Source organism: Microtus pennsylvanicus, chromosome 17 (assembly GCF_037038515.1).
Source record: "Microtus pennsylvanicus isolate mMicPen1 chromosome 17, mMicPen1.hap1, whole genome shotgun sequence".
Taxonomy (NCBI): domain Eukaryota; kingdom Metazoa; phylum Chordata; class Mammalia; order Rodentia; family Cricetidae; genus Microtus; species Microtus pennsylvanicus.
The window spans coordinates 29,709,143-29,853,321 of record NC_134595.1 but is presented as its reverse complement, the minus strand read 5'-3'; the positions used below and the strand labels follow the sequence as shown (position 1 = coordinate 29,853,321).

General features: G+C 46.4%; 1 protein-coding gene across 1 annotated transcript; it reads right to left on the bottom strand.

Moving 5' to 3' along the window:
• Nucleotides 1-64,256: 64,256 nt before the first annotated feature.
• On the bottom strand, nt 64,257-142,742 carry Col6a3 (collagen type VI alpha 3 chain). Its single transcript, XM_075952176.1, has 44 exons — nt 142,543-142,742; nt 128,117-128,232; nt 126,051-126,668; nt 120,480-121,082; nt 114,474-115,058; nt 111,708-112,307; nt 109,706-110,278; nt 107,475-108,068; nt 104,784-105,389; nt 101,863-102,480; nt 100,345-100,944; nt 99,273-99,610; nt 97,750-97,828; nt 96,532-96,680; nt 95,344-95,436; nt 94,752-94,805; nt 93,849-93,920; nt 93,207-93,233; nt 93,062-93,106; nt 92,900-92,953; nt 91,971-92,033; nt 91,346-91,411; nt 91,042-91,095; nt 88,541-88,576; nt 87,991-88,053; nt 87,223-87,285; nt 86,913-86,975; nt 85,384-85,446; nt 84,626-84,676; nt 84,451-84,486; nt 83,942-84,004; nt 82,918-82,980; nt 81,347-81,379; nt 81,228-81,264; nt 81,109-81,120; nt 80,527-81,020; nt 78,903-78,999; nt 77,672-78,370; nt 76,348-76,450; nt 74,430-75,172; nt 72,479-72,742; nt 71,112-71,195; nt 65,778-65,942; nt 64,257-65,003 (listed from the first exon to the last, which is right to left on the bottom strand). Exons 2-44 carry the CDS (start codon nt 128,202-128,204, stop codon nt 64,990-64,992), a joined length of 9,825 nt encoding a protein of 3,274 aa, XP_075808291.1. The 5' UTR covers nt 128,205-128,232; nt 142,543-142,742; the 3' UTR covers nt 64,257-64,989.
• Between the last annotated feature and the right edge of the window lie 1,437 nt (nt 142,743-144,179).

Sequence of the window (144,179 nt, the reverse complement as noted above, 5' to 3'; positions counted from 1 at the left end):
CAGCTCCGTCTCAAGCACGGTCACCCTTCGAGTCAACTCATCTCTGCCCCAGGATGTGGTGCTTTTGTTCATCCCCCAGAGGATTATGGGATCTCCATCCCCATAGCGACTCCTCACCATGAGGCTATGCTGTGAGCTACCTGGGAAGCAGCAGTGTGAGAGTAAATGACATGAGACTCAGGGTCATCTACCTCTCGCTGTGGTGCTTTCTGGGCCTGCTCAGACTTAACCCACGTATCCCACCCCATCTTCTGCTGCATTTTTACTGCAGTCATTTGATCTGAGGATTTGATGAGTCAGGCCACGAATGGCATGGTTTTGTTCAAGGGTCACAGTGATCTACATGACGGCTCACCCACTGGAATTGTATAACCCACCCACCTCACCACATCCTTGTCCATTCAAACCTCTGATCTGCAGAGCTGAACAAGCTTGCCCTGTGGACAAACTGCAGAGCCCACAGCTTTGGGCTCCACATGAAGTCGGTAGCCTTGCATGCCACACAATATGTAGACCTACCCAGTCCCAACAGCCACAGGAGATATCTGAATTCCAAAGAGAACGGCATCAAAGTTTTTACGATTTGTCAACAGAGGAGGTCATAGTACACGCTAGACCAGTGATTCTCAACCTGTAGGTCACGACCTCCTGAGCGTTGAACAACCCTTCTGCAGGGGTCACCTGAAACCACTGGAAATATCAGATGTTTACATTATGATCCATAACAGTAGCAAAATTAGTTATGAAGTAGCAACAAAAATAATTTTATGGTGGTTGGGGTTACTCCAACGTGAGAAATGTGTTAAAGGGTATGGGTTTCTGCAAAGATCTGGGAGCCAGCCTAGGGGAGCGCCAAGGGCCAAAAGTGGAACAATTTAAGTGTGTACTAAAGACAACAGCTATCTGCTGCTGGATGAGCATCTGGCAAATACTGCCTTCCATTGTGCTGGCTACCTGTTCACTTGCTTCCATTTCCCATTCTGTACAGAAGTTTCCAGCTTCATGAGATCCTATTTGTTGGTCTTATTTTCCATGCTCCTGGAGTCTCCAGAAGGTCCTTACCTGTGCCTGTAAATTGAAATGCTCCCTACTTTTTCCTACCTTCCATGAGCAGGCGTGAGTTGGTACCAGGCGAACTGGTAAAGCATTGGAAATGCATGCATCTTAACACAGACATACACTGACCTCTGACAGGATGGGTGAGCTCAGTGCGAACTTTCACATAATTTAGCCACAAGTTCTCACGAGACTGAATAACTCCCAAGTCAGCGGACAAAGAGGGACAGGCATGTTGAGGAAATGATCTATATTCTCAATAAGAGAGCCTGTTGCACCCCAGACAAGCTTAGCTCTAAAATAGGAAATGAATCACAACTTTCTATAACGTAAGAAAGCAAGGGGGCAGTAGGCAAGCATTTCTCATAAGTCCAAAGATTCTTCTACTACACGTTCAGGTTTCTCAGTTGCCTTGCTCGGGACAGGCAGGATGCATCCAGGTAAGAGCATATTGACAGACTGGGGCCAGCGCCTATAGAATTACACCCCTGGATAAGTTTGGTACTGAGGAGTATCCCCTCAGTTTTCTTCAGTAAAGGATGGAGTGAATACGGGCGGGCAATGCCTCTTGCTTGGTGCCTAGAGTCCTCGTCCATCTCCATTCACGGAGGCTGTGCTGGCCAGGCTTACTCATCGTAGCCAAGGGCCTTGGCAGAACACCCTGTGATCCCACCAGAACATGAGCGTGGGAGGCTGGTGAGGAGCCATTAACAGGCATTTCCCCAGTCAGAAAGCAGTTTCTCACCACCTCCCAGCTTCTGGAGATGTCTCCAGCTCTCTGCCCTATTCCAGCCCCAGCCCCCACCACTGGGGGCTAGTGGCAGCCTCTAAAACTGCTTACTCACGTCAAGAAACAAGGTCCTCTGGGATGCTGTGACTGGGTCTCTTTTTGCTTTGAGGTTCTCTGGTGAGACAAGGGCTGGAAGAGATGGTATCTCTGCCACTCTTAACTTCTGCTGTTGGTGTCGTTATTAGGGGATTAGACAAGAAGCCTGAACTTTGGCTGGATCAGTGGGGAGACTTTTACAAGATTCAGAATTCAATGTTCTAGCTTTCACAGCTGGGATGGCTTTATTAGCTGGCTTTGCTCATTGACTGAACTTGGATTTGACGGTGACCTACATCCAACAAGGTCAGAAGGTCAGAACTTCTGTAGCATCACAGAGAAGAGAACCCAAATGCTTAAAAGGATGCAAATAAAGAACTGGGTCCCATTATGAAGAACCCACTCTTTTCCATGGTAACCGACTCCTCAGACATGGCTAAGTAACACCCAGCAAAGATCTATCATCAAATTACTTTGAAACTGTTACTACCTCCTCTGGTAGTGCAGTCTGGAGAAGAGATCTGTCACTAGCATGACCTTCCTGACCTTGTCCAGTAAGAATGAAGGACTCTCAGATGACTGAGATATCAGCATGAACCATCAAGACAAAGACATGAACGGGCATGGGAGTCATGCCTGTAATCCCAGCACTTAGGAAGTTGAGGCAGGAGGATTGTGAACGTGAGACCAGTATGGGCTCCATAGAAAATTCCAAGCCAGCCGAGCCTGTCAACATTCAGTCTCTGCTAAGGTCCAGCAGCAGGTCAAACATTTCTCAAGAGCAAAGTAGTTTCCCTTAGGAAATAGAGGGCTTTGCTCCAGTGTCCAAAGGCTCGGGCATTTCACCTGTAGCAGCACCCAGCTCCAAACAGCCACTGTCACTGCAGCACCCATAACTCTGCTGGAATCCACAGCCCAAACCAGCAGCCGCACAGCTCCCGTGCAGCCAGGATCTGTTGGAGAGCCTTCTTCTGTTCTGGATCCCATTCAGACTAGCAGCTCTCCGGGTCACTCAGTAAATGACAGTAACACCCAAACGAGGAATGTGCTGTCTCCAAAGAGGCCAACTAGGTACCGTTTCTCTCTTTAATTTAGCTGTAGAAAGATACACACTAGTTCGTCTTCCACCTTAGATGCTTTGGCCTATCTGAACCGAGCGTGACCTCTGAATCTCCCCCAAAGAATGCTCCTAAATTGAGGTCATATTCATTTCCCAATCTTGACACACAAATCCTGCCAAGAAGTAGAGAATGTTTGGGACTTCTCCCTCAGCAGCTTCAATAGGCATAATGTCATTGACCCAACGGACTGAAGTGACGTCTTGTGGAAGGACAGGGGAAGATTACTGAGGACTGAACTATGGTGCAGAGCCGGGGGTTAATATGCCTCTGGGGTAAGACTGAGAAAGCACACTACCGTCCTTGCCATTTGAAAGCAGACAGTTTGAGTTCCCTGAACTCCAAACACTAAATGAAGAATCTCTGTTGAGTGAGCCCATGTGAGTAAACTAATCCTGATTCAGATTTATGATAAGATGGCTTAGCAGGTAAAGGTGTTTGCTGGCAAGTCTGAGGACCTGAGTTCAATACTTGGAACCCACATGGGGGAAGAAGGGAATTTACTTCTGCAAGTTGTCTCCTGACTTACACAGGCATACTGTGACACACAGGAGGCCCCTCCACAGGAAATACGTAAATGTAAAAAAAAATTATTATGATTGAATTTTTTACTTTTATTTGATTTTATTGAGCTATCCTCTCCCCTCCTCTTCACCCTCCCAAGGTCCCCATGCTCCCAATTTACTGAGGAGATCTTGTCTTTTTCTACTTCCCATGTAGATTAGTTCCATGTATGTCTCTCTTAGGCTCCTCATTGTTATCTAGGTTCTCTGGATTGCGAATTGTAGGCTGGTTTTCTTTGCTTTATGTCTAAAGGCCACTTATGAGTGAGTACATATGACATTTGTCTTTCTGGGTCTGGGTTACCTCTCTCGATATGGTGTTTTCTAGATCCATCCATTTATTTGCTTGCAAATTTCAAGATGTCATTATTTCTTTCTGCTGTGTAATACTCCATTGTGTAAGTGTACCACATTTTCCTAATCCATTCTTCAGTCGAGGGGCATTTAAGTTGTTTTCAGGTTCTGGCCCTGACAAACAATGCTGCTATGAACATAGTTGAGCACAAGTCCTTGTGATACAATTGAGCATCCTTTGTGTATATATCTGAAAGTGGTATTACTAGGTCTTGAGGAAGGTTGTTTCCTAATTTTCTGAGAAATTGCCATATTAATATTCAAAGGGGCTGTACCAGTTTATACTCCCACCAGCAATGCAGGAGTGTTCCCTTTATGCCATATCCTCTCCAGCATAAGTTGTCACCAATGTTTTTGATCCTGGCCATTCTTACAAGTGTAAGATGGAATCTCAGAGTTGTTTTGATTTGCATTTCTCTGATGGCTAAGGATGTTGAGCATTTCCTTAAGTGTCTTTCCGCCATTTTAGATTCCTCTTTTGAGAGTTCTCTGTTTAGGTCTGTACTCCATTTTTTTTATTGGATTATTTGTTCTTTGGATGACCAGTTTCTTGAGTTCTTTGTATATATTGGAGATCAGTCTTCTTTCTGATGTGGGGTTGGTGAAGATATTTTCCCATTTTGTAGGCTGTCATTTTGTCTTGTGGACCTTATCTTTTGCTTAACAGAAGCTTCTCAGTTTCAGGAGGTCCCATTTATTAATTGTTTCTCTCAGTGTCTGTGCTGCTGGGGTTATATTTAGGAAGAGGTCTCCTGTGCCTATGCGATCGAGTGTACTTCCCACTTTCTCTCCTATGAGGTTCAGTGTGATTGGCTTTATGTTGAGGTCTTAATCCATTTGGACTTGAGTTTTGTGCGTGGTGATAGATATGGATCTATTTTCATTCTTCTACATGTTGATATCCAGTTATGCCAGCACCACTTGTTAAATATGCTTTCTTTTTTCTATTTTATATTTTTTGCTTCTTTGTCAAAAATCAGGTTTATAGGTTGTGTGGATTGATATCTGGCTCTTCAGTTCAGTTCCATTGGTCATCCTGTCTGTTCTTACGCCAATACCAGGCTGTTTTCAGTACTGTAGCTCTGTAGTAGAGTTTGAAGTCAGAGATTGTGATGCTTCCAGAAGTTCCTTTATTGTACAGGATTGTTTTGGCTATCCTGGGTTTTTTGCTTTTCCATATGAAGTTGAGTACCATTCTTTCAAGGTCTGTGAAGAATTTTGCTGGGATTTTGATGGGCATTGCATTGAATCTGTAGATTGCTTTTGGTAAGATTGCCATTTTTACTATGTTAATTTTACCTACCCAAGAGCATGGAGGATCTTTCCATTTTCTGGTGTCTTCTTAAATTTTTTTCTTCATAGATTTAAAGTTCTTGTCATACAGGTCTTCCACTTGTTTGCTTAGAGTTACTCCACGGTATTTTATGCTATTTGTGACTATTGTGACAGGTTATTTCTCTCTCAGCCCATTTATCATCTGTGTAAAGGAGGGCTACTGATTTTTTTTTGAATTAATCTTGTATCCTGCTACATTACTGAAGGTGTTTATGAGTTGTAGAGTTCCTTATAGAGTTTTTGGGATCGCTTATGTAAACTATCATATCATCATCAAACAGTGAGAATTAGATTTTTTCTTTTCCAATTTGTATCCTCTTGATCTCCTTTTGGTGTTTTATTGCTCTAGCTAGGACCTCAAGAACTATATTGAATATATATGGAGAGAGTGGACAACCTTGTCTTGTTCCTGATTTCAATGGGATTGCTTTGAGTTTCTCTCCATTTATTTTGATGTTGGCTGTTGGCTTGCTGTATATTGCCTTTATTGTGTTTAGGTATGTTCCTTATATTCCTGCTTTCTCCAAGAACTTTGTTGTATTTTGTTGAAGGCTTTTTCAGCATCTGATGAGATGATGATTTTTTTTTCAGCTTGTTTATATGGTGGATTATATTGACAGATTTTCATATGTTAAACCATCCCTGCATCTCTGGGATGAAGCCGACTTGATTAGGGTTGACGATTTTTCTGATGTGGTCATGGATTCAATTTGTCAGTATTTTATTGACTACTTTTGCATCATTGTTAGTGAAATTAGTGAGATTACTCTGTAATTCTCTTTCTTAGTAATGTCTTTCTATGGTTTGGGTATCAGCATAATTGTAGCCTCATAAAAAGAGTTTGGCAATGTTTCTTCTGTTTCTACTGTGTGGAACAATTTGAGGAGTATTGGTATTAGTTCTTCTTTGAAAATCTTGTAGAATTCTGAGCTAAAGCTATCTGGTCCTGGTTTTTTTTTTTTTGTTTTTGGTTTGGAGACTTTTCTTTAACAGTTATAGGTCTATTTAATTTGTTTATCTGGTCATAATTTAATTTTGGTAAGTGATATTTATCCAGAAAGTTGTCTATTTCCTTTAAGTTTTTCATTTTTGTGCTTCTTATAGGGTTCCAAAATGTAACCTAATGATTTTCTGGATTTCCTCTGTGTTGTTATGTCCCCCTTCTCATTTCTGATTTTGTTAATTTGGATATTTTCTCTCTGCCTTTTGGTTAGTTTGTGTATTTATTTGATTTTCTCGAAGAACCAACTCTTTGTCTCATTGATTCTTTGTATTGTTTTCTTTGTTTCTATTTTGTTAATTTCAGCTCTCAATTTGATTATTTCTGCCATCTAATTTTCCTGGGTGAGTTTGCCACTTTTTGTTCTAGAGTTTTCAAATGTTCTGTTAACTCACTAGCGTGGGATTTTTCCAGCTTCTTTATGTAGTCATTTAGTGCAATGCACTTTCCTTTTAACACTGCCTCATTGTGTCCCATAAGTTTGGATATATTGTGTGATCATTTTCATCGAATTTTAGGAAGTCTTAAATTTCTTCCTTGGTCCACTGATGATTCAGGTGAGCACTGTTTAATTTCCATGTGTTTGTGGGCTTTCTGGAATTAGTGTTGCTGTTGAATTCTAATGTTAAGCCATGGTGATCTGATAAGATACATGGAGTTATTTCACTTTTTTGTTATTTCATTTTTTTGTATCTGTTGAGGTTTGCTTTGTGGTCAATTTTTGAAAAGGTTCCACGAAGTGCTGCAAAAAAGGTATATTCTTTTATGTTTGGATGGAAGATTCAATAGATGTCTGGTAAGTCCATTTGAGTCCTAACATCTGTTAGTTCCCTTATTTCTCAGTTAATTTTCTGTCTGACAGACCTGTCTAATGGTGAGAGTGGAGTGTTAAAGTCTCCCACTATTAGTGTGTGGGGTTTAATGGATGATTTAGGCTTTAGAAGTGTTTCTTTTACATATGAGGGTACCCTTGTATTTGGGGCATAGATGTTCAGTATTGAGATTTCCTCTTGATAGATATTTCTTGTGACTAATATGAAATGTCCTTCTTTTTCTTTTTTAATTGATTTTAGTTTGAAGCCTATTTTGTTAGATATTAGGATAGCTACACCAGCTTGTTTCTTAGGTCTATTTGATTGGAAATTTTTATTCCCAACCCTTTGCTCTGAGACTATGTCTGTCTTTGAGGTTGAAGTGTGTTTCTTGTATGCAGCAGTAGGATGTATTCTGTTTTCATATCCAATCTGTTAGCCTGTATCTTTTTATTGGTGAGTTGAGTCCATTTATGTTAATGGATATTAATGAACAGTGACTGCTAGCTCCTGTTATTTTAGTTTTAATTGCTGGTAATGTTATCATCTAAGGTTTTTGCCTTCTTCGTGATTTGCTGCTGTGAGATTATCTATTATCGATGTTTTTGTTGATGTAGCCAATTTCCTTAGATTGGAATTTTCTTTTTAGTACTTTGTGTAGGACTGGATTTATGGCTAGGTATTGATTAAATCTGGTTGATGTGGGAGTGATTTCTTTCTAATCTGTTGTTTTCATTGGTTAATTAATAAAGAAACTGCTTGGCCCATTAGTTTTAACCTCTTATTGGCTAGCTCTTACATATTGATCTAACCCATTTCTAATATTCTGTGTAGCACCACGAGCTGGCTTACCAGGAAAGATCTTAACCTGCGTCTCTCTGGAGTGGGAGAATCGTGGTGACTGCCTGACTCAGCTTCTTTCTCCCAGCCTTCTGTTCTGTTTACTCCACCCACCTAAGGGTTGGTCTATCAAATGGGCCAAGGCAGTTTTTTTATTAATTAACCAATGAAAGCAACAGATTAGAAAGAAATCACTCCCACATCATTTCCCCCTGAAGGCCGAAGATGGATGCCCCAACAGTACAGAGGAACTTTGGGTGACTGTCCAGACAACTAGATGTCTCTGTCATTTCTAGAGTTTTGGACTTCTTGTTTGCTTAGGTAATATTATATCCTTCTGGAGTCTTTGATGGAGTTGAAGAATGGTTATTATAGTTATAGTTTTCCTTAGTTATGATAAAGGATAAAATAGATACAAATATTGTAACTGTAATTCTTGCTTGATAACTGTTTTGCTATATGTAATTTTACTATGTTAAAATGAAAGCCTTCTTTTTTGTTTAAACAGAAAGGGGAAATGATGTGGGAGTGATTTCTTTCTAATCTGTTGCTTTCATTGGTTAATTAATAAAGAAACTGCCTTGGCCCATTTGTTAGGCCAACCCTTAGGTGGGTGGAGTAAACAGAACAGAATGCTGGGAGAAAGAAGCTGAGTCAGGCAGTCGCCACTATTCTCCCACTCCAGACAGACGCAGGTTAAGATCTTTCCTGGTAAACCAGCTCGTGGTGCTACACAGAATATTAGAAATGGGTTAGATCAATATGTAAGAGCTAGCCAATAAGAGGTTAAAACTAATCGGCCAAGCAGTGTTTAAAAGAATACAGTTTTCGTGTAATTATTTCAGGTGTAAAGCTAGCCAGGTGGTGGGACGCAGCCCCACCACTCCTTCAACATCTGGTTATGTAGTGGAATATCCTATTTTGTCCTTCTGTGGTGATTGAAAGTTTTGCTGGGTATAGTAGTCTGGGCTGGCATCCATGGTCTCTTAATGTCTGCAAACGCTTGACCCAGACCTTTTGGCTATCATTGTTTCTATTGAGAAGTCAGGTGTAATTCTGATAGGCCTGCCTTTATATGTTACTTGAACTTTTTCCTTTGAAGCTCTTAATATTTTCTTTATTCTGTATATTTAGTGTTTTGATTATTATGTGGTAAGGGGACTTTTTTGGATCTAGTCTATTTGGCGTTCTGTAAGTTTCTTGTATCTTCACAGGCATATCTTTCTTTAGGTTGGAAAAGTTTTCTTCTATGATTTTGTTAAAGATATTTTCTGTGCTTTAGAGTTGAACTTCTCCTTCTTCAATACCTATTATTCTTAAGTTTGGTGTTTTCATAGTGTCCCATATTTCCTTGACAAGCTTTTGTTAGAGTTAATGATTTCTTTGACTGATGAGTCTGTTTCCTCTATTGTATCGTCAGCACTTGAGATTCTCTCTTCCATCTCTCATATTTTGTTGTTTATGCTTGTATTTGTGATTCCTGATCACTTTCTCATAATTTCTATTTTTATAATTCCCTTTTTTGTGTTTTCTTTATTGTTTCTATTTTGGTTTTCAATTTTGAATAGTTTTTTTTCATATGTTTGATTGGGTTTTTTGTTTGTTTGTTTTCTTTAAGGGATTCATTGATTTCTTCCAATTTTTTGTTTGTCTTTTCCTCCATTTCATTGAGGGGATTTCTAATTTTCTCTTTAAGGGCCTCAAACATTCCCCTAAAGTTATTTTTTAGGTCATTTTCTTCTTCTTCATCTATATTTAGTTCTTCAAGTCTTGCTGTAATAGGTCCACTAGTTTTTACTGGTGTCATGTTGCTCTTTGTGGTGTTGAGTGTGTTCTTACCCATCTTTTCCTCTGATTGGTGTAGTTGTGGCTGTCTGTGTCTCTAGTGATCAGTCTTCCAGGTGCCAGTGAATTCAACGCTCAGATGGTTGCTTCTCATGGTTTCAGTCACTCTATAGATCACTCAGTGTACCCAGGAGTTGCTCTGCAATACCAGGGGTCATTTGGGCCTGCTCCCATGGAGGTTGCTTCCTCAGGCCTGCTGCAGCGGAGATCACTGGTTCAGGTCTGCTCAAGTGGAGGTTGCTGGTTCAGGCCTGCTACCTTAGAGGTCACTGATTTATGCCCGGTCCTGCAGAGGTCTCTGGCTTGGGCCTGCTCCCTCAGCAGTGGCTCCCTTGTACCTACTTCGGTGGAGGTCGTTGCCTTGGGCCTGGCTCAAGTATACTCCTGTGGACATTGCTGCCTTGGGCCGTAACTGAAATTCTTAATGTTAAAAAGTAAAGAACAGTAAAATAGCCTCTGGGTGTCAGGAGAAGAACGAAAAACAAGCTGGAAAAGCCCAGGTTCTTAGCATAAAGTAGTTTGGTATGAGACATGTTCCTTTTCATTGTATTGTGAGTGTGTAAAAGTCCAAAGTCTTGCAGCATAAAATGTGAATCTTCTGTGCCCAAATTTTAAAAAGTCACTCTGGAGGCTAGAGGATCCAGAGAAGAACACTTCCTGGCCAAAGCTGGGTTCTATGATGAAGGTCCCAAACCAACAGGAAAGGGTATGAGTGACCAGTGATGACCTGGGAACTCTACAAAACAGTAGCATGTTGGAGGCTGAGCAAAGGGCACCGCACACAAGCCCGCGATCTCCATGAGGAAGCTAAGCTGTCTTAGGAGAAACACGGGCTAGCAGTAGTAATACTCTTCCCCATGGCTACTAGAAGTGAACAAGGATGCAGTGAATAGAAGCTGGTAGATTTCTTGATGTCAGGGTGGGAACTCACAGAGGAGCCAGAGAGGGAGACAGCAGAAAACACACGTGTTAATTAGAAAGGGGATTTCAGAATTCAGCACAAAATCTTTCTACTCTCATGGAAATTCAATACTTGCCTATGGCATGTCTATTGGTATGTGTACCAGCATTCAGAAGCCTCTTTGCTCTGTAGGAGGAGCGGGTCATCCCCAGTGTCAACAAGTGTGCCTGGCATTCAAGCCCCAGCCTATGGTGCCATGTTGTGATGGAAGGAACTGGGGGCTCAGAGAGCAATGGCTGACTCTGGAGGTGTGGGGAAAGAAATAAACAAGGACAAGGGGCATTTTGCAGTGCCAAAGATAAGAAAAGCTCAGAAGTAGGCTCCACATTTTCAGGACTGTAGTGGCATTTTGATTGTATTTTAATAAATAAAGACTGCCTGAAGATCTGAGAGTAGAACAGTCCCACTGGTCAGCCTTACAGACCAGGTTATGGTAACACACACCTTTAATCCCAGTAGTCACAATGACACACACCTTTAATCCCAATAGCCACACTAGTTGCCATAGAAACTGGGCAGTAAATGCCTTTAATCTCCGTCCTAGAGAGGACTATAAAATGTGAGGAAAACAGCTCTCAACACACAGACTCTTGAGTTTCCAGGAGGCACAATCACCATTTCAGTCTGAGGTTGAGGTAAGAGCCAGTGAGTGACTGGTTGTTTTGCTTTTTGGATCTTCAGGTTGAACCCCAGTGACCCTGAGTTTTTATTAATCGTGCTTCACAGGGCCATGTTAAAAAAAATGGGGCCAATTTCAAGTGCTCCAACTGGCCAGAACTAGAACAATTTCAGTGACAAAATGAATGGTATTAGGTCATAATCCAAAGCATAAAACAAACAGCCTCGGTTCAAGCTCATACAAATGGAATTAATCAAAAGGTAGGGAGGAAAGAGGCATATTTCCATGCAAAAACAATCCAACTAATTAAATATGGATGTTCCAGCCCAGAGGAGGTGAGATATGCCTCTTATTTCTTAGTGTGGGCTGCATGGGAGATAAGAAAGTCTTAACTGTGGGGAAGTTTGATCTTTGGCTCAGCCAGATGGCCAACTTTGTGGCTTCCCAGGTACCAACCTCGGCCCATCTTTCCTTCCTCAGAGCAGTCAATTCAAAGTCATCAGCGCGCTGTGAGGAAAGAGTCTGTGCTTTCCTCGCTATCCACAACGCACAGATCAGCCAACTTGCCTCAAGAAAGGGTCAGACAAAAAGCAGACAGGACAGGGCACCCTCAACATGGCAACCTGTGAGAGTTGGAGGCAGATGGCCTAGGACTCCAATATCACGTACACGCATGCATGTATGCCAGCTCTCTGGGTCACTGAGACACTCGCATGTCAAGGTCAAGGAGAATTCACAGAGGGCAGAGTGTCAGAGAACAGAGCAGGGGACTGACTGTATCTACACTGAAGACACCACTTTGTTTTTAGGTAAGAGAAAACCACCACGAATCCCCTGTTGGGTTAGTCTTCTGTCTGTCTGTCTGTCTGTCTGCCTGCCTGCCTGCCTGTCTGCCTGTCTCTCTCTCTCCTTTCCTCTTCTCTGCCTTCCTCCCTCACTCCCTCTCCTATTTAACCAAGGATGATGTATTCTGCATGCAAAGGTGACTGGGGAACTCCATGTCAACCGAGGCAAGGAGTTTAGATAAAAACATCAAAGATCTGTACGAGGCTGCCTCCCCAGCCTCATGAGGTCTAATGTATATCATATAGACACGTTGTCATATGCTGTTTAAACTTATTGAGAAGTGCCTCTGAAAGGAGAGTCGACTCCACCCCATCCCCAACGGGCATGTTTATCTCAAATGTCACACAGGAATTCTTGTGTGGTGATGGGTTACCCCTGGCCCCAGCTCTGGCTCCAGAGCAGATCAGGGAAAAACAGTAAACAGCTACCAGTACTAATAAAACATTGAGTCATTTGCCGCCAAGCCTGATGACCCAAGTGTGACCACCCTTCCCCCCTCCCCCCAGATCCCAGCCGTAGAAGCAGTGAACCAAATCCCACAGATTCTGACCTTCACAGATATGCCATGGCATACACTAGATAAATGTTTAGGAGAATGGAAACATTGCAGTTTTAAAAGCAGCTAAAATGTAAACGATTTCCAGCCAAGGTTACTATAGTTTACCCCGTGGTATAAAATCGCCTGCCACGGAATGGAAGTTAATCACCCATGGAGAAACAGCTCGATTGGGAGCTTCATCTGACTGCCTCGACTTCCCCTGCTTGGTTTCTCCTGATGCTGACAGCCCTGGATTTGATGATGTCACCTTTGTCTGCTCTTCCAGCTGTCATCTGCTGCCTGTTGTGAGGACCAAGTTGATGACGTCTTGCCCTCTGCCCACCACTTGTTACCTATGCTTTTACTTTTGCCCACTAAATGCTTAGTAAAGCCACTCGTTCAAAATCAAAAGAACAGTCGGCTAGCATAGACCGGACTCGAGCCACACAGCATGAAAAGCTGCTCAGCTTCCTTTCAAATGCGCATGGGGAATGAGGGTGAGTGGGCACCAGGCAGAAAAACAGCTCTTCTGAGCAAAGGACCTGAGAGAAGGCCACCCACAAAAACCCCAATGTGGTGCCCAGAATATAATTAAAGCTGAACTGGTATTTGTTGAATAATTATGAAAAATAGAAAGAGTTGTAGCAATTTATTTTATGATAAGATCTTATTTTGCATATCCAAGGCTTTTTCTTTTCTTTTCCTTCCTTTCTTTTTTCTTTTCTTTCTTTCTTTCTTTTTTTTTTTTTTTTTTTGGTAGACTGAATTTCCAAGATCATGTCTTCATGGACTGAGAATCTTATACTGGATCCAAGAAAAGAAAACACTGTTTCCAAGCAAGGTGACTCCTCTCCTGATCCTAACACCCTGCTTGCCTTGGCCCCATCTCCGGCTTGCCCCCACCAGCCCCTCCTGTCCCATCCATGCCCAGCTATTCACTGCTATGTGACCATTTGGCTGTGATCCGCATGAAGGCCATGCTAGCTCAGACCTGGCCCACACACTCTCTTTCTCTCTCTCTTCTCTCACTCATTCCTAAGGTCTATTCAAGCCCACACCCTTGGGTATGTGCCCCGTAGCTGAGCCCTCCTGCAGTCTCCAGTCCTGCCAACCAAACCCTGGGTGGAGAAGCGGCCGTTTCAGAGTCAACTTCCAAGGAGGTGTTCAAAACTGTGGTTGGACTGCTTCATTTGTGAAGTATTTCCTCCAAGGAAAAAGTGATCCTGGCAGTCATGAGAAGTCGCACACGATTCTATCAAAGGGGGCAGCTGTACGTGACTGACCATTCTCAAAAGGAAAAACGAAGAAGGCCTCACAATGCAAGCAAAATCTGCTCCCACCCAGAATAGCTATTTTCGAACTTCATGCAGAGCCAGATGTGACGCTCAGCGTTGTCAACCAAAGGAAATGTCCATCTTAGGGAAGGTGAATACAATTCTGAACTGAGCATATGTGTGGCTGCCAGGACCTAAAAAAGGCAGACAGTTCAACAAACCCAGAGAGCAAGACCGTTGGTCAATGAAGCATACATACACCTGGGCAAGGTGGGGTCCTCTATCTGCAGGCAGCTGGCCAGCTCTTTGGGGCTAACTAGGCTCTGCATGCCCCATCTCTCCTTGCTGCTATTAAACCTGCAACTCCTCGCTCAACCCAGAACAAGTCTCCTCTGTGTTCCGCATGTCCCCAAGGACTCTGTCCTAGCTCCCATCTCTCATTGGTCTCTCACATTGGGATATGAGCTCCATGGTGACCTAGCTAAAGCCTGATAGTATGTAAATGAATTAAATACCAAAAACATAAGAGAAAAATGAACTCTTTCTGTTGCATCCATTTCTCCAGGCGTAAGCATTGCAAATTCTTCCTTTTACGTAATGCCTCTTACACTTCTGAGTTCTGAAATTCTCCCTGAATAAGAAGCCAGTGACGTGAAGAATAGAGATTAAAGAATGCATTCTGGGATCACCCACAAGAGGCCAGCCTCTCAGCTTGACCACTGCTTTCTAGGTGCATACTCTTGGCTGAGTGACCCGCTTCTCTATTGTGTATCAGACACAGCTTTGTGAGGTCATGCTTCCCAAACTCTGTGCTCTGTTTCTGTTTCTGCTGGTCAAGGCCACAAGCAACGCTTTCTGGAGCTTCTGGCTGACATCTAGAAAGCTGGTCAGGGCAGTTCTGGGAACCGAGACCTCAGTCTGTGAGATCTGACGCCGTTGCCATGTAGACAGCGTCAGAAGAAGCAGCGTTAGAAGAAGCAGCGGCCTATCCTGGGTCCGCTGGGAGTGTAGCTTTCTGCTGGTCGGCTGAGAGAAAGCCCTCCCATCTGGGGAATACTGAAGTCTGTAATGTCTGGTTTTCTTTTGCTTGTGTATGTGCGTGTGTGGTGTGCCTGGTAGATGTGTCTGTGAGATCATGTGCGTGCATGAAGACCGGAGGTTAACACCCAGTCTTTCTTGCTTGCTTTTTCACTTGATTTAGGGAAGAAGAATCTCTCAGATAAACCTGGAGCTCACAGTTGAGCCAGTCTAGCTAACCAGCTTCTCCTGGATCTCCCTTCTCTGCCTCCAGAGTGCTTGGATTGCAGGTGGGGCTTCTACATTCTCCAGGCATTTCTGCGCATTCTAGAGATTTGAACTTTGCTCCTCATGCTTGTGTGTCAAATACTTTATCCACAGAGCCTTTGCCCCAGACTCCATTATTTTTTTTTTCAAAGAAAGGGCCCCTAGTCCAGGATGGCCTTCAACTTACTGTGTAATTAGGATGAACGTTTGATCTCCCCACCTCCACCTCCCCAAGGACTGGGGTTGAGGGCTTGCTCTTTCATGCTCAGTTTATGCAGTGCTGGGGATCGAACCCAGAGATTTGAACATGCTAGAAAAGTACTCAACTGGGCCACCCCCATGGTCTTACAGTGTGAGAGAGGGGAAACACACTATCACAGGTGGTGAGGACCTGGAGACACCATGCCTGACAAGCTTGCTACATGTTCGACACCCACAAATGCCAGTTACAGCCATTGCTACCCACTGTCTCCACTATTCTCATCATGGATTCTTCAATGCACACAAGTCTCTGCTTAAACAGGGAGTAAACTAACTGGGGTGAGTGGCGCATACTCATAATAGCATTTGGGAGGTAGAGGCAAGAGGCAGAATTCAAAGCTACACACTAAGTTTTGAGACTAGCTTGGGCTTTGAGAGATCACGTCTTAGTAATAATAATAATAATTTAAAGTCATCAATATTAAAAATAGTGAAAAAAAGCAAAACTTAAGCAGGATTGTGATTAATAACAAAAACCTCTTTGCTTCCTCCAAATTACCTTCTGGGTGTGACCAAACCACCACACTCATGAGCTCACTGCAACTATGGTTGCCTGCACAAGGGCAAGCCAGCCACCATTCTAAAATGGAGAAGAGGGGATTAAGGACCCCACCCATGACTGAGGAACTACTAGGACTTGATAGTTGCTGAGGGAGTGAGAATCAGTTTTCTTGAAGGATTAAGGATGTGGTCCCTGGTACGATGAGCATGCGTCAGCGTGGGGTCCCACACCCAGAAGTATGTGGTCAGCACAAGCTGGACTAAGTAAGTTATTTAAAACATAAGGCATGAAGTTAGGGCTGTGGAGTGTGGGGTAGACCTGGAAGAAGTTAAGGAGAGGAGCAGAGGTGTGGGTATGAGCATAATTCATTGTATACATGTATGAAATTCCCAGAGAATAATACAAATATTCTATGAAAACATATTTGGGAATAGAAGGTGCTAGAACTCTCTAGGATGTTCTTTATAGAAAGTGTAATTCTCAGACGTGTCCATTGGAGCTGTAGCTCTGGATGCTCGCCTGAAACAGACCTCATGCAATGGTGCACACTGTCTGCAACAACCGTTAAACTCTGCCTCCTCCACATCAGTCATCAAAGTCAAGTGCTCTGCCTCTCAGAGCAGAGCGTACAAGAAACAATTTATCTGTTATATTTAGTCTGTTTTTCTAATGAGCCTCTTGCTCTTGCTTTTTGTTTGTTTCCAAGGTATCCGCCGTTACACAGTCATGACTTTTATAAAGCCATCAAGCCAGGCCTGACGTGGCCACCGATGAATAATGTATACATGTGGTGTGTTTGCGAGGGAGTTGCTAAGTCATTTTTCACAGAAAGTTCCCTAAGAATCGCTGAGGCCAGAAAAGAACTGTGGATTCAAAGGCCAAAGGAACAGAAGCGACACGTCCAAAACTTTCTTCCAAAGAGATTTCAAGTAACTGCATACTTGGGTCCTTCCTGAGTGTGGAAAGTGACTCAGATATTAAATTATCCTGAAGTTCTAAAAACTGTCAGAGCCCCACCCCCCACCCCCCAAAAACCTCAGCCAAGAGGGCAGCAGCGGTCTCTGGTTTTTACAGGACAGTGGTGAGTCACTCTAGTACTTGGCTGTGTGGACCATTTTTGTCCACTGTGCAGGACTGGCTTTCCCTTCCACATCCAAGTCTCTTTATTGCACCAGGAACACCAGAAGGTATGAGAATAAAGGTCTTCGATTTAGTCTGAATGTAAAAATCAAGTGGTTGGTTTGTGTAAAAACCATTGGTTTGTGTTTGGAAATTTTCAAAGACACGACAAATCTTCAGGTCTTCATCTAACAGCCAGAAGGGTGAGTGCCAAAAACGTTTCCAACTTTATAAACCCCCCGACTCCTCCTTGGAAAGTACAGGGTAAACATGGTGGCTTTTCAGGAGAGAAGTCCACACAGAGCTGGGGCATGGCTCAGCAGGTAAAGGCTTTCCGGCACAGGCATGAGGACATGAGTTCAGATCCCCAGTTTTCCACATCATAAAGCAAGGCTGACATCACGTGTCTTTAACCTCACTGTTGGGGGTTGGAGACAGGTAGAGCCCTGGAGGCTCTGGTCAACCATTCTAGCTACAACAGCAAGCAAAAGATTTCGGTGGGAAACCTTGCATCAAAACCTAAAGTGAAGAAGCAATAAAGCAACACATATTGATACCAGTCTCTAGTTTCTGCATGTACCAATAACAATAAGCATGATGTACACACACACACACAGACACACAGACACACACACACGTGCGCACGCGCACCCATACAGTGACAACCTATGGTAAATTTTAATCCAAGAGCCAGTTCTAAGTTCTAGTCTTTGAGAAGCCTTTAAAATTGAATGTGTCACTCACAGAATTTGGTATCTTTGCTTTGTGCCTTGTGTCCCCAGAAGAGAGGGATTGTGAGGGTAATATCATATCCCATTTTCTTGCTGCTATGTCCTTGAATCTGGATAGCATTTCTTCTACAACAGATGTTCAATACACAGCCATCAAATTGATAATTGAATTCAGGGGTTGTTACATGCCACAAAATGGGCTTAGAGCTATCAGTTTTGTAGGTTCTGTCTCCTTTAATCCTAAAGACATTTTAAAAAAGTGTCTTCCATCTCCTTTACAAACCAAAGAGTTGATATTTGAGGGACTGAGCAACTACCCTGTAGGGTATCCCAAGGCTCTGACATGGAGCCAGCAGCCAGATAAAAAGACTGTGAGAACGAACCAGGCTGTCCTCACTGGATTAGGTAGAGTTCTCTAGAGGAATGTGTGTGTGTGTGCGTGTGTGTGCGTGTGTGTGTGTGTGTGTGTTTGTAAAGAGAGAGACAGAAAGATAAAGAGATACAAAAGAGAATTTACTAGATTGATTTTTTTTAGTGCAATAGGGACTATGTAGTTCTGCAATAGCCATCTGTACTGTGGAGAAGCGCGCGTGCACGCGCGCGCGCACACACACACACACACACACACATCTCCAAGTTCCACTGGCTTTTCTTACGTCTTTATAAGGCTTGCTAAATAAACATTATCTGGATTGCCTTCTTGTTGAAGTAAACCTTGTTTATTCTTGGGAAACAGATCTTGAATTTATTTCTGGGAGTGAACTCGCCTTGTCTCCTTCAACATATAGACAGGGAAGAGCTCCAAAGGCCAAAAGACCCTCCCAGAAACCCAAGTCTGGCAGCTGCAGCTGGCCTGGCTGCCCTGGGGCAGGAAAACCCTGGGCTGGTTCTGACACTTGGGTGGAGTTGGCCTGATACCGGCTCTGAAATGACTTCCCATCTCCGCATCCTGGACAGCTGTAGAGGATTCTCTTACTATCATTGCATTAAGCAATTGAAAGACCATTTTCCTTTGAAGTCTTGATGAATTTTTTTTTTCTTTTCCAATTACAGTTTGAGGTCAGCAAATGAAACACAAGGAAAAATCTCCAGGCAGGCACGCATTCTATCCGGAGGTCATCCACCCCTCCCAGTCCCATCTTGAGCCATCCTGAACCCAGCTGGCCAAGCTCAGACTGGCAATGTTGCCTTTTCCCAAAGGGCAGTTATTTTATGCTGGCTAGCTGGCTGGCTGACTCGGTGCATGTTTGATTGGGTGGCTAGCTAGCTATCTGTTTGACTGATTGGCTCATTGGTTGGTTGATTTGATGGCTTGCTGGCTGGTTGGCTAGTTGATCAGTTGGTTGGTTTTCTGGTTGGCTTGCTGGTTGATTAGTTGGTTGGTTGGATAGTTGGTTGGTTGATTGATTAGCTTACTGATTAGCTGGTCGGTCAGTTAGTTTTACTACCTACTAACCTAGTAACCTGCTTTTGAAACTATAGTTCACACGTGCTTCCTGTAGAGAAATCTGCATTATCAAATCTTTCAAAACAGTTTTACTTAAAAATCAAATTCCGAAGTGGTGAATAGGAGATGAAGTTGGAGAAGGGAATGCACAGTGAGCTTATAGGCCACCTTATGAAATGATTTATGGCATTAGGTTCAGTGTATTTGACAACATGGGAAAAGAGAAACATCCCCAACTTGTATGAAAACCAAGGCTTTAGAGTTTCAGAATTACAGCTATTGCTGATACAGGAACCTAATGAGTTTGCCAAAGCTCACTGACTGGTGAGAGCTTGGTTTGTAACATCCACCTCAGTCTGTCCTACAGGGATGAACTTCATCCTATGCACTGAAAGGATGGCCTAGTGAGCATCTCCTCCCATTCTGGAAGGAAACTCTGAAGCTGTGGCTGCCCAGAGACTAGGGGAGTAATGATCCCCGTGCTCTCCCCTGGATTAATATGCCCATGCACTGGGATTAGAGGAGAAAGAACAGTGGCAGGGGGTGGCATACAAGGGTCACAGAACAGAGCATGGCCACCAGCCTGCCCCGATGTGTACCCTCTCACCTTCAATGGGCAAGCGATCCTGTAGTGATGGAGAGAGCTGAGAAACTCAAGCCTCAAGGCCCTCAGTAGCCACCTGCATATGCTATTTTTATTACTAATGGTGACTGACCAACTTCTTGTGGAGGATATCATTGTGAAATAAAGAACTGACACACACACTCTTCCAGAACCACACATCCCCATCCCCTCTTATGTGACTAATTGAGTGTGGGTTCCTACTAAGAAAAAAGGAAAAGGACCCAATGTGTTTTAATGACTTCAGCCCTTGGTTAGGAATTTAAAATAAAACTTACCTGTGTAACTTACATTCTAGTGCCAAAATTTTTATTTTAAACATTGTTCTCCAATAAAGGAAAGGGAAACAGAGCTGACTCCAGGAGTTGGACATGAAATACAGAAGATGTCAGGTTGGAGAGACAGATCAACAGTTAAGAGAACACACTGCTCTTACAGAGAACCTGAGTTCAGCTCTCAGAACCCACACTGAGCAACACACAACCACCTGTGATTCCAGCTCCAGATATTCCAGTGGCCTCTTCTTGATTCTGCAAGTAGCTACACTCAGACATACATACATACATACATACATACATACACACACACACACACACACACACACACTTTAAAATAGAATAAGTTTTTTTTTAAGAAAAAGAAACATGATGAGCCTTGGGCATTTTATAGTGCCAGAAAGTAAGGAAGCAATCACTTTTAAAGGAAAAATAAACAATGGGGTTAGGTCAAAGGGAGAGAGGAACCAACTGCAGAAGTTCCTTTTGCCAAGCAGAAAGATTTGAACAAGAAGATAGAGCAGAATGAGGTTGTCACCAAAATACTGGTCCATTATGATATCAAAATAAATAGGAGGAATCAATTGTCCACACAGAAGAATGCCACATAATTTAAAGGATAATTCCATGCTCTGGTGGAGCATAAATGTTGTCCTCTTAGAAGCACCATGTGGCACGGGGTGGGGGGATGCTTAGAGACACCCACCTGACACCAACCATCCTGGTGACCAAGGACAGTACTAACGGTTAGTTGTTATTTGCTTGACATGGCTTTGATCCCTAAGACATAGTCCCATTCTTATTCAGACAAAAATATCAGAAATCCCAACTGCGGAACATTCTACAAAAACCCTGCCCAGTGCGCCTTGGAACTGGCAAAGCCATTAAACAAAAACAAAGAGCATCTGAGGAACCATCCTAGAGGTAAGAGTCACCCAGGGAGAATTGATGTGATGACCCAGTGGGGTTCCAGAAGCCAAAGGGACTGAGGCAGAATGAACAAGTATGAATCCCTGCTTGTATTAATATCCATTAACCACAGCAAGCACACCGTTTGATGTTAGAGAGTAATGTTTGGGGTGCCCAGGAACTCCCTAGACTTTTACATAGCTTATCAGAAAACCTAAAAAAAACTGTCCTAAAATTAAATCATGTATTTCTAAAGTTAGAATCTAGACAGCCTGCTTCCTCAAGCCAGGAACCAAGAACACCCAAGATCCTTGTTTTCCAAGTCACTTTGATTCACCTGTGTTGTCAAGGACAGGGAATGGCTGCTTTGAGGTTTTCATGCCTGATCCTGGACACAGGTGAAAGCAAACAGCCCAATGCCGGGCCGTTTTAACCAAGTCTGATGTTAGAAGCCACTTTTGGATTTCACCTTCCACTCCTACGATCCCCAGAGCAGTCATTCAGGTGAAGCTAAGGAAAATGGACGTGCTCCCAGTGTCCGAGTTGAATCACAAAATCATGTAGCAAGTTGTCCCTTTAGCAGAGAAAAAGCAAATCAATAAACATGAATTTCAATTTGCTGAATTTGCTGCAATGTTGAGTCTTTGTTCAAAATTTGCTATAGAGGATAGGACTGTTTCCTTGTGAGATGTTATCCTATGGATTTAAACAGCATTTTGGTGCTGTGTTAGAACTAGAGTGTAGAGAGAAGTTTCTGTCTCACCCGGTCCCGCAGCTGTTCAGTCCCAAATAAACACACAAAGGCTTATACTAAATATAAACTGTTTTGCCAATTAATAAATGGGACCTCCTGAAACTGAAAAGCTTCTGTAAAGCAAAGGACACAGTCAACAAGACAAAATGCAGTCTACAGAAGGGGAAAAGATCTTCACCAAACCCACATCAGACAGAGGGCTGATATCCAGAATATACAAAGAACTCATGAAATTGGTCATCAAAAGAACAAATAATATAATAAAAAAATGGAGTACAGACCTAAACAGAGAACTCTCAACAGAGGGATCTAAAATGGCAGAAAGACACTTAATGTTCAACATCCTTAGTCATCAGAGAAATGCAAATCAAAACAACTCTGAGATTCCATCTTACACCTGTAAGAATAGCCAAAATCAAAAACACTGATGACAACTTATGCTGGAGAGAATGTGGGGTAAAAGGAACACTCCTGCACTGATGGTGGGAGTGAAAGCTGGTACAACCCCTTTGGGTATCAGTGAGGTGATTTCTCAGAGTTAGGAAACAGCCTTCCTCAAGAGCCAGCAATACCACTTTTGGATGTATATCCAAAGGATGCTCAATCACACCACAAGGACATGTGTTCAATTATGTTCACAGCAGCATTGTTTGCCATAGCCAGAACCTGGAAACAACCTAAATGTCCCTCAACCAAGGAATGGATAAGGAAAATGTGGTACATTTACACAATGGAGTACTACACAAAAGAAAGAAGTAATGACATCTTGAAATTTGCAAGCAAATGGATGGATCTAGAAAACATCATACTGAGTGAGGTAACCCACACCCAGAAAGACATATATCATATGTACTCACTCATAAGTGGCTTTTAGACATAAAGCAAAGAAAACCAACCTACATTTCACAATCCCAGAGAACCTAAACAATAATGAGGAGCCTAAGATAGCCATACATAGATCTAATCTACATGGGAAGAAGAAAAAGACAAGGTCTCCTGCATAAATTGGGAGCATGAGGATCATGGGAGAGGGTTAAAGGGGAAGGGAGAGGAAGGAAGGGGAGCAGAGAAAAATGTATAGTTCAATAAAATCAACAAAAAAACCCTGTTTTGCCTACTGCTCAGGCTTATTACTAACTAGCTCTTGCAACTTAAATTAACCCATAATTCTTATCTATGTTTAACCACATGGCTTGGTACCTTTTCTCAGTAAGAAATTTTCAACTTGCTCCCTCTGCATCTGGCTTGTGCCTGCCTTTCCTCTTCCCAGAATTCCATTCTGGTTGTCCCACCTATACTTTCTGCCTGACTACTGGCCAATCACCAGTTTATTAAACCAATAAAAATGGCAAATATTTACGGTGTACAAGAGCATTATTCCACAGCAGTAGGGGCTTCCCACAGCACAAACACTAGTGACCTTCCACACCCAACTTCATGGTCCCAATGCAGAGAGACATAGTGCTCAGAGCAGAACTATGTCAGATTTACTGACCACTTCACACCCGTGTTCTCTTTGGAGTACCAGGTATATCCTGGGAATGCTATTGCTGTGACTATCCCAAGCCCTTTGTGTTAGCAGCAAGCATCACCACTTGACTCGAACATTTAGGATTGTATGGATTCAGCCTTGAGAACAACTGGCATAACTGTTAGAGGTGCCCAGCTGTGGCCCTCAGTGCTCATATGGATTCATCTACATTCAACTCTATGATTTTTTTTTCTCAGCTTTGAAAAGCTTGGTGCCTTTTCAAAACCTGGAATATCCTGCACACAGACTCAAACATTCTCAGAGATTCTCAGTGACCCCTGAGAAAGGTTGTGGAGAGCATTGTTGCTATGCAGACTTTCCTTGTCAATAAGAAACCGCACTGCAAGTGAGTAACCGTTCCCCTGACATCTCCCTCCTCATGTTTACAGCAAACCCAACAGCTGCCAATACATGTGTGCAAACTATACAACGTCTAGGCTTCTGGAAAGATATGCTGATAAACTTGACCTCGTATCTGGATGTCTATTTTCACTTACAGCACAGGCTTCTTTTTATTTTTAATTAATTAATTTATTTTTATTGCATATCAGTTGCTGAAGTTACCTGAAAAGCTGTATTTCTGTGGATTAAACGTGGCACATCCTCCACAGGTTTATGTACTTGACTACTTGTTCCCCAGAGTTGGCATTGTTAGAGAAGGTATGCGACCCCTAAGAGGTAGAGCCTCAGTGGGGGAAGTGGGCCACAGGGCATGGCTTGGAGGTTGTGTAACCCAGCTTCGCTTGCTCTTCCTCTCTGCTTCTTGAGTGTGGATGCGGTTTCACCAACCAGCTCCTGCCATCATGTCTTGCCTGCCTGCTGCCGTGTCTTGCCTCTGTGATGGACTGTGTCCCCCTGGGACCATGAGCCAAGATGAACTCCTCTCCCCGTAAGTCACTGGGGGGGCATTTTATCACGGCAGCAGAAAGAGACTAAGCCAGGCCCATTAGAACCCCCTGTTTCTACAGTGTGTTAAATTCTCCACCAGCCTTTTCCCTGCTCATAAAGGTTACTACTATTGTTCTAGTTGGAGGTTTTCTGTACACAATACGATTTTGGGGGGACATAAACACAGAGAATCATTTCATTTTCGCACATTAATTGGCTTTGTTTTTATAAAATGCTCATTTTTTCCACTCTTGGAAACCATAATGTTCTTTCTTTTAATTTTTTTTTTGTATCTTTATAAGGTATTGAGGAAAACTTGAGAAATGTTCACTTCCTCACTTGACTACAATAAAAACGGTATCAATGATACCAGAGGTCGGCAGGGTGCCCCGTAATGGGTTACAAAAAATGTTCATGAGGACTAGGGGGACGAGAACTGGTGAGTGGCTGAGCTTAAGTGTGTCAGGTACCTGCAGAACTTGGTCCATTTAAAGAAGAAGCACAGGGCGATGGGTGCTCGGTGGCGAAAAGCTAGCCCAACTCTCCCTGGACCTTGAATTTGACCCCTGATATGACAATAACAACAACAAAATAAAAAAAAAGAGAAAGAGCAGAACCACATTCTTAAACCTTCTAACTAAAGCTTCCATCCCCCATCCCAGAACAAATAAAGCTTTGTGTGGCGTTTACGGCCAACAGACCCTGAGTTTGAGAAGCTTACCTAGACGAATTATTCTAGAACCTCCCCAACACTGAGTAGGGACGTGGGCGGGGGTGTCCCCGCAGACCAGGTGAGTCACCCAGTGTCCTCCAGCAGCACTCTGGGCAGGCTCTCACGCCAGCTCACGCAGCTACTGGTTTTGGCCACTAATTCGACACTGACTCATGCAGGGATTAGCCTCCGGCTCCCACAGTCTCAGCAAGCTGCTGAGATCACACAGTCCACCTATGTGAACTCTTAGGTCCAGCATCCTGGGTCTTTCAAGTCAATGGGAACCAAGGCGCCTTCATGCCCTTCCACTGGCTGTTGTAGCTCAATGAATGCAACCAACGAAAGGCTAGGATGTTTGCCAGAGGCACACAGCTTGTTAGAAATGAGGTGCAGGTCCAGTCCACTTCAGAGCTGGTCCTGGCTTCCTACTGTCCCCTCAGCAAATTTCCTCTGTATGCCATCACCTTGGATCCCAGGGCACATCTTCCACAGCTGTAAGCCAGCATCAGTTCTGCGCGTCTGAAACATGTGTGTTCCAAAGGTTTAAGAAAAAGGGGGGGGCGGGGAGGAATGGGAAGCTTAGAAGGATGAAGCATGCTACCACGGACACATAACAAGTTCTAACCTCATGCTAGACCTACAAATTATGGCTTTATTTCTTTAATTTAAGATGCATTAAACAATAGTGCGTTAAAATAAAAGGATAAGTTACTATGGAGGAGATGATTGATTTTTCTATTTCTGAGGGTGTGGAAAATCTAAGCAGCTCCATTAGTTTCATTTCCTTTTTTTTCAAATTAGGACTTTTTATGCTATTTGTGGCTATCGTGAAAGGTGATGCTTCTCTGATTTCCCTCTCTGCTTCCTTATCCTTAGTGTATAGGAAGGCAACTGATTTTTTTGGAGTTGATCTTGTATCCTGCCACATTATCAAAGGTGTTTATCAGCTGTAGGAGTTCTTTGGTGGAGTTTTTGGGGTCACTTATGTATACTATCATATCATCTGCAAATAATGAAAGCTTAACTTCTTCCTTTCCAATACGAATCCCCTTGCTCCCCTTATGTTGTCTTATTGCTATTGCTAGAACTTCAAGCACTATATTGAAGAGGTATGGAGAGAGTGGACATCCTTGTCATGTTTCTAATTTTAGTGGGATGGCTTTGAGTTTTTCTCCATTTAATTTAATGTTAGCTGCTGGCTTGCTGTAAATAGCTTTTATTATATTTATGTATGACCCTTGTATCCCTAATCTCTCCAAGACCTTTATCATAAAGGGGTGTTGAATTTTGTCGAATGCTTTTTCAGCATCTAATGAAGTGATCATATGTTTTTTTCTTTCAGTTTATTTATATGGTGGATTACATTGATAGATTTGCATATGTTGAACCAGCCCTGCATCTCTGGGATGAAGCCTACTTGATCATAATGGATAATTTTTCTAATGTGTTCTTGGATTCGGTTTGCCAGTATTTTATTGAGAATTTTTGCGTCGATGTTCATGAGTGAAATAGGCCTGTAATTCTCTTTCTTGGTTGGGTCTTTGTGTGGTTTTGGTATCAGGGTAACTGTAGCTTCATAAAAGGAATTTGGCAATGACTCTTCTGTTTCTATATTGTAAAATACATTTAGGAGTATAGGTATTAGTTCTTCTTGGAAGTTCTGGTAGAGTTTTGCATTGAAAACATCTGGTCCTGGGCTTTTTTTGGAAGGGATATTTTTGATAACAGTTTCTAATTATTTGCGACTAACAGGTCTATTTAGATCATTCACCTGGTCTTGGTTTAGCTTTGGTATATGGTACTTATCTAAAAAAATGTCCATTTCTTTTGCATTTTCCAGTTTTGTGGCATACAGGCTTTTGTAGTAAGATCTAATGATTCTCTGTATTTCCTCTGTGTCTGTGGTTATGTCCCCCTTTTCATTTCTGATCTTATTTATTTGCGTGTTCTCTCTTTGTTGTTTAATTAGTTTGGATAGGGGTTTGTCGATCTTGTTGATTTTCTCCAAGAACCAACTTTTTGTTTCATTGATTCTTTGGACTGTTTTCTGCGTTTCTATTTTGTTGATTTCCACCCTCAGTTTGATTATTTCCAGTCTTCTACTCCTCCTAGTTGAGTCTGCTTCTTTTTTTTCTAGAGCTTTCAGGTGTGCTGTTAAGTCCCCAATGTATGCTTTCTCCATTTTCTATAAGTGGGCACTTAGTGCTATGAACTTTCCTCTTAGCACTGCTTTCATCATGTCCCATAGGTTGAGTATGTTGTCTCTTTATTTTCATTAAATTCAAGGAAGACCTTAATTTCTTTCTTAATTTCTTCCTTGACCCAGGTGTGGTTCAGTAGTTGACTGTTCAGTTTCCATGAGTTTGTCGGCTTTCTGGGGGTAGCATTGTTGTTGCCTTCTAACTTTAATCCGTGGTGATCTGATAAGATTCAGGTGGACACTGATATTTTTTTGTATCTGTGGAGGTTTCCTTTGTTTCCGAGTATGTGGTCAATTTTCGAGAAAGTTCCATGAGCTGCAGAGAAGAAGGTATATTCTTTCCTGTTTAGGTGGAGTGTTCTATAGATGTCAGTTAAGTCCATTTGCTTCATTACCTCCAACAATTCTCTTAATTCTCTATTAGGTTTCTGTCTGATTGACCTGTCCATTGGTGAGAGAGGTGTGTTGAAGTCTCCTAATACTAGTGTGTGTGGTTTGATGTCTGCCTTGAGTTTTAGTAATATTTCTTTTACATAAGTGGGTGCTTTTATATTAGGGGCATAGATATTCAGGATTGAGACTTCATCCTGATGAATTGTTCCTGTTATGAGTATAAAGTGTCCATCTCGATCTCTTCTGATTGATTTTAGTTTGAAGTCAGTTTTGTTAGAAATTAGTATGGCCACACCTGCTTTTTTCTTAGGACCATTAGCTTGAAAAACCTTTTCCCAACCCTTTACTCTGAGTAGATGTCTGTCTTTGTGGTTGAGATGTGTTTCTTGCAAACAGCAGAGTGTTGGATCCTGTTTTCATATCAAATCTCTTAGCCTGTGCCTTTTTATAGGTGAATTGAGACCATTAATATTAAGTGATATTAATGACCAATGGTTGTTTACTCCGGTATTCTTATTTTTTTTGGTAGTAGAGTTTGTGTGTCTCCCTTCTTTGAGTTGTGCTGGTGAAGGGTTGCTAGATGCCTGAGTTATTATAGACAGTGTTGGCAATGTTGGATTCCTTGGGTTGTGATTTTCCTTCTATTACTTTCTGTAGGGCTGGATTTGTGGCTACGTATTGTTTAAATTTGTTCTTATCCTGGAATGTCTTGTTTTCTCCATTGATAGTGAACGATAGCTTGGCTGGGTATAGTAGTTTGGGTTTGCATCCATGGTCTCTTAGTTTCTGCAGTACCTCTATGCAGGACCTTCTGGCTTTCATGGTTTCCATAGAGAAGTCAGGTGTAAGTCTGATCGGCTTACCTTTATAAGTTACTTGCCCTTTTTCCTTTGCAGCTCTTAATATTCTTTCTTTAATCTGTATATTTTGTGTTTTGATTATCATATGGCAAGGGGATTTTTTTTTTGATCCAGTCTGTTTGGTGTTCTATATGCTTCTTGAATATAGTTTCATTTCCTATTGCTGCGATAAAATACCAAAAGAAAGGATGGAAGGAAAGAAGGAAGGAAGGAAGGAAGGAAGGAAGGAAGGAAGGAAGGAAGGAAGAAAGAAAGAAAGAAAGAAAGAAAGAAAGAAAGAAAGAAAGAAAGAAAGCCTCTTAAGGGAGAGAGTGTTTACGTCATCTCACAGTTCCAGGTTACAGTCCATCTTAGCAGGAGCTTGAAGGAGTTGATCGGATCACATCTATATAACCAGGAAGAGAGCAACAAATGTATACTTACTTTTTTCTCAGCTTGCTTTCTCTGTTCCTATATATTCCAGGATCCCCTGCCCAGGGAAGAGTACTGCCCACAGTAGGCCACTCTTCCCACCTCAAAGTAATCAAAATAATCCCCCCCCCCCAGATATGCTCACAGACCAAGCTAGACAATCCCTCACTGAAACTGCCATCCTAAGTGATTCCAGACTGTGTCGATGTGACCATTAAAACCGGCCACTCAGATAAAAATCCCCATAATAGTTATTCGCAGTTTGTCAGGCAGCAGAGCTGGGTGAGCATCCTCACTGGGAGGTGGGAGGAGCCAGCACTTCCGATAGGCTTTACCTGAAGAACAGTGGCAGATGACAAGGATGTGCTTCGAGATGTATGGTTGGACAAATTCCAGTTGGCTCTGCTATAAACCAGGATGAAAGGAAAAGAAGGAGAGCAGAGCCCAACTACACACTTTTGTCAAGACTGAGTTACTTGACATGGGTCTCCAGCAAAGGGAGGAAATCCTTCCAGAAGACGATCGCTAGGAGATGTCACCAAAGCCCTCCTCTGGCCTCCATTAGCACTGTGTGACTCACAGACATACAGGCAGAACCCCATTCACATAATATACGAATAAATACATCTCAAAAATATTTTAAAGCCATGTGGCAAGCATGCTCAGATTTTCATAGAAATCAAAAGAGAGGAAAAGAGAAGTAGATTTAAGAACATAAAGAGAAATTCGGTGGCCAGTGATCGGCAACAATTTCCTTTCTCTAATTTGTTTTCTTTATTTTTGAATAAAGATCAAATTACAGTTAACCCAGCTTTCCTAGGTGACCCTCAGTCAGAAAAGTAGCATGATAACCGGGGATCTGCAAAAGAGAAGATGGAATGGATCAATACATCAGAAATGTTGTGTTTAACTTACCAAACCACCAGGAATGCAAATTAGGATCACCATTCCAAAACGCCAAGTTAAAAAAAAAAGGAAAATTAACGGGCCCTTCTTATTGCAAAGACACAGAGAGAAAGCCCAAAGGAACTGCTAGGAAAGGAAATTTGGTTTAAGTCTCTGAAAGAGTGATTTGTCCCATGTATTCCGGTTCAGTCAAAGGCCTTCTAGAAAACTATTGTAAAAGACTGTCAATCACATGAATGAAGCTGTTCATCAACACACGAGAGAATGAAAACTTGGGAGAAATTAATATGATCATAAATAAGTGAACTAGATTCTCACGAGTTGTCCTTGACCTACACAGGAGAGTCTCCACACAGCCCACACCCCCTCCCCCCCCACAAGAAATGAGCAAGTATAATAAAAATAAATAAACCAACTACAGAGGAGACACATTCCAGCTGCTGTGGTACGAACTCCGCAACAGGACAGCTTCTCTGGCTGGGGAAAATATTTCCATCTAACTTGGAGTTAAGATGAAATACATTTCCATGTCCATCCACATACACAGATATGAAGAAAACTCTGATCTAGGTAGGTTTTAAGGCTGTATCCAATCTAAAGTCATAAAAAGACAGGTCTAAGCATAAGTCATGTGACAGAGAGAACACAAATCACTGAGTATTGTCATATAATATACTAAGCCATTTTGCGCTACTATAATAGAATATCTGAGGCGTTTAAACTTTATATTAAAAAGAGTTTTATTTAGCTCATAGTTCTGAAGGTTCAGGTTACAGTTCCTGATCAAAGTGGCTCTAGGGATCGCCCCAGGACAGATGGCTTCATAGTGATGGGGTTGTGTGGATTCGTAGCAAGAGTGCACCAGGCAGGAAGTAGAGCTTCTTTAACCACTTGAGCAACAGAGACCCTGCAAGGACCCCACAAGAACCATGTTAAGCCCTTCTGAACGCAGCATCCCCATGACCTGAAGTCCAGGTGCCACCACTTCCCAGCACTACCATTCTGGGGTCTTCCAGGACATAAACTCTCAGGAACAAGTTTCATCAAAACCGTTCAGGATCGAGTGGAGAGAATGCTCAGTGGTGACGAGCCTGCTGCTACCACAGGAGACCTACCTTCAGGTCCCAGCATCCACACTGGGATGGCTCACAACCTCCTGGAACTCCAGGACCAAAGGATCCTTAGTCACCGCATTCACATAGCAAGCAGGCACATATACACATAAGATTTTAAGCTAATTAATTAATTAAAAATTTAAAAAGCCGTCGCATACAATAGCATTTTATTTTACCAAGAGTTAGGCCACTGCACTTTTACTTAAAATCATAGGCTAAAGGTAATAAAAATATTCATCATAACCACAAGAAGCACAAAAGCAGAGAACGCTGTGGTTTTATTTAAAAACAGAATGAAAAGTTAAAAGGATGCCGAGGTCTCAAGACAGCCATGGACTGGGGCGCTGGACCCAACTTAGCTCTCATTTAGGCTTCCTCTCCTCAGTGTCTCTCAGATAAGACTTACTCTCCTTGTAATACAAATACTGTTACAGTTAGTCTGTCTCTAAGTCCCTCTGAAAAACATAAGAAATAACTCTAAGATGCCAGGACTGGCTCGCGATCAGGTCAGACTCTCACACTCAGGTGCTTAGGGCTCCTTCTCGTCAAATAATAATCACTGGAGTTTTCAGCCTGGGAATCCTGACTCTCACCTTCCTCTGGTCCTCGGTGTTCTTGCTCCGTCTACGGTGAGATGGTTAGCTACTCACTTCGAGAAGCTTATCCAGGAACATGGGTGGTAAGACTGTATATAATTTACCTGTGTGTATAGAAACAAAGCTGGCTGGCAAGATGGCCCAGCAGACAAGGGCTTTTGTATGTAAACCTGATGACCCGAGGGGCTAGGACTCAGGATGAAAGCAGAGAACCTTTTATTTGTAGAGAAAGCTTGATTTTCAAAAGTAATCCTCCGGCCTCCACATATGGGTAACTGTGTACATGCCCCTATGTACTTGTGCACACAATTACACATACACACCAACAAATAATAATAGATTTTTAAATTTTAATTTTTAGAAAAAAAAGTCTTTTTATTTTTTTAAATAACTGGCAGAATTATCTAAAAATCATTTTATTTGGAACAAATAATACGAAGCAGTTGTGTGTCTGTCCCAAGTGACCTCATGTGGTTTCCATGGTGACAAGTCTATTTCTGTGGAAACAACTTTTGCATGGATCGCTGGCAGCCTGGGTTCAATACCACTTCTATACTTGGTGCCCGGCTTGAATTGTCAGGAATGAGTGATGGGGAGTTTGGATCAACTACAAGGTTTAGTCTGCCAAAGAAAATAGCTCAGAAGCCATCGCGTTGGGTGAGGCATTTGCCTTCTGGAAGTTTCCAGACTTCATCTCTAATGTATCAAGAACAGCTCTAGAAATAGCTTCCCTCTTCTGACACACTGGGTCCACTTTGTTCCAGTCATCCGATCTGATGTGTCGGAGCTTGTGTAGCCTTTTCACAGAGCTCAACTGACCCTGAAGGGGATAGATGATGACTTCAGTCCCTGGGCCAGCTCCTCCTCCCCTGGGGTCTACAATGGAGTCTTGCTTCCTCCCCAAATTGCCTTCATTCTTGCCCTCTCTGTTTTCCTGCACATCCCGTGACCTCCCCCGTGGTCTCTCTTAATGTTGGTTATGGGGGGCAGCCTTGATAACCTCTTCCTTTGCTGTCCTCAAGAAACAAAGACTCAACTCTGGTTCTTCCGCACTGTATGAGTTCAAATCCCAGCGTAGACTTTTACTGGCTCTGGAATCCAGGGGAAGTCAGTTCTTTCTCTGTAATTGGAATCAGAGTGGGACCCAGCTCCACAAAATTGCCATGGGGGAGCACAATTGCTGACCCCACAGTCTGCCCACAGGGAGCACTATTTCTAAGTCCACAGTCTGCCCACAGGGAGCACTATTTCTAAGTCCACAGTCTGCCCACAGGGAGCACTATTTCTAAGTCCACAGTCTGCCCACAGGGAGCACTATTTCTAAGTCCACAGTCTGCCCACAGGGAGCACTATTTCTAAATCCACAGTCTGCCCACAGGGAGCACTATTTCTAAGTCCACAGTCTGCCCACAGGGAACACTATTGCTAAGTCCACAGTCTGCCCATAGGAAGCACTATTGCTAAGTCCACAGTCTGCCCACAGGGAGCACAATTGCTAAGTCCACAGTCTGTCCATGCTTGACCCAGCACTAGATAACAGGAAGGAAGTGGGCAGGGGTCATGTGCTTGAATGCTTGCGTTCAGACAGCACTGTGCATATTAACCCTACCAAGACCCTGAATAAGAAGTTCTGTGACTTGCCAACCTTCCCAGGGATGAGACCGATAACACCCTACACTGACTTGCTCTGGAACTACTCTCTTCTCTCTGATTGTCTCTGTCACTCAATCTAACAGCGAAAATGACTCCATAAACACAGACCCCCATAACCACTCTCTGAAGTGTACACAAGTAAAATAGCCGTCAATTAGGCAGATATAGCATCTGGGATCAGCACCTGGATTCAGGTGCTCCGAGCTGTAAAATTATTCACTTGGTGAATGAGTAGTCACAGCTACGTAAAAATAATCCAATTAGTGCATACGCAAATGAAGCCACTGGGGAAATACTACCTGGTATTAGTTTGGAAGGATTAAGTAAATGCCAGGATTTCTCCCTGTGAACATAGGCAGACAGGCTCCTAAGCGTCTTATGATTTTTCCATTGCCCTACCATGAGCAGAAGGCTGGCTGCCAAACTCCAGGCAGAAGTTTGAATGTTTTTTCCATCCTGGGCCCCTCCCTGCCAAGTGGGGAAAGGAATGAAGGCCCAGCCTCTGTTCCCGTGCCTGCTGGCAGAGTCCCTGGAGGCCGCGGCGTCCTGTCTGGGATGAACAGGGACAGCTGCTCACCCTCTACTCTCAGAAGAAGCATGGCTCTGTCTTTTCCTTGCTTCTGGAAAGAGGCAGGCTCACGCTTCCAAACCTGTTCTGAGGCTAGGGCTGCCCCCAGGCCTGCCCCTCCCACAGGAGCAGGCTCCAACTAGCCTTGGCTTTCAACTGGTCCTCCTCCCTAACCTCTCCTCACCTCAGGATGTACTGAGAAGCAGCTGCTGCTTTAGGATGCTTATGGATGATTCTATTCAATGAGAGGTTTGTGGAAGATATACACTGCAGAATTTAAAACAGCCCATCCAGGTGTGCACAGCATCTCTTGCCGGCTGCCTGCCACCGCCGATGCTAGAATGCAAACGTGACGGCCATTGGCAGCGGTCAAGGATATCTGTGCTAGGTGCTGGGACTTTGTGTATGTGGGGGGGGGGGTCCACACGTGGTCCTTGCATGTCCCCCTGCTCTCTAGCTGTGCTATATTATCTGGTTAGCAGCTTTCACTTATCCCTGTGTAGAATGTTAGGGGGCCTTGAAGCTCCTCTTCAGCAGAGAGCAAGGGACTGGGGTCACTCACTCTGTCTGGGTGGAGAATAACCATAATGTGAGGGTCTAACCTTGAGCAAAACAGTTTGAAAAACTGGGGGCGGGAGGTAATGGGATATTTTTTGCCACTAAAACCCATGTCAGCGGCTTCTATCATCAGCAACGGGTGAAAGTGCTGGCCAAGAGCCATCTGAGCCGTTCATTCCAGGCTTGGCAGCCTGCTATCCCGGCCAGGCAGCTATGGGGATCAATGCCAGGGAGAGTCAGGCCATGCCACTTACTCCAGGCTCACCCCATCCCACCCCTTCTCCTTGCAACGTCAGCACCTGGGGTCCCTGTTCAGAGGCAGTGAAGCATCTTCTGACATCCAAGCAGATGTTCGCAGATGTTCTGGTGGCTTCTGTGAAACAGTCCCCCACCCACCCCTTAAAAAACTTGCAACCCTTATCTCAGAATTTTATGACAAGTAGAATCGGCTGGCAGATGAGGCTCCAAGCTCACAGCTGCGCACGTCTCAGTTTTATAACTGCCAAGTCTGATTGACAACTCCTGGGCAAACCAGAAAGCCAGCAGGCAGCAAGGAAGGCTTCCTGAAGGAGGTGGTCCGTGGACCTAAAGTTAAGAGGATGCTAACACAGGAGGGAAGAGCAGCTGCACAGGGACAGCTTGAACAATCCCAATGGTGAGGGGACAGGGCAGGTCAGCAGACATGACAGGGGCAAGGGGGGCAAACACTGTGTGGAGACTTCCCCTGGGAACTGGCAGCTGACAGAGAAGGGTCCTGGGATAGATCTGATATCTGGAAACAAGTGGAAAGCAGTTACCACGCTGTAACCAGTGGTAGCGAGGCCTGGCCATGTGCAACTCCGTCATGTGGCCTGGATGACCCCGGGTCACTTGTCATCTGTTACCCTGTGTTCCATCCATTAAAAAAAATGGAAAGGCAGAAATCCCAAGAAAGGACAGTGACCTTGGAGAAACTCTCATCTGGTTGGTAGTTGCTAACCCCACCCCTCCATCTGTTCCCACCACTTCAGTTCTACATTTTTCCCCCAACCCTTTTGGGGTTTTGAAAAACACAGCTTACAAAGATAAACAGTCTGCTAAACAAAAGTGAAGAGAGGGGAATAAAGTTTTGGAGGGTGGGCCGTGAAATCGGCAGCACAGGCTTGTTCTGAGGATGCTCACGGTGGCTGGACCCCACGGCTTCTGTTTTCTCCGTCCATCATTTCCCGCAGTCTCTCTGGGTCTCCTGGTCATCACCTGTCACACTTTCCATTCCCACAGGGGATTCTGAGTTCCACTCAGCACATAGAATCCCCCAAGCTTGGGGACCTACGCTTCAAAGCCCTTAACAGCTGGCATCAGCGTATGACCTAGGCCATAAAGACAACACTGTCTCTTCTAATGTACTGTACTCAAACTTGACAACGGTGAAAACAGAGCTACACACAAGCTACCATTCCCAGATTAAAGGGCAGACTTTGAAGACTTAGCTATGGTCTCAGGAACTTACATTAGAACCTGAGAATGTCCACAGAGGTCCATAGACAAGACAGATATTCGAGTGCACACCCTTGGAGACATCCTTAATCCCCCAACCACTATGTGAGTGCACAACGTAAGGCACCCTTGTTCCGTACCTTGGCCATTGGCATTCCTGGTGAGTCTAGAACATCCTTTCCCGGGCTGATAATGAGTAGAACATTTTTAATACGATTTTTAGAAATAGGAACAGAGCCTCTTCATTGTGTATGCCATCTCAAGTGGTCAGCCCTGGAATCATGTGCATACAGGCAACACTAAATGGATTTGGAAGGTTGTGTTGATATATGTGTGCATTTGTGTGTGTGTATAATAATAATAATAATAGCCATCTGTTTGAAAGAGATTAAGTGGGGTATGGGAATGCTAGAAAAGAACATAGGAGGGGTTGATGGAGGAAAGAGAGGGAAATAAAGAATATAATAACACTTTAATTAAAATAAAAATAGAGGGGAAATTGAGGGTCACTTTTAGAATACCTAAATTACGAGCCTTACCTTGATGTATCTGTCTCCTCATTTCACCCTGACAGCTCTCACTCATCTTTTGAGGTGACATTCTGACTTACAAATGAAGAGCACTGACCAGCTCCCGTGTGCTGTACCTGCAGGCAGGGCAATGCGAGCCCCTGAGCAAACGATTTTAAAACAGAGGTCACATCGTGCTCATGGGCAGCAGAGACCAGAGGAGAACAGAGTCCAGGAAGCTAAGAGAGGCAAGGTTCTCAGAGTGGTCAGAGGTGTGAAAAGCCACAAATCACCTCCCTTAGGCGATGACAAGATCATAGCCAGATTGGGCAGTGTGTTGGGTAGATAGGGTCTTGACCATAACCACTGTAGTGGGGTGGCATCCAAAGGCCCTAGGAGAAGCCTTGCTGTGACACTAAGGTGAGCAATGAAGAAGAGCATGCGTTAGAAGCATCGGCAGATACTGCCTGTGCGTCCTTGTTTGTTTTAGACCAGGAGACATGAAGGCATATGGTACTGATGGATGAAGCTGAAGAAGAGAAAGAGATGCGTAGAAGTCTAATCCTTACAAGGCAGGGAGACAGAGACAGAGGCTCTGGGTATGGGAGTGGGAGAATGCTTTCAAGTTGCTGGCAATGGTACCCCAAGACCACACAAAGGGTAAGATCAGAAGGGGTTCAGGGGTCTACAGGCAGTGGGGGTTGACAAGACAGTTAGGGGGCGGGGTCGAGTCGCAAGCAGCACCATGGCATCGTGTCTTATCATACATGCCAGTTTGGGCATCTTCATCAGGGCAGGCATCTCACACATCTCTGTTCTGTGAGAGGATCACCCTAATCTTCTATCCCCGTACCCTGCAGCTCTGACAGACACGTCCTGGCACTTCATCTGTGTGTCACATGGCCCTGATGTGGCGGGATCCTAGCAAGAACTGAGAAAGGTTTGAGCAATCCACCCTCACCCACGCCTTGCAGAAGGAAAGTAGGAGCGAGAGCCAGAACTAACGAGATGGAATTTTTAAAGGGCGGCTGTAAATCTCCGCGCTGCCGTTTAACGGGACCACGAAGTTCTGAGCTTATTTGGAATGAAGGGAACCCTGACAAATTGTACTGCGTATGTGGGAGTCGACACCCGACAGGCAGGACAGTGAGGAACGCCATCAGGGGCCATCCTCCCCCATGTCTGGCTCACTCCCTAGTGAGTCATCCCGAAAGGAAATGTCTTCAGCGGCTCCCAGGACACACCATGGGAACCAGCCGTCATCCGCATCTGCAAGGACTCCTGTGTCCCCTCACACTGAGGGTTCAGAATGAAAGCCCAGTCCCACAAGGCCAGCTGACCCACAGTGGCTAGGAGGTCACTGTGACTTACCCTGCCTCAGAGGACTGCCCTTGGGACATACCACACCCTGTGTACTCGAACTCTGAGATTTTCTTCTGCTCTGCAACATCTTTGTATCTTCATGCCTTTAAACCCCACAGCAGACGGGACAGGGCTGAGCACACAACAAACACCCAAAAGTGGTGTCCCTAAAGCCAGGTGTGGTGGGGGCACATCTGCAATCCCAGAACTCTGGACGTGGAGGCAGGAGGACCAGAAATTCAAGCTTAGTTTCAGCTATATAACCTACATAGTGAGTTCAGGGCCAGCCTGGGGTAGAGGAGACCCTGGTTGAAGAGCATGGGGCATCGTGTTTCTCGTTCACTATAGAATAAACTCAATAAATAAAACCTGCTTTGCTAACTTCCCTAGATTATCAAGAGGACACAACCCACTACAACTGGCTTTATAGACACAGAATTCTCAGAAAGTCTATGTAGGTCCTAACCCAGTCTGTAGGACAAGTCAGTGGATGAATTAGTGAATAAAGTAGTGTGTGTGTGTGTGTGTGTGTGTGTGAGAGAGAGAGAGAGAGAGAGAGAGAGAGAGAGAGAGAGAGAGAAAGAGAGAGAGAGAGAGTGTGTGTGTGTGTGTGTGTGTGTGTGTGTGTGTGTGTGTGTGTAGAATAAAGGTCAACATACACCTCGATATTTCTTTTTTCTTTTAATTTGTTGTTTGAGAATTTCATAAATACATATAGTATGGTTTAGTCACAAGGACTACACAAAATCAGTTGAACCCAAATCCCAGAATGGAAGGGGAGGGACTCACGCAGTCTCACCCCTATGGGAAGAACTGTCAGTGACTGATGGCTGCTGGGAGAGGGAGGGTCAGTTCTTTTCTGGGATGCGACCCCAAATAGTATGTCCATGCTCCAGTGGATAACTCTACAGCCATGCATATATTGGAAACACTAAGTAAACTATGTGGGTTTTAAAAAAGACCACATTAGTTTTTAAGACTTGTAACAATGAGTCTTTTTCTGTCACGCCAGACAGCTCCCAAATAGTGACATAGAGACTTCTTATTAATTATGAAAGTTCAGCCTATAGCTTAGGCTTATTCCTAACTAGCTCTTATAACTTAAATTAATCCATTTATATTAATCTGTGTTCTCTCACGTGGGGTTCCCTCTCTTCCATCTTGCACCTCCTGTGCTCCTAGATTCCTCCTCCTCTTCCTTTCTCTTCCTGGAAAATCCACTTGCACCTCCTGCCTAGCGACTGGCCATTCATCTCTTTATTAAACCAATCAGAAGGTACTTTGGCAAGGACACATCTTCACAGTGTACAGATATTCTGAAACTCATCTCTCACTGAGACTCAGGGCCCAGTAGCCAGATGGCCCCAGGGAACCTCTTATCTCTGCACAGTTTTTATGTGTGTTCCAAGCATCAAAGTCAGGTCTTCAACTTGCACAGCAAGCCCTTGATGGACAGGGCCATGCCTCCAAGCGCAGGAGCTTGAATTGTGCCTGTATTAAATGATTCACTAAGGTGGTTCTTCACTTCCAGTCTTTGTAGACACTAACAAGGAGGCCTATGTCAGCCCCTTGTCTGAAGGGAGCAACACCTAAGATCTGAGAGTTGAAGTAGATGGTTGGAGGAGACCCATTGCTGCATCTGTGTCCCTACTAGTCAATTTCAATCTAGGTACAAGCTATGTGGAGACAGCAGCCCCTCTATCCTGTTCTTATCTGGGTTCTCAGTGACTCACACAGCATCTCATATTAATGGTGAACATGAAAGATGCTTGCTACATGAGAAAGTCCCTAATATTCATCACTTAAAAAAGAAGTTTCCTCCCCAAGTAGAATCACTTCATATGCTGGATCACAAACTGTAGCTGAGAAGAGGGAACCTCAACTGAGAAAATGCCTCCATTAAGACTGGGCTGTGGGCAAGCCTGTAGGGCATTTTCCTAATTGCTGATTGACGGGAAAGGGTCCAGCCAATAGTGGGTAGGCCTATCCCTGGGCTGGTGGTCCTGGGTTCTATAAGACAGCAGGCTGAACAAGCAAGTAAGCAGCACTCCTTGGCCTCTGCATCAGTTTCTGCCTCCAGCTTCCTGCCCCGTTTGAGTTCCTTTCCTGACTTCCTTTGACAAAGAACAGTGATGCAGAAGTATAAGCCAAATAAACCCTTCCCTCCCCAACCTGCTTTTGGTCATGGTGTTTCATGACCAATATAGTAACCTTAAGGCACTTAGCAAAATGTATATTATTCCAAAATTATTATTGACTGAAAACACTTGGAATTTTGCCATCTTGACCCAAAAATAATTGTTTCAAATGAATACACACACACACACATATGTATATATATTTCAATCTAGGTACAATCTATATATTCTGAGATATATTTATACATATATACACACACATATATATATGTATATATATATATATCAGAATATTCAGATAATGACCATTGCTGTCTTTACTTAAAATCCAAACAGAAAGTGAATTGGAGACAGTCTAGAGATAGGAGCTCCCAAAACACTGCACATGGTAACCGCTCAGATTGGACTCAGGGTGTTCAAGGATCCCTGCCTTAGAGTCTTAGTTGGTCAAAGTTCCTTTCCCTAAGGGTTCCATAAGGGTTTCCATAAGGGTTCCGTGTACAAGGAAGCATCATTTCACTTCCCAGAGGAACTGACTCACTGAAAACCTGAGCAGTGGTAGCCCAGTAAGGCTTTGGCACACTCGTGAGAGGGCAAATGGGCAAGGGCTGGGAGCCCATGACCACAGCCCATGACCGCAGCCCATGACTGCACCCAGGGCAGAAACACAACCACTTCTGGATGGTAGATTTCTCAAAGGCAGGCTGGTTTTGGGGGTGATCCCAAGAAATGCATTCCAGAGTTCCCTGACTTCAATTTGAAAGGCATTCATGTAAGACAAAGGAGCCCACACAAGGGGAAACAGATTATAGGATTTAACAATCTGGCCACAGCTTAAATGCCACAGGACTTGCTAGCTCTGCAGTTTCTGTTTAGTCTAGGGGTGAGGGCGGTGGGGAGGACTATGGCGACCTTCTGAAATGCAAATGTCATTATGGTACCCTCACTTTAAGTATGGGAGCAGAAGGAGTGACCTTCAGGAGAGCTCACTCCCCCCTAAAATACAACATGGAGCTCTTAAGGATATACCCTGTACCCGGTTTTCAGAGTGGAAGACTCTATATCCAGGAAATGGCTTGCAGAATGATGTGAGAAGATACACGGCATCCTATTGTGGCCTGTGCATTTGTGCTTATCAACATAAACACATGTGCACTTGAGTATACGCATCATACATATGCATATGCACACATGCACGCATGCACGCCAGCACGTGTAGTACCACAAAGGCAATCACCCAACCACAGCCATGATGGAAGGACCTGCCAACAGTCTTAATTCTTAATACAGCAAAGTGGGGAAATATATCAAAGATCTTCATTGAGGCGCACCACGTTCATCTGCGCACTATGCGTCACCATACAGTTCGTGAACCGGGCAAGGGGCTGGAGATTGAAACACACAAAGACTCACAGACAGAAACACAGGTCATCCTTGATGCCAGAATGCCCCCTTGATTGTGTACCAGAGCTGCATATAAAGAGATCCTTAACTGATAGCCACGCCCCAGCCAAACCCACCAAAAACCACTCCCCTGCCATCAGGAACTCTCGTGCTCAGAGCAGCTGCAAGCATTACAAGTTGTTTACCAGAAATTCAGGATCTGGGGGGTCCACAGCTCCCAACACTTCTTCTTCTTCTTCTTCTTTTTTTTTTTTGGCTTTTCGAGACACGGTTTCTCTGTGGTTTTGGAGCCTGTCCTGGAACTAGCTCTTGTAGACCAGGCTGGTCTCGAACTCACAGAGATCTGCCTGCCTCTGCCTCCCAGGTGCTGGGATTAAAGGCGTGTGCCACCACTGCCCAGCTAGCTCCCAACACTTCATGGCTGCAGTGAAGGAAAGCCAACCCCAGCACAACTAAACATGCTTCAGTGGCTGAGAAAACTTGGTTTTTCTTAGGTTTGGTTTATCTTTAGGGGCATCTCAAAAGCAGTATCACAATGGCTATTACAATAATTTAGCATGTGACCATGCCCTGATAACAATCCTATTTCAGTAGTTTTTCCCACAAAATGAAAAGCATCGGATGTTGTTATGCATTCAATTGTATCTAGATGCTGTCTCTATTCCAACAAGAATGATCTTAACATGAACGACTATTCTAAGAATTCTGGTTAGGTCCACCAGTCTGTGTCTATACACTGGGGAAAATTTTAAGATTCAGAAAAAAAAGGAAAGAAAGAGAAAACAACAAAAAATACTTTTGTAAGGATTAGCATGTATTCTTTTAAGTGAAAAAAAAATTTAGAAATTGGGTATATATTTTGTCACTTGTGTAAAATATAATTATTACCAGTAGAAAAAATAGTCTAACACAAATTTAATTACAGCTACAAAAGAGACAAGATGACCAGAAGAATTACTGCGAGAAATTGTAGACAAGATGATATCAAAACAATGAATGACGTTAGATCAAAGAAACTCAGAGCTTCCCTAAGAACACAGGAAACACTGAAGAGGAAAAACAAACCCACCTCTCAGCACTTCATATATGAATTGTTTAAAAGCCAAGTCAAAGAGAGAACTTTGGAAGGCAACCAGCACATTCCCCACAGGCAAACAGAGGTAAGAGTTTGACCAAGTTCAGTAAAAGCTGAATTCCAGAGACAGGCAGACTCTGGCCCTTTCAGCTCACTACCACTCTCTCTGATTGACAGAGCTCTGCCTCCCATAGGCCTGCAGACAAGGTATATGTCTGCCCCTGCTGAGCCTCCTCTGAAACCCCACATGGGTCCTCTGCTGTGGACACAACGGACATGTATAGCCTTATGTGATAAGAGATCACCATTTCCTGAAGAACTTGTGTATACTGACCAGGATTTTGTTCCCAAGTGGAGCCAAGATAGATCGCATTGTCTGCTGACCTGGGCTTCAAGGAACAAGGGATGAAAGCAAGATAAACTTAATTTTTCTCTTATTTTTAATCATATTTTCACCTTTAGCATATTATTATCCTCATGTTTAAACAAAAACAAAGTCTACAATAGTGAGACAGGTCTGACAGGAGCCGTCTCAGAATCTGTGAAAAAAAACTTCTAGAACCATGTGATGTAATACCTTGGCTCTGAAGGTTTTCTTGTAGGCTTTGGGGGAAAGGAGTAAGATAAAATAAAGATGATATTTTATGATAAATATAAAATGTGATATGTTTGATTCTATTTGTGTCCTACATAGTTATATCTGAATACTTTACTTTGGGATTTTCTTCATTTGAGGAGTGATTAATTTGAAGACTAAGAACTGGATCTTAAACAGCCGTTCCACGGTTATAGGTCCTGAAAATACCATGTTCCTTTTGAGTCTATTTCCTCATTCTCACGGGGTTATGATGCTGGCTATGATGATGGCTTCACAAGAGATGCTCAACCTAGTGCCTGCTATACCACACACCCACACCCACACCGGGGGCGATTTTAGTAGACATTGGCTCAGTTATTGTTTGGGTTTATCATATTTTCACCCTTACGGTTATAGAAGCCTCAATGTTGGTTATCTGATGCCTGCTTCTCCTTGCGTGACTTGTTTTATGGAAATCTTCAAAATGCAAGAAACATCACTCTCCCCTGACTTTTCCTGGTCCAGGGTTCACGCTCCTGTGAGGCCTGACAGATGGGTACCTGCTCAAAGCTGGGAAGCACGCCCACCTCAGCCACACCCAGCCCAGGACACCATACACCTTCCTGCAATAGAGCAAGGCTGCTCCTTCGATGCCTCGCTTCTCAGGGTGGCTCATGGCAGCTCAACGGTTAGTGGACTGACCAACTCTGTAACCCAGGCAGAACCATACAGCTCTCTAATGTATTTCAAGTAATTGCTGGCTCACAGAAGCCATCATCCTGCTGCCTTGCTTCACTTGCAATAGTGTCAGAGTCTAGATCAAGACCTAGCAGACTCCACGGCAAATGGTCAGACGTGGCCTAATCTCATGTGGGACTTTGAGTGACATGTAATCATGGACTTTACAAAACAAGCCGTGGGCAAAAATTCACCTCTTTGCCACCCCTTGACAACCCTGGTGCCAGATTTTCATCCCCTCCCCGTTGGTTGATCAGTGAGGACAAGCAGACCCCTGAATGGTTTCAGCTTTGTTAGAACTACATTATGTTTTAGGCAGAGATCTGATTCAAAGAGAAGAGACATTTTACTACAATGTATTTTGAAATGTATCATATGTGTCCCCACCCCTTAGCCACCACTTACACATACATAGAGCACACATGCGCACTCACACACACCTGAAACTCATAAACATACAATAAACGCATGTACAGGCATAATACTCACGCATGCCACATCACACAAACACAACCACTCAGATGTGTTCACACACGTGTGTACATTCATACTCACCCACTCAGACCCACTTACACACAAGCATTCTCTCTCTCTCTCTCTCTCTCTCTCTCTCTCTCTCTCTCACACACACACACACACTCACATACTTATGCTCACTCACCCCCACGCGTTCTTACTCATAGTCACACACACAGATGCACGCACGCGCGTGCGCACACACACACACACTTGTAATCCAAGTAGTCAAGTCAAAGGAAATGCCTGAACCTTCCCAGCTGGTTTCCATGGGAACCTGCGAGAGCAAAGCACGTGTCCCACACAAGCACCAGGTCTGGCCAGACCTTCCTGATTAGGGCAATTTGATTCCCATCAGCCTTTTCTCTCTTCTGCCCTCCCCCTCCTTGCTCTCTCTGTGGATCCCCTGAGCTCGCAGGCTCCTGGAGATCCCTGGCTGCTTCTCACCCTGCTCCCACTTGCCTGCCTCTTCACCCAAGGGCCTCTGGGATGAAGGTCAGACATCTGCTTTCCATCTTCCCCCATGGCTTAGCTGAAGCCGGGCAGATTCCCACTCATAAATCACAGCTCATCTGGACCGCGCTCGGCCACGCAGGGCTGTTTACTCAGCGAATCGCCTTTTATAGAAGAATGGGCTCCTCCCTCCTCCTCTTTCCACCCGGGACTGCCATTTTCTAGATTGATCATCTTCTTAACTAACTTTTAGAAAAAGGAAGAAGAGAATTCATTTTGGTCCGACCTTCTCTTGGACTATTCCAAAGTTAGGCTTCTAGCACACTGTAGTATATATAATATATATATATTATTATATTGGTTGGTTAAGTTGGTTAAGATACACCATGCCGCTGCTCTCCCTGCTCCGGTATCACATCTGACTCTCCAACTCCGGTCTCCATCCTTCACCTTCCACTTCAAAGTGAAGTGTGCAGTGTAGGTGTGTGTCCACTTATGCCTAGAGACACATGTGGCCACGCATGCACCTGTGCAAGCTAGACGTCCACTTTGGGCGCCAGCCTCAATCGTTCTCAGAGTCTCCCGCTGAAACTGGAGGTGACCAACCGGCTAAAATGGCTGGCCAGTGAACCTCCAAGATCCCCTCATCTCCACCTCCATGCGCATGTGCCACCGGGACCAGCTTTTCTATTTGAGTTCTGGGAATCGAACTTGTGGCATCACGCTTGCACAGCAAGGATTTGACCAGCTAGGCAATCTCCAGGCCCACGCTCTTCCACTTTCAAAGACATTGTGTCCACTAAGTAATTCAAGCTGAGTTCAACTCCATCTTCAACCTCAAGTCCCTATGCTATGGCACAAGACATCTTTCGGGTCACAAGGCCTGTGACAGGGACATCCTTTCAGGGCATCCTTCTGTCTATAGCACCAAGATGACAAGGCTAGCAGGTGGCAGGGTATATCAAATACAAGTCTAATTTCAGGAGGCACCTACCAATCCGTTCTCCTGTCTCTGTATGGTTAACCAGCATTCTGCTCGTTTGCCCTGTGACTTCTGGGGCACTTCCAGCACCCCTGTAGCCAAGACCTCTGTGCTCTTCAAAGCTCAGGATGGCTTTCATCTCTGCCTTGGAGCGTTTCCTGAGCAAACTTGGCTGGTGAGCACTAAAGCCACGTGATGGAAACTGCATCTGGAGTCCTCCCTGCCTCATGGTGACAGTCTGGACTAGAATGCATCTGGCATGGGAACACAGCCAAACTCTGAGCAGCCCAGCCCGTTCCCTACCAGCATCCCGTGTCCTTTCGGGTCTTATGGCTAAAGAGAACAAGAGAGGTCTTTCTCCACTGCAGAGCTGTAGAGGAAAGGAGCTGTGGGCTTTTCTGAATCTCCTCCTTGTCACATGGAACAGCTCTGACTCCTTCACCATTCTCTCAGGGCATGTTCTAGAAGGTTCTCTATGCCTGGGTGCAGTGTTCCCCACACGCTCCTGATTCCTTAAGGCCATACAGAGTGGGAGTCATATAGGCATGTTCTAGAAGGTTCTCTATGCCTGGGTGCAGTGTTCCTCACACGCTCCTGATTCCTTAAGGCCATAAAGAGTGGGAGTCATATAGGCATGTTCTAATCAGCCTTCCTCCTGGATACCTCATTGCTTCTACCTGAGATCAAACTGGCCTTCCACCTGGTTCACTGTTTAGACTGAACTGAGACAACATGGCAGCATGCTAGTTCACCCTTCATCTATACTGGAAGGCAGACCAGCTGCCTTTTTTTTTTTTTTTGAGTCACAGTGTTTTAGTTGGGTTTCTATTGCTGTGATGGAACACCATAACCAAAAGCACCTTGGGGAAGAAAGGGTTTATCTGGCTTACATTTTCATATCACTGTTCATCACTGAAGGAAGTCAGGACAGGAACTCATGCAGGGCAGGAACCACCTAGAGGCAGGAGCTGATGCAGAGGCCATGGTGGAGTGCTGCTTACTGGCTTTCTCTCCATGATTTGCTCAACCTACTTTCTTATAACACCTAAGATCACCAGCCCAGGGACGGCACAACCCACAGTGGGCTGGGGCCTCGCACATCAATCACTAAGAAAATGCCCTATAGGTCTAGAATCTAGTCTTATGGAGCCATTTTCTCAACTGGGGTGTCCTCCACTCAGATAACTCTATCTTCTGTCAACTTGATAAAAAACTAGCCAGCACACGGGGTCTCCTTATGTAGTAGCCCTGACTAACCTGGAACTCTCTGTGTAGACCAGGCTGGTCTCAAACTCATAGAGATCTACCAGCCTCAAGGGCTGGGATCAGAAGTAGGTATCGCCAGACCAAGCCCAACTTCTGAAATCTGTCTTCTTCTATCCAGATCTCTTCACATTCCTCTCTGCTTCATGACATCCCTAACCATGGAAATACTTCCATGTTTTTGTCCACAGCACTGGTCAAAACACAGACTAGATAAGAATCAGGAGCTAAGCTCTTAACACACCAGAACTCCAGCTTAGCGAGTCAGGGATTCCTCTGGTCGCCAATAACCAGTAAGTGACACACCACGCTACCCCACCTCCACACACAGCTCTCTGCTCGGCTGCATCCCATCTTCAGGAGCTGTCAGATGCCCTGATGGAGAACAGATGGAGCAGAGAGAAACCACATTCCCAGGGCCACGCCTGCCAGAGCAGGGAGTGAGTTCTGCAGGCAGTGGCTGCCACGGGGAGGGGTTCTCCCTAGATCTTCCACCAAGCACGGTGGGGATAGAGAAGACTTCAAACTAGCCCAGGATTCAAAACGATGCTTAGCTCCCTTACTGCTGCGGATAAAGAATTAGAAGAGCAGGGTTGCACAACTGGGTCTGCTTTTGGAGGCCTTTGGGTACACAGAAGCTCACTTGGTTTCCTGCAAATACCACAAGCTCCATAGCTGGCCTATGTGTCCCTGACTCAAGGTGAACACTGATGGAGCTGAGCTAACGAGCCTACATTGTTGGGAACTTCCCTCCGGTGCTGTGCATGAGGCAACCACAGTGCCGTCCCAGCTCAAGTCCATGACCCCAGCTCTCCCGGCTCAGATATGCCCGAATCTGCGTGCAAAGCATGAGAGACAATACCAATTAAAATAGCTTCCTTAGGTCCCGAGGGAGATGGAGGGAGGCAGTGTGGGTGGAAATGAGAACAATACATGATATACAGACCTGGAAATCTCAAAGAATGAGTGAAATATTTTTTAAATACATCTATCATATACGGTCAGTTTTGAGGTTTACAGACAGTACAAACGGTTCCCAACAGTTTACAGCTGATCTTGAGAGAGCTCCGATTCCGAAGTTCCATACTTCACAGCTCAAATTACTTTTAAGAAAATGCTTAAGTTATGGCTCTAACATTTGGGGGGGTAGTTTGTTTTTTGGTGGTTGTGTGTGTGTCTGTATGTGTGAGTGTGTGTTTGTGTGTGTGTGCGTGCATATCCAAAGAAAAAAGCTATCCAGTGACGTTGGCAGGGCGTCTATGGCCACTTCCTTTATGCTCAGGCCTGCACTCAAAGCAACGGAGTTAACAGAAGCTGTGTCCCTGGTCTCAAGAACAGCTGGTGGGGAAGTCTCCTGAGTGGATGGTCACACCTGCTAGTCTATGCTGCTCAAAACCAAGACCAGAAACAGCACACAGTTAGGCTGTGCTTTCTCTGCCTTCCTCTGACCCTGCAGAGTGGCCACTGGATGTGTTCAAAATCTGGTGATGTGTAAATTCCTCTCTCAGTGTCTGTCTCTCTCTGTTTGTCTCTCTGTGTCAATCTCTCTCTGTCTGTCTTTGCCCCACTCCCACCCCATACATGTGCAGCCTTGGCAAAGGCAGTCTGAGTCTCTCAGAACCTGATTCCTCCTTCTGTGGAGTAGGCATACTCCTACTAGACATGTGCCCTCCTCACCTCCTCACCTCGCAGCCATCTTCATCCCTGCACGGTCTTCCCTTTGTGCCTGTGGGGAAGTAAAAGGAATTGATGTATGGGAGACTGCCAAGCCAATGCCAAAGCTAGACAGCAGGGCTTCTGTGACAAACGCAGGAGCAGATGCTTTCCTGGAGATGAATCATGATTGATTTATCCAAGACAAGTTTCCGAGATGGCTGCACGATGCTTTGGGCCACGAGCCTAGTATTTGTTATGGTGTCCCAACACTCTCCGTCACAAAGTCCGGGGAGGATGGACCACACTTAAAACCTCATTTATTATGTCATTGCCTGGTAACAATAAATGGAAGTTGTCCAGATTCGCAGAGATAAAATTCTCAAAATGAAAATATATTGTTTAAAAGTAGGGACCAACAGAATAGCCTCGGCCAATCAGACTTAATGAGCTGAGCTTAATCTTCAGGACCCGCAGGTAGGATGAGAGAATTGATTCCTGCAGATTGTCCTGACTTTCAGACACATGCAGTAGCATGTGAACACTCATCAAACGCTGTGCTTGGGTACACAAACACATGTACACACACAGGCATGAAAAGAGAGAAAGAGAGAGAGAGAGAGAGAGAGAGAGAGAGAGAGAGAGAGAGAGAGTTGATGACACCACTTACTCTTTTTTTAAAAAAAGTATATATAAATGTTTATATGTATGAATATGTATGTGTATTTTTAATGTATATATATATGTAAATGTACCACATGTCTGCAGTGTCCAAAGAGACCAGCAGAGCATGAAACTGAAGTTATAGTTATCAACTGCCATGGGTTTTGGGAAGCAGTCCTAGGTCTTCTGCAAGAGCAGCGGGTGCTATTAACACTGAGCCGCCTCTCCAGTTCCAAGAGAGACCACTCACACTCTTTCTACTTCATTTTAAAATTATTGATATTTTATGCATTATGCTTTTTGCCTGTATGTATGTCTATGTACCACATGCATGCCTGGTATCTGTAGAGGCCAGAGGGTGTTGGGACCCCTGGAACTGGAGTTACAAATAACTATGAGCCACCCTATGGGTGCTGGGAGTCAAATCTGTGTCCCCTTGGAGAGCTGGTAGTGCTCTTAACCACTGGGCAATCTCTCTAGCCCCGAGTCACTCAACTGTAAGCTAAAGATGTTAAATAACTAAGTGCTTAGCAGTTTCCAGCCCCACAGCCAATATTTCCGATATCTTTCATACTAAAGGGAAGTGTTCTCCAGTGTGATGGCGGATATGTGACTAGGTACGAATGGGGGTGGACTGAAGGACGAACTGAGGACTTGATAAGAAATCGAGGACTTAGCCGGGTGGTGGTGGCACGTGCCTTTAATCCCAGCACTAGGGAGGCAGAGGCAGGAGGATCTCTGTGAGTTCGAGGCCAGCCTGGTCTACAAAGGGAGTTCCAGGACAGGCTCCAAAGCTACAGAGAAACCCTGTCTCGAAACACCAAAAAAAAAACAAAAAGAAGTCGAGGACTTGACCCCTGGGTTACTAAAAGGCCCATTAGAATCTACTGAGAGACATCAGAAGGACATGGCCCTGTGCCTAAAGGGAAACCATAAACAGAAAACCTCACCAAGAAAGTCAACTGGATGGATATTATTATTTGCTATTAGCATTTCTTGAAGGTTTTCCTTAAGCGATGAGAACTGTCAGATGAGAGTGGTTTAGTGGCTTGACTGACAGCTAGCAGACCCCTCCCAGTGCCAGGCGACAGCAGCAGCTCTGAGGATCAGACATCGGATTGACTGAGGTGTGCAGAGACAGCACCAGATCCACGGAGGCTGCCATTGTCTCAGCAGCTCTGAGTCAGCGTCCCTGAGGTAGCAGAAACTTCCAGATTCATCTCCGCCACAACCCAAATGCTGGTGTGTTCACTGGCCTATGCTGTCGCGCGAAATGCTGTTCAAGAGCAAGGACCAGGAGGTTTCTCCTCTCCATGGCGGCTCTGCAGTGGCTGGCTGGCTGGCGACAGTTCAGTCAGGCTCGCCACCATCACGGCTCTTACCACATTGCACTGCGGTCACCGCTTACACACATTTCCTCACTAGATAAGAGAGATAAAAACCCACAGGGTTTCTTCATGTCCACGCAGTGTGCCTGGCCAGCTTACTACTTTACCCGTGTAGCATGGCGGGTCTTAGAAAGGCATGCACCTTGTAATGACTAGATGTGGTGGTGACCAAACGAGGCCACACCCCCACAGCCAGCTTGAGAAGGGTAACCTGGCCTGAAGTTTTACTTCTAGAAGTTTCTTTTTGCTTTCAGCTTATGAAAACTCTTCAGTATTTGGCTCCCGACATGGAACAGTCTTCGGTCATCCATGGCTTGGAGTCTAGGGGCAAAATAAGAATGCCCACATGCAGTGGGTAAGGTACTCTACATGGTCTTCCTTGCTCGACCCACTAGGCCTTCATACAACATGGAACTCCTCACGATCCAGTTTATGACACCCCTAGACCTTGTCATGTGTGCAGTCTTTATGTAATGACCACATCCGGCGATCTACACTCAGGCCAAAGCTGCAAAGTTTCATACCTTCATATACAACTGACCACCCACGGGAGCCGGTCCTGGGGAATGAATCCTATGTCAGTGCTTCTAAAACCAGAGTTTTTGAGCCAGTGTTCCAGGGTCCATACCTGCCTAGGATACGTTTATTCGGCTGTAGTGTGTCAAAATCCTTAAACTCAACCGTCCTCAAAGTGATAGATCTTACCTGACACAAACAACAGACATCCCTGGTGCCTCGCTCTTCCTCTCTGTTCCTCCTTTGTGTTTGGCTGTTTGTGTCACTGAAGCCTGTGGCTCCACCTAACCCAAGCACCTTTAGTGAGGTTCAGGAGGACCCCAAAGGGCTGAGGCAGGGTGGTCATGGTAACCAGGGTGATTGATGCCCTGGTTGCTGAGACTTATCCTTGACTAGCCCATTTCCGGAAAGGTGATGTCTCCTGACTCTGGAGTTTAAGGAGGTAAGAGCTTCGTGCTTGGGGGACTCTAAGATGAGAATCTGAGAGATTCCATGCTGGTGCAATTTCTCTGAACATCCGCTGTTGGCTTGGGCAGGGGTGTGGGTAATGGCTCCTGCCAAACAAGGGAATTAGCATCGTCCCAATGAGACATCCCTATATTCAGTCGATGAAAACCGGCTGCTACTGCAGTCTGCCCTGCTATTTTTAGCCGTCCTTACTGCCACGTTGGCAGAAGCTCCCGCTCAATGGCAGGCAAAGGGCGCCACACGTGCAGACTGGAAGGCAGAAACAGAAACACCCCCCAGAGGGCGGGGCTAGTGCCTGCTTCCTTAAAAGGCAGGAGAAAGTCCCGTGGGCTGACTGTGAGCTAGGAATATGGACCACAGATGTGGACACGTTTCTGTTCTCAAGAGCTTCTCAGGACAGCAAACTCCCCAGAACCTCCTATGGACATGCTCAAAAAGGAAAACAGGGTTTTGCTTTGAAACCTCAAGAGGGACAACAGTTTGAAGCCATAGCTATGATGAGCTCAGACCAAAGACAGGGACCCTGGATAAATTTCCTCCAGGCATTTACTTTTCCAGTCAAAGCTATGTCGCCTGTTGGTCACAGCGTGCAGCTAAACACGCTCAGTCCCCAATGCCAGATTTCCCCAGGGCAAGTCCACAGAAAGAAAGCATTTTGAAGACATTCTGAGGGAAAGGTAGAATAGAATAATGGAACTAGAATAGAATTAAAATTTGTCTCCACCAGGGGCCTAATTCTGAGTAAATAACTCAAAGCATCTAAAAGCACTGTTTCTAGAAATGACCATTACTTAATTTTTATCTTGAAGCTGTGTCTTACCCTAGGTATTTATCCCTTGAGATGGGATATTCAACAAACTATTGGGTGGAGATGACAGGCAGGCACCATGTTGCCAAAGCCCTCTTTGACTTTAAAGAAAGCAAAAAAATTTTTTTTTTGAAACGGGGTCTCGCTATGTAGCCCTGGCTGTACTAGAACTCGTTATGTAGACCTTGCTGGCCCACACTCCTGTCTTCCACTCTGTCAAAGGGGTAGATCTGGTCTAGAGAATAGTGAAGATCATCAGAAAGTGATCAGAGGACAAGGTGTGTCTGGAGTGTGGCCCCACATCCTCTAGTATCCAACTCCAGGGGTTCCTAAGTCTAAGTCCAGCTGAGACAGCTGATTGATAGTCACACATGGACTTGGTTCTCCTGGTCCCTGCGGAGGGAAGCAGGAGACTCCAAAAGTCATTAGTCCCATACCTCAGGTGTTCCCTTTAACAAAAATTGTCAGGTTTTGTTTCTAATGTTTTGATTTCTTTAGAGACCATCAAGACCATCAGCAGGGAAGATAAAGCTTGGTCCTCTGCATAGATGAACACTGTTAAATGACGTGAATTGTTATGTCACAAGTGTGCACACAAGAGTACTCACACCAGTGTGGTCGTGGACTCCCTCAGCCCAATTCTCTTTTCAGAGCCCCGTTGATTCTCAGAGTTGTCCCTGTCCCTGGATTCAGGCTTACTTGATTTAAGAAAACTTCAAATCATGTTTTTTTTTTTCAATTTATTTACTTCACCAAATGTATGTTGGTGTTTGCCTGCATGTGTGTGTGTGCGTCATGTGCATGCCTGGTACCCACTGACGTCAGAAGGGGGCGCTGGAGCCTCTGGAATTGGAGTTGCAGATGGTTGTGAGTGACCATGTGCTGGGAGCTGAACCCAGGTCCTCTGCAAAAGCAGCAGGTGCTCTTAACCTCTGAGCCAATTCTCTGAACCCCAGTCATTGTTCCTAATGCCTAACTTAGGACCCAATTCACTCTATCAGAACACCACATCCTGGCTTCCAGCTGCCCGTGGCTTTCCATCACATTGGAGGAGAACCTGTCAGTTCCTCCCATGGTGGGAAATAGGTGAAAAATGTTACAAAGCTTTTCACAACATTAGGATGCCTCAAAACCAGGTTCGGTTCCAAAACTGGATGGGAAACAAGGACCTAGGCATCCTGAACCACTGCCAGAGTTCACATCCCAGACAGGTTCTGCACTCAGTGGCCACCTCTGACATAAATGCATTCCTTACCAGTGAACTTCACTGATCCCAAAGGATAGAGTACCAGGCTTTGTTGCTTGTTCAAAATATCATCACAGCCAGGCAACACACCTCTCTTCTAGAGGATGGGCAACGCAGTCTCTCATCTTGATTCTGTCTCTACTACTGTTTCTCCAGGTTCATATCCAATGTACCTGACTAACCCCACTTGTTTCTCAATCCTCAGCCCACTCTGAGTTCAATTGTGTCTGTGGTAGATATCTCCAGTTGTGCTGTGTGATTCACATCCCCTGCCTCTCTGCCCAGGTATCTTCCTTAGCAGTGTTGTGCAGGTCCTCCTCCAAATGGAAAGGGTTAGCATGCCCAGGTTAACCCCCAACCAAAGAACTGAGAGTAAACAGATAAACACCCAGATTCCTATGACTTACCACACTGTCCCCAGGCCCCCGGTGATTCAGCATGACCAAGTTCAGGCTGCTCACAATGCACATACGCTGACTTTCTCACACTGTAGTCTTGCTACGTGTGGCCAAAACTGAATGTGGACCTGCTTCAGGTAACTTATTTTACACGTGGTCCCTCTACTCACTGGACTAGAGTAGATATCAGAAACACAAGCTCTAACTTTAGCCTCCAAAAGCAGAAATACATTTTCTTAGGTATATAAACTCCACCAAGTTCTTTTGGTTGTTGTACTATTTCTGTTTCCAAGATCTCTGAGAAAATTTTACAAATCCTGGAAGTCCATCGTTCTCTTGAAATCAAACATGTGAGGCTCGTTCCCTCTGCAGATGCCCTCATGTCTTCCGTCCAATGACTGCAATGCCACGTGAAGGTTTTCCCAGACACCTCTGGCTCAAGGCAAGAGCCCAGTGTCTGTTTTCCAGGCTGAATATCATGTAAACTCGTTATACAGCACCTCTTTCACTGTTCATTGCTCACTACCAAATGTCACCACTGGGTTGTACAAACCCACCCCCAATGGTGTTTTGCTCCATAGCAACCGAGTGCCCACGCCAAGGCCACAGAATTAATAATGTACAAACTGGATCCATGTGGGGCCTCAGGAGCTCAGGATAGTCCGACCCTTATACAAGATTCCAAGCAAACAGCAAAGATGCCCTGAGAATGCATTGGACCTTAGAGAAGCTACCAGTCCCTGGCAGCAAGGAAGGATTGGGGCCCACAGGCAGCATCAAAACTCAGATCTGGAAAGAAACAGGGGCTGGAGAGTTGGCTCAGTGGTTAAGAGCATTGCTTGCTCTTCCAGAGGTCCTGAGCTCAATTCCCAGCAACCACATGGTCACTCAAAACCATCTGTAATAAGATTTGGCACCCTCTCCTGACCAGCACGCATACATGTAGACGGAACACTATATACATAATAAATAAATATTTAAAAAAAAAGAAACAGAGAAGGAGCAGAGCCAAGAGCCGCTGACGAATCATGCCCCACCAGCCCTGCACCTTGCCCGAGCAGCCATGCACCACGCCTCACCAGCCCTGCACCAAGGCCCCATGACTCAGCATAATCAGATATGGCAACTTTCAGGTTCCCAGAAGTCACACCCAGCTATGTGGAACCCTAACACCCTGCCTTCCAGGGAGCTGCAGGGCCAGCTGGAAAGCTCAGCAGGTAAATCTGACATGAAGCTATGAACCAGTCCTTCCAAAGAAATCACTCCGAGGAATACATTCCAAATGAATCTCAATGGATCCAGATACCACCTTCCTACAAAATGCCTGGCGCCCGCTCACATGAATTAAGCCTCTTTTAAACGGTGTGCAGAATCATAGAGATTAATAAAAACTACACACTTGAAAATCCTATTTAGATGTTGAAGGCAAGTTTGAGTTAGTTTCTATGCTCACAAATAGGAGAGGGCAGCGTGCAGGGCTACCAGAGTTCCTCAGCCCAGGTCCTCACTTCCCCACAAGCCAGAGACACATTCCAGAACAGCCTGCTTCCCCAGGGCCTCCTGAAGGAAGCCAGAGCAGCTCAGATAACAAGTATGAATAGAGAAGGTCACAGTGGAAGGACAGGAGAGGATGCTTTGTCTGAGAGAAGAACAGGGGGTCCAAGCAGAGCTGGCAAAAGGGGGTGAACTTGTCTCTGGAAGAAGACACAAGATTCTCTGACTTCAGGAAGACAGAAAGCCAAGGCTTCTGAAGAGCAACTGTTGGGATCACTCAGGGACCCATATTCATTGGAACTTTGGGCGAGCTGCTGGGTTGTAATGCCTTGTGTATTATAACGTAACTGGGTGAATCGGCCAGCCTGACATTCTGAATAGTTATCCATACAGCTGAAATAAAGGCTTCCCCTGAGGGAACCACCTGAAATGGTGTGTGTGTGTGTGTGTGTGTGCGTGCGTGCGCGTGCACACGCGTGCATGTGTGTGTTCATCGGAACATTGGAGAACCGAGTGCCCACACCTAGGCCACAGAATTAACAATATACAAACTGGATCCATGTGGGGCCTCAGGAGCTCAGGATAGTCCGACCCTTATACAAGATTCCAAGCAAACAGCAAAGATTCCCTGAGAATGCATTGGACCTTAGAGAAGCTACCAGTTCCTGGCAGCAAGGAAGGATGGGGCCCACAGATTCCAGTGCTACCAATGACAGCAACTTGTGTGTACTGAGCTGCTATAACAGCCCATGGTATCAGTGCCTCAACCCAGGAGACATCCCTTTTTAAACATGCACACGCATGCATGCGCATGTACACACACACACACACACACACACAGTGCTCAGTGTTGTCAAGTAGAGTGAGAAGCTGCTCCAAAGAAACTGAGGGGGCACTAGTTCCACAAACAGGTCAGGGATCAAGAAAAGACACAAAGCTCATGCGGTCTAGTAAAGAAGAGTTCTTGAGAGTGAGCCATGGCGAGAAGTCGAGGACCAGGAGGGGCCATGCAGCTCAAATCACACTGTTCCCAGTCCTAGCCAACATAAACAACCCCACAGATGACATGGTCTATTTGCTGTGTGAGAACTTAGGTCACTCTGCATCTTTCGGGTCAAAACAATCCCAGAAGCCACAACTATGTGTTTCATCAACTGTCAGTACGGTCTTCCCTGAATTTCTGCAGTGGTTTAATGGCTGATTTGCCCTGCCTGCAGTCCTGGCATCTTGTCTACCCATACATGGCAGCCTGGGCATCCTTCAATGTTCATTGGCTTCTCCGAGCTGCTGGATACATCCCATTTCAGTGAGCAAAACCAGCCTTCTTCTACCACCCCAGGGAGCCTGTGGCCTCCCCCTTTTAGTAGCCCAGACCACCCATGGACCTATCCAGTCTTGTTACTCCTCTGAGTATCCTCAGCCTTGAGTTTCCCGCTGTGAAGAACTCTGACCCTACATTTCCTTCTTGTTTGCCTCCCTGCAGGGATCCCTATGGAGATGTGATGACACAGTGATGACATCACAGCTTAGTGATGCCACCCCTTCCCTTTCCACTCAGGGTCCCCACAGTTATCCATCATCATCCGCACAGAGCCTGTCACATGCATTTCAGATGAGGGATCCAGGACTCATGGGTTCATCATTTACCTCCAAGTCCAGGGTAACACATAGGATGTGCATATGCCTGTTGAACAGATTGTAGCATCTGCTCATCATCTTTATTGGACAAACAACCATATGGGCTTGGAAGTTCCATGAAAACTTCAGAGTCCGGGGTGGATGAGGCCTTCCCTCTACTTCAGAATGTGCACTAGATGGAGAAGTCAGATGCTGGTCAAGGAAGGCCAATTCTGGTACCCAGGGAATTTTTTGTGGCAAAGGGATCCCAGCAGCCTGAAGCTCTGAGTATCCCTGGGTAGAGATAGAAGGTCGCCAGTGGTAGTCAGGGTTTGCCTCCCATGAGAAGACCAAGACCTAACTACAGAAGAACAGGAGATGAACAAGAAAAAGAAGCCTGCTAGTTACTTTCCTCAGTGCTTGCTGTGTGCCAACACTTAACAGCTTAACAGAGGTATCTCTTCCTTCCTTCCTTCCTTCCTTCCTTCCTTCCTTCCTTCCTTTCTTCCTTCCTTCCTTCCTTTTTTCCTTCCTTCCTTCCTTTCTTCCTTTTCTTTTCTTTTCTTTTTTTTTAGACAGGGTTTTTCTATTGCTATAGAGCTTGTCCTGGAACTTGCTCTGTAGACCAGGCTGGCCTCAAACTCACAGAGATCTGCCTGCTTCTGCCTCCCAAGTGCTGGGATTAACGGTGTGTGCCACCACTGCCCAGCTGAGGTATCTGTTTTCTATGATCCCATGGGAACTGTATTTCTAGTGCTCACTGTGTTTTAATGCTTCCTAAACATGTGAATGGATAGTGGATGGATGGATGGATGGATGGATGGATGGATGGATGGATGGATGGATGGACAGATGGATGGATGGAAAGGATGATGTTATGGCTAGCTTTAATTGTCATCATGACATGATCTAGAATCATTTGGAAACAGTCTCAGTTGAAGGGTTATTTACATTGGGTTGGTATATGGGCATGTTTAGGGGAGGATTATCTTAAGTTAACTGTGGGCCACATTATTCGCTAGACCAGCAGGTCCCAAACTATGGGTTGAAACCCCTTTTGGGGTCATATAACAGATATCCTGCATATCAGATATTTACACTATGACTCAAAACAATAGCAAAATTATAATTATGAAGTAGTGATCAAATTATTTTATGGTTGCATGGGTGTCACCACAACACGAAGAACTATATTAAAGGGTTGCAGCATGAGGAAGGTTGGAGACAGAGGGTCCCGAAATATGTAAGCGTGGAAGAATCAAGCCGAGTACAAAGACGTGAGTGGTTGGCAGGTGTTCATTCATTCCTCTCGACACATCTTGATGGTAGATGTGGTAGAGCCAGTTATTTGAAGTCCCTGCCTTGACTTCCCCACAATGATGGGCTGCCGCCTGAAGCTATAGGCAGAAATAACCCCCTTCCTCCCTACTTGGTTTTTTTTTGTCAGTGTATTTTATTACAGCATTAGAATTGAAACTGGGACAGGCGTGCAGCTGTGTATATGTACACGGCACACGGAAGGAGACAATCTAACTCACGAATGGTTTAATGCTCTCATGAAGGTAGCTTTGAGCTTAAAATAACTGATAAAGACAATGTGTTTATATATTTAAAAACAGAGAAAAAAGAGGGAACAAAGAGAATGTAATGATCTCAGAGGTTTAAGGGGGCTGCAAAGGGTGTGTTCTGTGCATGGCAAGGCTTTTGCACGAGTGAGCTCTGCATCCAGCGTTAACTGCATAAGATCTGTGCGAGACTGCACTGGTGCAGGAGGTCCATGAGATCCCACCCTTCACTAAAGGACTATGGACAGGGAAGGCTGCTGCAGGAGGAATATTCATGCTCATGCAAGTGACCGAAATTAAATTCAGTGAGTCATGCGTTTAAAAAGAAAACACATCAAAATCAAAGGAGTCTCGTTTAAAAGAATAAAGATGTCGGTGGGAAAGGACGAGGCAGTGAGAGACAAAGGAGGGTGAAATGACAAAATTTGGTGTGTATTAAAGAGTAAACATAAATAAAAATGAAAATAAAAAATTACCAGTCGTCATATATAAATAAATGCCTGTGTGTAAGGTATTTCATCTCAACGGATATAAATAAAGCTTATTTTTTTTAATGAAATGAGATAGATGCCTCTCACATGTATAGTACAAGAAGCAAGAGAAACTCAGGAATTAATATGACTCCCAGGAAGCAAGATGGCGGCCACAAAATAGTATGACTCCCAGAAGACAGGATGGTAGAATGGAGCCACACTTATTTTCTGTGGGCTCATTGTTCTCTCGAGTGCAGTGCTCCAGCCAAGAGGCAGGACTGAGCTGCTGGTTGTACAAGCAGAGGGCATTATAGACACCTGGGCGCAAACACTGGAAAGGACTTGAGACAGTTGTTGGGGAGGAGGAACTTCAGAAATGACAAAGCCTGCTAAAGGGCAAGTAGACAGATTCGAACCATAGAATGGGCGATGGGGCTGCTCTTCTTCCAAAAAGCCTTCAGCAAGGTGAAAATTTGTCAAAAATGCAGGACAGAGACAGATTTGTAATAGTATGTGGGGCTGGCTTGGCACACCACCTTTGTTCAAAACCAGCAAGGGACAAGATAAAGGGTCTAGGGTCAAGTAAACGCATCTGAGAGAAACAGTCCCTTAATTGATGGCCATTAGCCCAGTGATGGGATAAAACTAGAATGTTTTAAATAGGAGGAGAGGGTGTTCTGCCTTGTAGGGACATGGCCTGAATCAATCCTTCTGTCACAGTACCTGAACTTCTTGAAAGTGGGAAGTCACCCACATGCCCCTGCTCCAGGGAGCAGGGAATCCCAGCACGAGAATGGGTTGGCCCACTCAGCCAACCACCTGAATCTCTGTCATCTGCACTTCAAATTCTGGAAAAGTGGTTGGGGTGATTTTTCTTAGCAACCTTAAACAGCTCAAGAACAGGCACAGAAAAGCAGCACACACAGCGGGCCACATCCAAGTGGTGGGGCAGGTGTGTTGTGGACCAAATCCAAGCAATGGGGCAGGTGTGCTGTGGATCAAATCCAAGCGATGGGGCAGGTGTGCTGTGGATCAAATCCAAGCGATGGGGCAGGTGTGCTGTGGACCACATCCAAGCGATGGGGCAGGTGTGCTGTGGACCAAATCCGAGCGATGGGGCAGGTGTGCTGTGGACCAAATCCAAACGATGGGGCAGGTGTGCTGTGGACCAAATCCAAGCGACGGGGCAGGTGTGCTGTGGACCAAATCCAAGCGATGGGGCAGGTGTGCTGTGGACCAAATCTGAGCGATGGGACAGGTGTGCTGTGGACCAAACCTGAGTGAGGTGTGCTAGCAACAGCAGACAGGAAGAACAGAGAGGGTTTCTCTCTGCAGGAAGAGGAAATGACACACCAAGTAATGGACACAACCCAGCTTATTTGTAGCTTACCTGGAACAGACCCTTCTGGGTTGTCGGGAGTACAGAGGTCCCTTTCACATACCTTTGGTCCAACCACTGCCCTGTGCTTTGTAAACACCATGTGTACCTACAGATCTTTTCCAGAATTTGACATACAGGCCTGGAGGCCAGTGGATATACAAGCAGGAACAACCAGAGGGCTCACTTTCAGAATAGTCAGACAGTCACTTCTGAAAACCAGGGGTGTGTAAGAAATCTTTGTCATTTCACACCACAACTGGCTGCAAGGTTCACAAGCCACAGTGGTTCTCAAACTTCCCTTGTTGAATCAAACCCATGACCCCCACAGTGACTGACTACCACCTTTTAATCCTGGTCTCTCCTCCACCTCACTTCCCACTCTCCAGCTTCTCTCTAAGAACTGACTCACACCTAACTCCTCTGGGATGCTTCTGAAGGAACCCCAAAAAGAACACTGGGTCATGATAACCCATTTTAGGTTCACGTCACATAAATCAAGAAGGAAGATGCAGAGCTCAGCCCGTTGTGAGGGTCCAAAGTTCTCTGCTACTGAGGGCCCTTTTGGGGCTGGGGTTGGGTGCCTGGTAGTCCTATTTTGGAAGAGCCATCAGTTACCAATGCTTCAAATTGGAGCACTTAACTGGATCCACTGTGGTCATTGCTGGGATAGCAGAGGACCAGGAAAGAAGGTCCTAGTGATCTCTTGAGGACAAAAACAAACTCTTGCAATCAGATATATGCTTCTGTCATCTTCTGTGGAGAAAAGAGGGGCATTCAACTGATCCTTCCTCAAGCCCAAGGTCCCCAAGTCCCTTAAGGGGACACTCAAAGCTGTATGGACAGGCATATGAGCCATTCCTTCCCCTCCCTGAGTCACAGGATGATCTCCACTCTCCACTGACCACAAGTCCAGCCTTTGTATGTTCACAAAGGATGTTATGGTGACTGAGCAAAAAGACAGGATGCTGGTTTCTGTGGCAACGCCATGCAAGTTTTCTCTAGACGGAGTGACCCTGGAAGGTGATGGGCTTACACTGACTTTCTTATGCTCCACCAGAGGGTGACCTGTCTGATAAAGAATCCTAGCATCAAGAGCCTGTGAGTGATGGCATTGCCTTACACAGGGATGCAGGGGAGAAAAGGAAGTTCGTCCCTCAAGCTAGGCAACCAAGAGTCCTCCAGGGAACCAATATATGCTTCACAAGGGAGTTAGTTGGCAGGGGAAACCTGCCACAGACATGAGCCAAGAAGAATAGCAACTGGCAGGCACCAGCTCATATCTCCCTTCTAGAGTCCAGGAAGCAGTCCACCAGGGCTCTCCGTGCCTGGAGAACACAGAGGGGAGACTGGGAGGTCAGGGCATAGATTTGCCACTCAAGTTCCACCCAGAGTCAGGAGATTGAGCTTATCCTGGGGAGTGGAGCCTGAAGAGGCTAAGACAGAAAGAGTTCATCTAGAGTCTGAGATTTAATCTTCAAAATGGACAGGAGATCCCAGTTTTAAAAATCAGTGGTGATGGTTTCAGTAACCACCATGACAAGGGAACAGTGAGGCTTGCTGTGGTCTCATCAGTGGAGACAATATCCAGCAATGAGATGGATCAGCACTTAGAAGTGGGAACAGACATTGATGATGGAGGCAAGACTGCTATTGATTGACAAGATGGTTTCCTGACCACCAAGTCACCCAGGATGTGTTCTTGTTAGAAAGGAGGGTGACTGAAGACATTATTAGTTGAGCTCAGGCCAGACCAGAGGATGGGGCATCCTAGTTCAAATATGGCTGGCGTTCTCACGAGAAGACAGCCGTGTGAAGACAGAGGTGCATGAGAAGAAGCCCTGATTTTGAAGGAGACTGGTGGGGAGCATCTGAAAGCTGGCACATGCCCGGGGCTGCAGCAACCTTAAAAGGCAGGAAGAAGCAAGTGGAGGTGGATTCTCTCTTCTATTTCAGAGGCAGCTCAGTTCTGCTGATAACTTGGTTTAGACTTTATCTTAGTTAGGGTCTCTGTTTTTTGCAATTAAACACTAAAACCAAATAAGTCTGGGGAGGAAAGGGCTTATTCAACTTATACTTGCTGTTCATCATTGAAGGAGGTCAAGACAGGAACTCAAACAGGGCAGAAGTCAGACAGGGAGTCAGGAGCTGATGCAGAGACCTTGAAGGGTGCTGCTTACTGGCTTGCTCCGCATGGCTTGCTCAGCCTGCTTTCCTTTAGAACCCAGGACCATCAGCCCAAGGTTGGTACCACCCATAATGGGCTGAGCCCTCCCCCATTAATCACTAAGAAAATGTTCTACAAGCTTGCCTACAACCTGATCCTGTGGGGGCATTTTCTTAATTGAGGTTCCCTCCTCTCAGATGACTTTAGCTCATGTTAAGTTGACATAAAACCATCCAGCATAGACTTTCAGACCACCTGATTGTGAGGCCTCTTGGAATGTCCCCAGAGCTTTGCAATTCCTCTGAAACCACCCAGATGTTCATTTATCATCTAGACTCAAGATACACATGAACTCGAGTCCTCAGCATCTTGGACCATGAAGTCTTCGGCCCTTCCCAAGACCATCATTCATTTCTGGTAGAGCTCTTCTTGACCCAAGCCATTCTTCATGTCTACACAGTGACCTCAGCACAGAGTCCAGTTCTTGCTCTTGTTTCTTAAACATATGCCCACTTGGAGAACTTCAAAATCTCATTTGAGAATCTTTCAGGTCTTCTAAGAACGGTCCTTGGGGCTACTGTCTCCCTTAACTTCCCAGGTTCTGCATGCCCCACTGTCCCTCTCCCCTCCAGTTTCAGTACAGATCTACTAGCAAACCTACCCTTGGACTTACACTAACAGTTCTGCTCACGCTTAAGGTCCCAGGTGGGTCTTACTATTGGCTCCTGTCAGAGTGGAAACATTCTGTCAAATAATACAGTTTCTTCCCCGGTGGGAATTTTGTTGTGTGCCTTCTGAAAGTGTATCTTCTTGTAGTGTTGTTGTTGATGATGGAGAAAGAGACAGAGAGAGAGAGAGAGAGAGAGAGAGAGAGAGAGAGAGAGAGAGAGAGAGAGAGAGAGAGAAAACACCATCTGTATGTGCATGCAGAGTGGGGATGGGGGGGAGACTGCATCATTTTATTTTATGGGTATTTTGCCTGCATGTATGTCTATGCAATATGTGTATGCTTGATACCACCAGAGGTCAAAAAAGGCATTGGAATCCCCAAAACTGGAGTTACAGGCAGTTGTTAGCATCCATGTGCTCTTAACCACTGAGCCATTTCTCTAGCTCCGAGAGAGAGAGAGAGAGAGAGAGAGAGAGAGAGAGAGAGAGAGAGAGAGAAGAGAGAGAGAGAGATTTCTGAAAAAGAGGGGGAAAAGGTTGTTAAAAATGGAAAAATATCAACAACAAGGTATATTTTGACTTAGAGATCCCAGGGAAGCAGAGGAATCAAAGGGAACCATCTCTCTCAGCTGTTGTTGGGTAGGTAAAAAAAAAAGAAAGAAAAAGAAAAGAAAATCACTATGAAGCGATCAGAAGCTGAGGTTCTGGGTCCATCAGAAGTTAGAGGACGGTGTGAGCATCAGTCCTCCCTTGAGTCTACATGAGTTCAGGGTACACCAGAAAGACCAAGAGTACAAACTGTGCACCTGGATCTTGTGCTCCAACTCCATGACCTCCTGGAACATTGTCCCATAGGGTCTTCTGTCCCCTCCAGTAAAACCAGAGGCTGGGCCTGAGCCAAAAATCCTTGGCCTTGGGGAAATCTTGACAGTGAGCAATATAGAAACAAGAAAACCAAGACCACAAAACCCATGACACATTCAATACACTTTATTAAAAAGTTTCTTTGTATAAATTTCCTAAAATTTTCAACATTAAATCCCACCTCCAAACTCCAAGTCAACAACAATTAAAAAAAAAGAACCCACATTAAGGGAATGGCAAAAATATTCTCTATTACGACTTTCTTCGAATTCTTTAATCGAGGCATTTGTCCCAACAGTGCACAAAGATGAAGGGGATCTACTTTCTTCTAATTAGATCATTTTTCAGAGAACTTTAGACGAAGGAAGTTGCTTAACCTCTAATCCAGGAAACTAGGGCCAGGAAAAGGTTAGACTCTTGCTTCTCCATCTAAGTCATGCAAATACAGGAACATGAACCAAGCAGAAATGTACAGAGTAGCTGTGACATTGAGACTATGTTCTAGACGTCGCATTTGCCTGGCACAGGCATCCAAAGAAACTCCAGCTGGAATTCGAGTTTATAGGAATGTTCACATAAACACCAGCAGTGGCTAGCTGTTACATAACGGTCCAAGTATACGGTAGAACTGCCTGGAGACGGAGAGCAGGGTCCACAGACACGTTTAGCACCATATCGACAGGTCACGTGCAGAGGCTTTCCTCCCGAGGTTGAGTGTCAATCAAAGCAGGAAAAGGCACCGTGCTGGGGCATCTACCCAGAGCTTCTATAAAAAATGATTTGGAAATGGCCGCCTCCTTCTTCTCCCAGAGGTACGTGTTGCCGGAAGGCCATGCTTGGGTTCCGGTCAGGCTGATAAATCTGGACGTGGAAAGTATTGAGTGTGGAAGGAAAAAGAGAAGAATGAGGCAAGAGATGGGGAGAGAAGAAAAAGAAGAGAGGTCATCACTAGACATAAAAAAATGTTGTGTTTATCGTGGCGATGACCCCACAGCCTCCAGCCTTCCTCACTGGATCCCGGGACCTTCGCAGCTTCAGGTCTGGAATCGGAGCTCACCCTGAAGGAGCCCAGCCTCATCCCCACTTTGTGCACTGGCCCTCTCCCCACTCTGACCTCAGGCGCTGGGCCATTGCTTACGGAATTTCCCACTGTGATGGAAAGACTAAATGGTCCCAGAGTCAACATGATGGTTTATAGGAAGTAAAATTGGTTTAAAATGAATACATGAATGTTTATCGTTAGTTTTCTGTTACTGACCATTATTCTGTTCTAACAATCATGTACAGTGTGACAGTGTGATATTTCTAAAGAGACAAGGATGTGGTAGCGATTCTGATACACTTGGCTCTGTGGTTCCTAACTGCCAAAGATACACATGTGCTCTCGGGAAACAAATCAATCATTAAAATAACTAATTTTGTGTGGCTTTGTGTATGTGTGTGTGTGTAAAATTAAAAATTGTATCTCTTTTTAGTGTTTCCCATTGGCACATTCTATCTGAGGATACAATTTAACTAACTTTGTTCATGTTTTCCACACTCATTGTAATTCAGATATTTCCCAGTGGTGAGGTTGCTAACCCAGACCTCTTCCCATACGAGAGAAAGATGAAACCCAAGGGAAGGGCCACTTACCGGGACTGCACATCTTCTCACATTCTTCCTGGGTCTTGAATCTGTTCTCGTTGCCCCCGCAACCTCCATACCAGAACCTCTTGCAACCTTTCTCGTTCATGTCATAGTGCCATAGCAACTTAAAGTCTCCACAGGTCCCACCGTCTTTGGGCAGCTTGCAAATATCTAGAGTATCAAAGAGAGAAAGGAGCGCCAGTCAGACCATGCCAACAACTCAGTCTCCAGAGTCCATGTCAGAGCCTAGGGGAGGATCTCAGGGCTACAGTAGAGAAGGGTTTCATGGTAGGAAGGCTGCAACCTCCCCAGGCCTCAGTTTCCCCGCCTTGCACTGACTGACAGAAGAGTCACTCTCGGGTTTGCAAAGAATAAATAAAACCACACCAAGAATCTCCTATGAGCCAAGACTGAATAGCAACAATAAAATGACGAACTCCACCCCCCCACACACATTTGACTCTCTAAGCCATTTGCTTCTTAGTTTGTTCTGTCTTCAGTGCCCAGAGAAGAAACTGAATTTTCAGACCACGGGCTTTTCTACTCCTTGGTAAAATGGCATGAAATTCCGTTAGAATGTACTTCAACAGTAAAGCTGCACATTCCACAAAGAAAGTAGATTGAAAGTTTAGATAGACTGTAAGTGGACACTCTTTTAAAACAATATTTTTACTTTATTACTTATGTGTCTGTGTGTTACATCAGATCCCCTGAAACTGGAGCCATAGGCAGTTGTGAGCAGCCTGACATGGGTGCTGGGAACCGACTGAACTCTGAACTTCTGCAAGAGCAGTAACCACTTTTAACGGCTGGACCTCCTCTCTGGGCTCTCAACAGATGTTCTTTATGACAGGTATGTGTATACACACATGTGTAGCAAGTTTCTTCCCAGCCTCTCACATAAAACTAACATGGAGATGAAACTCCTTGCCAACGCAGAAATGACCCAAGGCAAGGCTGTGAGGGAACAGGAATTAATTTTCCCTCCGGTTAAGGAAGTGCATGTTTTGAATGTATACTTGAGCTGCACCCCAGCTGCAAAGGAAGGCCAGGTCCTCTGGATGCCTACAGAGGTGAGTTTACAGTGTGAGAGCCGGGAGGTTTCTGTTTACAGAACTTTCTGGCAAACTCTGGAGTTTGCTGGGGAATGATGTGTGCATGTAAAGTGCTTTAATCTAAAGGTCTGGAAGTCAAAGCCTGCTTTCAGCAAAAGCCCTGGGAGCAGATAACGTGTGTGTGTCTGTGTGCGTGTGTGCGTGCGTGCGTGCGTGCGTGCGTGTGTGTGTGTGTGTGTGTGTGTGTGTGTGCCAGCTACCAGCCTGACATGCTGCTCTCCCCACAGAGGGCCACCTCCATTTAACCCTGTGCAAACCAGAATGTGATTGCTGTAGTAAGCGTTTCCTTGAGCAAAATCAAGAGGGCTCAGTCAAAAGTAGTCAAAATATAACTAGAAATGTGTTCCTCGTCAGTTCCTGGTTTTAAGAACACAAATTGATCACCTTGGGTACCAGCAGTATTGATGTGTGGATACAAGATTCTGCCAACCCTCCAAGGCAGGTGTAAGTTTCTGAAGCCAGAAACCCATGTCTACAATTGAGGGTTAACGTTTCACTTCAGTTTTCAGTGTGGTTGTGACTAAATTTTGGACGCTTCCTTTCAGGGTTTATAAGTCAAACACTGTAACCAGTTAAGCGGCCTTCTCCTAAGAGATCACCAGCCTTAAGGACAGCCAATGAAAGCAAGCCTTTTTCTACCTATTTCTCTCAAGTTGCAGAGTTTAGCTCTTTAAATTGTTATTGACATAAATTTCCCTCCATTGCACCATGTTATGCCAATCAGTGGTAGATAGAAGATAGATGGATGGAGAGAGAGAGAAGGAGGGAGGGAGAATCTATCCATAGTGGAATATAGCTAACCAAATGGTGTATTTCCATATTAAATTACTTTCTATCCTACCAAAACAAACTACAGAAAGAAAGAAAGAAAGAAAGAAAGAAAGAAAGAAAGAAAGAAAGAAATCACAGCATGCACCAACTGTGAGTCATATTTTGGTGTCAGAAGTGATACTATGAGAAAAAAATGTGTATCTTAGAATCGATACAACAATAAAATTTTGGCAAGCATGGGCCAACCATTCATTTGGAGTTGTGCAATCGACCCAGTCCTACCTCCTCTGATAAAATGCCGTCAGCTCTACAGACTGGTCATTTTCCAGATAAGTGACAATGGACACCAAACACAGGACGAGATCTTTGGCTAGCTTTGGCACTGACACTTTCTTTCCACAAGAATGGTTAAGCTATTGATTTGCATTTCATTTGGTAATAGAGGAAAAAAATCAATGCTCTTTGTTAGACTTGCTTTGGTTAGAAATTTTCACTTTAAACTGAAAGATGCAAAGAATTCACCCCAAGGCTTCCCCAGCCACAAGTGAGATGAGAAAAAAAAACAGTTACTAACAAAGTTCTAAAACTAAAATTAACATCCAATGCACAGTCCTTGCAGTAACAAGCTCGTGGTTGTCAATCAGCGTCTGTACACTCAACCTCTCCCTACCTTCCCAAGTGAGATAAAACCGAAGGAATTGTTCAGCTGTTGCTAAGGGCCCTGTTTAACAGGCAGCAGCCAGACTACTGTAAAGTGGCTGCATTGTGATATTTAAGAGCCAAAGAAAATAAAAGGTGGAGTGGGGGGGTGCTTATGTAAAATTTGTCTTGCTTGGTTTTAGAAACACATATTTTAAGCATTTCAAATGTGATATTTCAAAGTCTAGAATCTTGAAATTAGCAAGCAATGGATGGCACCCTAGGTCTGCCAGCAGAATCAACTTTCGTCTTCAGGCTAGGTCTGACAGAGGCACAGTCCTCTACCAAAGCGACAGACCTCAGATGGAGGACGTGGAGTCAGAGTCCCCTCCCCTTGTGGGGCTGTGTCAAGCCACAGACGTTCACCTACAGCCTCAGGCTGGGTGCTCCAGGACCAGCAGTGTGAAGGAGACAGATCGTGGGCTCCATTAAAAAGCAAAACCAGCATCACCTCTTTTTCACATAGTCCCGCCTGTCTGGCTGGAAAATGCCTCCCTAAATCTGAAAGCAGCAACTCCACACTGAAACACAGAACAGCCTGACCCAGATTCGTGTTTCAAGATTATGCTGTTTGCACTAACTAAACACTGTTTATCCAGTGCTATCCTTCTGAGATACACATAAAGGAAACAAAACCATCCCTGAATCTTGCTATCTAGGAGTTCTTCTAGGTCATTATTTTTCTCCATGAAACAAGAATTTGCTAGAGATTTTGCATTTTCCACTGCCAAAGAGGCAAAAGCTAGTAAGAGGGATTCAAATGGAACACACAGTTTTCTGTGCCTTTGAAGTGTGTGCATACTAGGTCTTCTTCAACTGTTTTTTTTTATTTTTTCTTACTATTATTGTGTGTGTGTGTGTGTGTGTGTGTATGTGTGTGCACGCATGATAGGAGAGAAGGGTGTGCCACAGTGTGAGTATGAAAGTCAAAGAAAAATAGAGAGTAGGTTCCCTACTTCCACATCTATATGGATTCTGGGGGGTCAAAATCAGGTAGTCCAGCTTGCATTGCAAGTGCTGCACCCACTCCGTCATCTCACTGCTCCATAACCAGTATCTTGAAGGGAAATCTGGAAGAGCCCAGCTACAGAGATGTGGCTTCTATTTGAGGTCAGTCTTCTTATTGGAGCCTTCTAAGTATACACCGGAATAGACTGTGAGCCAGGCAGAAGACAGAAGCATCTTAAGACTGTGATGGCTCTTCAATGTCGCTGCAGCTGCAAATGAGGATGACTCACAGAAAAAGGACACAGTGAGAGGCATTCCATTGCTCCTGATGGACCAGAAAGTACCACACCATCTCCACGCTGACAGAAGCTTGCACTCTGAGGACTATGAAGCAGCACCGCATCTAAGTTCTTGCGGAATTTTGAGTCCTGTTAGTGCTGGCATCTTTGGCTGACCCATCCTAAGTCAAATATGTTGAATACTGCAGTTATCACTTCCTCAACCCTAAGGAGATGAGCCAAGCCTCTGCTCTGCTAATTGAGCATGGTAGTTTGCATGAGAATGACTCCCACCGGCTCGTGTGTTTGAACATTTGGTCCCCTATGCTGGCTAGTTTATGACAATTTGGCAAGAGCTAAAGTCATTTGAGAGGAGTGAACCTCAATTAAGAAAATTTCTCCATAAGATCAGGTTGTAGGCAATTAATTTCTTAATTAGTGATTGATGGTGCCATCCCTGGGCTAGTGATCCTGGGTTCTATAAGAAAACAAGTTGAGCAAGCCATGGGGAGCAAGCCAGTAAGTAGTACCCCTCTGTGGTCTCTGCATCAGCACCTGCCTCTAGGTTCCTGCCCTGAGTTCCTTTGATGATGAACAGTATCTGTAAATGTAAGCCAAATAAACTTTTTCCTCCCTAAGTTGCTTTTGGTCATGGTGTTTCATCACAGCAACAGTAACCCTACCTAAGACAGAACAGTTTAAGAAGAATTAGGAGGTGTGGTTTTGTTGGAGGAAGTGTGTCCTGGGTAGACTTTGAGGCTTTAAACCCCCCCGCCCAGTGAGTTCTTAGCTTGTGGACCAGGAGATGGGCTCTCTGCTACTCTGGCTGCTTGTAGCCTGCTACCTCTGCTCCACCATCATGAATAGACCCTTATTCCTCTGAAACTGTAAGCCCCAAACAAACTCTCTCTTCCATAAGTTGTCTTGGTCATAGTGTCTTATCACAGCAACAGAACATTAACTAATGTAGGGGGCTACTGGTTCTTAGACTCATATTCCAAGGACATAAGTCATGCCTGTCACTAACAGACACACTCTGGCAACCCAAAAGAGCGGTCTACAAGACCAAGCCAGAATGTGGTGTTTCGGGAACTGGAAACACATCCGAATCCTTGTATTCTGTGGGGTCTAATCTGGTTGCCTGGTGTTTCCTAAGCAGTTTCTTATAGGTAATTCAATGAGTGAGTGAAACCCTATTCTTTGCAGCACCACAGACCACAAAGTCAACCCTAGTCTCAATCTTAAACCGAGAGAGGAAGTGACTAATAGAGACAAGCATGCTACCCACAGGCTCAGAAGCAGCTCCCTCCAGCTCCCTCCAAAGTATGGTAACAAGCATGGCTCTCTGCATTTGAGTCAGGCAGTTTGCAGAATGAGATGAACTCAGCACCAAGAGCCCCCTTGGAACTTACCCCATGGAAGTCATGCGAATTAGTCTCAGGCAGGTGGCCTCAATTTCAAAAGATTCACAATGCCTGAGCGAATACTTCCTGAGATCCATCAGTGGACCTATTATTGCCATGACTCACCTGTTTTAGTGAGAAACAATGGTTCTGTGTTCACCATTAGATTGATGGTTGAACTAGACGCTGGTCGCGCTGGCTGGGCTCTCTCTGTAAGGAAAAGAAATGCAGGCAACTAGTAGTTGACTTAGAAACTAAAAGGACTGGGAAATGCTAAGCCACCGATGTACACTTGCCTTTCCAGATAATCTCTTAGGTAATGGGGTGTTGTCGGAACACAGAAGTCTGTACTCACTACAGATGTTGTAATATACATGTTAAATCCACCTGTTTCAAAGCAGGTGAAGGGATCCCCTGACCCAGAAGAATGGTGCCCTGGAGTTGGAGACTCCTTAGCCTGGGGCTACTAGTGGGAATTCATTTCTTCAAGAATGATTCCACCATCTGAAGCATGCTGAACTAAGGAGATGCTCCTCCCACATCCTTGAGCAGAGGGGTCAAGAATAGAGGGATGAGAACCCAAAATGACTCGGAAAGAAGAGAGGTATGGTCCCGAGTGGTTCAGAAGGGCTGGAAATGAAGGACATGGTGGTGTGTACATGGTGTAAGTCCCAACCACTTGACAAGTGAAGTAGGAAGATCATTTGAACCCAAGGGTTCCAGGACAGCCTAAACAACATAGAGACCTATCAATAGTAATAATAATAATAATAACAATAATAATAGAAAATTACTGAAAAGGAAAGAGAGAAAAGGCCTGAGTAAAGTGTACAAGCCAGCTGAGTATGGGTATGTAGGTCCAGGGAGGGAGAGACTGGCAGACCATCTGGTGTCAGACCCTCGAGTTAGACACCTCATGACTCTCCACACAGCGAGAGTTCTTAAACTCCTCCCTGGCTCCCTAAGGATTCACTTCCATTCACTGAACTTGGAAACAGGGACAGGTAGTGTCAACAGAAACCCCAACATCTCCACAGCTAGGATTCAAGCCCCATTTCCCTAGGAGCTGCCCTGGGTGGGATGGGCTAAGGCAGAACAAATCTGGTCTCCCCCATAAATTATCCCAGAAGCCAAGGATGAGAAAATTGTATAGGGGGCTCCATCTTCCATGTGGCTGCTGTGTTTTAGATTTGCAGGGTGCAACTTAAGTATCCAGGATGGACAGGGTTTGCATTTTATTTTATTTTTGGTGCCTGTCATGGAACTAGCTCATGTAGACCAGGCTGGCCTTGAACTCACAGAGATCCACCTGCCTCTGCCTCCCGAGTGCTGGGATTAAAGGTGTGTGCTACCGTCACCTGGCCCAGATTTCACTCTTTAATTGGGTTAGTGCTTCAGAATAGACTCAGTACAGCATTCATTGTTTTACATCCTAATTGGCATGCCATGTGGAAATCAAGAATTAAGTGCTTCCAAATGAGCCGTGCACTTACTTGTGTTGAAACTTCCTTGGTAGATGGTTCTGACCTGGGACTGCAGGTAGGCGACCACAGCCACATGATACATCTGTCCAGGCAGCAGGCCACCGACGACACGGTCAGTGACAGTGAGGTTTTGTCTCAGAACCAAGGACTGGTCATGGGCCGAGGTTACAGTGAGGTCATAAAAATAGGAACTAGAGGGCTCGGGCCGCTCCCAGTGGAGTCTGGCGCTGTTCTCCGAGACTTCAGAGACCTGTACTTCTCGAAACACTCTCGCTGAAAGAGCAGAGCAGAGGGCAAGGTTAAAAAGTAAAACTCCTCATGACACGGAACACTTCACACGGACACATGGGAGCTTCAGAAGAGGTCTGGAAAATGTCAGCAGACAGCCATCCCAAAGCTTGCCAAGAAAGGGAACCAATGTCCCATCCATCAATCAAATCCTCCATCAGTCTGCATGGCATGTCACTGCACAGGAACAAAGCTGCCCCCCCACTTCTTTATCAATAATGCACATAAATAACTGCTTTGATTTTTCTATCAAAAATCACTTGGTAAGATGATACTTTAGATACTAACTTCCAGCATGATAGCAGAAAGTTAGGTGTGCAGTACAAAACCCGTCCTGGGATTCCAAGCCATGGAAAATCAGGACATGTTAGGCTATGGCAAGAACTGGTTGTCAGGAGGTCTCAGCTCTCCTTCTGCTCATAAAATGAAGATAGTTTCCACTGTTTTGAGAGCACTTATATTCTAGGCTCCTCTTCTTTTGTAGCTTATGGCATTCTGTAGACTCTTCCTACCTCTTTGAAAGAAAGGAAACAATGATCCTCCCTGGGTCTCCTTAACTCACCCATCCCTCGCTAACAGACTGAGGGATGTGCTTTCCTTGGGTCAGAACGAGCATGCGTGTCAGCCTCTGAGGAACAATTGAGTTTCTGAGGTGCAGTCTCTCACTTTACTGAACAAACCCCCAGTACTGACACAGAGCTCAGTGTGGGACCCCTTTCTGTGGGCATCCATATTGGAAGGAACGGAGTGATTATCATGGCTCCAGCTTAGATCTTTCCAAGTCATATTACAAGGGGGAAGGTTTGGTTCCAGAAAGAAAGAGAGAAAGAAACAAGGGAGGGAGGAAAAAAGGGAGGGAGGGAGGGGAAGGGAAGGGAAGAGAAGGGAAGGGAAGGAAAGGAAGGAAGAGAAGGAACAAAAGAAGGAAGGACAGCCATGGATGTGGCCCCACACAAAATCATAAACTTACTTAAAATATTACAAAATGTTTCCTGTGTAACTCGATTACGCAGTTCTTAAGCTTGAACTTTGGCCATGACCATGTCACGTGGCAATGTCAAAAAGTTGGACAGACTCCTGACCCATGACCCACGGGTGGTGAGGCCATGGGACCCAGAGAAGAGCTTACTACTGCTGTGTTCCTAAACCAGTGTGATTCCTAGCTGCATTCTAAATGCTTATCTTTACACCCACAGGTACGTACAGCTATCACCCCTCATCAAAGATGCTTCTTTTTTTGCAACCGATGGAGACCAACTGATAGCGGGGTACCCAGCGCTAACTGATATATCTACAACACAACCTCTACAGCTAAGGCTCAGGGAACATTATGGAAGAAGGGAAAGAAACACTGTAAGAGCCAGGGACACAGGACATCTACGGCAGGGAAACTACACCCGAGGAAGCGGGATTGGCAGTAAGGGAAGGCGTTGCCTTCATCAGGACCCCAGCAGCCTTGAGAGGTCGTAAGAGGAAAAGCTGCTTCGCGATACAGAAAAAAGCAAAAGCGATGTGCAGACAATCCTCTGTCATGGCTAGCATCTTCTACAGTCTGTCATCAGCTATTCCCACTGTGGATCAGCAGCCTACCCTGTATACCGGCTTCCAGGGCCATAGCCTCAGAGTGGTAAACGCATGCATCAAAGATGGCTCTCTAGTCAGCTTTTCTTACCCAGGGGCTTAGTAGTGGCTGGCTTGGTGGCAGCTGGTTTGGCCTGTGGCCTGGAGGTCTCTGGCTTAGTAGCAATTGTCCTTGAAGCAGCAGCAATGGGTCTGGCTGCTGCGGGCTTTGCTGCTGCTGGCTTCGCCGCTGCCGCAGGTCTGACTGTGGCTGTGTTTGTGGCCACGGATTTGGCTGCCACATGCTTGTTGGCAGAGACTGGTTTCACAGCGGCTGGTTTAGCCAGGACAGGCTGAGCTGGGGCTGGCTGAGCTGGGGCTGGCTGAGTATGCATTGGTTGAGCAGGAGCTGGCTTAGCAGGGGTTGCTGGCTGAGCAGGGGCTGGCTTAGCTGGGGTTGCTGGCTGAGCAGGGGCTGGCTTAGCAGGGGTTGCTGGCTGAGCTGGGGCTGGTTTAGCAGGAAGAGGTGCTGGTTTAGCAGGGGCTGGTTTAACAGGGGTTGCTGGCTGAGCAGGGGGTGCTGACTGAGCAGGGACTGATTTAGCAGGGGCTACTGGTTTAGCAGGGGCTGGTTTAACAGGGGTTGCTGGCTGAGCAGGGGCTGGCTTAGCAGGGGTTGCTGGCTGAGCAGGGGCTGGTTTAACAGGGGTTGCTGGCTGAGCAGGGGCTGGCCTAGCTGGTGCTGGTTTAGCAGCTGGCAGATTCACAATTGCTGTTGGTTTGGTTGTTGTCATTGGCTTCATTGTGGTCACAACTTTGGGCGTAAGACTTGAATTAACATTATACGGAGTGTTTCTGTTAAAAACAAATCAAGCATTACCTGTACCCATACTTTTGCATGTTATGTGAAATAGAGAGTCATAACCCTTATGATAAATAGGAAATTTGTGGTTTTAGCAACATCCAGGTACTCGTCGGTAGATTTTATATAGCATTGCATGTACTATTTCTTACTTTTAGAGTCTACCACTAAGAAAATATTGAATGACATATTAAAATAGAATTATTCAAAACAATTACATCAATTATAAATAAATTGGCTATGCTATTTTCAACTGATAAGAAAAGATGGAAAGCAAAAGGGACGGGGAAAATGTCTAACAATGTTCTAGTTTAAACATCTAATTGAGTCATGAATGTCGAAACCAGTACTGTTTGTTCGCATATAAACTATCTTCTCATTAGGGGAGGTAGCTCACACTTGTACTCCTGGAACACTGGAAAGATGAGACAGGAGAATTGCTATCAGTTTGAGATCAGCCTGGGCGACAAAGTGAGATCTCCAGGCCGGCATAGACGACACAGTAAGACCATGTCTAAAAAGGTCAAAAGGAAAGGAAAGGGAGAGTAGGGGAAGCAGAAGAGGAGGCAGAGGGTTGTGTAATGCAATACAGCAGACCCTCAACTCAGTTCACACTCACCACACTTGAGTCTAGGCTAGTCTCGGGGCTTATTGACCCATAAAATGTGGATTAAAGCAACAACATTCTAGGATGGGCTTAGGTCTCAAGAAACCCTATACTTAGTCCTTTTTCTTGTGAAAACCCTTCTGGTCAATTTGTGAACAAGCCCAGGCTAGACCACTGGAAGATGAGAGGTCCCGTGGAGCAGAGATGAACCTTCCCATCTAAGACAAGGCTAGACCAGCCTGTCCATAGCTAAGAAACATTTGGTCATCAACATAAAGGAGGCCAGCAGGGGAAAAAAGGAAGAAAAAGCACCCAGCTGAACCCAGTCAGAAATTTCTAACCCACAGGACTGAAAACTACTCTTGTTTTAAATCTCTGAGTCCTGGGTGTTTCGTTACACGGCAGAGACTAACCAATACAAAAGCAAGCTTAAGAACTCACATTACTTTAGGGAAGCCGTATTGTCTGTTTCAGTGTCTCCACGAAGCTTGGGATTGGTTGGAGAAATTCTGCCCTACAACCTCTCTAGTGCTATGGCCATTTAGTATGACAATTACTTACACATGTCTGTGGCCAAACTTCACACCATTCTTCACTGGCTGGTCCCCTTGGAACCAGTCGCACTGTTTCCTGATATCTGGAGGCAGGTAAAACGCATTTTCACCTAGAAAGGGGGAAAAAAAATCAAACTTCATGAGGATCATATGGAAATTAAAATTAGTGTGTTGATGAGTTGGGTACACCACTACTTGGGTGACTCAGTTTAAAGACAATATGTCCTCAATGGGAGAAAGTAGAACAGAATCGAGGAAACTTTAAGTAGAAAGTCTAACAGGTTCCAGACATGAACATCGAATTATAATCCAGTTATGTTTGTGTTCTCTGAACATTTTGTGGAGCACACTCTTCTTTCCCCCTGGATAAGGCTGAGGCTTGCCTTTGCTTCACGTTCTCCTGGACTGCTTTGTGGGAGAGGCCTTCACAATGTGAACAGGATGTTGTTCAAGGGTCTCGGCTTCCTTTTCAGTGGTAAATATTCAGCATGGGCATGATTTCTTATGTTTTATAGACCGCCCTCATTCGTTTGATATGTGACCTGTGCTGATTTGCTGGGAACTATACCATGCCCCGGCAAATACAATGAACTGTTTGTTCCTGTGGAGGATGCAGTCTCCAGATACCACAGAGCTAGAGACAGATGACCCATAAGCCACATAACTGACACCCTAAGTCCAGTGTGCAAAGGTGGGGACTACTGGGAATTAGTTTTTAAGATAAATGCAGAGCAGGCACTGAGATAACAAAGGAAGAAATGAGACGGAGGGTGTGTCCCACCCGGAGGCAAGCATAGGTCTGACAGCAAATCCCAAAGCAACACAACCCCTTCTAGAAGTTTCCCTCAATCCCCCCCAGCAGGATAGACTTCCTCTGGCACACCAGCATACTGGGTCATGCATAGTCAATGTGTGTTTTGTCCATTTGTAAACTAGTTGTGAATCCTTTGAAACACCATCAATGTCTCATAGATGGAAAGTACTAGTCAAATGGGCAAAATACACCAGCATGGAGACAAAAGGTGTGACCTATGTATGCCCTGTTGACTCTAGCTCCTAACTCAAGGCACAGGGTCATCACACACACACACACACACACACACACACATATGTAATGTATGTGTGTATGTATATATACATATATGTATATATTGTGTTGAATGAATATATATACAAATAAATGTTTATATTGTATTAATATACATACTGGGTGCATGAATGAACAAGGTCACATCAGCACATAGATGTTTATATGTGTTTTCTGTGACTGTTCTCCCAGTTTTATTACCACAGTATGGACCAGAATATACTATGTGTGGCATAGGACTTACTGTTGACAAAGGATGGGAGCAGTCTCCCAAAGCGCATCAGAGGCTCCTCGTTGAGCTCAGTTGATTTGTCCACAAGCTTGAAGAAGACATCGTTGGGCTCACTGGCGAAGCTGTACACCTCCTTGACATTTACCTTCCTGCCAATGCCCAGAACCACGAAGAAGTACCCTTTGCACTTGGCCTGCAGGATGGCTCTCTGGGCCTCCTCCAGCTGCTGCCTCTGCATATCACCCGTCAGCATCAGCACCACGATTTTGAGGTCCCGTGGGTTTGGTGCATTTTCAAAGACGTTCTCTATGGTGTATTCAATAGCATTGCCCAGAGCCATGGTTCCCTGCAATTGGGTCATCCTCCTGCTAAGGAAGTCCAGCAGCTTTTCCTTGGTGCCGTAGTCTGTCAGTGAGAATTCCACCTTCACAGGGGGAACACTAGCATTGTCCATGGACTCATAGGTGGCCTGCTGCACGACAGCCACTCTGGCAAAGTGTTGGGAGGCTTTAGGGTCTGGACTCAGGTCCAGCTGCCTGACCACGTAGCCTATGTACTTCTTCATCTCATTGAACTGGAATAGGGTGGTAGCCTCTGAGCTATCCAAGATGAAAGCCAGGTCTATGTCCACATCACTGCCCGCTGCCCTCCGGTCCCTGAAGGAAGGCCTCCAGCTGCCAAATCCACAGGATGGGTCGATATTGCAAATGTCTAGAAAAAAGTATAGTGGCCTATTATCTTGTGGTTCCCTCAGCATCCCCACCTTCTGGGAGTCAGGTACTACTACCATCACATGAGACAGAAACTTTGCTGGGAAGGATGGCACACACCTACATCCTGGCACTGGGGAGGCTGATGCAGGAGATTGCCAGGTTGAAGCAGCCTGGGATACATACTAAGACTATGCCTCACTGCCCTAACTGTGGCCAGATCTCAGTTTCTGTCCCTCATTTCACTAAATGAAACTTGTCAATGACTTAAAGTCATGCTCCGTGAAGCTCAAACACTCCTGTCACTTGCTATTCCTTAAAGAAACACGTTCTAAAAATGCTTTTGAGCCAAACGCGTAGGCTCTAGATTCCAAGATGAGAAAATCCTTGCATGGCCTTTACGTTGGTAAATATAACGAGCCTTGAGTCTTAACCGAACTAAGCTCATCATCGTCACTCCTCATTGAAACGTTCCTCTGTAGTCATAACGTTAGTAGCTGGACAGACCCCCCAGGCTTATAGGGACAGCTTACCCAAGCAAACATGGCAGGTGAGGACATTCTTCAGGAAGTCTGTGAGGTCCCCCCTTGCAGGCAGAACCAGGGCGTGTCCCACTGCTGTGTTATTGATCTGGTTTAGACAAGGGGAGATGTTGGGGTGGATACACACATAGGGAGTCATTATGCAAACAGGGAGTAGGGACAAGACACAAACAATGAGATAACCCCCCTCCCCTGCTTGGCACAGTGCCTTTTCATTTGGACTCTGGGTACTTAGATGGTTAATTAGGCATTAATAAACAGAGGGGGATAAAATATTATAGTGGTGGTTTTAGCAAGGGCAGAAGCTAGCAAACACTGATCCATCCTTTCCCAGTTTCCTCCAGTTTAGACAGTGACAAGGCAACCAAGAACATCACTCCTAGGAGATGAGAAGGTCCTGCCCATCCTAGCCATGGGCATGTAGCATCTGTGTAATGAGTCACAGATGTGAATGAGTGAGGGGATTCCTGTTGATCTACGGAAACTGTAATACTCTTATATGCTTCTAAGTCGCTCAGCCCACACAAAGTAAGATGAACAAAAATGTTCGCTCGTAAGAACTCATGGCCAGGAGCCCAAGTTTAATATTGAACTCCAAACCCAGTGTCTGACCTCAAACCAGCCTAGTTTGGCAGAATAAACACTGAGGGATGGTGGCCCCGAGGGAACCTTAGCTTGCTGACACAGAAAGCGGTGATCCCAACTGGTAAGGCACAAGATTCCAACCTCAGCTCCCAAGAAAGAAACCCAAGACACAGAGAGGGGTAATGTGACATGCCTATAAGGCAGGAGGCAGTGAGGACTAAGGACACCTAATTCTGGTGAGGGACTCCGGTCCTTCATATCTATTATTTATGAGTCTTGACTAGTGTTGCTAGAAGTAGCTCTGAATAGACACTGCTGGTCATTTAACAATTAAACACCCAAGTGAGGAGAGTGTGTGTCTTCTCCATAGGCTGCCCGAGGGGCCTAGTTAAGGAAAGGATTTCACAGTGGGACAGATCTTGAGGCCACTCGTATTTTGAGGACCTCCCTGAGAAGCTGTAAGTCCCCCATGACCAGCTCTGAGAGAGTCTCCTCCAGAACAGAGTGGAGTGACCTGTAACCAGTGCATGGATCTCAGAGTCTGGTGGCCCAGCAGCTCCTCCGCACTTGAGGTCCTCACTAATCCCAAGATCTTCTTCTCCATTGGGTAGAAGTGAAAGTACAAAGCTTAGAATACGTTGTAGGAAGCAAATGCCCAAGGCAGGGTCATCTGAAACTGAAATGGAGCCATTTGGAAGGAGCCAGAACTATCCCACTCCACTGAGTGTCAGAATTCACCCACACCAACACCCTCTACCTACCCAGTAACGACACAGAGCCTTGCTACCCAGCCAGAACTATTAGCATGTATGACGGGACTGGAGGGAGTAAGTTACAGTCCCCTGGTTGTTCGTTGGTCCAATGCTGAAGCCATAGGCTGCTCTAGACACCCCACAAGAGGTCTCAATTGGCCCAGCCTCCTAGGACTCTTTAGAACACATAGACCATGAATCCTTGGTTGAGAAAAGGCATTCCAGAGAGTCTTCTCAGGAATAAGGGGGGAGAGGTACCAAAAGCACAGAGCCCAGACCTGCAGAGCATTGATGAGCTGTCGGTCCTCCTGGCTTGTAAGGAACAAGGGCGTGATCCCTGCATCAGAAAGCTTGAGCACGGCCTCTCGGAGCTGAGGGGATGCTCTCGTGGGCTTATTGCTGAAGAAAACGGCCACTTTTCTCATCAGAAATCCACTCCTCACGCGTTTAAATGTGTTCCTGGCCACGAAGGACATTGCGGTCTCCAGGCTCTGTTGCTTAGATGTCAAGGCCACTTGGAGATTCTGAATGCTGTCTAACAGGGCAGATTTCTTCTTGGAGTCAGCAAAGCGGATCTCTGTGGTCACCTCGTTGTTATAAGTGACCACGGCCACTCGGGCACCCCTCGGGCAGTTGCTCTCAGCGATGGTCAGATCTCCCACAATCCTCAGGAGTACGTCTCGCATACGGCTGAAGGTGTCCTGAGTGACCCCCTCAGAGGTGTCCAGGGCAAAGGCAAGTTCTGTTGGGAATACAGGGCACTCCAGGGGCCCTGTGGGAAATGGGGGTTTCAGAGACAAGTTTTACTCACCCAAAGGAGCCTTCTCTCTTCAGAAGGATGCGAAATTACTAAAACTCACCATAACAACAAGCTACAAAGGAAACAAGGAGAAGAAAAGATGAAAGTCAGGTCTGTTGGTTAAAAATGCCAAGCATAAAAACATGATGCGCCATAGGCAAGAGAAGAGCGAATACTTACGGCATTTGTCTTTGATATTCTGGATGAGGGCACATTGCTTGGAAGGAAAAGGAGAGTGTTAGAGAGGGCAGGTGACAGGCGTGCAAGACAATAGTTCACTCTGGACACTCTCTACTTACATCAACAGAGTCGCCTCGGTTGCCCTTGTGACCCTGCAAAACCAAGCAAGGACAATCTGAGAGAGGAAGCAGATGCGTACGGTGTGGAATTAGAGGGGAGGGGGACTAATGAGGAGGGGCAAGCACGATCAAGTCATGATATGTACACTGATGGAAACAGCAGAGGAAACCCAATGGGCTGTGTTAAGAACCATAATAAAGAGAAAAATAAAAAAACAAAAGGTCACTTGTTAGCCTTAGAATCATGATGGGAAGCAAAAGACACTGCACATAACCTTGAGCTTCCGCAGCCTTGCCATCTAAAATCCATTTCATTGTTTGAATAGAAGAAAGACACTTTGAAGACCAAGTGTTCTCCCTGGGAAGTGAGCGGGGTTTGAAGAAGCACCCATCACACCTGGAAGTTCACTGTCCATCTAAATAACTCGTGAATCTAACCATAACCACGTGGGCCCCTCTTAACTGCCCTTAGCAACAAGCACAGCTTCTCCTGAGAACACAGCTTCTCTACCATGTACATTCTGCACAGCCCGGTCCCTGGAGAAGCGAAGGTAAGGGATCCCCACATTGTCCCCTCCATGTTGAAAGTACCCCATCTCTGCAGGATTCTACACTTAGGCTCCAGAGACCGACTCATGAATGCCCTCTTTGTCCCTGTGTTTGGTCAACCTGATGGTCAAGCTTTGCAGGCTACTTGGCTGGCTTTCCCTGAAGCAGTTACTTTTGGCTATTAACCTGAAATAACTGTGAGCCACCAATTAAGTGCGTCACTCCTCCGTCTTGCAACCATTATATTCCCAGACTCAACCTTCGTCCCTTGGCTTCAAGGAAGCCAGTCCCTCAGAGTTTCCCTCTAGGAAGCTTGGCCAGCTCCTGGTTCATCTTGTCCATTCTTCCTTGAACCTCATGCATTTCAATAGAGGGACAAACCAAACATGGAAACAGTGGTATCAGTCACAAAGGTCCCTTCTTGGCCCTGGGGAAAACATGACTAATGGATTCTAAACAATGAGTCAGTGGCTCCCTTGGGAATTTTATAGCCACAGCAAGTGTTCCCCAAACCCAGATTTGGTCTAATTGTGCAACTTGTGCAACTTCTACAAGACGCACGCAAACGTACTGCAACTTGCTCTCTCGGAACAAACTAAGAGAGAGAAATTACAAAGGCTGCGGAGAAGCACATAAAATAAAACAAATTTAGAGCTCAGTGGTAGACTGACAGCTTGCCTGCTATGAACGGGGCCTTGGGTTTAATTCCTAGTACCACAAAAAAACATGGTTTTGTTTTCTTGTTTATGGTTCTAGGGATAAAAGCCATAACAGGCACATGCTCTGCCACTGAGATACAGTCCCAGCTCCTATAAGACATTTTCAAACTGCAATATTTCGGAACTCAAATGTACTTTTCTCCACCTTGATATCAGAAGGGAAGAAGTTTAATGAACACATAGTCACACAAGTGCAGGGAGCGTTTTTGAGACCGAAAGATGATTGGAAGTTTTCAGAGCTCAGACATGCCCGTCACCCTTCCTTCCACCTACCGACTTGTTAGGAACTGGATGGATACTTACAGATGGTCCTGGGTAGCCAGGGTCTCCCTTCTGTCCAACTATCCCTGGAGGTCCTGAATTTCCCTAGAGGAGGTAGAAGATGGAACATTCTTAGCCCCTGTAGGTGGAAGGGTGGTAGGAGGGATCCATTCCAAGCTTCTCCTTTGAGAAGTCTCTCACTTCAACAGGGCTCAATTGTCTCCAGACTTCAGGGGTAAAGGACAAATGACCCCAAAGAGCTTCCTTGAGCCTCCACAATTTACACTCTGGCAGGTTTGGGTAAGATAGAAGATTGTCCCAAACCATCACTAAAATTCCTCTGAGTGTCCAAGATAATTAGTCCCTGCCAATCAGTTAGATAACTGGTCATGAACACCACTAGCCCATTATTTCAAAAGGATCAAGACTGACTGTCTTCATGGTCAAATTAACTGGGTAGTTATTGTTATTAACTATATTTAGGCTACAAACAACTATTGGTAGCTTATATCTATATCTGGACCATGAATTAAGATTCCATTCAATATTAGGAGCGTAGATGAATGATCATTGAAGAGAAAAATTCAGAAGCAATAGTAGCTAAAGTAAGAAGTGTCTCAGAAATCAGGGAATGAAGAGCCCATTGCCCAGGCATGACTCACCTAGGATGCTGCAGGCTTTCTGAGCAGCCTGCGCCCCCATTAAGCCCTGCTCTGTCACATCTGAACAGACATAGGCAGATGGGACTATGGAGACTGATGTCATCCAGCCTGGCACCTAAGCCTCCCTGGAGCCATGCTGGGGTAATCTGTGCGCTAGTGACTTTTGGGACATGCTATAGAAAGAGCCGTCAGGGCCTCCCCCAATGGGACACTGCTGAAGGAAGACAGAGCAGAACACAGCTACAATGGGCCACGAGGGCACTGGTTTGATACTTGGAGTTTCCTTCTACCACCTCTGTTGTCCCTGATCAGGCTGAGAAAAAATAGGATGGCCTTTTAACGGCTCAGCATCCCATTGCCATGAACCTGCTCATTCCCATCCAGTCAGACATGGGCGTACTTACCCTTCGGCCTCTGATGCCTTTGGGTCCTGGTGGTCCATCAGCCCCTGGCTCACCAGGAGTACCCTGGGAAGAGAGCCAAGAAGAGAGCCATCAAGGTCTGCACCAGAAGGTCCTGCTGAGAGTCCCTGGGGCAGAACTCCAACAGGGCGTCTGGACCATATTTTCCAAATAGTTCACAGGTTCGCTTCTACAAATGGCTCCAGTGTATTGGTGCCATTGGCAGGGCCTAGATTTATTTCATCACTGGTGTTACTGCCACAGGGGTTATGGCATTTACAGGTCCCCAGTTCTTCCACTGTGCACAGAACTTCAAGCACTATGGACAGTGAGCACTGAGCACTGCCGCCTCCATTCATACAAGAGGGAGCATCTCAGAGAGCGCAGGGACTTCCCCAGTGTAGCCCTTAAGTGGCTGACCCACGAGTAAAGCTGAAATATCAACTTCAACTCATGGGAAAACCCAGGCTTATCCACAGCAATGTTTGTGCTCCATCACCTAGGGCACTCACCTTTGGTCCTGGATACCCAGGGAATCCTCTTTCTCCCTGTAAAAGACAGTAAATGCCTCAGTACTGGGTCCCAACTTAAAGCCATCTAAAATCAATTTTCATACAAGATGGGAGAAGCCACTGTTGGTGACTCTCAACAACAGGGGTTTCCTCAGGAGCCTCCGCAGACACATACTTTTTTGCCTCTCCGTCCTTCGCTGCCAACCCCGTCTCTCCCGTCATCTCCCTAAGGGGAACGGAGAGAATGTTACTGCAAGCCATTGCACCAGGCACCTCACAGCCACCACGCCATGCCATCCCCACCCCCAGCGGAGGGGGTGTGCATGAATGGTTTTGGACCAGAGGCCAAGAGAAGGAGGCCCTCCATCCCTGTGCCCTCCTCCACAGGTGTGGGCAAGGTCGTGTCCATAGAGATGCTCAGATCTCTGTGATCATTTATCTATGAGGCTCCTTCAGAGCAGGAACGGTGACCTTGACCGCTAGGACCTCCCTAGTCTTCTGTGCTTAGGTCCTAATCTCTGGTCCCCAAGGCCTTCATGTCACCCTGCTCCCCATTCCAGACAGCCCTCTTCAGGGCTCCGTGTCCCCAGGCCTGCGCCCACACCACGTGAGGCACTCAGAGCGAACACGTTAGTTGTTCCGCAACAAGAGGAACATGTTGGAAAGACATATCGGTACTTTAAAGCCTGGGATTCTAATCATCTGCTGGCTGGCCCTTTCACAGTCTTCAAGAAGAGTGGCTCTTTTTAGAAAATCTCCCAACCACCTATAGATTTATTTTCCATTCATAAAGCTGCCAATGAAACAAAACCCACTTTGTAATGAGCAGCTTTCACAATTTTCAACCACATTCCCATTAAGTCAAGCAGGGGCCACAACAAGCCTCTCTGGGTCCCTGCTTTCTGCACCTATCAGCACGATCAGTGGCCTTACCGTCTCCCCACGGGGTCCACGGTTCCCGATGCCTCCCTTCGGCCCTGGCTCTCCTGGCTCACCCTACACAGGGGAAGAAAGGATGACTCCTGGGGACCCGAGTCCCACAATTACTGTCCTGATGTCGGGGGTAGTGTTGTACTGGGGAGTGCCTCATAGTTCACCTTTTAGGTTTCCATGAGATTTCTTTTTAATTGTAGTAACCCAGACACAGCAAGACAAGGGTCACATGCTGTTTCATGCAAGAAACGACAATGGGTAAAGCATCATGAGAGAGTGGAGACCCATTACCAGTAGGGACGGAGGGGGGGAGGAACAGAGCACAAATGAGTAACAGGTACCAGCATGCAGTTAGGTAAGAGTGGGATGTTCTAGTGGGCGCTGTGGGATGACTGGAGTTTAGAACAATTTATTGTATATGTCAACCAGAAGAGAGAGTGTCAAGGGTCCCAAGACAAAGAAATGACCATTTCTCTGACCTTATCATTATATGTATGTATTAAATTAATAGGTACTGTTCCATCCATAACTTTAAAATGCTAAGTGTAGGGGCTGGGGAAAAGGAAGCAAGTGCTTTTGTCTAGCCCAACAGCCTGAGTTCAAACCTGAATTCCATATGGTGGAGCAAGAAAAGCAAATCCAACCAAATTGTCCAATGACTTCCACACACCCACTGTGGTGTGTGCAGTGCACCACCACACTCATGAGATATAGATAGATAGATAGATAGATAGATAGATAGATAGATAGATAGATAGATAGATAGATGATAGATAGATAGATGATAGATAGATAGATGATAGATAGATGATAGATAGATAGATAGATAGATAGATAGATAGATAGATGATAGATAGATAGATGATGGATAGATAGATAGATAGATAGATAGATAGATAGATAGATAGATGATAGATAGATAGATAGATAGATAGATAGATAGATGATAGATAGATAGATAGATAGACAGACAGATAGATAGATGATAGATAGGTTATAGATAGATAGATACACATACATACATCTTAAAAAATCTTTCAAACTTTTAAATAAAACACAAAATACTATTACTATATTTGCTTTTTTTGCATGATCTCACTATGTAGAATACGCTGACTTGAAACTTACAGTAATATTCCTGCCCTACATTCTCACCAAGTGCTGAGATTGTAGGCATGAGCCACCACAAGTGGCTACATATCTAACTTCTTTTTTTTCATTTTGGCTGGATGTTTTGAGACCACTATATATAGTCCTAGTTGTCAGAGAACTCACTATTTAGACCAAGCTGGTTTCAAATTCACAGAGATTCACCAGCCTCTATCTCCTGAGTTCTTGGATTAAAGGTGTGCACCACCACGAACTGTAACATTCAGTGGGGAAAGTCAGGGCAGGGTATCTGTGCTTGTGATAACTGAAGCACGGGGGTCATGCAAAGAGTCAAGGGAGACAGGCAGCAGGCAGGCAGCAGCATCCAGTTCAGCACAGGCCTCCATCACTAAGCAAGAGCTACTGTCTTCCAGACAAACCTTCCTCCCCAGTGGGCCAGTTCTGCCACGTTCTCCAGGAACACCAGCAGTACCTCCGCTTCCCTGTAAGGCAAAGAGAGGGGTGTACATGAAGCATCAGCTGTGCAGACCAAGGAACCTGGCTGTCCCCTGTCCGAAGTCACAGGTGAGCTGTCTCACCCACAGACCCCAAGCGCCCAGTGACCCTCAGCACTACCCACTCAAGCCCCGAGAATCACAGAGCAGTTTCTGCAGACTCCACACAGTCAGCCAGTCCTGCATCAGCTCCACCAGCGAACACACACTCCGGTGGTCACACTCAGATGCTTACCCGAGGTCCAGAAATTCCTTGTTCTCCAATCAAGCCTGGGGGACCAGTGGGACCAGGAGGGCCCTAGGGAGAAAAAGGCCGTGTCACATCTTGAGCTGAGCCTGTGAGATCCTATGAATTCTCAGGAACCAACAAGTGGTCACAACCCAAATGCTAAACAATCAATAAATGGAAAAATGGTTCTTCATCCGTGTGGTGGAATATTATTCAGCCATTGAAAGGAATAAAATTTTGGCATGTGCTAAAACATGTCTGAAGTTCAGGAAGAAACTGTAATAAGTGAAAGAAGCCCAACATAAAAGTCAAACTATCAAGCGATTCCATTTATACAAAATATCCAGAATAGGCAAATCCATGACGGCAGGAAGACCAGTGTTGGCCAGAGGTGGAGGCATCAGGGTGTGGGTGACAGAGATGGGGGCAATAGGGGTGAAGGGTGACAAGCGTTGACAGTGGCGGGAGTTAGGGTGACAGGCGTGGGGGTCTATAAGGATGAGGGGAGGTGGGTGGGGAATGACAAAGGTGAAAGGTAACAGGTGGGGGTTGATAGGGTAGAGGGCAATGAAGGTGGAGAGCAATAGGGAGGGGGTGACTGTACAATGCCTCCTTTGGAGATAATAAAACATTTCAAAATTATTTCACAATACGGCGAACAGTCTAAATGCTGTGGAATTGTCCGTAAAGGTCGAATATTTGTTACGTGACCTTCACCTCAATTTAAAACAAAAGGACAAGGGTCTCTGGGGAAGTTCATGCCAGGGTACTGACCTGTGAGCCTCTGGTACCCTGCTCTCCTTCGAAGCCTGGCTGGCCAGGACCGCCCCTGTTACCCTTGGAGACAAGACAAGCAGGTAAATAACCCCAGCTCTCTGTTCTGGACTGAGAAATGGGTACCGACAGCTGATGACAGTAAGGGCAAGAATCTACTCATAGGGCAGCAGCTGTCTCTCTGAGCCTACACAATTGTTACCTGCCTGTTCCACAGGGCAAATTTGAGAAATAAGGATTTTTCAGATTGAATCCTCTCTGGCACAGGTATAAAAGCAGGCCAGACACATGGGCGTGCCTGGCAGAGGGCTGCCCAGAACTTCATCTGTCGGTCATTTCCCTTCCTTCCACCCGCTCTGGAGATCACATGAAAACCCTTCTACTGTAGACGAGGTTGAGCTTGAGACAATGATGGGGAAGAAGGCAGACGCTTTGTAAGCCGTTGGCCAGGGAGAATAGCTTAATTCCTGGACTGACAATGTCCAGGAGTCTCCTGGGGAACTGGGTGACAGAGAGACCAGAGACATGCAGATCCAGTCCAGCGGCTCACCTTAGCTCCTGCAGGTCCCCTTCGGCCAAAGCCACCCTGCGGGAGAAGCCATATGACTTTGAGGAGAGGGTGGGGGATACGGAACCCTAACACATGTAAACATTCTAACGCAAACTCCATGCCAGAAATTAGCCCCTGTGTCTAGAAGGCTGGCGAGCTCCCACTGAGACCTTCCTTCCTCTCTTCCTCCCCCATCTCCACCAGGTTCTACTTCTATGCTGCGCCTGCTGGTTACTCCAGTGGAAGTTTGGGAATGACTCCTGACCTGCCAAGGAAAATAATGGCTTCTGGCTGCAGAATCCCAGCCAGTTCCCAGAGAAGAATGAGAAGCAGGAATTCCAACCTGCCCATGGCCCTAACTTAGCAAAGCTGGGATTACACTGCGGCAAAGGGAGTCCCGGATTCTCAACCCTCCTGGCCAAATGCAACAAGAGCAACCCCGGTGCACACATTTGAACCTGCAAGTGGGGCTTGTGTCTTGGCAGCTTCTCCCTGGATGTTCCAGGGGTGAACCTTAGTTTAAAAAAATGGAGACTCCGTGCAGAAGAACCCAGAGATTCCCCACCTCAAGACTGATTCAGTGGAGTTTGGGGGGAAGGGATCTGTGGCTGTATTAGGTTATCTTTGCAAGGCCAGGGCTTAGCCAAGCTAGAAGCCACATTCTCCACCCCCAGGGAGGGGGTCAGTCTCAGAAGCCACAGTAGCCATTCTGTAGTCACTACGGTTCTGTCCTCCTTCCTTGGGTCAGTGTGAATGTGAGGGCCATTCTTGTCTGCCTAGAGTAGCAATCCAGCCCTGCTCCTCCCTAAGGAGCATGTTCTTCCACCAGAAACGGGGTTTCATTGCTCCCTGGCAGCCTGCAGAGGCCAGAGGAGGCAGCTGAAGCGTGCTCCGACTCCATGGAGCCCATCTTGGTCTGTGTTTGGCAAAGCAGAAGGCCTCTCTGTTGGTCCTCACCCTGAGGTAAACTCACTGTGTTCCATCCCCTGCTACTTAGGGAGCCCCTAAATTGAGACTAAAAGAGGCCTTGGATTCCGGCAGGAGTTTCTGCCTCACCTCACACATAGTAGTGAGCACGAACGTACCCCCACATGACCGTACCCCCATATGACCGTACCCCCACATGACCGTACCCCCACATGACCGTACCCCCACTGGACTTCCAGTCACGCTCTAAAACCGTTTTGAGAGCTGGGTTTCTAACACTGATGGCAACAGCCCTTGTCTCCGCATGGCTCACTCACATTAATTCATCACCACACCCAGACTTTACATTTCTACTTTCAAGTTCAAGTTCACAAGCCTGTATGGGTAAGCATTTGGCTGAAATGTCCAAACTTCTTTTAAAGGCAATAATTTAATTTTTTTGCTTTAGAAACTTGGAAGCCATTTGAGGGCAAGGGAGTCCCCCCTCTGGAAAGCCCTGTGCCTCAGAAACTCCCTGTGACTGTCAGCTGCTGGGCCCAGCTATGCTGAGGATCCTGTCCTTAGCTGCCCAGCCTCCTCTTACACACACACAAACACACATACACACACACACACACACACACACACACACACACACACACACACACCACTACTAAATTCCAGAACTCCCCTGAGGACTGTGACCTCCTGGCCACTTCTTCCTTCTCAGGTGGGATTCCTCTTCTCCCAGCTACCAGGACCCTGCTCTCTGCTCACCTGGACCCCGGAAGCTGTCACGTGGCTTCCTAACAGTGACTGACTTTACCTTGGCTTCCACCTTTTTTCAGTGACTGGGTGTGCAATGAGCTATTCAGCCACACACATTCCAGAACCGAATCGAAAATACAGGGTGCTAAACCACACTGCACCTGCTTTCCTGATGTGAGCAGCACCCAGGTACCTGCTCCTTCAGCCTCTGTCCCCTGTGCCCTCAGCCGCCAGCGTTGCCATTTCTGTTTGCGTGCTTTAGCTACTTGGCGGGTAAGAGTTGACCAAATACTTGAAAACAGCAAAGAGCTTTTTTCATGTAAGTATTTAGTGTTTTCTATGAAAGGAAAGAAAAGGGGCTGAAGGAGGGAGGAAAGACTGAGGGAAGGAGAAGCAACGGGTGACAGAGGAAACTGAGAATGAATATTTTCTCTAATCAACAAATTCGATTGAAGGACTCACCTCTTGCTTTCTGCCTTTCCACCGTGGGAGGACAAGCATGGAGGCCCTTGCTAGCTATGCTCTGTGAAGGCGTGAAGGCCCTATGCTATGTTGTGGGGCCTCCCTGAAACCTCCAGAACTGTTGGCCAAGCAAACAATCTAGGGGCACAGCAACATTAAATCAAAAACCAAACGCTGCTCATTTTAAATGGATGCAAATTGTCTTATATTTTTGCACTGTGTCTGTACAGTATAAAACAGAGATGATTTCAGGAATGGCTCTATCCCCTCAGTAAGGAACTGCTCCATATCACAGCACCAGACATATTGTACCAATCTCTTGCCACCGAGCAGCCTGGCAGTGCACAGCATCCTAAGATACTCACATCCTTCCCGGGGTCTCCTGGACTTCCTGGGACACCATCTCTGCCTGGGAGACCCTGGAGGGGGGACAAAAAATGGGTGAGTTCTCAACAGCAGAGAAGAACATTGCACCCCAGAGTATGGTGCTGGAGCCACTGGAGGGGGAGCGGTGGGGGCGGGGTCTACTTCCAGGGGAGGGGTTTGTTGACTGCAGGACAGAGCTCCAGGTACTCTTAGAAAAATTCAGGCTTTGGGGAACAACGCTGCTGGTCTCAAGACTCTGCAGGTCATGGGGGTACAGGGGTCTCTGGGTATGGATCACTGTACCATGGGGCCAATGTCACCCGTCTCTCCTTTGGGTCCTCTCTGCTGGCTGTCCCGTCCTGAGTCACCCTGAAAACAACAGGGGTTGGGAAATGAGCCCCACATGAGGAAAGCTGCAGCCCTTGGAATCCTTTGTAACAGCACAAAGGGAAGGTTCTCAAAAACTGTCCTCCGAGCTATGCCCTGCCCAGCTAACATCCAGAAATTACCACAGTCCCCACTGGGCAGCACAAGCCCTTCCCTACTGAGGAGGACATTTGGCCTCACTTTCCTTCCTCTACCACAGAGGTAGGTGACCTGCAGAACAGGTCGTCTCAGCTGTGGTCCTTAGCTTAAAGGGTTTTCAAAAGCCATGGAATACCGAGAACTGCATTGGTTCATTTTCTAAGGCAAGCACAAAGTGTCCAGAGGGCATCTTAGGAAGACTCTGGGACACACAGCTACCAAGTGACTTGCCAATGCCTGTGATGGAAATATATCATCTCCAACGACCTCCAAAATTGAAAGGGAAGTATAAATGTGATCAACACGTTTTAAAGCAATTTCAAAATGTAAGCCACTCCTTTCTTCTTACATAAGCTTCCTCCCCCCCCCCCACCAGACATCCACAATAGAGCCTCCACCTTACCGGGTCACCTCGAATCCCAACATCTCCTCTCTCTCCTTTGTCTCCTTTGGGTCCTTTGTCACCCTAAACCAATCACACAATGAAAGTTAAAAACTAGAAAATTCTGGTGGAATTTTTTGACAGGCATTTAGCGAGGATTTGAGATCTATGACATGATGGCATGAGACATACACAGGTGTGGGATGGTTGCTATGGTGAACAAAGCGATTGTATCTATTGTCCCAATCAATTGCTTTGTTTCTGTGATCAAAGCAACTGATGTTTCCTATTCTAAGCAGAATCTCTAATATGGCAGTGTTTATTAATTATAACCACATGCCATTCATTAGACATCTAGATCATTCATCAAAATCACATTTCCCATTTTGTAAGTCTCACTATAACACCTGTTGCTACTTCCTACTTAGCATGAGGCTAGAAAAAAGTCACTTCTAAGGTACATTTTCTTTATAAGTATGTATATGTGTCTGTGTATGTGTGCACCTTAGTGCAATGTCTGCAGAGGCCAGCAGGGGGCATCATATTCCCTGGAGTAGAAGTTAAAAGCAGTAGTAAAACATTCAACCTGAGTGCTAGGAACTGAGCTAGGGTCCTCTGTAAGATTAGGGTATGGTTTTAACCACTCAGCCATCTCTTTAGCTCCCAAATAACACCAAAATATTTCTGATGAGTTTGGTTAGTCCACAAAGGTTTCCTGGGGAGCCACTCAGTACCAGGCTTTGGGAATTCATTTGTAACAGAACAAACTCATTCTCCACCCTGTGGAACATGCTTTCCAACAAGGACATAGCATATAGGATGTTACTGTTGAGAGGGGACATCATTCATACATCTAGAGGCAAACCCTTGGGAAGAATACTAGCTGGTCCTTGGAGACGGTGTTATGTCTTCCCTTGCCCCAGGGAACAGTGAGATAAAGGGATACCTACCCTTCTTCCGGGACTCCCCTTTTCTCCAGATGAACCAGGTAACCCCTTGTCTCCCTGTAAAGGCAATGAGAGAGGGTCATGTGATGTGATGGCTCCTAGGGACTCGGCTGCTAGAAACCTGGACCTCGTGAATAGAGGTCCTTGGGAAGTCAAGTCGCTCACCTCTTCACCATCCAGACCGTCCAAGCCAATCTCTCCCAGTTCACCCTGGGAAGAAAGAGGCAGACAGAGAGTGGAATGAGTTATCCCATCAAGGGAAAGTAAGAAGCATCGTGGTATTTTCATTAAAACAAACAAACTTTACTACCTTCTCTCCTGGGAATCCTCGAGAACCCTGGAAGGGACGGGAACAAAGGAAACACGAGTAAAACAGAGCCGGTCCCTCCGTACAGAAGCTAAAGGACGACCACCCCACCCCACCCCCGTGCCTACGTCCAAAAGCCCCTGGCTCTGAGGGTTCTATATTAAACATGTATTCTGGCTTCCTCTCTCACTGCCAAGTAGGGTGTTGTAAAGTGAATTTGCCTAGAGGTGAACACTTGGATGGGATTCATCTCCGGAAAGAGAGGTAAATCCGCAGACAGAAGGCCAGCTTCATGACTTTGGTGTGCAAGCCCTTCCCTTCCACCCCTGCTCTCCATGGCTGCAAGCAGCCTACCCTGGAATCCTATGCAGTTCATGGCTGCACCCCTTTCTGCTCCTCCCTGCAGCCTCTTGTACCTCCCAACTGACTCCTGGCTGCTAAACGTTTCCACAGGAAACACTCAGGCTCCCTTCCAGTCATAGCCTCTGCTCTGGACTCCTGACACACCCAGTGCAGAGCTACTGGGCACTGAGAATGGAGAAGACCCCAGCCTGCAGCCCTCCCTCCTCAAGGCACATGAAGAGGTCGGATCCCTTCCTTCATGCACTACCCTGACTCTCTTACACCCCCAAATCCATACTGTACCTTGACTCCTCTCTGGCCTGGGCAGCCCTGGAAACCTTGTGTTCCGTTCACACCAGGTGGACCTCGCTCACCCTGCAAAGAAAAGAGGCATTTCGCAAGCCGGAGTCTTTTGTCTGGTGTCTCTTCTAACTCTGTCTCAGAGAGTGGCACGCAGCATGAGGAGGACTTCACTATAACCAGGCTATCTGTGCCACAACATCCTTAGTTCCTAGCTCCTGGCTGAGCAAGAACTCACAACTTTAGGGGGGTGGGGGATAGGCTCTGGGATGGTAGCAACGCCCAGGGGCTACTGCCTGACTGGTTGAATATCAGTGACCCTGATACCCAGTATGGATGCTGGGTCCCATAGATGTTCTTTCCCCCTGACTATTCCTCTATATTGTCAAGGTTTCTAGCTGTCCCATGGCAACGGGGCCAGCACTGACTCACTTACCTAGGCTGGACACTTGGAGGCCTCTGGAGTCTCTCTGTCCCATATCCCAGAGATGGACCTGTCCTACCTAAGGTCCCGAAGCCTCTCAAACTTGCCAAAGTCTTGCTACATAATTGCTCAGGCTGTCCATCATCCCCCTGCCTCGGCCTCTCAAAAGCTGGGATTAGGGATGCTTACCACCACTTTCTGCTCCTATTCGTGTAAGTGGACACTGGGCACATCATACTTGGTGGCCCTCTGTCTAACCTTCGTCCACTCTGCAAACCACACCTGTAACTGTCACACCCAAAGACTCTCATTGTTCATAGCACAAAAATGCTAGGAAAATGGTTAAATAAGTTAGGAAATCGCCTTCCTCTAAATGAGAAAGGCCCTGGCCACCAGACAGGTTACAAACGCTACTGTGCAGTCCCATCTAGAGAAGAACAGGAGCCAGGGAAAACTTGAGGGAAAGGGTAACTTTTACTCACGGGTCCACCTTCGTCACCAGGGTAGCCTCGGTAGCCGTCTTCCCCAGAGATACCCTGAAATAAAGCACACAAAATGAAGTCACCTGTGTCCCACATAAAGCATCTCAGTGGTCCTGTCACTGGGTGGGGCTGTTCTGACACCCAGCAGGGCAGTAGAGCACTGGGCAGAGCTGAGAGTGCGGCCCACTCAATCCTCAGTGATGGCTCTTTCCATCAGAATGGCTCAGACTCTTTCTTCACCAAGAGAGCTGGTGGCACTCCTTCAAGGCAAGCACTAAGCGTCCCACTGACCCACATCATGAGGCTGCCAGTGGGTAGGCACGGGTTTTTCAAGCTGTTTTAAAAACAAATCCAGGTGTCGAAGAGCAGATTCTCCCAACTAGTGGAAGAGAGGAATGTGTCAGGTGCTTGGGCCTTCTCCATCACCAACAAGACACACCCTGGGGATGCCTAGGAGCCCAGAATTGGCCATATGACCAGGGCCTTTCTCCCTCTCTCATGCCCATCCATGGTGTTGGAGAAGTCACGCAGCTAGGTCGTGTCCGAGCCTTAAGTCTAGCCTGCGGCGTGAAGAAGGCAGCTGTATCCATACCTTTGGCCCGATGCTGCCAATGGGCCCTCTGTCTCCTCTCTCTCCAGAGCACTTGCATGGAACCCCACAGCAAGCTTTCTCAGCAATGTTGTCCTGCCAAGGAAACAAATAAATATAAAGAAGAGAAAACAGCGAACACCAGTGTGCTGGTAACAGTCCCAGTCTGCGGCACACGCAATGAAGCTACCTAAGGCCGCTTCCTAAAGCTGGCTGCTGCTGAGGGCTCAGCTTTTGGCATAGGGTGAGATGCCATTGTTGGAAGATAAAAAGGCAACCAACTATAATTCTTATCCACAGTACCCTAGACTGGGCCCAATTTCCAGATATTTCCAGTGCAGACATTCAAGGTTTGCATTTTCAGTATAACTTAAACATGTCTAAGCCTCAAATACAAAATCCAACAAATACATTGAAGCTGGCTGAGGTCAAAGAAGATTCGAAATTGGGGACCCACACCCTGCCTTCCTCTGAGCTGTGGTCAGACTCATGGAAATCATTGTTTACCTGGAGGAGACCTTGGAGCAGCCGTGGGACCCTGGGCTCTGAGCCACAACCACCACAGTGTGGGTCACCAGCGTCTCTAATGCCACCTCTGTATCCTTCCCTCCGCCTCTGACCTTACACATCCCAATGTGTTTATATTTCTATCCACAGATGGAGTGCTGATCATGAGTGTTCTCTTGCAATGAACTCCCTACAGACTTCATTTTCTGCCCTGTTCTAGGCTGAACCTGCTTCTACCCAATAAAAACGACCTATTTTTTTATGACAGAAAGAAGTGGAGAGGAAGAAGGGGGCAGAGCTGGTTCCCTCCCACTCTTATAGAATTAGTCACTATCTGAGAATCAGTGATCCTGTCCCTCACCCCTACTCCCCACCCCAGGAGGCAACTACTCTCACTGAGAGAGGAGCCCGGAAGGGAGGCAAGGAAAGGACTTTCCCACCCGGAAGTGGTCTCTGTCTCTCCTTTCCTGTATATTCTTGATTCTATCATGCAGATAAGGTAAATAGCATATCCAGGACTCATACAGGAATAAAGCAGGTCTCAGGTGAATCAAATGAGACACCCATATGCCCTTCCCCCAGTCACCAGGCCATCAAGACATCCTCCCGTTTTGCTGTCCTGAGATGCCAAAAAAACCTAAATCAGTATGTGCATAAAACCTTTTAACAGAAATGAAGACTCACAAGCTGCTCTGCCAGCTCATAATCCAAGTCAAGCAAGTTGAGCCTCAGGGGCCTGTCGTACATGAAGCCCCGCCCAAACTCCAGCTGCTGCGTCAGCCGCTCTAGGTTGGCCACACGTTCAAGACCCACCAGGATCAGAGCTCGGGCACCTGTGAGGAGAGAACCATTTAACACACCTCATCTAGGCTCACAACTGTCTGTAACTCCAGTTCTAGGGAATACGATATCCTGATATCCTCTTTTAGCCTCTGAGGGCATCTGCACACACTTGGTCCACATAAACTCTCTCACACATGTGTGTGCACACACACACATTAAATAAAATTTTTATTTAAATAAAATAAAATATAATAAATCTTTTATTTAAAGACAGTGTGCTTTCATAGCTCTGCTTCCTTAACATCTTTTAGAGAGGTGACTCTCAACCTGTGGGTCACGACCCCTCTGGGGGTCACATAGAAGATATCCTGCATATCCGATTTTATATTATAATTCATAACAGTAGCAAAGTTATAGTTATGAGGTAGCAATGGAAGTAATTCTATGGTTGTGGGTCACCACAACATGAGGAACTATATTAAAGGGGCCAGTATTAGGAAGGTTGAGAACCACTGCTCTAGAACCTCTGGCTTTGGCAACTGCGTCAACACCGGGACTTTCCAACGCTCATCTGACAAGAAAGGTTGCTCATCCAGCTATGAGCAAATCTGCTTGATAAGAGCTTATGTAATTTATTTTACATTAGTCAAGCATATATTAATTTCAGTGATTACTATTGGCTGTGTTATATGTAGTGGCTTGACTACTAAGCTGTGTGACGCGCAACCTGATAGGGTAATGACTTTCTAGCCCGCTCATCCCATCCTCAGTTATGCGATGGCCTTGAATGAACTAATACTTGAGCTTTTTATGCGAAAGCCCCCACATAATTCTGGATAATATAATTCTGGATATTCCCCCCTGGTAAATGTGTCTCTGAAGCAGGGCTAGGTCCTGGCACTAAAGCTGCCCCTTGCTCAAAAGTAGCTTCAATAGCCTTATGTGACAGCCCAAGCAGGAATGGAGGGCCAAGACGCCAGGGCAAGGGCCTCTTAGATCCCACACCCCAGGTATGGTGTTGACAGGTGGAGCTGACAGACTTCTCTCAGCAAAGTGGCAGGTCTGCCATGGGCAGTGTGGAGGGGCTCACTTCTCACACCGTGGAAGCCTGGGGCCTACCTTCTTGCCGGAGTTCCTCTGACGCTCTGTGTAAGTCAGCCAAGTCTCCATCCGCTCCATCCGTGAAGTGGATAACAACCTGTAAGTAATGGAGAAGTCAAGGCTCACGCTACTGCAGGGGAACATCAAAGACAATTGAAAGGGAACTGAGAGGCTGTAGCGAGGTCGAATTCCTCATCTACAGTTGACGAGACTGTAGGCCAAGGTCAAGGGCACTGTGCTATCAACAGGTAACATAAAGGAATGTGTATCCATGTTTGATTTATCTTTAAAACCTATTAACAATGGCAACAAAAGTTTATCTCATTCTTATACTTATGAGACAGTTTCTAAAAATTTGTGTGTGTGTGTGTGTGTGTGTGCACGTGTGCGTGTGTGTGTGTACTGAACTGAGTTGACATTCTAATTTCTGATACTTTAGAATGTGACTGCGCGAAGCAGCTAAGCTGAGTAAGATTGCTGGGTGGCCCCTAATCTAGTCTGACTGGTGACCTCCTAGGAGGAGATGACCGAGCCACAAGCAGCCAGAAGGATGACCATGTGAGAACCCATGGAGAACACTGCCATTTACAAGTCAAGCTGAGAGCTGCAGAGAACAGCCCTGCCCAGGTCCTCACATCATGGGCCTTTCAGCCTCCAACACTGTGAGAAAGAAATTCTTGTGGTTTAAGGCACCATGCCTGCCTGTGGTATTTTGTTTGGCAGCCTTAGCAAACAAATAAAGCATGAGTGCACATAATGTGTGTGTGTGTGTGTGTGTGTGTGTGTGTGTGTGTGTGTGTATGCGCGCACGCGCACAGTGGTGCATGTGTGTGCAGTTGCCAAGTGTGTTCTGTGTATGTGTGATGTAGTGTGTGTGAGTGGAGTGTGTGTCTGTGTGTAGTGTGTAGAGTGTGTTATATGCATGTATAATGTAGTGTATGTGTGTAAGTCTGTGTATGTGTCTCTCTCTGTGTATATGCATGTATAGTAGTGTGTGTGTTGTGTATATGTGCAGTGGGGTGTATGTGTAGTGTGGGGAGTGTGCTATAGGTATGTGTGATGGAGTGTGTGTGTGTGTGCTATGTGTAAAATGTGTATTTGGGAGTGTGGTATACGTGGTATGGTGTGTGTATGTGGTGTGTTAGTGTACGTGCAGTGTGGTGAGTATGTGTGCTATGCGGATGTGTGGTGTGGGGCTATGTATGTGGTGTGATGTGCGTGTGTATGATGTATGTATGTACAGAGAGCGAATACAAATAGACAGCATACCTTTAACAAGACCATAATTAAAAATGGGTCCATCGCAAATCCATCTCTTCCCAGCTGAGCTACTAATTTCTGGGACACTGGGGGCTTAAGGGGATCTAACAAGAGGAAGAAGACTTGGGAACTACGGTTCTCCACGAGAGAGTAACTCTCCTCACAGGCGCCAACAGCCCTGTCTCATACATCGTGAGCCACCCCAATCACTCAGGACGGCTTCCAGAAGTGAGAGGAGCCCGCGGTGCTGCACACGGAGCTCCCAGCCCTCACTCGCTCACCTTCACACTGTCGGGCGAGGACTGCCTGAATTTGTTCTGGTACAGCTTCAGTGTGTCAGCGGTGAGGATGTATGGGTGCTGGCTACGCATGTTGCGGAACTTCTCGAACAGCTCTGGCTGATACTCGGCAAAGTCAAAGGCCTCCACTGGCCCAGAGGGCGTGTTGGCCACCACCGACACACGCACAGTGGGCAGCTGGTTGCCACTGCAACTGATCCTTTGTATCTGGCTGATTCGATTTAAGATGGTATCCACTTTGGACTCGAGGCCCTTCTGGCTCACAAACACGTTCTGATCTCGAGATCCATCAAAGCCCAGGATGACTTCCAGATTACAGGCTGGCAAGGAGAGATGAAGGTCAAGAGAAAAATGAGATCCTCCACGTGCAAGCTCAGAAAGCAGCTAATTCTGTCTCTTTCTCACTCTCAGGGACCAAAACTGTGGCCACTGGAATACTCTTTGGGGTTTGCTCTTTGGGGGTTGGGGGTGTTAGTTATTTGGGCACAATCATGTACATTTGGTATTTAAGTATATCTCAAATTGGTGTTTTAAATTGAAGGTACTGTAGAACACAAATGTCCCCACCCTGGCAACTGATCCAATCAATAAACATATGAGAGGCACAACCATAACCCCAGCAGCAGCCCACCCAAAAGTTTCATAATTCCAGGTCAGTCTAGGCTCCAAAGCAGGCTGTGGCACAAAGATAGATAGATAGAGAGAGAGATAGATGGATAGATAGATAGATAGATGGATGGATGGATGGATGGATGGATGGACGGACGGACGAACGGGCGGGCGGGCGGGCGGGCGGCAGACAGACAGACAGACAGACAGATAGATAGATAGATAGATAGATATAAGTGAGTCCAAACTGGGGAATTAAATAGTGGGAAAAAAAGTGAAACTGATAAGACTTTGACTCTTATCCAGGAAGAACCTTCTAGAACAGTAGGTGGAGAGCACAGGGTCATAAATAAATAAAAGCATCCATGAGCCTGAGGAACCCCCAGGGCAGCACTAGGGACACTGGTGTCAGCAGGAAGGGGGAAGTTATGCACATGTCACTTACCTTTAGAAACATCTGTCACACCAGGACAGAGGGTCTCATGCATCGCGTCATGCAGGGTCTCCAGTACCGTCTCGCTGAGTTCCGAGAGCTCCTGCACACTGCCCACCCGGAAGGCCGTGGCGCTGTTGGAGGCAATCTTACCCACTTCCTCAGAGTCAATGTTTCTCACCCCGACAGCAAACACCTTGACACCTTTCTGGGTGAGGGCCAGGCTCACGTCCTGAGCATCCTCCACTGACTTCCCTCCCGTGATCACGAAGGCAATCTGAGGGACCCGCTCGTCCAGGCGACTGCCAGCACTGGGCACGAAGTGATTCTGCCGCAGATGCTCGAGGCCCACCTTGGTGTTGGCGTGCCTCCCTCCCTTGTAGACCACTTTGTTGATGGCGTCAATGATCTGCCTTTTGGTGGAATATTCCCGTAGGAAGAATTCATCCGTGGGGTCTGAGTTGTACTGGACCAGCCCCACTCTAATGGAGTCGCCGTCTTCATAGACGGTGTCCACAATTTCAGAGGCAAAACGGAGCACTTCCTGGAAGTCTTCCCTCCTGAAATTGATGGACCCATCCAGCAGGAATACAATGTCTGCCTTCTTCTTCTCTACAAGTGAATGCAAAGAAGATGAAAATGGGGGGAGTTCGGGTCTCCAGACTCAGAGTATGAACACACACACGCAAATCAAGACAGCTAACATGTCTACTGCTTTGTGTGTAAGGAGAGCCCCCACCCTAGCCCATGCCCCTCTGGCCCCATCCTGCAGACAGTACACTAAAAATTGGGAGATAAATGGCAAGCTACCTAAATGAAAGGAAAAGGATTTTAAGAACTCAGCAAACCAGACCCAGTTGCCTGACCATGTGGACTTATGCTGAGAGTTTAATAGGGACCTGCAATCGCAGATGCTTCTGGAAATGCCAGAATGGGAGACTGGAGACAGTATGATCAACACAGAACGTGGCCACCCAGCTCAGAAGGAGACAGTTAAAGAATCAACAGGGACCTTGGCTCCCTCAGAAAAACCACCCCTGCTTGAGTATACTGAGTGTCTGAATGACCATCACCCGGAAGAGGAGAAGGCAGGGGGTCTGGAGGGGTTGGATTAGAGTCTCATGGGTGAGAACTTGGAACACAAAGAGGCTGCTGTAAGTAAGACAGTCATAGTGACCATATGGTTAAAGAAGGAAGGGTGCCTAGACCACACTAGGTAACCCACCATGAGGGATGACCTGACTCCAAAGCTGTGTGCAGTGTGACTCTGGCTGACTCGAGCCAATGATTGGGATCCCTATGCCAAGCCTTTCAGCAGCCCTACAGGTAGCCTCAGGGTTGACGGACTGATGACCTTTGGCTTTGGGGACATGTTTCCATCAACAATGTCAAATGAACTATTTCCCCACTATTTAACTTCTAACATCTGCAGGAACGACCATAAGCAAATCATTGCAGAGAAATCTAGTTATCATTTCATTTAAGACAGCTGACACCACATTCTGCAACCATGCACCAAACAGTTCGTACCTGGCCGTGAAGGAGAAAATACGTCTACACCACCGGGAGGCTGTGGAGTAGCCCCAGATGGTCCAAATGAAAGTATTACCCTCTCTTCTATGTTGGGTAGTTCTCTGAATTCCCGAACTGTGAAGACCAGTCTGGGGTCATTGGTGATGGTTTGCAAGTCTGCCCGATCAATGTTTCGGTCACCTATCCCTAAACTCATGATCCCTGATGAGCTTATGATTTGGGCATGCCGAGTCACGTCATCCTGGGACTTCCCACCCAGGAATAAGACTAGATGTTGAGGCACCCCATCTTCTATCCGGCTCCCAGCAGACTTCACAAAGAGGTTTCTGGCCACAAACTCCAGGGCTTTGCCAGTGTTCAGGGGAGACCCTCCTTTGAACCTCAGGCGTCGTATGGCGTCAAGGACGAGGGCCTGTGACTTGTGGGTCTTCAGGTAGAATTCGGGGAAGACATCATTGCTGAACTGTACGACCCCAATCCTCGCTTTACTGGGGCCAATGTTGAGTCTGCGGACAATCCTGCTGACAAAGTCTCGGATATGAGCAATGCCATCGGGCTTGACGGCATCGGAGCTGTCAATCAGGAAGACGATGTCCGCAGCATCACTTTCGATCACTGCAGACGAAAGGGAAAGTGGAGATGAGTTCCTGCGCAGCCCTGCTCTGACTTTATCACGACCTCAGTCTCTGGAACTTGTGCTTGGCACACCCTGTGTGACCCAACACTGAAGTTACATTCCAACACATATGTGGGGCCTTTGAGACTTAATGATTAAAAGTTGGGGTTTTCAGGTTACTGGTGCTTGCCAGCATACCTGATGACCTGAATTCAAGATCCCAGACAAGGAGAACAATACTCTCAAAAGTTGCCCTCTGACCTTACACACACTCTTTTTTTAACACACACACACACACACACACACACACACACACACACACAAAATGCCATTTTAAATGCAGGTAACAACTACTTCTTTTTAAGAACTATTTTAAGTCATCCAAAACTTTCTCTGTGTCAACTTTATTTGGGTTTCAGCCTTATGGCTTAGGTTACTACTAATTTAAAAACCTATAATAATTGTTGAGAAACAGTAATTCTATGTCTACCAGAACAACAGAATCATGAATCACGAGCAGAAACCTCCAAAGAGATTGTGATCAATGATGCTGACATCTCTGAGAAGAGAGAGACATCTCTGGTCAACTGTCCTCACTTGTCCATAGTGTACACCACTGAGAAGAACCCACGTGACTCACTGGCTTTTGTTGCCACTCTGCCTGTATCCATGAAGGAATGGTTCCCACAATGCAATGCAATGCTTCACGTCAAGATTCATGTTACCTGTCCCCAGACATTGATGCTCTTATATCCCTTGAATCTTGTTAAATTGCATTTTAATGAATTCATAGCATTCAATATTTTTTCTCTTTTTACTAAATTATTTTCTCTTTTCTCCAGAACTTGGTTTTTTAACTAGTGGAAAACTCTACGCTGTAAAGTTTTACTTCATGCTGAGTTTTTTTTTTTAATTGAATGAAATTACCTAAAGACTGTTGCATTAGATTTGTAAGAAACAGAAGCAATTCCATGTCTAGGCTTGGGTCTCATGCCCATGTTAGCTCGTTATGAATATGCAAGTATTTCAAAGTAGAAATAAATCCAAAATCTGAAGGAATTCTGGTCCCAGTAATTTTTAATTAAAGATTTTTCAACTTGTATAAACTTAATCAAAATATCTTGGGAAAGATGAGCCACATGCTCCTGTCGGAATTCCAGATGACTCTCAGGTAGCCTTTAACTAAATCATTACATTGCCTCTCGGTGAGCTTAAGTCTAGCTTTTGCCTCAATTCCAGGCTTTTACAGCGCAATGGTACAAAGTGAAGTGTTGGGTTGATTATGAAATGAGACCATTTACTGAGAAAGGAAACTGGGGAGTTGGCTAGGGTCAAGGCTTGGGGCACCCTGCTGAGCACAACACCCTCCCCCCAGGACCTCAGCATCAGGGAGATTCTGTCTGTGATGAAGGAGAGAGTACTCCACCAACTATATCTAAACATAAAGAGATAAGTATTGTCTAAACCCCAAGGACAATCTGCAGTCCCTCTTCTAGCAAGCCAGAGTGACAGTTACACATTTCCCTTCTTCCCCAAGGCCTTTCTGCTTCTAGAGAAGACTGGTGACCGCCTGCAGGATTACCACAAACTTTTGCACAGTCTCAGATCCAGGCCAAAGCATCCTTGGCTTCGCACAAAACTCTCTACCACAAGCTGGGACCCTGGATGGCCTTCAGTGTCGCCCTCCCTGTGGCATGCAGAGAGACAGTCACCTGTGATGAGCGCTCTCGGGACGGTAGGAAAGACTCCATGAAATAAAAGAGGACCTCGTCCTTGTCAATTCCCCTATGTGCTCCTTGTCAGCTTGACATCAACTAGAATCACTCTGGAAAGAGGGACCCTCAAGTGAGGAATTACCTCTATCAGACTGGCCTGTGGGCAAGACACTGGGAGCATTTTCCCCATTAACACTGATGTGAGAGGGCCCAGCCCACTGTGAGCAGTTCCAGCCCTAGGCAATTTGTCCTGGGTGGTATGGAAAAGGCAAGATGAGCAAGCCATGGAGAGCCAGTCAGTAAGCAGCGCTCCTCCATGACTCCTGCCTCTGCTCCTGCTTGACTTCCTGCCCTGACTTCTCTCAATGATCAACTGGGATCAGAACATATAAGCCAACTAAGCCTTTTCCTCTCCACGGTGTGGTCAGGATGTTTGAGAACCACTATTCTGGGGGAACAAAGAGTTGGAAGAAAGAAAAGTGAGGGTAAAGAGACAGGAGGAGGGGTCCCTACAGTATATACTAGTATGAAAACTTTATTTAAAAAAAAATAGGATAGGAGAGCAGCCCTGCCTCCTCGGGTCTTACCTGAAGTGGAATAGCTAGTGCTGGCCAGGATCTGCTGGATCTGCTGGGAGGTTAGCGTGGTGATGGGTGTCAGCAGCTTCTGCTCCAGCCGGGGCAGCTCCCTGAAGGTGCTCACTGAAAACACGTACTCGGGGCTCAGGGAGATCTTGACCAGCTCTTCCTGGCTTGTGTGCCTGGCTATGGCAATGGGGGCCACGCCAAACTGCTTGAGCTCCGCTGCTGAGTCGTCCACCTCATCGCCAGACTTCCCCGAGGAGATAAGGATCAAGAACTGAGGGACCCCCTCTTCTATCCGGCTCCCCAGCGGCCTCTGGAAGATGTGCTTCAACACGTACTCCAGCGCGTTCCCAATGTAGACCTGCCTCCCGCCCTTGGGCCTCAGCCGGCGCACTGCGTTCAGCACTTCATCCTTGCTGGTGTGGGCATTCAGAGGAAACTCTATCTTAGAATCCTCACTGAACTGGATGACTGCTACCCGGGTGGTGTCAAAGCCTATGTCCAGGTCCTCGACCAGCATCTCAATCAGGGCGCGGATGTGCTGGAACTCCGGACTGGCGCTTTGGGATCCATCGATGAGAAAGACCACATCTTTCTTGCCGCCCGTACCTGCAAAGCAGACAGGACCATGGCCTTCAACTTCAAGGGTTCCAGACTTCAGGCGCTCTTGAACCACTCACTTCCTAATCTGACATCAAACTTATGCCCAGTGGGCAGGAAATCCTAGTACCAAATGTTATAGTGAAAACACCAGTCCAAAGAGCCAGTCTTGTGTGTTTCTTCATCTAAATGTCAGACAAAAGAGAAGACAGCAAGAGACTTGGAAGGATGAGTCCGAGGGGAGCAGAAACTGAAGAGCTGTATCTACACCAGGGTGGGGATGGTGCTTTAGGAAGGGGCCATCAACTGTGACAAGAACTACCCACAGAGGCCACACACGACGGTGCTAGGAAGCAAGTCACTGGTTCTGCCAGGGAGGGGTCTTGGACAAGAGCACTTTCTGAGGAATGTGAGGGGAGGGATAGCAATGGTTGATGAGAATCAAAGAGGAGAGACCTTGCACAGAGCACCTGTAAGTCTTCTAAAGGTGAGGGAGCTGCTGGAGGGTGGTGGCATGCCGAGAGATGCCACATTTATCGTAAGAAGAATCGTTCAGTACAGTGAAGATTGGAGCAGGGGTGACAGAGTGGGGTGGGTGTATTCTGAGCAGGCGCAAAGAGAAGAGCAGGAGAAGCAGAGCTGGGACACCCCAGCATAAAAGATCACTCTGAAGTGAGGAACCACCCCCGGGAGGGACCAAGCCGAGCTTCTGAACATTCTCCTCAAAGCCCTTGTAATTTGTCTAGGAAATGGGACTCAAGGTGTGAAGCTGAGAGGAAGGTGTAGGGAGAGAGGAATGGAGGACGCAAGGTGGGAAGAAAGGAAGCGCGTACAAAGTGGTCCCTCTGATGTGTGGGAGACCGGGGGGTAAAGGAACCGAGCCCTACGGAGGCATAGGTCTGGATTCCTAAGAGACAGGCTCTGCGCGCGAGCACACACATGCACACATGTGCGCACACACACACCCTTGAGCACAAGAGCCCAGGGTCTTCAAGGTACACCCTGGAAGATGCTCCTCTGTGTGTGTGTGTGTGTGTGTGTGTGTGTGTGTGTGTGTGTGTGTGTAACAGGAACCAAGCCCTATGGAGGCATAGATCTGGATTCCCAAGAGACAGGCTCTGCGTGTGCACACATACACACATACGCACGCACACACACACCCTTGAGCACAGGAGCCCTTGGGCTTCAAGATCCACCCTGACAGATGCTCCTATGTTAGAGAGAGAGAGAGAGAGAGAGAGAGAGAGAGAGAGAGAGAGAGAGATCCCCAAATGTATATGAGTGTGACCTCTTCAGATATTCTATATACGTATGCAGAGCCCATTGCTCTCTCCTGAACACCAAGGAGAAGCTGACCCCTCAGGGCACACAGGAGGCAAACCCTGCCTCTGACTTTCTCTCACTTACATTACTCCATCTTCCTTCCTTGATCCCTCATTTTCCCCTGGCCCCTCACTTTCCCCTCTCCACATCATGAAAACACAAGGCCACATCTGCCTTTTTCCTCCCTGGGACCACCCTGCCTGAGTGCCGAGGAAGCACAGGACCTGGGCTGACACGTCCTTAGGATGAGTGGGTGCCATCTCGGCCTCTTTCCCTCTTAGCAGCCACAGCTCAGACCTTATTCAGGGCCATTGCCCAGAGAATGGGAAATCCTCTTGATGGTTGGGACATCTCTCGGCCCCAAGCAAGCTTCCCACATTGGTGCTAAGATACAAATATTTCAGAGACGCTACCCCTTTCCCCAGAGCAGAGCACCTGTGGTCAGGTTTCTCTGAAGGGCAGAAGGCTACTGTTTCCAAAGGTGCCACTGAGGCTAAACACTCAGCAAGGGTCCTCCTCAGGCTCCTCTGTAGAGCCTGGATCCACGCCATGTGCATGCCCTTTTTTGATGTTTTAATTTGGCCGCAAACATGAATCTTAGCTTCACTATTTGATGTCTCAAAAAAAAAACTTTCTAGTTTTCACACATCTCTAACACTCCATGTCTAACACTCCATGTGGCAGAGGAATCAAAACTGAACACAGTCTGAACAAATAGCCAAGGTGATTATGGGGATGAGAAACTCAAAGAACCCACACCCAAGCCCTCACCTGCTATCGGAATAACTGGTTTCATATTGCTCAGTTTCTCACGATTAAGCTGAATCACCCTCTCAGAGACGACCTGTTGGACCGTCCCCAGCTCCCGAAAGGTGGGGATGGCCACAGCGAAGTCTGGCATGAAGGAGATGGTCTGCATCTCAGTGATGTCAGCATTCCCAATGCCAATACCAATGGGCACAGCCCCGCCCTGCTTCAGGACCACGGAGGGGCCTCTCACATCATCCCCCGAGCGCTCGGCCGTGAGTACGATCAGGAGCTGGGGGACGCCTTCTGCTATCCTGCTCCCTGTAGAGCTGGTCAGGATATTCCTCAACACGAAGTCCAGCGCCGCCCCTGTGTTGGGGACTGGGCCGCCCAGGAGCGTCAACCTGCGGATGGCATTGATGACGCCCTGCTGGTCCATATGAGAATTCAGGTAGAATTCAGGCCTGGTCCGGTCACTGTACTGTACCAGGGCCACACGCACCCGGTCAGGACCCACGTCCAGGCTCTCCACTACTCTCTGCACAAATTCCTTTAGCAGGGAGAAACCACTCCGGACGCCCTCGGAGCCGTCGATCAGAAACACGACATCCTTTTCACCTGAAATCAGAGGAAAACTGCTGGTGACTCACACAGGACTGGACACAGTAGTGATATATACCACTGTGCTGAGTGGCATAGCAACCCGCCAGGGAGGTCCAAGCTCAAATCCTTCTGTCTGTGAAGAAGATGAGTTAGGGATGAAGAGTATGTATTCCCCAAACAGGCACGACATCATTACAGGAAGGAGGAGGGACTAGGGCAGATACCCTTCTGTGCATCCGCAGGATGGGGTCGAGACCATGAGACAGAAAATTTGAGTGATTTCTGGAATCTGAGAAAGGAAAGAAATGGGTTCTCTTCCAGACCCTCCATCTAGAAGCCTCCTTCCCTGCCAATACCTTAACGTTAGCTTAGGAAGGATGGATTCTGATCCATGACCTAAAAGAACTGTTAGGAAGGAGATCCTTCTGTTGTAAGCCATGATATGTGCAGTAAAACACCGAGGCAGCAATGGAAGATGAATATGCCAGCACAGAGGGCCCTCTGCATTAACCTTCTTCAGTGAAAACCAAAGAGATAAAGGCACCATAAGAGATAAAGGCAGGAGGGTCTCCGTGAATTTGAGACTAACCTGATCTGCATTGCAAGTTCAGACCAGCTAGGGTTATGTAGTGAGACCCTGTCTCACCAATCAATCAATAATCGCTAACTTGAAAAGGTAAACTCAAGGAAAGAACAGAGAGCAGAAAATAATTGAGCCAGCGGAGCCAAGCATTTTGCAGTTGTGAAGACTTCAAGGGTTCACTACAGAGCACAAGAAAATGGGTGGAAAGAAGGAATGTGGCCCTTATATCAGGGTCACAGATTGACCCAGACTAACCTTGAGAGAATCCTTTTATTAGAAAAGAGCCTCAAGCATCTCGGTTTTCAATCAAAAATGATATATGATCAGTATGTGTATAGATGGTGATCATAATATATATGATCACGTGTGTGTGCGCTGAGTGTGTGTTCATTCTATTGGTGGGACAGGCTGTCTTCTTGCTAGAGGACTTGGGAGATAACCCATTTCTCCCATGATATGGGAATATATATATATGTATATGTGTATATATATATATATACATACATATATATATATATATATATTCATGTTATCACCAAATAAAGAGTGGTTAAATAGCAGGATAAGGGAATGTAAATTCAGTCAGAAATTTTTAATGCAGTCTTCATGATTGAACTGAACTCATTTGTCTTCTCTAATGTCTTTAGATTTTTGGTGAACGTAATTGAAGGACTTACATCAATTACATTCACTTAAAGCACATCACTTGACTCTTGACATCAAGATACAGGCTGCTTTAGCTCTGACATAGCCATAGCCTATGGCTTTATAACCAGATAGGAATTTTTTTAAAGATGTAAGCTATTGTTATCTCAACCTCTATAATGCATCTTCTTATGAAATATTCTAGTGCCTTAAAAAGACTCACCCGCATCATTCCAAGACACAAGTTAAAAAATGAAACAGAGAACACTCCTTTTCTTTTGTTCCCCTGGAAACATCCTGTAATTTCCATGTTCTCTATAAGTCCTGGGAGGGCTTCATCTGAGAACCTGTAGCCAGCAGCCTCTGCTAACGGTCTAAAGCTAAAGTCCGGGCTGCAAGGGGAGCCCACAATAGTGTGCCATACCTGATTCGGGCTCTTCGATCTGGACGGCTTTCAGAAGGCTCACAATCTGGGGCTGGAGGTCCCCAATCTTAGGAAGTGACTCTGCCACCAGGATGAATGCGGGGGAGGGCACAATCTGCTCCAGCTCATCGGGATTAGCATTCTTGGCTTGAAAGATGAACGGTATTACTCCTCTCTGCTTCAGGGAGCTTGCTGGCCCGGCCACGGCATCTGCCGACCTACCGGCCACCAGCAGCACCAGGAACTGCTGCACGTTATCCTCAATGCGGCTGCCAGACGACTTCACGAAGATGTTACTCTGTGCGAAGTCCAGGGCATAGCCCAGGTTGAGGGTTCTGCCTGTCTTTATCTTCATCTTTTTCACGAGGTTCAGGATTTCAGCCTTACTCTGGTGCTCACTGAAGCGTGACTCCAGCTTGACGTCATCACTGAACTGAGCAATGGCTACTCGGGTCCCATCCGGCTTCACATCAAGTTCCTCGATGATCTTGTAGAGAAATTCTCGAATGGCAGAGAACTGGCCCGCGACATTGGCAGAGCCATCAAAGAGGAAAAGAATGTCCCGCTGGGCCTCTACAAGGAAAACGGATGGACACAGTAAGTGAAGAGACCCTGACACCAAGTGGATTCTGCCTAGCGCCACCAGGTGCTGAGGAAGCTTCCCAGATTCATCTGACATCACTATACCAACAAGAGAGGAGGACGAAGGCCCTGTCGCGGTTCTGCTGTTCCAGAGCAGTGAAAATTTGCAAAGAAACAGCACTGTGCTGGCTAGTCTACAAGCTCACCACCCAGACATTCTTGACAAAGCAATCTGCTGGAAAGCCTGCCTGTCTTGTTCTTGCAGCAGGTTAGACCACTGAGAACTGACAGTGTTTTCATGTTACAAATAGAACTATCAAAACTGTGTTCCTTTCTATTCTTCTGAAAACTGACCTCCATCTCCTGTGACAGAGACCCGTTACAGACTAACTTCCCATGAGCACCTGGGTTGACTTGGATTGGTTCAAACTCAATCATGTCTTCAGTAACTTTAAGGTCAAGAGTTAAGACCCAAAATATTAACTGTCGATGCTTTTTGGGGGGTGGTGTGGGGTTCAAATCTCTACTAACGTTTCCAATCTATGAAAGCTGAAGCCCAGAAAATATGAGTGACGGCCAAAAGTGACAGCCACGCCATATGAATGTCATCTCAAACTGTTCTGAGAGCTACTTTAGTGAGGCAGCCACTGGCTCAGGCTTGCTAGCCATCTGGGTGATGAAGGCAGAAAACTGGTAGCTCTCATATGTCAATCACTGAGGTTCATAATCATCTGCCACAGTAACAGCAACACGGACTCATGGCTGCATGAAGATGAACAGATAGCTTTTTACGCATGGCAGAATCTGAACATAGAATGTCATATAAAGGAAGGATTCGGATTGTAAAGGATGCTACGGCATAATCATATAATAGACTCAATCAGTCAACGCCCCCCTTCTCTCTTCCTCTCTCACCCTCCTTCCCTTTTCCCCCTTCTCTCCCTCCTTTCTTTCCCCTTCCCTACCTTTTCTAGTGGATTTTTCAGTCTAGAGCAGTGGTTCTCAATCTGTAGGCTGCAACCCATCTGATGGGTCAGCTAAGATCATCCTGCGTAACATTTATATCATGATTCATAACAATAGCAAAATGACACTGATGAAGTAGAAATGAAATAATTCTGTGGTTGGGGGTCATTACAGCATGAGGAACTATGTTAAAGGGTCACAGCATGAGAAGGTTAAGAACCACTGGTCTAGAATGTTCACCCTGTTCGGCTTCCAAAAGAATCTGAGATAGAATGAACAGAGCATAGCTGAACGCTCTATAGAGTGTAAGTTTGCTAGCACAGTGTCTTCAACCAGTGCAACCAAGATGCACCCGTCATCCTTCCACATGTCACCGGCTCTGGGGTTTCATTAGCCACTGTTGCCAGGAAGGCATCTGAAGAGGGAGAGGGGCCCACGCTGGTGGGAGCTTTACCTGGCTGGGTTAGCGGAACTTCCTGCACCCCTCCACTAACATATGTGGTTAGGGGCTGAATCAGCTGTTGAGGCAAAGCTGGCAGGGAGCTGAAATCATCCATGAGATACACCAGGCTCGGATTAAAAGCAATCTGCTCTAGCTCAGCCTTATCCACCCTGCTGGCCCCGACACAGAAGGTCAGCACGCCTGCGCGCACCAGGGCGTTGGCGGCCTGCAAATAGGCATCCTCAGAAGGCCCCGCCATGAGCAGGAGCAGCAGCTGAGGCACACGTTCCTGGGTCCTGCTGCCGCCTGCCTCCGTGAAGTGATTGGCATGGACATAGCTCAAGGCAGAGCCTGTGTTCAGGCCTGAGCCCCCCTTGAGCTGCAAGCGCCTCAGGTGAGCAAGCATCTCTGACTTGGTCTGGTAAGTGTCTAGAGAGAACTCCGTGACCGCAGTGTCACTAAATTGCACTAAGCCAACGCGGATGTTGTCACTTCCAACATCGAGGCTGTTAACTAGGTTGGTTACAAAGTCACGCACATAAGCAAAATTGCTTTCTCCAACGTTGTCGGATCCATCCAAAAGGAAGATGATATCCCGTTTGTTTACGTGAACTGCAGTGAAGCACAGAAAACACGGTGAGACACGCCCCCTGAGAGGGCTTCCCATGTGTGCCCTTCCCGCAAGGGCACACATGGCACAAACAGAACACAGAGAAAGTCAACGTGGCAGAGCAGGTCATTGGTAAAATATGGCAAGCGGCTGCATATTTTCCTCTTGTGGTGGCTGGAGCTGGTGAGGCACACTGATAGCCAAGTGTACAAAACCGAGATTCTCACGGACAGACAAAGTGCTCGAGTTAGAATGTGTACAACGGAGACAATCCCCAGACTCCTGAAACAGCATCCCTTCCCTGGAACTAATTCCACCGGGGCGCTGTCCTTCCCGCATCACTCATCTCCAGACCCCTGGTCACAGGATGGTGGCCCCTGCTGGCTGAACCCTCCGGGACTCCCCTGAGTGCACAAAGAGGACTCTTTCCACCCAAAGCCCCAGAAACATCGGCCCACACGGCCCTAGGAACACCCCTTCTTTAATCAGACTACCTGTCAATTAAAGTATGTGGTCCTCTGACTGAAGTCCTCATCCCCCGCCACTCCCTACTATTCTGTCTTCGTAAGGGTCATTTCAGTCCTGGGCAATAGGGTACCCAGGGCAGATCCTCCAGGGAGGGGTGGCGGGATCGTAGGTGTGATAGCTAATACAATGTCAACTTGACAGAATCTAGAATTTGCCTAGGAGACAAACTCCTGTGCATGCCCATAAAGGGAGTTTTTCTAGGATGACTGAGGTGGAAAGATCCACCCTAAATGGAGATGGCATCATTCTGTGGGCTGGGGTCCTGGGCAGAATACAAAGGAGAACACTTGGCTGAGCAGCCTCATCCCTCTCTCTCTCTGCTTTCTTGACTGTGAATGTGACCAGCTCCTGCTGCTAGGCCTCCCTCACCATAGTGGCAGCATCCTCAGACTGTGAGCCAGGATCAACCTTTCCTTCAATTCCTTGTTCGTGTCACGGAATTTGTCATAGATACCAGGGAAATCAGGTGACAGTAAAATGCAAAGAGATTATATCCTGTGTCAGGCCAAAATTGCTTGCACGAGAAGAAGTTTTTCTATGGGGCCCATTTGTAGGGATTCAACCAAGGCTCAAAAATATTTGAAAAAAAAATGTACTAATTGTCAGCACTTCAGATTGGCTATAATGCTAGCATCACATTTGTTACTATATAGAGAGGGTGGCATGAATTCCATTTGAGCATTTTATCATCTTAACCAAGGGACTTGACGATCTGTGGATTTCTATATCCATGGGAAGAGGAAATTGAGCCATCCCTTATGTATACATTTAGAACTTACTACTCCCCACCCATGCCTCATTGTAGTTCAGACTAACTGGATTCTATGTTCATTCATCAAATTTAACTTTGGTTATAAAAGAGTGAATTCAGGAGAGAGAGAGAGAGAGAGAGAGAGAGAGAGAGAGAGAGAGAGAGAGAGAGAGAGAGAGAGAGAGAGAGAGTTTGAGTACTCTCAAGCCCAGATGGTCTGAGAAGCAAGCAGGCTCTCATGCAGTAGGTTCATGCGCTGTGGAGTCCTTCAGTGTGAGGTCTGTGAGGAGGGCAAGCTGGGTTCCAGGATATCCATCTTCTCTTCATTGAGGATGGAGGTTGGTGTTTACCCAGTTCAGAGGCTGAGAGCTTTACTGTGTCTTTAGGAATAGCTCTGCACGGTCAATCATATAAAGTGAGGGAGCCGAAGGACCATGGGCTTGGTCGTCACGCCCATCTATCAGTATGTTTTCCCTTGAAGGGAACCCCTTATACACAGAGAAAAGAGGGGTCAAAAGCTGAGTGCACTATACCACATCTTCTGTGAGCAGAGATACTGTCATCTCAGAAGGGAAGGTCCTTGACTCAGGGGAGGTTTCTAGACAGGGTCACTAATGAAAACAGAGCATAGAATGACTTCCGTGGCCAGAAGCACGGGTGGATGACCTTGTGATGATACAGTTTAGTGTCATATGCATTTGCAGAGTGACATTTTCAACTCCACAGTCTCAACCCTGAAGAAAAAATAAACCTTAAATAAACAGTTTGCTGTGGTTGTTTTCATCACAAAACAGTGCTCTGTCAATTAAACATCGATTCGTCACTGGGCCTTTCTCAGCGGTTCTGCCTGCCAGCCCCCTCCTGCATGTACAGACCATAGCTACCATACCTTCTGTGGTTCCAGTGAGGGTCCTGAGGGGCGCCAGCAGATTGGGTAGCACACTTAGCAAAGTAGTAGGGCGGAAGTCAGCAGGAGTGAAGATCAGGGAGGAGTCAAAAGCGATCTCTTTCAGCTCGTCCTCATCAGCGGCCCTGCTGCCGACTGCAAAGGCCATGATGCTGCCCCGCTTCAGTTCCTGGGCGGGCTGGCTGACCTCATCGAAGGACTTACCACCCGTGACCAGCACCAGGAGCTTAGGAACCCCCTCAGCAGCCCTGTGGCCGGCTGAGCTAGTGAATAGGTTGTTTCGGACAAAGTCCAGAGCCGAGCCCGTATACAGGGCTGAGCCCTCCAGGGGCCTCATCTTCCGTACAGAGGCTATGGCATCCCTTTTGGTGGAGTAAGTATTTAAATAGAACTCAGGCTTGACAGTATCTGCATACTGAGCCACTGACACCTGAACCAGGTCGTGTCCGATTTCCAGCCTCTGAATGACTTTGGCAATGAAGTCTTTGATGGCATTGAAGTTGGACTGCCCCAGGCTGGAGGAACCATCCACCAAGAAGACTATGTCCCTCTTGTTGACTTCCATGACTGTAGATAGCAATAATAAAATGTGAATTGAATAGCCACAGTGATCAGGTTCAACAGTGACACTGTAAAGCCCACTATGCACAGACAGCTCTCCCTCGCTCAGGAGGGGAACTGTCACATATGAGTGACAGGCTCACTTCCAACCCTGCCAACTTGCACTGTGCTCAAGACATCGCTTCAGAAAAGAAAATAACATTTAGTTTCACACACCACCACTAAAGAGATCACTGGTTCTTTATCACTATAAGCAAGGTTTGAAAGTTTGGATGAGTAACTCCTGGGTCTTCTCAGAAAGCGCTTTGTATGCCAAACCCACACACTGCCCAACACAAAATCTGAAAGAGAACGGGCATCGCCTCTTTTTCTTTGGTTCTTTATTATTTGACTTCCTTTGGCAGGCAAAACAGACGTTTAACGGTTTTTCATAAATCTTGGGAAAGGAAACCAGCATCCACCCCAACAAGGGCAGCCATGGGTATTCATTTCACAATCCAGGATGGGAATGGCAGTCAGTGGCATACCGCAGCCTGCATGGCTTAGACAAACCACGAAAACAAGCGCCTTGGCTCGGAACTCCACTGGCAGTAACTGTGACTTCACCCAGCCACTGTCGCAGAATGTGGACAACCTACCCAGGGGATGGAACAAGGTCTCTACCAGACTCGATGTCTCAGGCTGTTCCTACACTGTAAAGATATTAGCTGAGGTGAGGGTGTTTACAAAAGGCCCCTGGGTATCCCTTGTACCAGACATCTGGTATGACAATCTAATTTTATAATACCCAACAGAAGCAGGAAGGTTGGAAATAAAGGCAAGGAAGAGCTTCCTAAGAGCTGAGACCTCTCATGATGTATTATAAAACAGCTTATTCCTCATCACAGGGACCAGAGGCTGGGAAGATGATGTCAGGATCACGGGCACTGCCTCCCCTGGCTGTGCCTCCTCTGTAACACTCTCTGCACCCAAGGGGCCAAATCTGAGTTCTTCCAGGAGAGAGGTGTTTGTGCATGAGCAGTTTAGTCCAGGTGCCCGGTTACCTGCTGGTGTGACTGTGTGTGAAACGCCACCTGCCCTTCCTCCCTAGGCCATGAACATCAATTCAGGGATCTCTTTCCTCCTTCAGTTGAGAACATGCGGTCTCTTGGGGTTGCAGCTTTGATTGTAATGTAAACATGTCTTTGCAGATTAGCTTAGTGCATATGTGTGTGGTGGGTTTCTAATACCTCTATGTCACTGGGAACAATGTGCACACATACATATTGCACATACAATGCTCTGCATCTCTACCACATGTTTTTACCATGCATCGCTCACGCAGCACACTGGTAGACAAATATCTATGGGAGGGGCCACCTGAAAAGTGCCATGCCCACCTCCAGGTTGTGGCAAGTTTTAGCACCTTGCCGTACATTTTACCAGTGGTCCACGGGCAGGACAGATGTCCACACGTGGAGGACACTGAAACTGTACAGCATGGACTTAGCTTTGCAGATTCTGCAGTGTGTCCTGGAGCTCCCAGATTCCATGACCCAAGTCCTCTTTGGTTACAAAAGAGGTCACTTGGTTTGTGTTTACATTTCTGGAAGCTGCTAACAGGGGGGACCCCTAGAATAGCACCTAGGCAAACATAATAAGCACCGAAAAAAAGAAGGGCCCAAGCCTCTCAAAGAATGATCAGGTTCCTATGTTTGCTGCATGCTTCTAACACTAGCTGATTAACCTTTGAGGGTTTGTGTACTCTCGTGTCTATTTCTGGAGATGGAGGGGCTGCTTCATGCACCATCTCACACTCAGTTCCTTTTTGTTTGTTTTGTTTGGGGGGGGGGGGGTTGTTCCTCTGCAGCTTTGGAGCCTGTTCTGGAACTCACTCTGTAGACCAAGCTGTTCTCAAACTCACAGAGATATGCCTGCCTCTGCCTCCAGAGTGCATGGATCAAAGGTGTGCGCCACCACTGCCCAGCTAGCTCACACCCAGTTCTTAAACCACGTGATTCTCAGGCTTCCTGATTGGGAGCCATCTCGAGGATGCACCAAGGCTTCCTTCAGGGATCTGACAGGGCCAGGTTTTCTCTCTCCCAGAGCTCTGGTAAGTCAACATCTCTTAGGGAGGGAGTGACCTTGAAGGGCCTGCTAATCTCAGCTGTAAAAGATCCTTGTCAGCACTCTCTCCTGTGACTGCCAACAGGAGAGCCCCAGGATCCCTTCTCTCTCTCCCCAAAGCCTGGGATTTGGGAAAGGACATCGGCAGTCTTTCTGTTGATATCCCCAGTCAAATCCTCTCAAGAGTCATCCCTTCCCATCCATTTACTCCTGTCCCCTGTCCTTGGAGAATCCGCCTATCCTCTCGTGTCTCTCTGCAGTCTTCTGAGGGACTTGGGAATCCTATCACCTGAAGCCCCTGGTGCGCACAGCTACTATGTCCTCCCGTCCACTCCACCCCTGCTTCTAGGGTTACATCTTATGATCTTCTACAGATACTATAGGGCGTGTACACCCCTGAAATCTCCCACGACCTGCCCCTGCCTCTCCTCTTTCAGACAAATGACACCCCCACTTCTTCATCCACCAAGTTCTCAAATCTGACCTTCAGCCCTTCCCTTCCCTGGGCCAACCCCTCTCAACCTCACAACCCTCACCCTGTGCTATCCTCGTGGGCTCTCTGATCCACTAAGCCTCACTTCTAAGTCCCCCCAGTCCTCCATCAGACCCTCCTGGCAAAGCCTCCGTGGTGCTCTCCCCTTCTCCCCATGTGCCACCCAAGCAAACGGATGCTCCTGGGGAAATAACACAAACAGGAAGCCTGTGCTCGCTTGACACATGGCTGACAGCACCAGCGTGCCACAATGGAATGCTCCCAGGAAAATGGTCTCCCCATTCTCAGTCACCTTATGACTCTACTCTCTCCCCTCCACTGCCATAGGAGGATCCGATCTCCCACCTACAGCTGTAATAATAATAATACAGTTGTTTCTCTGGCCGGTCAAATAAGCCTAAACACTGCTAGGCTCTTCATCCTCAGAACCCCAGCTGCGCTGTCATCTGCCAGCTCAGGGAGGCCACACTTCATGTTGCAAGAACAGCCTGCCTGCCGTTCCCTTTGCCTAGAGCACTCTTCCCTCTGTGATGCCTGGACTCTGCTCGTTTCTGCCCTACAACTTTGCAGACAGGTTTGCTAAGTTCCCTGACCCCAGGCTCTCTAACACAGCCCCATTTGGTGGACTTGTAGCATGCGACACTTGAGAAGTGTATCATTCGGTCAGTTGCTCACGTGGTAAAGACCCAACAACTATCTCTCTTTCTCCACCCTGTGCCCCCAGTGCTTGGCGTAGTTGCTGGCACATATCAAATAGCCAAGAATACCTACTGAAGATTTAGGAGTTCATCACTGAGACTCACGGCGATGTCTGTGAGGAAGGAGCTAAAATACTAGTTAACTACAGAAATCCCAGCATAAGGGCAGAACGCCACCCATTTTAATACGGAGGTTGAAACCTCGCTTGAAGCAAGAGTATCTTCACCTGGTACAACATTTTTGGTAAGAAGTGAAGGAATGGATACCCAGAGATGTGACATCTGGCCAGGATGACAAAAGACCTGGTTCCCAGAGCCAGATCTCCCAGAGGCAGTTGTGGTTCTTACTCTGCTTCTAAAACACAGAGCAGTGGTTTGCTTCCAGTGTGTGTGGACTCAGAGAAGCTCAGTGGGCTGGAAATCCCCACCCCACCCCTGGCATTGTTTCTGTAATGACCAGGGCCACTGCAAGGCTCAGGCGCACAGCTGCATCTCAGACCACAGCCGGGCAGCGTTCAGACCCAGAGTTCCTTGCTTCAGTGTTTCCTCACAGAGCATCCAGCTTAGGCTACTGACATCCCTTCCTGTACCGCATCTCCATCCAAACAGGAGGATCAGCAAAGAGAAAGGGGCACAACAAGCTGCAGTCTGATTGACCTCTGAACCCGGGAATACCAAGAGACTTCCCAGGAAGGCTTGCACATGGTTAGTTCTGGGGCCAAAGCCAGGTAAAGATTTTGTGGCCTTGAGCTTTCTGTCACAGTGCACTGTCTGAAATTTATCTGAAGGAAGCTGTCCTGATTCTGGCTGGATTTCACACCAGGAGATGTAGTCCGTTTTCTTCTACCTTTACCCTATGACTAGACCTGCCTGTTCACCAGTGCCAGGAAGCAGAGGTCAACTCCATACGTGAGCCAGTGAGAAAGCTTTTCATTGAGACTTTAAAGTGATCTGCTGATAATTTCATACACTGGCATGTTCACCAAAACATTTATTTTTTTAAGAACACTGTTATCCCTTTTGCTAAGAAAAAACAGCCAGGAATCCCAGGGAACAATGGACATTACTTATGACAATGGGTATTACTCCTTATGACAACAGTCATTTCACAGGTCCAGGCTCTTTCTTTAGACAGCTAGCAAACATAGATAGACAGACAAATATTTCCACACAGAAAAACGAGAATCACAGACTACAGATGCTAGCCAGCATCTCCGTCCTGTGAGCCATTGTTCACGTGCTGTTGAAGAACAAGGAGGAACAGGGTCTGATCAACCAAAAACGGATCTGAGGGTATCTCTGTGTGAAGGCAGCACCAGGAAGTGAACTGAGTGCTTGTGGGTAATGAAGCCTTTGGGAGTGTGTCCCCACATACTGGATGGTTTCCAACTGGCCTGGTTAGGGCCATGAAGCAGACACCACCTGAAAGTGATGGGCTCTCAGCCTTTCTGCTGTCCCCACACCTCCCGTGTTTACATGTGTAGCTCTCATATGATGTTGACTGGCTTCTTTAAAGGAGTGCAGTTGGCCGTGCTGCTGAAGGCCCTCCACTTGAGCATAGACGATAAATCTGCCACTCAAAACAATTCCTTTGAAAGCAGAGGACCAGAATGGTCTATGAATACCCCATCCGGTAGGTGCTCAGCTGGGCCTTACCTTCAGAAATGTCCCTCTTGTGACCACCACACTGACACGGGAGCAGACACCACTCCCCTTTGCTGCTTTTGGGGAGCCACTATTGATGAGTGGACTTCTAATACACAGACAATACCCTAGAATAGCTTTCTAAGAACTGGTGAGTCCCTCAAGCCCTTTTCAAGGTGACTGGATAATAAACAGATAACTCATTGATGTCTAATATCTCAAAGCAGCAGGTTTGTTGCGTTAGCCTCAAGAGCACGTTCTGCTTACAACCCAAGTTCTAAGAACATTTCATTCATTCGTCCATCTTTAGATTTCTCTGATCAATGCAATGACCACACACGGCCCATACAGACTTCAGCACATCACAGAACGACTAACTGGCTGTGGGTACTTACGGCTTCACTCCAGTGTCCACCTTTCTTTCATGACAAGCACCACACAACACACCCCCCATTCCTGTAAAGATGGCAAAAAAGGCATACGTACCTTGTGTGACAATAGTCGGCCGTTGCAAGACAATGTGCCTTTGGGCCACATCAACAAGGTATGGCAGTAATTGCTCCTGGAGGTCCCCAAAGCTACGGAATTCCGGGACAGTAAACACCAAGCTGTGATCAGTAGCTATGTGTTGAAGCTCTGCCCTGGAGGCGGCCTGGGCTCCAAGGCCGAATGAGAATACACTAGCCTGCTTCAGAGCTACCACCCCATCCCGAATGTCATCACTAGAAGGCCCAGCACTTATAAGGACCAGCACCTGGGGGACCCCTTCCTCTGCACGGCTGCCACCTGTCTGAGTGAAGAGATTCTCCACCACAAAGTCAAGGGCCAGGCCTGTGTTGGCCAACTCCCCCCCAGCGAAGCTGAGCCTTTTCACGGCATCTAGAACCGTAGCCTTGGAGGGGTAGGTATCCAAGGAGAACACGGTTTGGGGCTCATCGCTATACTGGACTACCCCCACTCGAATCTGCTGATTTCCAACTGAAAGTCTCTCAAGCACATTTACAAGGAAGTCTCGAATGACAGCAAAATTGGCACTTCCGGTGTTGTCTGAGCCATCAATAAGGAAAACAATGTCGGCTGAGTCTTGTGCTTTAAAAGAAAGAAATGCAGGGGAAAAAAAGTGAAAGCATTAGAACACGTGACCACATGCATCACCTGATGTGTTTCCTTGGAAACCAATAAGAAACACGAAACACAGACAAACAAAACATGGTGTCAATGAAGGCGTGTGGAGTCTCTTTTAGTTCTCCATTCTGAGTGGATAAGAGGCAACTGCTTAGGGATTGTGGTGGAAACGGGGCCACTCATAGCCAGTTTTCATCTGTGATACCTCCACAGTTAAAATCCAAGGGAGAGGTCAATATTCCGGACCTTTATTTCTAAATTTGGAGGGAAGTATTATTGCATCAGATGATAAGGTACCATATTGCAAGAGATTAGGATGTCACAAACCCAAAGGCTACTTCTAATCTGCACTCTCGTTTCTCATCAATCTGATGCACATGCAGTTTAGGAAACAAAAGCTCAGGTTTGTGGCCCAGTATTGATAGCTCCCGAAGTTTATTTGATTCCTTGGATGACTATTGTTCATTTTGTTTCTTGAAAATTAAAACAGATGACTCCACACATGTCTGGGACCCAAAACTCAGACACAGTTTAAAAAAAAAAATCCCTTGACGTGTGATGGTTCCTATGTTCGTCTCTCGAGTGTGTGGCCGTGTGGAATCGAATATGGCGTTGGGGTCAGAAATGTTTGTTTTGCGTTGCCTCTGTATTCAGTCAAATAATGAAGAACATTGTTAAGCAGAGTGACATGAAACCAGCCATGACATAATTATCCAACCTCATTTTATGACATCCTAGTGGATCACCTAGCAGGACCAAGATTGGCTAAACCAGAATGGGTGTGGTCATCACTGAAGGACATAAAAATGGCTGCCAAAGACCTTTTTTGCCCCTGTGATGGGAACTTGAGACTTCCATTCTATTACTGAAAAATGGGGACTACACAGAGACTCAGGTAACGGGGAGCGAGGAGTGAGTCTACAAGCCAGGGCAAGGAAGTGCAAAGGTTTACCTCGAGCAGCAAATATTTTAATACTTAACGGTGAACAGGGGCCAAGAAGGGCCTCTGCGTGAGTATGAATATTCACGTTCTTGGGCTCTGGGGCATAATTATGACACTGTAAGACAAGAAACAGACCTTTTATTTGGATTTTTGAGTGCCAGTGAGTGTTTCATATTTAAATTTAGTTTTTCCTTGTGCCAGAAAATCTGTTTATGTTCTCTCTGGGGAAAGACCCACAAAGCTCACTTCACTAAACCGACGAGTTTTCTCTCAGGCAGTGTTCTCATGGGAGCTGAAGCAGAGAGTGTCAGGCTTCAGTGTGCTCTTTCTTCCCCAGGTACTTAAAATCAGAATTACATCAGGCTGTAATCCTGAGAGAGGTTTAAGCCAATGAGATGTGGCAATTTGGAATGTTGCTACCACTGTCCTCCCTACAAAATACAAGAGGACAATCACTTTGCTACAGCGACTGAGATCTTATGTGTCAGAATAACTGTCATTCAAGATCAGCAGACCGGACCCTTGGTTTGAACTCCAAAGAATTCCACCAATCTGCAATAAAAATACAAGATTCTTGGAGGATCTTGAGAGGATGCAGAGCCAGGGAATGTGGGTTATACAGACCATAAAAATGGCTCTCACCATTGCATGGCGGACACCATAAAACACCTCTATGTTTCTAGGCCTAAGTCAGTGACCTCAAGGGACACAGAAGGACCTGTTGCTTAGTCATCCTATCTAGACACTTTAAAAGAGAGTTAATTATGATCCAAGATGGATAATAGAAAGATCTTCAGTCATAGCAGGGCATGATACTTCTGATATTCAATACCTTCGGCAACAATTTCTAATGGTGTAAATCCCAGAAAAGAACTCTCTGGGTGGGAAAGGAGGCTGAACACCATCAACGGTAGGTCATAAAATGGTGGATAATTTGTCATCACTGAATCAAAAACCATGATCCTCTTACACACATGATAATGGAACACACAGAGCATGCATTGTTAGCTGCGAGAGCCGAAGCCTCACAGAGACCCAGGACCCCCGGGTCCTTGTGTGCAGCAAGGCACACCAACGGCCAACACCAAGTCCAAGAGAAACCAGACTGGAAGCTGTCTGGTTTCCTACTTCGTGTCTCATGTGTCACACTCTCTGTGGCGCCTTCTACGGAAAGCATTCAAGGTGACAAGGAAGAGCCCTAAGTCCTAGTTGCCTGAGCTCTCAGGAAACACCACACTCCTATTTCCTGTGAGAAACACAAATTTGAAGAAAATGTATGCTGAACTCAGAATCACCTTCAGCTTTTTATTTTGGGCACGGCCATTCTCAGAGGGTGACAAGAGGACACCTAACGAGAAGAGCGGGGTCCATTCAGAATGGTGACCCTTAATGCTTTCTGTGTGTAGGCTCTTGCTTTAGAATATAGAACAGTCTACAGGGAAATGGTCCCTGCGGCAACCTTACTCAGACCACCGACGTGCCTTTGCTTATACTTTATTCAGGGCTCGCAATTGGGATCCTGGCTACTCGTTTTTATCTTATTTTAGTCTTGCTATGGAGCACACAGTGAGACATGGTATGAAGGAGTTGCAGAGTGCAGTTAATCAGAAGAGAGAAATGACACTCCACCCTGGTGCTGGTGCTGTCGGTGACTTAGACATAGAAGATGGAGATGTTCTCTTGGCAGAAAAACAAAGGTTTTAGCTAGACAGAAATATGCAGCTGGTAGACTCTCCGCTCTTGCAGTGGTCATTCTGGGTCTTTCATATATAATGGCTGCATCACCTCTTCCTGTTCATTAGTTTGCCAAGACATTAACTTTGAAAATGTGCCACTCTTTACCAAACATGTTTCAAAGTGAGTATGTCACTACACCCATAGTCTGAAAGGGTTGGGTCAGAGAATCTTGGTGGCCACAGACTGTTACCCAGGTTCTCCCTTGTCCTTCCCTCTGAAACAGCAATGTGATCTAGGGTGATCTCTAGAACACACTTCCGTGTCCTATAACCTGGCGAATAACACAATGCTGGATGAGAGCCCTCCATCACTGGAAGCAGGAAACCCCAGTAGTACAGATACGAGATTCCTGTTTCAGAGGGAAGGACAAGAGGGAGACGGTCTCTTCCCTGTCATTTGGTAGACCTTGGTGACCCCAATCCTACCAAGGCTGAGATCGTGGGGAACCACGGAGAAGCCATGAGATGAACAGCCTTCTGAAACTCCTTAGGATGTCTCAGCCCTGAAGCACTTGTGTACCCAAGCCTTTCCCGTCCATGGCAATGTGTTTCCTTCTGCTGATACACACCACCTCCCTCTTGGCCTGCTGCTTTTAAGTCCCTGTGGTGAAAACCTGTCTGGCATTATTTCCTTATAGCAGCTCAAATTGTTCTGAGCCACCCCTAGGTTTCCCCACATGCCCCTCAGAGTACTTGATCCATGCCTCAAATTCTCTCCTGCCCCTTCATCCCACTCCTTAGTATCTTCATTAGTCGGAGACTGACTTCAGCAGCTGCCTTACCTCGAGTCTCTTGCCTCGCCCATCCTCTTGGGGGAGGGGCAGAGGTGCTCATCTGCCTTGCTTCCTCTGGGCTGTACCTGTCTTCTGACTCCTGACTGCATGATCCCTCTTTCCCTAGTCAAGAACCAGCCACGAGCCACGTGCTCAGCCTCTCTCTGTGGCCTCAGTCACGTGGAGAGCAACCTGCAGCCACGCTGCATAACGCCCTCTTTCGAAACGCCCAATCTGGGAGCTCTTTTGATTCTGAAAGTTCCTGAGGAGTTTGAAGGAAGCTAGTGGGACATCCTGGTGGCAAGGTCCCTTGACGGGCAAGCTCTGGTTGTTAGTGAACGCTGCTGGAAGTCGGCAGCCATTTCCTAAGGACTGTGGGAACCCTCATCGCGTCTCTGGGCCCGTGGTTCCAAACAGCTCCGACCCCAGGCTTCTGTCCCTGGCTGCCCCCTCTGCCACCAGCATTCTAGAAATGACCCATGCCCACTCACCTGAGCTGCTCAGCTCCCCTCCTACCCACCTCAGAATCCTAGGTGCGGAGCCTCTCTCTTACGGAGGAGACATGATTCTCTCCCATCATGCCTCCCTCCTCCCCACCCACTCTCCGCTCCTCCCCGTGTGCTGCACGGACTTACGTTCTAGCACAGGGTGCCCTGTGACTGCCCATATCTGATGGGGAAGCTAGTCCTGGCCCCTAGGCAAGATTAAGGCTGAGCAGGACAATCTACAATCTTGTCATATTCCTTCCCTCTCCGTCTTTTGGAACTTATCAATGAAAGGGAAGAACCGATAGGCTTGATTGATTTAAGGACACTCCGGTTACTGAGTCTGCCCATCTGTGTAATATTAACACCCAGGGTGATAACCAGCTGCTGTCACACTCTCCGAGGGTGACCATGAGCTGGCCGTTAGAATCCGAAGAGTCTCATGGTTACAGTCACAGGGGCACAAAAGACACCAGAGTGCAGACCTTGGGCAGGGATGCCACAGCTCTGCCCTGGCTCCTTCCCCAGCTTGTCATCCACCCTCAAGGACTCAAGTTTCTCCCAAACAAACAAACTTGGACTACATCACAGCTAGGACTCCCTGTCCTCCGATTCTGTCTTAATAAGTTCCACCCAGTGGCTAGGAAGAATGGTCCACCGATGGCCAGACACAAACGTGGGCCAGAACTCTCAGCTCCTAGACGGATACCCGCTCGTCCGAGCGAGGCTTTCTATTTAAGGAATGTATAGGAGCTTTGGGATAGTTGTCAGAATACGAGTTTTAAGGTTCACATGTCGGCTGTTTCAGAAACCTCTTGGGTACTGGTGGAGGCTGTGTCTGCAGGAGAAGGAAGAAGACTCACTAGTCAAGCCTTTGTTTTTAAGCTTGAGAACATCTCTTCCAGAAGCCCGCAGCGTCTCTTAGGCACTATGTTGCTTTAGGCCAGTATTTGCTAAGCTCATAGGCACAGAGCAGCAGGGCAGGGAGACATTACCTGTGATGTCTTTAAGGCTTTCCATGTCCCCAGCCCTTTCTGAGTTCACGGAGGAGCGTATACAGGACACTAAGTTCCCTACTATATCATGAAGAGAGGTAACGTTCTCTAGGTTGAAAACATGCATACTGAGCGGTTCGCTTGCTATTTCTCTTAAGGCTCCTTCATCTGCATCCTCAACTCCAACTGCAAACACGTTAACGTCCGCAGACTTAAGTTCCGCTGAGGGAAGGGCAAAGCTGTCCTCTGTTTGTCCGTCAGTTAACACTATGATAACCTGAGGGACTCCATCAGCGGCCCGGCTTCCAGAAGCCTCGGTGAGGTGGCTGTGAATTATGTACTCTAATCCTTTTCCAGTCTGATTGCTTCCCCCAATGTAAGACATGTTCAGAATATGAGAAAGGACTTCTTGTTTAGTGTGGTACGTATTAAACAGGAACTCGGTATGTGGGTTTCCGATGAGTCGGACCAGAGCAAAATGGAAATCATTGTCTCCCACAGCTAAAGACTCTACCACATCAGACAGAAACTCTTGAACAAGCAGGAAACGGTCCTTCCCAGCACTCCAAGAGGAATCCACTAGAAACACTATGTCGGCAGCCGCAACGTTTCTGACATCTTCAAAAAAAGACATTGGTTCAGATTTTTCTCCTGATACAAACCATGTTCTCCCGTTGGAGCACCTCTTCCTAAATGAGCTAAGCGGATCCTCCGCTACTAACAAGTGACTCATATCTGGGTTACAATGGAGGCAGGGAGGAGGACTTACCTGCTGAGCAGAGCCAAGAACCAGGACATGGCTGCTGCTACACCCAGCAATACTCCAAGTCCCATACTGAGTAGCCCCAAGTCAGAGGCCAGTGAAATATTCCAGAATAGAGGAAACATCTGTGGGCACTTTTGAGCTGAGGCATGACTATGACAATCTGACGCCCCCGCCCCCATGTCCACGTGACCAGACCAAAGGGATGTCATGTCATTGTCAAACAACCATCATTAGCAGCTCACTCTTCAGTGTGGGGTAGAAAGCAAAGCGGCCCTGACAGGGATATAAGGAGATCACCGGTGCTTTATGAGAACTCACCACCCCACAGGGTTTCTAAAACCTTGTGAGAAATGTAATATGACAAGTAGGTTCTATATGTGGAGAAAATTGGGGCTACTTAGAGGGAGAAGCTCTCTAACTGGCTACTACGTATTTCCAGAGCAGAGCAACCTGCCTATGCTCCAAGTAGAAGCATGCTTGGTTGAGGATGAGCCATTTCCTGGCATTTATAGAAACCGTGGGATGAAGCCATCTGTGGCCCTGGGAGGAGCCTTCAGAAGCTGCAGCCAGATTGCCTCTGACACTCTACTTACCTCAGCTTTCCCTGAGAGGCCCTGAGCCTCGCTGCTCTCCCACTGAGGTAGGCTATCTTACACTCCATCTAAAGAACCCAGCCTTGTAGACAGCACTGTGGAAGGCCCAGTACCCCTGGGCATTAACAGGGAGACCCCGACAAGGGCTCCTAGTTCCAACACAGGAAATTTACCTTGCTGCCCTAAAATTCTGAAAGCAAATTCTTTGTAGGGTGTTAAGGTCTGCTGTCTAAGGTTGTCTAGGGAAACATCTTTTTTTTTAAAGATACAGTGGCTCTATGATTAACTGTCATTCTGTGTCTGGTGTTAGAGACAAGGGAGGTTGGGTTTTGTTTGGTTCTGTTTCTTGTTTTAAGAAAATAACTTTTATCACGGTAACTGTCTTCCTCCTGCAAACTGGTGCCAGGGATGTGGGGAAGTCCTCCAGATGGTGAACCATGGCGTGGAGAAGCTGCTAAGACCCAATGTGAAGATAATTCAGCCCTCAAGCAATTTAGGATTTGAAACTCAAGTTTTAGCAAAGAAAAAAAAGTCACCTTGCCTGGACACAGTGTCTGAAAGGCCTGCAAAGTTTGTATACTACCTGTGACATGCGCTGCATTCTCTCTCTCTCTCGACATCCCCAGGCTCCATGTCAAGCTCTGGGTGGCTACTAGACTCAAGCAACTGGTGCTAGGTTTTGTTTTGTTTCTTAAAGCAAACTTTACCTGCTTGCTGTTGGGCATGCGTCATTGCAATGCCTGAGAGGAGGAGGCTAAAGACGGCCACTAGGGGCAAATGCCGGTGTTTCCTCATTTTGAATGTCTAAGCACCAAGTGTGAACCTAAAAGAAAGGACAAGGAGAAAAGAATGATCAGTGTTTAGCTTTCATGTTGCAAATTTTTCCAAAACCTATTGTTTTCTGTGTCGTATTAGGCTTCTGAATAGGCTTGGGGGTGTGATTCAGTCTTTGGACCAGCAGCAAATAGATAGATGATAAAAACCAGGCAGGCAGACAGACAGGCAGACAGAAACAGACACGTCATAGTGATATCCAGTTGGCAAAACCCCTATAGACAGCAATATCCCTAAGGTTTATTACCTGCTAACATTACAGTTCTCTTATGATGCACTCTGATGTCCCCTCAAGGATGGATTCACCCAGTACAGTTCTCAGAATGGGTCCCCATTATTAAGTGACATATAACTGCACACCACACTCACACACACACACGCACACACACCTCATCTCTGGCTAGCCATTCCCAAACACCATGTGGAAGGTATAGCTCTAGTTTCTGAATGGACCTCCCAGAGTACCCGCCCCACAACCTGGAACATTCTGTTTTCACTCCAATTGCTAAGTAACGAGCTAAGTGGGCACCCTCTTCTGGAAAGTAGTATCAAATAACCCTGCAAGCAAGGCTCTCTTACTCTAATGACTGCACACGTCAGCCGCAGTTAGGAACTACATAACTAAACCTTTTTCCAAACTGAGGCAGGCAGCAACTTGAAGAGAGCACACTTCTGGGGAAATGGACTGAGGAAAGAGGCTGGGGAGTGAAGCCCTCTTGCTGTGCATAGAGGGTGACGGGTGTCAGGGATGCTCGCCTTCCTGACAGGAATAGGCTCTGCCCAAATGAAAGCGCCGAGGCCTGTCTCCAACTCTGCCTTGTCCTCCCTTGCTAGCCAGCACTTTCCCTGATGTGTGCCAACCTCCCCTATCATCATCATGGAACAAGCCCAAAGAGATTCGGCTTGCATGGCCACGAAGCCAGAGCTGAGGGCAGAGTGCGCGTTCCCTGGTTTCCCATCATGCAGCAGCTGGCAGCTGCAAACCTGACTTCCAGGAAAGCAAGTTCAGGTTCAGAATGTTCAACAGCCCACATCCTCAAGCCCCTCAGACTTCACACCAGCTCCCTCATCCTCCTGGATCCAATAACAAATCAGCTTGGGCCTGGAGTCTTCCTAAAGACTCCTGCACAGAGCTGGCTGAATGTCTCTGTCTAGGCTGAGGTCTCCTTACCTCTCCTCACTTCTCCGTGACCTAAGGCACTGATTCCTGTCATCGGGGAGCTTTTTTCTTTGGCAGTGGGACTGGGCATCTCCCAGTGAGAAACTGGAAAGCCTGGAAGGCGAGTAAGGGTATTTCAAAGAGGCCCAGGAGAGGGAGCAGAACCAAGCATATCATCAATATGATTTCAGATTCTCCCTCCGTTTTCTTCTGTACTCAGTCTGAGAGCATGCTGTCTAATACTGGGAGTCATCTAGACCAGTCTGTTGTTCAAGGGGAAAGTCGGTCCTGCTTTAAGAAACTGAAAATCATTTAATCTAGGGATAGTGGGTTTACTTCATACTTTACATTTCATTATTAGGGGTTTTAGATGTCATAAGAGGCTTTTCCCATGAATTAAAACTCCCTTCTCTGTTTCACAAGGACATGACAGATTTTCAAATGTGTATTTTTTAATCTTATTATATTAAAAGCCCAAATACTTGTAAATCTCTTCTACATCCCTGTTTTGGGAATGGGCCGAGTCTGTGGGGGGACAAGGAGAAAAGAGAACAAAGTGGGCATGTCATGTGGTTTGCACAAAAACCTTTGCCACTATGTGGTTAGGACAAGACTCTGTGAGACCTCGACTGTGTGAGGGCAGGAGTATACCTGAAACCAGATAACCTGAATGATCGGTTGTTTCCAGAAATACACACCAAGATTGTATTCGAAAGCCTCTGAGCTGACGTGGCCACTGTGGAATTTGAGTTAGCTGCCAGACCCTCCTGAAAATAGGGCTCAGGAGTGGGTGGCTGCAGCGGGAAATCCCATCAAACGTTTAAAGAATTAACCCAAGTTCTGCCCAAACCCTCCTCAAAACACTGAGGAAGAGGCAACACTTCCAGACTCATTCCATACGGCCATCCTTATAGTGAAACACGAATATGAAAAGAAACCACCAGAAAAGAAAACTGCAGACAATATTCCTGACAAAAGCTGATACAAGCATGCTCAGGCAAATTCTAGGTAACATTCAAATGCAGCAGCTTAAAATGAGGACACACTATTACCAGGTGGGTTATGTTCCTGGAATGCAAGGACGCCGTGAAAGATAGATAGATAGATAGATAGATAGATAGATAGATAGATAGATAGATAGATAGATAGATAGATGGATGGATGGATGGATGGATGGATGGATGGATGGATGGTGGATAGACGGACGGACAGCCGGATGAACGGACAGACAGACAGATGATGAAAGAAATCCAAAGACCATCTCAGGTAATACAGGGAATTCATTTGACACCCTTTAACACATTGTCATGATAGAGATAAGTAAACCTTTCAACGAACTGGGACTTGAAGGAAACCACTACACAATAAAAGTAATATCCAGAAACCCTCAGCAAGCATCATATTCAACAGAAAAAAAAATTTAAAACCACAGTCGCTTGGGGCAGGGCTCAGCGCAAGAGGTGATCCTGGACGCCATCCCCTAACAATAAAAGGCATGCTTGAAAACAGAGAGCGTTTCTGAGCAGTCACATGACCTTCTTTCTCACTTATCTTTAAGAGAAAACAAAAAAGTCCTAGGCAGAGCAATTAGGCAAGAAAGGGAAGCTAAATCCACTCAAATGGGAAAGGAAAAGTAAAGTCATTTCTATAAGCAGATGGCTTGTAAGCTGTGCTTGAGAGCTGGGCGTCCTCAAGCAAAGGACTGGACTGGACCCTGGCCTCGCGCCGCATACAAAAATTAACTCAAAGTCAAAGAGCTAGCTGTAGAGCTGGGGAGATGATTCAGTTTGTAGAAGCTCATTGTCACCAAGCCTGACAACCTAAATTTGATCCCTGGAACCCACACGGCAGAAGGAAAGAACCAACCCTTTTGAATTTTCTTCTGACCTACACACATGCACGAAGACTATATATATGTATATATAGTCTCATATATATATATATATATAGTCTCATATATATATATATATATATATATATATATATATATATATATATATATATATATATGAGAGAGGGGGGATGGATGGATGGATGGATGGGTGGGTGACTGGGTGGATGGGTGGATGGACAGATGGACAGACAGACAGACAGATAATGTTTTCAGGGCCAGCAGGTGGACACAATTGCCACCAACCCTGATGGCGTGCATTTGATGCCTGGAACTCACATGGTCAAAAAAGAGAACCAATTCTTGAAAGTTGTCCTCTGATCTCCTTGCACACAAACAAATAAATGGAACAAAATGTCAAAAAAGATGTAAGAGAGAAAAACATTGCCAATTAGACACAGAAACACATGACCCTAAAAAGCAGCCTGCAGGGCTCAGTATTGTAGCGCCACAATGCACCCGTGTCTTGAGGAAGCCTCGGTGCTGGTGGTGAGGCTCAGAGAACAACCCACAGCCAGTGGAAAACCCACTGCTCACTGGCTGGTCTTGCTCTCACCAGGTCTCTGGTCTAGCTCCACCCCTTCACTGTATAGAACACTGACAATCTTATGCTCCACCCTAAGAACCTTTAGGCCATTTTTACTCTTCTGGGCCATGCTAGGGTTTTCTTCATTAAAAAAGCTAAAGCAAGTGCAATTTCTCTCTCTCTCTCTCTCTCTCTCTCTCTCTCTCTCTCTCTCTCTCTGTGTGTGTGTGTGTGTGTGTGTGTGTGTGTGTGTGTGTGTGTGTGTGCTAAATTAACTAAAGTGAGGATTTGCACTCAAGGACACACGAAGAACACTGTACACAGGCTATTCTTCATTCTGCTGAAGTTGGTAACCACACATTTGGTGGAGAATCTGCTTCCATCACGCAGTCTGTGCTTCCGGAGTCACTAGTGGTCTTGTAACTAGTCTAGATAGTATATGAACACGAGATTAACCTATCTGAAAACCCACAACTCTCTCACCACTGTGCACAAACCTGCATCTCTGAAAGTGCCATGCCCCAGGAACAGGGCCCATCCCTTTGTGACTCTAAATTCAGCTAGACCACTACTTGCCACCACCTTCCATGCAAGTTCCATGCTTCACAACTCCAATCAAAAAATGTGCATGCACATTCCAGCAATCTGGTTCAATTATTTTAAATATTTAATCAAGACAGGAAATGTATGACTTTAAGTAGCATCATGCGGGTGTGCATATGTGTTTGTATGTGTGTGGAGTGTGTGTGTGTGTGTGTGTGTGTGTAGGTGCATGTATATATACGGGATAAGGTCAGACATTAATGTTGTTTTCCTCAACTGTTTTCTGCCTCATGACTTGAAACAAGGTCTCTCAATGAACTTGGAGTTTACCAGTTGGGCTAGACTTACTGGTTAGCAAGCCACCAGGAATCCCGCCTCTGCCTCCCAGAGCCAAAACGGCAGGTGTGCACAGCCACAGCTGGCCTTTTATGGGAGTCTTGGCTGAAACTCCGTCCTCAGGCTTCCACAGGCAGACTTGACTAGCCAAGCCATCGCCCCATCCTTTGAGTAGCAATGCTGCGGGAGAATTGCTACAAGAATATCCTAGCGCCTTGCTATGAGGCAGGAGGCTCTGGGATCCCTGTGGGGAAAGGTGGGGCCTGAGGTGAGGGCTGTCTGACCACTGTTGAGTCTAAGTTAAGGACAGGAAGTGCTGGGATGTCTCTGCAAACCGCATGGACAGGGAGCTCAGCGTGGGTGAGTCATGTGAAGTAGTTTTGCTAATGGTTTCTTAACGGTCCCTGCCCCTCACACAGGGGAATCCTTTGAATATACTAATTCTACCTTGTGTTAGTCACTGGCTGAGTCACCCCAGAGTAACCCCTAAGCTAGTTCCTCGCCTTCGGAGCTCCCTAAGATCTGAGCGCTGATGCTACAATTCTGTAAAGACTTCTGAAGCCGTCCGCTAATTGAATTTCTCTAAGGAAATGGCACACATGTTATGTGAATGACCTGAGCCAAGATGCTCATTTTCCCAGTGTTCATCTTGGAAGAACAGCTTCCTAAGGCCCAATGGCTCACGGGTGACAAAATAAATGTGACACAAACAGGTGTTTTTGTGTTTTGTTTTTTATTTTTTTCAGAATCCATCCAGGTATTGAGGGTGAGGTAAGGATAGGGGACTCCTTCACCTCTGAGAAGCAGGGCAGGAGGTGATGGATCACTGACATTCTACTGGTGACCAGCTAAGTTGCTGGATCCCCAGGTGTGAAACTGAAAAGAAATTGTCTCTATGGTTTGCTCCAAGGAAAGCCAGACTCTAGGGTGTAATGAACCACACAGTAGAGTTAACCATAAAAATTAATAAACACTCAACAGTGGGGTCGGAACCCCTACATCATGTAACTGCTTCCTCAGGACGATGGCAAAGGAGGGCTTGTGGGAAGAGAAGCTTCCATCTCAATTTCACTAAAGAGGTCAAACATCATCTCCCCAGATCATGACCTGGATTGCCCTCCTTGATGAAGGGGAATAGAGGTAGCCATGCCCCTTTTTCCCTTAATGAAGGGGAACAGAGATAGCCATGCCCGCTTCTCCTCATCACTCTCTGGAAGGAAAGTGAAGTGAAGTGGGCTGAAGAGATAGCCACTGGCTTCTATCTCAGGGGCAGGACGTCCCCCATCCCTCCAGCCATCCGGTGGCTGCTTGCCGCCCCCACCATGAGAAAGTAACACCAGGTGAGGACGCATGATTTGCAAAAGCCACGTAGATAAAACAAGACAGGGCCAGCATCTGGACTGAAGTCCACGGCTCCGAGGAAGAGGCAAAGCTCAGGAAATGGTACAGGCTAGGCAGCCTTTGGCAGGGACCTCCAGGAAACTCCCCGAGTCTTGGGGGGGGGGGGGGGGGGGCAGAACAGACATCCTCAGTGTTGGTGAATGTCCAGCTCTGTTCTTCCCAATATGAAAACATCCAAGTCAGATTTGGCTGCCTGGGACCCTCCAGCTGGGTGGGGTCCCTTTGTCAGGGACTCCGTGCCCTTGGGGCAACAGACTCAAAAACTCAAGTGCTTTACTAACTGTGTCCTCGGCTTTCGGGTTAGCAGGTCTAAGTCCTGTATCTCACTGCCTCTTTTTCACAGAGCTGAGGTGTCTTTTTCCCACGTGGTTGCTGCCCACTTGGGGTTTCTGGGAACTCCTTTTATTGTTGAGGTTGCCCTCCCCAGGCTTCAAGCTGCAGTCATAATGCCGCTGCAGTCTTTCCCAGGCCATTCTGCAATTCTGCCAAATTAGTTTTCATTAAGCCTCCTCAAAAGCATTTTCATTGTCCATGTCTGGAAATCTTTTTTAAGAAAGACACACACAAGGAAATAATTTCGAAACAAAGACATAAATGCATCCAGAGCTCCCATTTTGAAGCCTTGCGTTTGATATGTCTCCGGGCACCGCTTTATAAAACCAAGCTGCTCTCCTATGGAATTCACATTCTGAGGCTTTCCATTAACGCCTCAACTGTCCTGCTCAAGCTGGGGCCATAGCAATCACCAAAAGTCACAACAAGAGCCCAGCTTTGTAGCCCCCCCCCCCACTGTGGAATGAAATCTCAAATTTCATTAGAGTTGGGAGGTTTGCTTACTCTTGCCTTTCCTGCCCTCTTGTCTTGACTAAGAATCAAAGTAGGGGCTAGAGAGATGGTTCAGCAGTTAAGAGAACGTACTGTTCTTGCAGGGGACCCAAGTTCTGTTCCCAGTACCCACATCAGACAGCTCACAGCAGCCTGAAGCTCCAGCTTCAAGAGATGAAACATCCTCTTCGGGACTCTGTGGGCCACTGCACTTAGAAACCTTTAAGAATCAAAGTGCCCCGTTCTGTCCTTTTCTCTTACCCTTCCCCACCCCCTTGTGGCAGAGGCTCCATAGTGAGACCTAGCAGAAGACAGTAGGGTTTACTATGTGACTGTTTGACCCAGCCTTGCAGAACTCTTCAGAAGCAAGTGATTTGGAACACACTAACACATACACACACACACACACACACACACACACACACACACACACACACACCAAAGGAGTGCATCAGAAATTGAGTATTTTCATTGGTTTGACAACTATGGCCTTGTATTTCTATCTCAACAATAACAATTTGAGTCTGCATGCTTCCTGTGACTGCAAATTCTTTCAACATTTCTGATCATGCATGAGCAAACACCCTCCTTGTCACATGCCAGCACCAGAGAGCACCAGGTCTTCCTGCTGGGACCTAACAGGGCAATGCCCAGATGTTCTGTAGCTACCATAGGGGGCTATAGAGAGGTGACAGAGAAAGAGAGGGTGTGGCCACCTCTAATTGCAAGAGCCCCTGTGGAGGACATGGGGACACCACACACACACACACACACACACACACACACACACACACACACACACGTTAGCTCTTTTCCTTGTCTGGAAGCAGTACTTAGGAGGCAGAGACGGGAATTTCGGGAGTTCAAGGTCAGCTAGCTGCATAGTGAGTTGGGACCATCCCTGTATCCAAAAGAAGGGACAAAAGCAAATTCCAGATTAGTTGTCTAGCTATTTAGAAATGGAATTTAAAGTCTATTTCTAGAAACCAAGAAAACAATCAGAAGGCAGAAAGTTCTGGATCCGCCATGAAACATAAAGGCTTTCTGAGATCTGAATTGTATGTTAACCAGATGGGACGCTGGGCCCATTTCTGCAGATAATTATAACCATTAGGCAGAAAGAGCATGGGCTTTAACAGTCATGGAGAGAGCCTGCTAGAAATTGCTCCACAAGCAATTCTGCAAGTGCCACTTCTTTCCGACCCACGATCTCACTCCCAGCACGCCTCCCATTTGTCCCATTTCGTCCTTTGCTGGCAAGGGACTTGGGTTCCACCAGCCTCGCTCAAAACCACATGTCACACTGCAGATTTGTGAATGGGAGTGGTCACAGCATTCTCACGACCCTAAGGAAGAGGGAGGCCTTGGTTTGCTTTCGAGTGTGAGAGGAAAAACTCCCCTTTAAGTAGACAGAGGTCTTGTGACAGTTTGTCTGCCTCCTTACTGCCTCTACCAGCAACCTGCCCCAGGGTTACTTTTTAGGAGTAAAGCGGGCCAACTGGTGTGAGCTGACAGGGATCCCTGGACCACTGGGTTACAGCTGCATCCACTGAGTCTAACCTAGCAGGTCTCTGACATCCCCTACAGCACCACAGATGGGTTTAAGCTGAGCAGATTTTAGATGCCATCGCTGGCTGCTGACTCAACTAGAGGCCATTCCAGAAGTGAAAACGCTAGTTTTCTGTTATAATTTCCCCTGAGGCCTGAGTCATCTCCAGCTGCTGGTCACTTGTGAAATTAAACCGACCTGTGCGCTCTCCCTTCCAGCGGCTGATTCCCAGAGTGCTGGGGCTGTAGAAGTCAAGAGAAGAGTGCACACTGGGGGGGGGGGGGGTTTCAACAGAGATGGCTCCCAGTGAGGCCTTCCCTGGCCACGCCCACCTCACAAACACCTCTGAATATTTAAGGAGAAAAGAGGCTGGTGACGGATTATGCACAGCCAGACCCTGCCTCTAAATGGTAGCATAGCAAGCCACCCTGTATCTGTCTCATTCACTCCTTTTTCAAATGTCCAGATTTCTTTTTTGGAGATAGTCTCACCTATATTGCCCAGCCTGGTCTAGACCTCACTTTACAGCCAAGGCTAGCCTTGAGTTTCTGATCCTCCCGCCTTCATCTTCCTGATGCTGGGACTATAAGCATGCATCACCGTTTCGAGATTGTGTAGTGTTGAGAACTGAGCACTCCCCCCAACCAAGCCACACTCCAGGCCCCCCAGAATATCTTCAAGCAATGGTGACAGTAACTCCTCCGCTGCGTCAACTCCAAAGGAAAACCCGAAAATACAAAAATCCCTTTCTTCCCATGGTACTTCTTTTTACTTTCATTTTAAATAATTTTGTTTTTTAATTTTTTTATTGTATCCTCCTCATTTTAACTGTTTGGATAGGAATATGCTACACATTTTCCCCACTCCCCTTCCACCCTACCCCAGCTCTCCACGCTCCTAGTTTACACAGAAGATCTTGTCTTTTCTTCCCCTTCCTAGGTGGATCCATGTATGTCTCTCGTAGGGTCCTATTTGTTACCTAGGTTCTCTGGGGTTGTGGCCTGTGGGTTGGTTGTCCTTTGATTTATATCTATTATCTACTTATGAGTGAGTACATGTTCACTCAGGATGGCTTTTTCTAGTCCTGTCCATTTGCCTGCAAATTTCAACTTGTCGTTGTTGTCGGGGTTTTTTTTAACCACTGAGTAGTACTCCATTGTGTAAATGTACCACATTTTCCCTACCCATTCTTTAGTTGAGGGGCATCTAGGTTGTTTCCAGGTTCTGGCTATTATGAATAATGCTGCTGTGAACACAGTTGAGCACATGTCCTTGTGGTATGAGTGTGCATCCTTTGGGTATATGCCCAAGAGTGGTATTGCTGGGTCTTGAGGTAGGTTGATTCCCAGTTTTCTGAGAAACCGCCATACTGACTTCCAAAGTGGCTATATAAGTTTGCACTCCCACGAGCAATGGAAAAGCATTCCCTTGTTCTGCATCCTCTCCTGCATAAGCTGCCATCAGAGTTTTTTTATCCTGGCCATTCTGACAGGCATTAAGATGGTATCTCAGAATTGTTTTGATTTTCATTTCTCTGATGACTAAGGATGTTGAACATTTCTTTAAGTGTCTTTTGGCCATCTGAGATTCTTCTGTTGAGAATTCTCTGTTTAGATCTGTACGCCATTTTTATTGGATTATTTGGTCTTTTGATGTCTGGTTTCTTTATTTCTTTGTATAATTTGGAGGTCAGTCTCATGCACAAAACCCATGGTACTTCTTAAGGCTTATCCATCCCCACCCATGCCTGGGTCCTGGGTGCATGCTTGGTGGAATCCAGCAGGCAGGTACAGAGCATTGGGTAGGGCTGGCATTATTACTACTCCTAACAGTGTGGCCACACACCAGCAACCAGCCTCTCTGAACAGCATGTCCCATGTCCCCAAAGGGTATGAAGAAAGCATCCACCAAGACAATGCTCTCTGTAAGACCTCAATAGCCAAACACAAGCCATTGATTTACCAACCCGAAGAGCGGAGCCTAGGCCTTCTTCATGTTTGTACCCTGATCTTGAAGCTGAGTACCCTGGAGTGGAGCGAAGATGGCAGATCTGCCAGCATGTTGTGGTGGGTAAACTAACAGAAGGGAGGGGTGCTCTGAGGTAGAATCTAGTGTCCCTGCTCCTCCTGAATGGTAAGTCAGAGAGGCGCCAATATATTTTAATCAAAAAGTATTTCAAATGAGATGTGGGGGGGGGGTGAATTTCTTTCAAAGATGTTTGGGGAGAACAGCAAAGGGCAGGTTATGCACACTTTAAGGGCGTGCATAAAATCAGCAGATTTTAATATCCCTTCCAGTATTAAAATAAGAGCTCCCACAGTGTGTGTACAAGCAGGCTTTAGTTCCCATGCTCCCATGGAGGCTCCGGTAATTAGGTTCGGCAAGTGTGTTTCCTTTAAAACTTTACCAATTTCCCAGTGCTTTTGAGACGGAATTGCTTAAGAGTGGCGAATGTGTTGTTTGGAAGCATGAATTTCACTTCGGAACGCTCACACATAATCAAGGAAGAAAAGTGGAATTTTAAATGTGAGCCATCACAGAGACTGTGCTGAAGCAGCTGTAGGCCAATCCTAACTGCCACCCACAGCTGGGGTGTGGGTTGGTTGACTCCCCACAAGTCCTGAAACCCCACCCTGGAAGCGCTGGCAACGTTCATTTTCCTGACACTCTGGGATACACCGCCCTCTAGTGAAAAGAAACTAGAATGCACCCCAGAAGCAGCTATGGGTCCACTCAGCCTTTCCATCCCTAAACAGATCTGTGGTACCGGGATTGCAATTTTGAAAGCTAACATAATTAATTCCTAAAGAGTGTCTCTCTAGAAATCAGGACCTGGCGGGTGCTCCCTGAAAACAATACATTCATTTTTATGATCTAGATGGCAATAGTTTTTACCGAGAGATACTTTTTGGGGTTTTAAAACCCCACTGAGCACTAAGATATATCTAGAAGTGGAAGAACAGAGAGAAACGTCCTCATCTATTTTAACATCATGTTTTAGAACCTAAAGCAGGCCGGAGAGATGGCTCAGCAGCTAAGAGCGCTCGCTGGTCTTGCAGAGGACCTGGGTTCTGTTTCCAACATCGGTATTAGGTTGCTCACAACTGCCAGCAGCCCCAGCTGCAGAGGAATCCAATGCCCCTGGCTACCGCGGGCACCTGCCCTGAGTTCATGACCACACACTGACACACATGCTTACGTGATTAGAAATAATCAAAGAATAAATCTTAAAATATGAAGCATTTTGTGATTTTGGTTTTCTAAGTTAAGCGACTAACAGGACTTTTAAATGTCAGGTCACACCTCAAGTCACCAACCATTTGTGCAGCGCTTGTGTGTTTTTACTGCCTGCCTGCCACCGCCAGGACACCGTGTGCAGTTCCTGCCTGTAGGTCAACTTTAGAAAAGCCTCGTTGGTCCACGGGGTCTCATTTTGCCCTGGGCATCACCTGTCACCCTTCCCCAAAAGACACCCAATTCGCAGCTTCTTCCGCAAAGAAGTGATAGTAACTTCACTTTTTCCTAACATAGTGAGCATGCTTTCAAGAACATCTCATGCAGCAGAATTGGCAACTCGCTAATGAACTTTAACTCCTAAATGTGGAATTTCACATAAGAAGCAGGTGGTGACAGAGACAGCTGCTCTGCTTTAGCCGCACTTTCTCCAAGTCACCAAATGTTTGGAGAAGACAAGGAAGCAGGGGAGCCTCGGGTGGTAAACACTTCTACCCAGTTCCAAGGAGGGAGGTGGTCTCAGGAGGAGATGGAATCCTTCAGCATTGGGGTCCGTAGGTTCCACTCCAAAACTAAGGTCAGAATTCATGGCTCTAGCACCTAATCGAATGAAGGAATTTCTCCCACGTTATGGGCGGTGCTAGATTTCATTGTGCTGTATGAACTCATAAAATACACTTACAGTGTTACCAACCGATAAAGCTGAGAACAGGGACACAGACAACGCTCGCTCGGAACCATGCTGATCTTGTCTCGGATACATCACTAAGGTCCTAGGCTTGAGGGTCTCCCCCAGAATGGGGTGTGGTACACATAGCCAATGTAGGATACACTCTTAGGCCAAGGACACCTCAGCCACCCCCTGGGAAGGTACTGTGGCCACACCCTCTAATTCCCAGACTGGAAAAATCCAGGGGAGCCACTCTGTACCACCCATCCTGTCCATCTTCCCCACCCAGTGTCTGCTGAATGGCTTCTCACTGCTGTGAGAAAGGAAAAGGAAGAATTCCCTTTGGAGGAATGGGAAGCTTTTGCCTCATCAAAGACACCCAGACATGGGATCACTATTCCCAATCTTAAGTTTCTCTAAAAGACTTTCTATATCCCTCCATTCCCTCACCCTCAGTAGAAGCCCACACCAGAATGGAGCAAAATTCAGGCTATCACTGCGAGCCCTCCATGCCCTCGAGGTGGCCTGGAGATTAGCCGGTCCCACACTAAAATCCCAATCACAGCACCATACCCTCCTCCCTGAGGTGAACCTCTCCTCTTTCCCTGTGAGTGGTGTATCCTGATGTCGACGAAGTCAACTGTCCTCCTCTTTTGAACAGAATATGACAGGGGACAGTCTCCTCTGAGGGTACAAATCTGTTGGCCTATCCCACATGTAGGTACAAACTCATCAGGGTCCCCTACTGCTGGGACCCTCAGCCTCATAGCTCCAGCCATGCCTGGGAAAGGAAGCTTCTGGAAGCCCAACCTCTCAGGTGGGCCCTGGTAAGTTGTTTGGCACCTGAGAGCCTCTCCCTCCTTCCTCACCTATAAAGCCAAGGAGCCTAGGGATGGCTGCACTGGAAGCTTCCAGCCTGAAATCACCCAGGAAAGAAATCAAGAATCTCGGGGCTGGCAGCTCCAGCCACCAGCTGGCTCTACACTGCTTAGTTAAGAGCGATATTTTAAAGGCTTTTCCAAAGTTCAGCTTCCTGACGGATTCAGAATTGTGTCCCCCTGAGAAGTTGGGAACTATCTTCAGGTGCCATGAGCACCTTTGACACACTCAGATCCTGGGGCTTTCGTCTGGGATCAGCTATGGGAAGGAAGACAAATGGCCCCCTGTAGGGTATGTGGTACCCCCTCATGCTCGTAACAACTTTTTTCTCAGGGTCCAGACCAGTCACACGTTTGCCTGACTTTTATGAAATTCCTTTTACTTTAGCCACTGCCCAGTTCTCCAATGAACTCTTCCCCATGGCCCCACCCTTGCATTGATCCTATAGTAGCTTGAAATAGGTCCCCAAACAGGCTGGCAACTGTCCATGAAGACTTTCTATCCTCAGTGACAGAGGACCAGAACCCCACCCAGTATCCTCGTGGCCAGGGAATAGCCCTTGGGCCTCCCAACTTGGCACAGGCCTCCCATCTGGAGAACCCAGGCCAAGGCAGCCCTGAGCCTTGCCTTATCCACTGGGAAAGGTGCCCCTAGCAGCACGTTCTTCCTCCTTTAGGCCTGAAGTTCCCTTACGCACCCCCAAAGGACAGCTCCTGCAACAGTGATTTCAGGTTCCTGAAAAGAAAGCCCTGATGGTCATGGCTGAGTAGCTCTGGCCCAGCCCTAAGCCTGGGCACAAGTATCTCTCCAAACTCAGAAGACATCAGTTTGCCTGACCAGCCCCCCACAGCAGAACCACTTAGGAGTAAAGTCCTACCCGTGACCCTTGGAGAACCCAGAGGGATCCCAGGGAGATTCTAGGGGTCCACAGGTTGCCCCACGCTCCCATCAGATGCCTCTGCAAACAAAGCAGATACCAGCCTGCCTGGGGAAGGAGGGATGATTTTCCACAAACCAGCAGGCAGACACCAGTCGGGGGTGCACAGGGCGCAAGCGGGAACACACAGAACACTCGCAGCAGCAGCAAACCTAGACACAGCTGGGCAACCGGAGACCTCCAGCAGGTTAAAGAAGCCTAGTGACCACAACGGAAAGAAACAGAGGCGATCTCTTCTAGAAACCTAAAATATGTACAAAAAAAAAAAAAAACCGTAGGAGCCACTAACTTTCGTGTCTGGTTGAAGTGTTTCTTTCATGCCGCAGGGAAAAAACAAAATCACACTTACCCTGAGAAAACCTGAAGATGCGTGTCCCTGGGCTTCTAGACTCAGTCACGCTTCACCAGGACACATATTTCCCTCTCACTGAATCTCCTTTTCTTCCCGCAACCCTTCCCACCAAGAGAAGGGGGCTCCAGGATCGGAGGACGCGGTCTCTTCTTGCAATCCTTGCTGGAGGCTGGAGAACTGAGCAGCCTTTGGTGAAAGACTGAATTCCAAACTGGACAGGGTCCAGGGGTACAGTCAGGGCTTCCTCCTGCTCCTCCTCTCCCTTCCACCTCCCACTCCCTCCTCCCCTGCCTTCTTCTTCTCCTCCTCCTTCTCCTTCCTTCCTCCAGACCCCCTCTTCTCCCCTCCCTGCTGTAGGACGGACCCAAACTGTAAATGAAAACCAGACCCTGGGCTCTGTTGCTTCTGGCCTGCTCTGCAAGTTGATGTCACCTCTGAGGGCCGTCTTTGCCCTGCAAGCCTTCAGCTGGACTCCTGAAAACTCCAACTCAAAAAGAAAGAAAGGAAGGAAGGAATGAAGGGACCATGAGCTAGAAGTTATAATTTTCAGTCAAATAAATGTTGCTGATGCAGAAATCAAGTGTGGTAAAGATGGGAACCTAAAGGGCTGGAGACACAGCTTAGTCATCAACTTTCCTCATGCTGCGACTCTTTAATACAGTTCTTCGTGCTGTGGTAACCCCCAAACATACAATTATTTTCGTTGATACTTCATATCTGCATTTTGCTATAGTTACGAATTTTAATGTAAATATCTGATATGCAGGATATCTGATATGCAACCCCAGAGGGGCCGCGATCCACAGGTTGAGAACCACAGGAGCTGGTAAACTGTTTGATGCCTGAGTATGAGGATTTGGATCCTGACCCCAAAACACATATTAAGTAGGAAAAAAAAAGCCAGTGGTGGCCCATGCTTGTCATCCCATCACTGGGGAGACAGAGACAGGTAGATCCCTGGGTCTCACTGACCAGGAGATGTGGTCAGATCAACAAGCTCCAAGTCAGAGAGATCCTGTTTGCAACAGTAATAATAATAATAATAATAATAATAATAATAAAGAGGGAGATGGAGGAGGAGGAGGAGGAGGAGGAGGAGAAGGAGAAGGAGAAGAAGAAGAAGAAGAAGAAGAAGAAGAAGAAGAAGAAGAAGAGGACTAGACGGAGGGACTGGAGAGACGAATCAGTGACTAAGAGCACTAACTGCTCTTGCAGAAGACACAGGTTCAGTTCCCAGACCCTCATGGCATCTCACAACCATCCAGTTTCAGGGGATCTGACACCCCGTTGTGACTCCTTGGGCACCAGGCACGCACGTGATACACAGCTAGGAGAAACACTTATCCATATAAAATAAAGATACAGTCAACTTAAACCCACTTCAATAGCTTTAAAATAATAATAATAAATTGACCACTTCTGCCCATCACCTTTTGGGCCTGGCCTCTGGCAGGAAAAGGAATGAGTTTTGGAATTTCTCTGTGGGTATCCATGGTTTCCCACCACCATCTGAAAGGAAAACAGGAAATGCAATCTCCCCCCTCCACCCTCACCACACCCTCCCATTTCTTCTTGAAGTTTCTAAACTGAGACCTCTGTTAATAATCTCTCTTTTCAAATATCAAACCCAGCAA

What these genes read in the sequence shown, in the direction of transcription:
- Col6a3 (XM_075952176.1), bottom strand. Translation starts at nt 128,204, where the DNA reads ATGAGGAAACACCGGCATTTGCCCCTAGTGGCCGTCTTTAGCCTCCTC. An exon ending in ATGAGCTGGCAGAGCAGCTT is followed by an intron (nt 95,437 to 96,531) that starts GTGAGTCTTCAT and finishes TTTCCTTGGCAG; the next exon opens with GACAACATTGCTGAGAAAGC. An exon ending in CAGGCCAGAGAGGAGTCAAG is followed by an intron (nt 93,234 to 93,848) that starts GTACAGTATGGA and finishes CGTCCCTTCCAG; the next exon opens with GGTTCTCGAGGATTCCCAGG.